This window comes from Chenopodium album, chromosome 18 (assembly GCF_948465745.1).
Source record: "Chenopodium album chromosome 18, dcCheAlbu1.1, whole genome shotgun sequence".
In the NCBI taxonomy this organism is placed as follows: Eukaryota; Viridiplantae; Streptophyta; class Magnoliopsida; order Caryophyllales; family Amaranthaceae; genus Chenopodium; species Chenopodium album.
In genome coordinates, this window is record NC_137851.1 from 3,145,359 (window position 1) to 3,288,844 (window position 143,486).

The window sequence follows — 143,486 nt, forward strand, 5'->3', positions numbered from 1 at the left end:
GTATAGAAATGCATGAACTTTAAATAAAAGCAACAAAAAAAAAAAAAAAAAAAAAAAAAGAAGCAAGTGGGAAAAATAATATGCTTCCTATTATTTTTTGATTTTTCATTTTATTTATCCTTCTCTCCAATACAATGCAATACGTACATATTACCCACTATGAAGAATCACAGGAAAATCCCCAAATGGACCAAATAGCCAAATAGGAAGTGTAAACTAAAGTTGCTGATAAAAAAAAAAATTAAAAATTAAAAAAAAAAAAAAAAAAAACATACACACACACACACTACTAGTTGCTGATTACTCAACCTAGTTAATAAGGCTTAAATATGTGTAAAAATATATATTTAACCCTCTAAATCAGCAAAGACATGGTATGTTTTCGAGTCGACAGCGATTAATCTCAAAGCAGCAATAAAGGAAGCTACAGACATACAGGAGAAGAAAACAATATTGATCCAGAGCCATATCTTCATTGCCATGCTCAACTTGTTCCTCTTCGCTTTGAAGTACATGTGATTTGCTAGGATAAAGGTGAGTGGGAAAGTACTGATAGCACCTGTAAGGCTCATGAAATCCCCTAGGAAAGGCAGAAGAGCTGAGACGAAAGTGTTCAATGCTAGGTAACCTCCCCTGATTAGTACTCGCAATCCCAAATTTTTCGGATGGAATGCACTCCCTGTGATTCCAAACCTTGTGTCAAGGTATTCATACATTGGACTTGCAAATATCTGACAAATACAAACAATAATAATTATGAACATTTTTTCCTGAATTTTGGAAATAAAAATCAAAGACAGTCAAGAGATGTAAACTTACATGTAAAGCAATGACAGTTTGAAGGAAAGTGCTGATATTAGCCAAGGCCTTCACCCAAACGGGACCATGGACATTGTTCAACAAATAGGAATCGGTTTTATTCCCGTATGCCCAGTAACCAATAAAAACGATAGCATACATTGGTACGACTCCAGCCGAGAATTGAAAGTACAGGGCTTTCATCATGTTCCCAACCACAGGCTTTCTTACTGTTGCCTGCTCACACAATTCGATTACAAAAAAAAATGTGAGAATTAAGATTCATGTATCAAGTATTATGAGTATAATAATGCAGTTATGTGAAAATATATATTATCACTCTTCATTTAGGATTAAGGAAGAAACTATTACACACCTGAATCTCAGGAAGCATTCCTGTGTTAAACGCAAACACCAAATTAGCAGCTGCTCCGATAGTTGTAAAGACTTTGCCTCTTTCAGTTGGTACAGTGTAGTCTCTAGGCGGAGAATTGATTCCTGTACATCATTAAAACACAATTTTAGTTTATTACAGTAGTTGTATAAACACAACATATTGCTACAAGAGTACAAGATATAAGTGGTTTGCGCCTAGCTTTAGATTGCACCCTTCAAGTTAAAGGTCTTGAGATGACTTTCAGATGAAATTTTGGACAAAGCAACAAGGCAAGGCAAGGCGAAAGGGGCAGATATAATAGTCTGAACAGAGTGAAAACATAGTCGGGATACATGAAGACTCTTCAATTCACGAAAAAAGGTTCAAAGTTAAGGGTGGCGGAATATATAGAAAGGGGATAGTGTTCAAAATTGCAAGTATTGTATCTATTAGTCACAAGCCTACAAAATTTGATGCATACATAAGCTTAAAAGTTCCATAAGTTCTAAAGTTAGTTTTATTTACGTTTTACAAAACAAGCATACAGTATAGTTGATTAGTACAGTCTAACATATATGTTTTAAACATGTAGTAATATTAGATTATCTAGATTTAGCTTTTCCATTGAAGAAAGACGGGGAAAATGCAGCAAAATAAGACAGCAGTAAGACAAATAAAAACGAAACTATAAAATCTTACCACCGGGAAGGTTTCAGCAACCAATCCTGCAACTCTAAGAAGAATATCAGAATAAATCATGTCTCTTAGCTTATACAAAATGATGCATATAGTATCATACATGCTGATTTAAAACCTATTTGTAGGCCAGGTACACAGATTGATATATACAGGATTCACATGCTCACTAAATTCTGCATTACATCTCAAAAAAAATTATTACTAATGAATCATTAGTAATACAATAGGTTGAATAATAGTTTGTAACATGGACTACAACATTTAAAAACCCATGTACTGTGATGTGAGCATGATTTTTTTTTTTTTTTTGTAAAGAATGGTAAAGGCTGGAAATGGAATCAGGCATTACCATCTTTAAGTGAAAGAGCAATAGCAATTACTATGTAAATCAGACCGAAGAACGTTGAAACTCCAAGCCAAATTCTCAAAGCAGACAAATGAGGAATCCCAATGGCAAAAAGGGCACATACAAACCCAGAGATGATTATGCAATATGGAAGCTTCAGTGCATGACTTTCAGTGAACAACTCATATGCAGCCTACAAAATTCATATAAGCAGAGACAAAATCAACCATCAAAATTAAGTCCTGTTCTCATCATCTTAAACAAAAAATATATAATTCCGTAAAAATAATTTAAGTTAAGTCCGTAAAAATAATTTAAGTTAAGTAAAATAAATTTCTGTATACTTGGTTATCAATTATTACATAAAAAATAAGTAGAACTACCCAGATTAAATTTCAGATTTACCTTAATAGAAGAACCAGCCAAGATAATGAAACCAGTGTTGATCATAAAAAGATTGATATATTGCAAAGCCCATGTAAGTGAATAGGCTCTTGGACCTACAAAATCCACCAAACAATTTTATTGTAAGTTTCTCCCTTATGCAAAAATTAATAGTCACGCTGATAGTGTAACATGATGTAGCAGTGTGACAACTAAACAGAAACGGAAGGAGTAGTTTCGTATCGGGCATACCATAGATAAATCCAGCAAGGTCTCTGTATCTGATGTGTCTTTTGCCACCATACTCATGAAGTTTGGCAATAAGAGCATTAGCATAGAGAGAAATTACAGTAGCAGCAATTAGACCAAGTACTGCAGGTATCCATCCAAGTGGGACCATTATAGCGCCAGAATATCCCAGTACATATGCACTGTTTATTCCAGTCGTCAGAACAAACCCAGCTTGCAGCCATGAATCTATACACAACCATAGTTTACCAAATTATACAGTACCCAAGGATGTAATACTAATCAAATTACTGTAATTAAATTATACAAGTAATATTATAAACTTCTACATTATGCCAGACAAATTATAAAGTAACCAAAGTGACCTTTGACCCACGGGTCAATATCACAGACTAAAATAAATACTCGGTAATACGATTGTATAACAAAATTACTAACTTAACCTCGTGGAAGTTAAAATGCACCCCACAGACAAACATGAAACATGTTAACATCCTTAAAAATAAATAAATAAATAAATAAGCGGGAAAATTAATAAAACAGAAGCTAACCGATTGTCTTTGAGAGTTGTAACAGTTTCAAGATGTAATTTTATTTTAAAATAATGAAATCACGAAGAAATACCACGGTTACTTAATTTATTAGTCTAACACAAAACACAAGTTTTTTTTACTCATTTGATCTGTCGTTTTTTTCTTTTATGTGACCTATATATATGGGTATTAAACGAGATAAATTTTGATCACGATATCTATTGACATATGAAAATAAAATAAAATAAAAATCTTGTTATGTTCATGAGTATCAATATATAAATTTTTTATATACGTAATCAAAGATATACGAGGTTCAATTTAAAAAACATGAGACAAACATTAAAAAACAGAGAAATTTCAGAAAATTAAATTTTAAGAGTAGTAAATTTTTTCCGAACAGCAATATTTTCTATAAACGGAGTAATATTTAGCGAGTGTCCATTATACACTTGGAAAGGTGTAACCTTGTACCTAAGACTATTTTTTTGCTGAATTGGTTAGAAAACTACACTCCGAAGAAACAAAAAATATTTACACCAAGTGTCGCGGTGCATACTGAAAATTGCACCAACGGACACGCATAAAAAAAACCAAAACAAAATTAAAATTTAAAAAATATAAAAAAATAAAAAATAAAAAAAAAAAACACCACCACAAGCAAATTATTTTATAGAAATCACAAAATTCATAACAACCTACACGAAAGATAATGACATTTCAACACCCAACAAAAAATTAATTAAAAATAATAAGAGAAGAAAGAGAAAATAAAAAAAAAATATACCAGTGCTGATCTGATGGGCAGTTTCGGGAACAACAACAGTTTGTTGTTGTTGATGATTAGAATTATCGTTGTTGACGGAAACGGCGCTATTAGTAGCACCATTTTCTGGGTCGTAAGACGACATTGAATTATTATTTTTTGACGGGAAAGAAGAAGAAAAAGGAGAAGAGGGGTTTTGGATGATAAATTCGGTATTAGCAACGTTGTTGTTGGTGTTGTTATTGTTGTTGTTAATGTTGTTAGGAGTGTGAATGTGTTGAGGTTGGTTGTGTGAATGGTGTTGAGAAAACAAGAGAGCTGTTGTTATTTCTGAGTCCGATTGTTTGGGGATGGCCTCCTTTATATACCCCATCTTCCAAACCTTGGGATCCTCCTTTTACTCTTTTTATTTTCCGAAAATTAATTAATATTTTATTTCCTTAAAAAAGGTAATTTGTTATCATATTTGGAGCTAGGAGAGAGAAAAAGGAGTTGGAAAAGGAGTAGGATTTATTTTCATTTCCTTTTAGCTCCCCGCTATAATAGATAGAAATTCAGATTTTGTTTTATTTTTGTCACGGAATTATTTTGGGATATGAGGGACTATTTCGCCTTTTTCATCTTGTTAGTGGGTGGTGGGGTTCACACACTCTTTAATTGCATTCACCTTTTTTTTTTTTTTTAAACAAAAATATCCAATTTATAATAACAAAATAAAAAAATAATTCACTATTCGATTGTAATAATTATGATCTCTCAATTTGATGACATGTTAGGCTCAATGTATTTAAAATAAAATTGACTCATTTCAAACTTGAAAATTACTTCTTTCAACTAAAATATAAAAGAAAAAAACCTTAAGAAAAAATAATAAAAATACTTCATACCTAGTTCAAATACATTTAGGAAAATGATGTAATTCTTTTGTTTCATGACTTATAAATTTATACTCCGTACTCCATAATACTCCGTATAAAACTAGTCATAATAAGATTAACATTCAGAGTAAAGTTTTTTATACACAGGTATATTTTAGATTTACATATAATAAGTTCTTTCAAAAAGAAAAAATGATTACAGATGAGTGAAGTTTACATTCAAGTATTTTACTTAATGTTTAGATTAATCTAATTAGTTTTTGGTAAAATTAAGATTAAGGATCCCAATTTTTTTTTTTTTAAATGAAATATGGATAATAATAATACTCCGCATAACTTAATAATAATAAAATTCAAGTTCAAGCATATTAAAAATATCAAAATATATAAATTTTAATATTATTCTTGTGATTTTAACAATAGTTGATAATAATGGTTTTAAAGCGATCAATATAATAATTTCTTGCAATTATTTTTATAGATCATTTTTCACAAAAGAATGCTTGCCAAATATAACTAATCTATATCTACATCAATATATTAAGAACGATCTTATTTAATTATATTTGGGAATGATATCAGCATTAAAGTATGTTGCCGGAAATAGTTTCAATCAAATCGACGATGGGATTTTATTAAAAGAATATTCTTTGGCATGTAACATTAAATCTTATCTAACGTGTTAATCACTATAATTGATTCACGTTACCTAAATTACACATTTATCTTATAGCTAAATATGTCTAATCCAATTTGCTTAACCTAATTACATTAGAAATTTCCTTTGTAGTAGAGTTTCCCAATGTTTATTCTTTCTTACTTCTTCCAAAAAAAAAAAAAAACAATCTATTAACCTAATCGGACTCAATCTAGAATATGGGCCAATTCAACCAACATTTACAGTCAAAAATAAAATTAATTCCAACTCAATTTGTGATCACCTTTCCATATGATCTGGTCCGACCCGACCTATAATCGCCTTTTAATGTGGGCATATGATTGGAGAATGCAATATCTGGTTATCTGGGGAAGACTCCATCTATTATGTATTACAGTTGTCCGTTGAACTAGGATTAAACTTTGAAGGCTTGTCACGTGGGGGTCTGATCAAAGTGGTGATACTGATTTTGGTCCTCTAGTTATGTTGATTTCGTGATACTCGTATTGTTCGTATATATTAATGTATAAAGAAATTCAGCTCCTCCGTATGCCGTATGGTATATGATGTTACCCCTTTCTATTTTAATTTTTAATTAAGATTCTCTCTTTTTTTTTTTTTTTACGAAAAATTCTCTTTTTTTTATCAATGATTTCTGCTTCTATATTTTATTTATGACTTTAACTGCAACATGGCTTTATATTAATATTATTAATAACTCCCCAGTCAAAGAAAATTGAGTTAATTACGTTTCCTTTCGGCAGTGATTCAACAAAAATATAATTGCCTTAGCTTAGTAAATTATGTAATAAATGTGAAAAGTTTAATTTAAGGGTAATGTTTTATGTACTCCTAAGGGTTATATATAAGCATTAAATACACTATTGAAAATTGTATAAAATTAAGAATTTATGACAAAAACACGCGTAAATCAGTGTAATTAGTGTTTATATTTTTATGATTTCTTAATTTTTTACGATTTTTAAGTGTAAATTTAATGCTTATATGTAGCCCTAAGGGCTATGTACAGCATTTTCCTTGATTTAAAAAATATGTCCTTTTTCCATGAGACCATGACATGCATAATTGTCATTCATAATACGCCGTTATTATAATTTTTTTTTTTATTTTAAAAGAGTACTCCGTTATTGGTTTATAGATGATTTGAGGTGGGATTATCAATTATTAACATTAAAACAATTTCCAATCAAAAAAAAAGCATTAAAACAATTTGAGGGTAGGGATTCTTTTACTCTCCTTGCAATTTTTAAGAAGTTTTGCCTACTGACCTAGATTAGGTTAACTGAGAATTTGGTTTGATAAGACACATTATATTAACTTTAGAAAAAAAAAAAATATATGACCTTCAAGTTTCAACTCTTTGTTTAAGTTAAGAAAATTTTTTTTTAAAGTGGAAAAAATTACAATAGACACAACATACTAGAAGTTTGAGACCCAATAGCCCAAAAGAATGCAAAGTTGCAAACACTAATTGGGACAAAGGAGGTAATACATATACTCCCTTCATACTAAAACATAATACATGTTGGTTTGTTGAGCCCATGAACAAAGGGTTAATTGAGTGAAATTGTTGTCCTACATCAAATTAGTGTAAAATAAAGAGGAATATTTATATGTCTATCCAAAATAAAAAAAAAAAAAAAAAAAAAAAAAAAAGAAAGTAATCTTCGCTTTATAATCCTAAGGGATTACTCCCCTCATCATAATATTGTTTTGAGTTATGTATAACAGTGAACATTTTTGGTGAGTGTGGCCTAGCCAATTTATCAGGTTTTGAAGTTTAAACAACTAAAATATAATTTAAAAAGAAAAAAAAGAAAAAAAATTAAAACGCTACTCTTTGTTTATTTTTATTTATTTATTTATTTATTTATTTATTTATTTATTTTTATGGGGATCATTAAGTTCTTACACGTAGTTATTATAGTATATAATCACATACTAAGGAAAATAAAAAAAAAAAAAAAGTAGTTTGCAATGTAAGTTGGTACATATGGCTGATTGGCTACGAGCTGAGTACTTTATAAGGAGAGAGATAGAGTGTCATAATAAAAGTTTCTTTAAAAGGTGAGTCAATTTGGGGTGAAATAAAGTATATTGTTAACAAATAAGGGGAAAAAAAGGTGGATTTTTTTTTTATTTATTTTTTTTTAATGAAATGGCCTAAAACTAAAATAACCCTATGTATATAACTAGAAATTGATATAGAACAAAGGGGGTATAAAGTATTACCCACTTCCAACATCCAATAATAATGAGGTCGATAGGTTACAAATATAAATCCCTAATCCTCATTTATTATTAAGTTTTAATGCCCTTATGACTAATTAACGTCCCAAAAAAAAATACAATTTCAAACACATGTGAAATCCCTGATTGGTCTTATAGATGGTAGAAAATGACACCAATAATATTCATACGACGAGAAAAAAAAAACCAGATTAGAAGTATATAATGAAAACACATGCATAATATATGCACTAGAGATTACACAATGAACAAGCAAGGAACAAGGGACGTGCCAAAATTTGACAAAACAGGAATATATAGAATTATAGATAGACATACCATCATAGACTAGAGGAGGAGATATTCAAATGGATAGAAGTTTAGAATGTAGGTAGGAACATAAAAAGTAAAATAATCATTTTAGAAAAGAAAGTATTACTAAACTCTTTCTTAAAGTAATTTGTCCAAAATTTGTGTGAGATTCCAATTGAAGTTCATCTAGCTGCTACTACGTCTCTCTACAATAATTTTGGGATAATTGTCCGTTTATATGAAGTTTGAAGTAATTGATATTCAATTTGATTTGGCCAACCACTTTGGATATGTTTTTCCTATTATAGCTAGTGAATCTATATTTAATATTGGTATGCTTAATTTCAATTTTGTGCAGATTACTGCAAATTTCAATTGCAACCTACTCGTAATAAGTTACTCAAGTTGCATTTTTTCAAACATGATCGGTACGTATACACACATGATACGGATTGAACGCAAAGAATCTACTAATTAATGAAGCTCTATTATAAGAAGCATGTTGCATTTCCTTTTATCAAGGATTAGGTGAACACATTAAGAATTGAAATTTTATGTTGAGGATGGAGTTCAATATGATGTCTTTGGCACTACCTTTCATGAATTATCAATATTTTGTATTTCGAGTGGTATCCACAAAAAAATATTATTAAAAAAAAAAAAAAAAAGTTCCATTGCCTTGAGCTAACTTCTTGAATTGTAAAAAATCGCTCATACTAGTAGATTTTGTAATTGAAATTCTAATATTATACGACTAGAAAATACGAAGTATACTTTTCCAAAAATTACATGATATGATATATAATAAAATATTAATGTATTATAATTATTAAAATCCATTGTAAACTCACTTGTTAGTGTTCTACATTAGAGAAAGAGGAAAGTTAGTTTCACTTTATAAAGTTTTAGTCTGGAATCTCTTTAGCCTTTTTTTGTGGACCAAACTCTCTTCCGCTTGGGTTGTCCACTTGTCCACACCCATTTTATATTATCTCAAAATTGGTGATGCACCCTATCTATTTATTATAGCAGTGTTTTTAAAGGTAATTACCCTTTTAACAAAAAATTTAAAATTATGTTATTCTTATGTTATATATATATATATATACATAGTCATTGAGATGGATCAAACAATACAACTATGTTTAGTGAAATTATGTTGTATAATTCAAATTAAAATTATAAAAAATAAAGGAAACAGGTCGAGAGAGTACTCTTGAACTAGAAGAATTCACTTTCGCTCACTTATCTTATCTATCCGTCCATAATCTGATTTAGATAATAACGATGTTCATTAAAAGTATAAAGTAAAGCAGGAATATAAGAACAATGGCCACGAGAAGTTTTATTGTACGGTATAATATTAAAGGATAGCGTTTTATTTTTAATCTATTCTTGATTTGTAAATAATTAAAAATAAATCATGTTCTAATCTTATAAATTTAGATGAACAAGGGTAATTGGAGTTGTTTGGTTGGACCTTTTGGAATCATATAACTAATATATAAGCCTAAACTTTTAGTCAGGTCACGAGGCAGCGACACTTGGCTAACCAACTTTTCGCCAAATGTCGCGCCACGTTGGATAGATTTAAATAGACTTAATATGATAAAAAAAAAATAGTTTAGAATTCTATTTGGATAGAATTTTAGGATAAAATTGTTAGTTTAGAGTTTTATTTTCGATAAAATACCAATATTTAAGATGTACAAATTTAATTATAATTTTATTCAAAAAAATTATTAGATTATAATTCTCAAAAATTATCACGTAAATTTATTTTTTATATCATAATATTTTTTGGAGTGAAAGAACTAGTTCAAAGCGTAAAACATCCATTTATAATATATACTAATCGGTTAAAAAAATATACTTCACAATCTAATAGAATTTTATTACTACGGAGACCAGTCAAGGTCGGATCATGAGTCATCTCGGATAGGGTCACTTTAGGTTACGAGTCAAGAAATGTTCAACTCTTGTCCAAAGTTCTGGGTTTGGGTCAAACCAACGGGTTTTGAACATTTATTTTATTTAATTTATTTTTTGCTATTTTTTTTATTTTTTTAATGTATTAAATTGAACATTTTCACCAACATTATTATTAGTCATTACATGCAAACTAGATAGTAAATCGTCATAAAAGCACATCAATTCCTTACTTATTTTGTATCAATTATATATTTTAAATTTTGACATATAGATTAAAAATTGATCTTAAAATTCAATAAACAACTCGGGCATCGCACGGGGCACAAAACTAGTGAAGTTAAAATTCATTCCATATATGTTATTGTTGCTTTTGTAAAAAAAAATAAAAAAAAATAAAAAAAAGTAGTTATTGTTTGGTTAAGCTTTTTAAATATAATAAATAAATAAATAAATAAAACCTTATATAAAGCGGACTATAATTATACCCCATCCCCCTAAAATTGCATAACCCCCAACTAAGATTTGCATTCAATTCTATTAAAGAAATGCAGAAACCGTTCTAACATACAAAATTTAAATTAAACAATTTCATTCCTAAAAAAAAATTAAAAAAAAATAAAAATAAATAAATAACAGAAGAAAAAAGTTATTATGGGATCAAGAATTCATACTTTCCTAATACGAAATTTCATAAAAATCCATTCTAGTTTAACGTACCAATCCATTATGATTTAGACCCTGTTTACTTCACCTTAAAAAAATAATATTAAATAAAAATAATTTCAATTCAGTAAAATTAAGTTCAGTTCAGTAAAAATAATTTCAGTTCAGTAAAAATAAGTTCAGTTCAGTAAAATTCAGTTATTTTAAAGAAGAATTATAATAGAAAATCAGTAAAAATAGTTTCAGTTCAACAAAAATAAATTCAATTCAGTAAAATTAATTTAAGTTCAGTAAAAATAATTTAAGTTTAGCAAATATAATTTTGTTTCAGTAAAAATAATTTTAGTTCAACAAAATTAGGTGAAGTGTATGGGGGTTTAGTGGTCTTGGCCTCTTGGGCATGAAAAAAAAATTATAACAAAAATAGAAGATAAAGTGAGGCATGTATTGCAGTATTGAATTGAATATTAGTAGTGTCACTAAGGGCCTGTTCATATTTACTAAACTGAGCTGAACTGAACTGAACTGAACTGATTGGAGCTGAACTGAACTGAACTGATTGGAACTGAACTGAACTGAACTGAACTGAATTGAGCTGAAATAAATATTTTATGTGAGAGGGAAATTAAGAGCTGAACTGAACTGAACTGATTGGAACTGAACTGAACTGAACTGAACTGATTGGAGCTGAACTGAACTGAACTGAACTGAAATTAAGTAAATATGAACAGGCCCTAAGTTGTTAATAGTTAATCATCCTAAATATGCTCTACTCTTCATTCTATAATTTATTCTACTCTGTACCTTTTAATTAAGGAAATTTTAAAACAACTATCGCAAAAGTTTCAATTTCTGCTAACAACTATCTTTATCTTTTTTTTTTTTTTTCGTACAACTACCACAAAATTTGTATTTGTTTTGTTACCATTACCAATTAACGAGGGACGTTTGCTTGCCGTATGTGGGGCCCACCTTTCGTCCTTTTCCCTCCAACTATCTCTCCTTTATATTAACAATCTTCCCCCTAATTAGATACTATTTGTTTCTTTGAATGTTTGTTTTCGAAAAATTTTAGGGCATAGGTGAAATTGCTAGAGATCGAATTCATGCTATTAGGATTGAAAAAACAGGTAATATTCGTTCATTTTCTTAATCTTTCTTATGATTTTTGGTTAATTGTTCATTAATTTGTATATTGAACGAATTAGGATGGGCCCCACATACGGCAAGGAAACGTCCCTCATTAACTGATAGTGTTAACAAAACAAATGCAAAGTTTGTGGTAGTTGTTCGGAAAAAAAAAAAAATAAAAAAATAAAGGTAGTTGTTCGCAAAAGTTAGAACTTTTGCGGTAGTTATTTGCAAAATTTCCTTTAATTAATTCCGCATAATTTTGCCATAAATGTTTGTAATGACTCTCCCACAATCTACAATTTATCTTATAAAAATTGATTTGGATAAACAAGTAAGAATGTTACAATCAACAAATGTATTTAAATCATTCCTCAATAATGATATGGAGGGAATGAGGGAGTATAACTATATGGAAAGTTTTTATGATCCTCTGATACAAATCTTACAATGAATCAAATCAAGGTTTTTAATCCTCATACGGTGTATAAATGGGCAAGAATTTCAATGAAAGATTAGTGCAAGATAGCTTTGAATCTTTTGATATTGAAAATCAATCAAAGAAAACTCCAAATCAAATGTGACATATAAAGTACTCCAATATTGCAAGAAGCGGTCCAATATTGCCTTTTTAAAGCTTATAGCCTTATATATATATATACTGTGGGAGCATTAAAAATGTTAATATAAGTTTGTGTTAATCAAAATAGATTAGATTCAATTTTTCTTTTTAATTTTATTTATTGTCTCTTCATAAATCAACCTAATTTTTTGGGGTTGTTAAACATCGCCCTCGAATATCTAACTAACGCCCGCAAAATAAAATAAAATTACGTATTTATCCTTATAATAATGTTTATAAAAATAATTAATTTTACCTCAATTTCACACTTTTACTATACACAAAACTTTTTACCGTTCTCTTTATTGGTCAACGGCCACTAACGCTCATCGAACAACCACCCCAACCACCGTGAGTTTCAAAATCAAACAATTTTTTTAAATTTTGCAAAATCAAATTCGTTAGATCTTATGGACAACGACGAAATACCAGAAACACAACCTTAGACGCTCGCCAAAAGCTCGTCGAACCGTACGGAATCGGTACGTCGCGATAATTTTTTTAAAAAAATTCGAAACCCAAGAAACGCCTAGAATTTTCGAATACCCTAGGCTATTCGAAAAAACTAGGCGTTTCAGCCTAGGGTATTCTAAAAAACTAGGCGTTTCACCTCAAACGCCCAGATTTTTCATACAACCACACAGTTATTCGCACGAACTAGGCTTTTGAGCCTAGGACGTGCGAAAAATCTAGGCGTTTGCCGTGAATTCAGAAAATTAAAATAAAAACAAACATTTTCTCCGCCGGCGATTGACTTTCCTTTGTCCTTACTCGTCATTACCGCGGCTGTGTAGATCGTAAAACCAGAGGTAAGGAGTTGGTGGTTAAAAGAGGAGGAAGAGGTGGTGGTGGTGGTTAGTATGAAGAGGTGGTAGTGGTGAGTAGTATAAAGAGGGGGGTAAATTGAGGGGGTAATTTTTTTTGATTAAAAAAGGGTAAATTTGTAATTTTTTAGTTTATTTTACGGGCGTTAGTTAGATATTTGAGGGCGACGTTTAGCTTTCCACAATTTTTTCAATATCCTCGAATATCCAATATTTACCTAATTTTTTTTCAATACCCCTTTATATTAATGGAGTATTTAAGAAGTACTAGGTTCTTATTTTATTTTTTTTTCTTTTTTGATAGTAGTATAGTAGTACTAGTATATCAATTGTCAACTATGATAAGGATAGCTTGGTTCACTTCTAATGTAAGACTCTTTCAAAAGAGTAATTAGTGACAAGCTTTCTAAAACTTAAGTCTAAAGATACATACTAATATATATTCCTTTTTATTTTCTTTTGGGATGTGAGTCTCATCCACCCTTCACTTTTAAATGGAATATAAAGCACAAAGTATGAGAAAGGCCCATGTTGCATCTACACTTCAAACCCTATAGGCTCTCATACGTGTGAGGGGACGTGATAGAATATAAAACATATTTCTGTTGTTTGATCCTTTAACAACAAAAATGCTAAAGATTATAATATATTTTTTGAAAAGTAAAAGTTATTTATTAAAAAATCAACGACATCTATAAAAGAATTTGAAATTAACAAATACATAACATATTGAATCGAATAAATTTTCCTTACAAAAATTACAATCGTACGTAGATTAGATCTTGCAATGGAGCATCTATTACTTATGTTGTTGGAAAATATAGGTTGAAGAGACAATTTAATGATTTTTTGTTCTCACGAGGATGTTATTCATCTAATTAACTAATTGTATTCCTAAAATTGGTAGCTTTTGCAACTCCTTATAACTTTTCACCAACGCAACATGCAATTTCAAACAATCCATTATACCTACAATCTTGGATTCTAAAATATAAAAGCCGTCTCCTTAACCATGTATTTCGAAAAGGATTGAAAAAACCTTATACTTTGAAAGAGATCGAAAACCCTTTTCGGAGAAAAGATCCTCTCATGAAGAAGGAAGCGTTATTATATATAAACCTAAAAATAAAAATAAATTTTTTTAAAAAAACTCTAAATAAACAAAGATAGGCGTAAAATCGATGGAAGCCACTTCTTCAATTATAGAGGCTAGGGTTTAAGAGAGAGAAGATGGGGTGGGGAGTGGGGGGCGGAGGGTTTGAGGGTTTTAAACACTAAAGGTCCTTGAATGAGACAAAAAAAAAAAAAAAAAAGGTTAACATAAATTTTGTGTGTCTAATAAAGTAGGAATGACAATGTGAGAAGTAATAAAATGAAAATGAAACAAAATAAAAATTGTTTATTAGAAAATAAGAGATTCTTAAAATCCTTTGCTAGAAAACACTACGTAGAAAAAAAGCTATCTTTAATCAACTTACAACATAACTAAATAGTAAATACCTTATCTTAGAAAATACTTGTATATAATGAGGGAGGGTATTGATGAGTCTTAAATTTCAAATCCAAGTCTCTTAGAAGACAAAAGTTTGCGCCAACAACTCGTTTTTTGACTATTTGAAAAACAGAACAATGACTCATATTTTGACTATTAGAAAAACAAGAGAATTTAATATATAAATACATTAGTACATCTATTTGCTAAATATTTTCAATATTTGATACGTTAAGCGAGCTAATAAGCAACATGTCTATTATACACCCGGCAACAATAACCGATTTCATACCTTGACAGAGTTGACACTAATTACAGATCGTATATGTGTCATTAACTCATCCGACACACAATTAGCTAGTATGAAGTATCTTCCGTCAAGAGTTCAAATAATAGAGTAGACAGTTGAAGCTGCATGCAACGGAATGAGAAGACTAGAAGCAGCGTACGATAGACGTGTGCATTTCTCAATGAACAACTTGGACAAATAATGCAACGTCCTTATTTATTATTATTTTTTTTTTACCCCTAAAATTCATTTACTCATTGAAATTCGATCGAACCTTCTAATACACAAAAGCAAAATTTGCTCTTTTTCTTCCTTTATATGATCTAATTTGGTGGGGAGGAAAGTGGGGATCTTACCAAATTTTGTTAGACTAGCCTCTAACAAGCATTTAAATGATTATAGTATTTAACTTTTTTTGGCTGATTTAGACTTGACATTAAAATTCTTTTCTTTTTAGTCGTTTGTTTATATAAATTATTATTATTTTATCCATCAATCATGTTTGTATAAAATTGAAACTGTCTATGAGGTGCAAATTCTTATTCTTTTGCCCTTTTGACAATAGCCACATTATATAATACTGTGATTTCTTCATTGGTTATGTATTTCAGTATATATAAAGGTTTAAAGAGGGTTTTTGGCATAGATTCACCCTATTTTTTCTCAAGATTAGGGTTCCAAACTCAATAAGTATTCTCTCATGTTGTTGACCACATGTTGAGAAGTACGTGTACGTAGGAGTGACAACAAATTGAGCCTATGAATAAGTTGATTACTTCTTTCGACTTAAAATAAAGTTGATATTACGTCTCTTAAAACGAATTTATAAAAGTTTAGACAAGAACATTAATTATGTTTAATTTTTAATTGAAAAGTTAGAGATTCTGATAATTAAGTTGGTTTTTTTTTTCTTTCAATTCTACTTTAGAAAAGCTAATATTTCGTTTTACAAAATGATTTTTGAAGTTTATATAAGAGCAATTGAGTTCATTTTAAAACTTTAAAGAGATTCGATAAATAAAACTACGAGAAACTTTAACATACTTCGATAAGTTGGGATAAATGCAACATGGCTCTCTGTCAAAAATTCATACCTTAATTATATTTAAAGGACTAAAGAGATAATCTTAACAAATTTTGTTATCTTAAACTTTGCACAGCATATAACTTTGATTTTGACATGACAATGATCTTAAATTCTTTTCATTGTTTATCTCAAAAATGCGTACTCTCCAATATTCAAGTGGTGAATCCTATCACAAAAGAAAACCCATCAAGTCATCATGAACATATGAAAATTGAATGCTCAAAAAACAAGCAAGAAAGAAAAAGAAAAGAGTAAAGCTATCCCAAAATCGTGTAATGATAAACTGATCCGTAAAATAACTATGTTGCCCTTTACTACTCTAATAAATACGAAGTATATTTGTCTTTCAAAAAAAAAAAAAAATATGAAGTATTTTTCTTATAAGAAGTATATAAACAAATAAAGGATTTAATTATAAGAGATCTTTTGTGCATGTAGCATACTAGCATCAGGAAATTTCATATACTCGTATGCGTAATAAAAGAAATGTTGGACAAATAAAATGAATTAAAATTAAGTGATAGATGCATGTACATAAGTAGAAATATTGGATAAATATAATTTAACGTACACGAATAAAATTTTGTATGAGCATTAAAAAAAATAAAAAAAAAAAAAAGTTGAAAGTAATAAATAAAGTTTTTTTATTTTTTATTTTTGGGGTGTGTTTAGAGAGCCACAAGGACGAGTTATGAGAATCGATCTCATGATCACCTGAAACCGAGAGGGAAGCTTTTAACCAATTAAGCTATCCTTCACTCTCATAATAAAAAATATTGGATGAATGTATAAGGTCGAAAATCATGAATGTACATGAAGAAAACATGCATAAAAAGGGCAACTCCATAATTTTACATTTTCATAGAAGTGTGTTAGTTCCTTCATCTCAAACTAGTTGGGTTTTTACTATTTAGCTTTATCTAAAAAAGGATGAAAGATTTGACGACAAGTATCAATGCTATAGTGGCCTCAACAACTTCAGGATGTAGTGATGTACTTGCGAGCCTTGATTGTATCTTTAATTTGCGTTTTGTACGGGTTATTTTTTTAAGCATCTTCCTTTTTCTTTTCTTCTTCTTCTTTTTTTTTTATTTTAATTATTTATTTAATAAATATCTATCCTCTATTATATTTATGGTGCTACGAAATCCCTCTACTCATATCTATTATTAGCATGTAGAATACTTTGAATGATTGATGTAAAGATGTGTCATGTGTCCTCCCATATGGCCATATGATCAAGTATATAACCAATATATTTTTCGTAAATAAAATATCTTAAAGAAACATAGTATTTTCTTATATAAAGGAATCCAAACATTATTATTGCATTGAAGATTTTACAATTATCAAGTCAAAAAAATTATATACAACTAAGGAAAGAACATAAGTTTATACAATTAGGTTGTTATTAATTAATCTCATCAACAATCTTATTTAGTAGGCGTATGTACTTAAAATTTTGATTTTATTGAATGAAATGATTTCTTTAACAAAAGGGTGCAATTGACAAATCTTAATGACCATTGTGAGTGATAACCTCAGCAAGCTAGTTGGAAAATTTATATGGCAATCCTAAAATTAACTCTCTAGTGGCCTAAATTATCAAAATGGAAGTCATATCATTAAAGATTGAAAGGGATACTTGTTTTGTGGATAGTTAAGGTTGTAGTTAAAAACAATGAATCTTTATTCAGCTCTTACAGAAGCCCTTACGCAAAAAGATTTCTTATCAGGATTCAAAGTTTTAATCATAGAGGTGACAGGCTGACATCACACAGAGATCATGCTTATTATAGATAATAAAGACTTATTCATTGTCGTATTAATTATAGATGAGTGTGCAATGGTTGAAATTTTGTTTTTATTTAGCTGGATCTCTACTTGTCATTGCTTTAGCTAGACAAGCTAATATGATTGCTAAGTTTTGTACAATTACAGGCACAAACTTCACACCTTCCTTGGTTAGTTCGAATCTAGCAATATGCAAACCTCTACCATCATCCACAAGACCTATAACTAGAGATCGATTGAAGTATCAATGTATCATATATAACTCGTGTTTAATTATTCAACAAATTAAAAACCAAATATATGGAAACAAAGAATCATTACTTAGTTGAATCAAGTGTATATATCATATGCATCATGCATTCGACATGCAAGCACGCATACGCGGTTTGTCATCAGTTCATTTCCATGTTCTTTAAGTTTATCCCTCAAAAAGAAAGAGATTTATAACCTTTCACATCATGGTCTATAAGATAATAGGTTAGTGGAGATCTAAGATGGTCCATATATAAGAGACATTAGTAGATATAGATGGCTGTAACCTAATCCAAGAGGATGGAAGTGGAAACAAAGAATGTTGCTCAAATGCCAAACCCTCAGTAAGTAAAAATTTTATTACTTATTACTCCATGTTATATTGCTAGCCAATGAACTAACAACTGATAATAATATTTTCAAACATTTTATGATTTGATGATTTTTGTCAGTAGGTTATTATTTTCCTATATTTTTTTTCTTTTTTGTAAATATGAACATAAAAAAAAAAAAAAAAAAACAAAACAAAACAAAAAAAAAAACATTAGTTTAGCTAGGAGATGAAAAGTTTTGGTCTCTTTTTTTACGAGGGGTACACACGCACGTTCGTTACATACTCTGATCTGTATATGAATTTACATTTTCAGATATAGATAGTGACCAACATACGTTTCAATTCATCCGTTGTAATTTTATTGGCTTCTCTACGGATGTCAATTCAACCCGTGGAAAATTTGGTAGGTCTCGAGTGAACTATCGAAGAATTTAGGGTTTCGTTCATGGGAGCATATACATGCATGTTGCATGGGGTAGTATGCTTGGATATAGAGTCTAAAGAAAGAATAATAAAGGGCTAAATCTTCACTACTTTACACCATTGCTTCGGAATACGTCCTTTCACCTTTGGAAATGTTATACTCCTATCTTTAAATTGGCGCTATCATAAAAAGTCTCCACTTAGGTAGCATCTTGCATTTTCACAAATAAATTAAAGTTTAATTTATTGACTAGATTGAGCATTATTGAGTGTTCATCTTTATGCTGCCATACTTTAATTTCTTTGTGGCTACAGATTTAGCTACCATCGATATGTACGAATTCGTATATGAGGTGCTCTAGATTATACATATACAAGATGCAAATTTCAACCATGCATTACCTTAAATTGCAAGGACATTTTACCCGATCGATATACTTGTATTTTTATTTAAACAAACTTTTTATTAGTGTATAATATCTTCTTAAACTTTCGAATTTCTCACAATAAAAGTATATATAAAAAGAAAATGGATGCAAAAATGGTAACCCTATTTTAGTTACAGATTGATACAGTAAGGTTAAGGGTGTGTTCAACAATAACTTTTGTGGCATCTTTTAGAGTTTATACTAAGTAAAAATACTAATTAATTACTAGTAAATCAAATAATAGTATAACTTTTTTTCCGATTTCAGGATATCCTGAGATCGATTCTCATCATTCGCTCTTGTGGCTCTCTAAACACCAAAAAAAAAAAAAAAAAAAAAAAAAAGGTATTTGGTGAAGTAATGGTGGGTAATAACTTTAATCTTTTGAAGTAGTGTTTGTTCAAAAGCTACACCAAATTTCCCTTTGAATTCCTATTCTAAAAATTAGTTTAAATTTATTCGGTAAGTTTCTGTCAAAACTCACATAATGATATAACTAACTCTGTCAAACATGCCCTATGACTTTGAGTCTATGCTTTCCTTAACAATTTATATATGTGTCGTGCTTAAATTTAAGTTTAGGGTATTTGATGCACAAAGTTAGAAATGAAATATTGCAAAGTAGATACTACATCATAAATTTGTTGAAGCCAAGTATAAGCGTACTAAATCACAGTATAGAAGACAAGGGAAATCTTTGAGGGTTATCCTAGCTTGTCAACTATAATAACTTTGTAAAACTTTCCCATATCCAAAACATAAAATCTTTATAGGGTTATCCTTGGCAACTTTAGTAAGATTCTACAATATCCAAAACACTGATAGGATGGCTAGAAAAAAGAACGCTACTCCATATATATGCATTTCTCCAGCTACTGGAAACCAATCGTGCATCAGATTATGTTGTAGGTATATAGACCATCAAATTATAGACTATGTAATCATTGATCCTAATGTAGATGCTAAATTTTCTTATTTTATTTCTTTAGATAACTTAGGGTATAGTTTTGAGAGAAAACTTACCTAATATTTGTATTTTTCATCCAAAAAAAAAAAAAAAAAAAAATTCTCCAGCTACTGGTTATTCATCTGAAGATCAACTTTGCATTGTTTGCGGCATGTGCATGTGAAGTCTAAACTCTCCACTTAGCCTAGACTAATTTATAACATGTGAACTCTAAGCCCTCAACTTTGTCTAAGCTAGTTTGTAACATGTGAAGTCATGAAAAGTGGAAAGACTTCTATCGTTGTATTTGTACACGCCTATACGAGGCATTGTAGTACATAAAATCTGAAGGGAAAAAAAAAAAAAAAAAAAAAAAAATCTATTTTACAAAACCTCTTTCAAACCAGGTCATTGATAAAATAGCTTTCAATTCACAGCTACGGGGTTTAATTTATTAGTGTATTAATTATTTTCATTACAATAATTTTACATTCACACTTTTCGATACAATAACAATTAAACGCATACAATATTGAAAGTAGTATATACAAAATTTTAAAAGTCGATTTAGTAAAAGCATACGTTAAAAGTATGTATGTACTCAACTACTCACCAACAACATATCACATAACAAAAATTATTTACGGATTTACCATAATACGAGTCAAAATTAGGGTATAAAATTTGGCGAGTTTAAATCAAACACGAGGTAAATCGGTTTGACCTCTGTCCTCATCGACTATCTTGGTTGGACTAACTTTTAACTAACCGCGCCAACTACTTTAATACTCTACTTGCCAATAATCATACATACACAAAATGTTTGGTGTTGTGTTTGACTTTTCCAAAGGGAAAAAATATATATTATTACACTAACCTCTAATTGTAGAAACTATGGCAAAATCCTTTTTGACCGGTGAAAATAATAGGGATTGCAACATTAAGACAAAGACACGAACAAGTCAAGATAATTTTTGCATGACCTAATCTAGTCCTATTCTGTGCTCCACAACACTTCTTTCCAAGAAAGCAAAAATTAAAGATATACCCACTAATCATCATTTTTAAAAGGCAAAACAAAAGAAGATGACTTCTTTTTCTTATGTCATTCTCAACCCTAAAGTGTGTTTCAAGATGAATGATTAATTTTGCACATGCTTATCTACCTTTAGTTACCTTAGATTATCACCAAATTACGAATTAGTATAATTTAAAGAATAATAACAATCATTATAAATCAAAATGTCTAATTATACTCCTAACAACTACCATGCTAAGTGGAGGTGTATTATACAATTGTTAGTCCAACCAAGTAGGCTTGGTTGAAAAAGTACTTGCCAAACTTAGCGTGAATGAATGAGATTGGTTATAGTTAAATTTGATCAAGTTTAAAGGAACAATGATGATCCAGGCTACATAATCAAGGAATATAAATTTAAATTTTAGTTGAGTGTTATAAGATAATAACGTACTAAATATTTAATCATTTAGTATGATTTGAAAAACAACATGCCAGACTTGCTTACTTTAAACGGAAAAAAAAGTTATATTTTTCATTAGAGTACCTTTTTAGATGGTAATACTTGGAGTTGTGGACAATAGTTGAGTGCCTCTAAGAGGGATAGCTTATAAGGGTTGTAATTTAAACCAAAAAATGGCCCCAATCTACCCTTTCGAGCACGCACTCGAACTCCACTACTCCGGACGAGCTTTAGGTTGATCATGTCTTGTAGCTAGTTCAATACACTACACTAACTAAGACTAGTTTCTGTTAGGATATATTTAAGTTAGATACACTTTGTGAATATATTTGTATATATCTTGTTAGGAGTTTTATGGCAAGTTAGGTTAATGTTGTAAGCCTATATATATGTGATTAATGGTAAAGGCTTATCAAGCCGTTTTCTCCTAAATATTTTCTTGAGTTTGACAGTTTCCTTTATATACAACGAGTTTATTGTATGATTAGCTTCAGTTATCGCTACACCCTAAGGCAACTTGCCATGTGATGCCCCTGAGCACCTCTATTAGAAGAGGTTTCCAATTTTACAAGTTCAAAATTGCATAATAAGAAATTATGAGGAATAAGTAAAAAGGAGTTTTCAATATTATATAGTACTACACGTAATCTAAAGATCAAGAAATATTCTGATTCCAAATTAAAACTTGTACTGAATTTACAAGTACGTGTTACGCTAACCACATAGTGAGGAGAAGTGTAGAATCTAAAATTCAACGTTTAGAGATTTTGTTCCCCAACTTAAATTGTATCACTAGCTTATTGCATGACGTGATTATATCGCGCTCCATTGAACGAACTTGTTTATTCATCTCCTCGAAATAAATCAATGTTTACTTTTGCATAAAATGATGGAAACCACTACAATTAATCTAATTTTTTTGCTTAATGGAAAAAAGTGCGGATTTATTACTATGAATGGGATAATGGGATGTGACGGTTGCATTTTTCTAGCTTTTTGATGTTCATTAATTTGATATGAATTTAACAATAGGTTTTGTCTAAAACAAGTGTATGGTAAGGTTAAATTAACTGTTTTATGGGATGTAATCATGAATGATTTTGATTTTTAATGATGAGTTGCAACTTCTAGGAAATCTAGGGAGACTTTCTTTAGATTTTAGTTAACTTTATTGCCTTATACTTCTATAATGTACCATTGTAACCCCTCCGTTCATTCTTAAGTTTTCGTTTTAGGGTTTTTTTTTTTTCAATCATAGTTACAAAACACTCTGTAATACAAGTGTATGGTAAGATTAGTTTAATTAGTTTAGGGTACTCATATATACAAAAGTACAAAACACTCCATAAGGATCGTAACAGAGTGAGGCGAACAAGATCCCGCTCATCTATGTTTTTTTTTGAGAATAAATCCATATTAAATAAAGTCAGAGTTACACTTGTGTAAATAGTGGTAATAGTCAAAATGTGTCAAACTAAAATAGAACGGAAGTAATACTTATTATTTTATTACATCTCCTTATTACCTCACAGTTTATACACTTTTGTTTTTTACACACCATTTACTATATATACTCCGTACAAAGTTGTATACTGTATGTATATATCTTACGTAGTATTTTTTTTCATTCATTCACCCACATTTCTCTTACACATGAGAACTACTTTTCTTTGTTAGCAAATTTACAGATTGTGAGTGGAATAAAATACGTAGTAGAATTATGAGAGTAAATATATAAATTTGTGTTATTATATTCCCTTCATCTCCAAATATCAATAATTTATTTTGAAAAAAATAATAAATTATATAACTTATTCAATGAAAACTTAAATATAAAGCCTCACATCTAGCCAAAAAAATCTTTTGAGTTGTCTCACACATATGGATTTAATAGTCCTAATCTGTACCACTTTATTTTAACTTGTTTAAGCTTTTTTTTTTTTTTTTTTTTTTTTTTACCTAGGCCAATATCTATTTTTATTCGCATATAAATAATTTTTATAATTGTCATTTGAAAAAACACTCTTGACAAATATGAATGCTAAAGAAAAAGTTGATAACAGAAACAGATACACTATTTAGAGACGGATCGGATGGTGTACATGAAATCGTGTAAAATTAAGTTGCTACAAATCATCATTGCATATAAATACCAAAACAAGGCTTTCGTGACAAAGACAAAGCAGCACTAGCAAAGCATTTAACAACGCACTATAGCTACTGCAATCGCAATGCAAAGGGAAAAGAGAAGAAATATATGTATGGTAAAGTGTCATAATGTGTGGTACCAATAAACGATTTCATTCATGCATTTGATGTGATAACACTTCTCCAATATTTGTTGGGCATAAATTTACACCATGAAATACTCCTTATAACTAGCATATAGTACATTATAACAATGAATTTGGCTGTTTGTTGTCTCTCTTGTTTGCCTTATAAAAAGTATATCGTGACATTTACCAGTTTCCTAGGACAACTTTTGCCCTACTATATATAATTTGTACATAAGGTTAAAGTTAAAGCAAGCTAATACAATCAAGTGTTAGTTTCAATACGTGCTTATCAAGTTAACCGTTAACGCCCGTTATTTACGCCCCCAAAAAACATCTGGAATTTGTATTTACTCCATAAAAATTAAGATTTTCTTGGACCAGCTTCGACTTCAATTGTTATTTGTTACAGAACCTTGCTTTTTAATCGAAATTTAATAATTTATTGTACAGGTTTCCATTTTTAGTAGGTTTAATGTTTGTGTAACAGATTTGTAGTGTGTGACCACCTCTAATCTGCGAAGTCAACTTGTACGTGACTTTTGGGTGGTGAAACTATCAAACTACCTATTACTTCTTCTATCCCTTTATTTTTGCCATATTATCATTTTTTGGGTCAAACTTTTCAAATCTCAACTGTAAATTATTGTTAATCTATAAAAGATAATATACTCATGTGTAATTTTGTTAAATTCGGGTGATTGTGTATTTTATTAATATAATTTTTTAAGGAGTATAATTTTAACATGTATGAAAATAAAGATATGTGCGTTCGGAGACATGTATTGAAGGCCGTAAAAAGTCAAATGGAGAAAAAAAAAATAGGGACAAATGAAGTACTAGTTTACTACACATATTTAGTTTATTTCCCTTATTTATCTTGTTTTAACTTTTACCGCTCTATTTTAACTATTACTTTGACTATTAATATTTTTTTCAGTTCTTTTTTGCTGATGTAGTATTTTACTCCGTAACTATTAGCTTTACTTACAAACTTTATTTTGATTAATTATGTGATTTATAATTATAGTCATCATGTCATATGACATCTAATTACCTCAGTGTATATACTTTTCATAATATCAACATTTTATAATTTTTGCTTATTGATCGTTGAACTTGTACATTTTTTCTAATGGAAGTAGTTGAACTTGTACCTTATACATTGACAAATGATATATAAATTGTGTTAACAGAAAAAAGAACTACACATTTTTTAAAAAAAAGTTAAAATACATATAGCCATGCGATATCTCCTTGCCTTCGTTAATTAATGCTTTCAAAATAATCGATATTTTATATATTTTCTTTTCTTTTTTCTACTTACTACGGACTAATAATTATAATAATTATACTAAAGAGGCAAGGGGAGTAAAATATACTCCTAATTGTGAAAGTGAAAAATACCTCAATTGGTTAGAGCTTTCTTTCCGTTAAAAAAAATAATAATAAAAAATTAAAAAAAAATTATATCAATTTTCATCACTCGCTTTTGTGGCTCTCTAAATAATAATAATAATAATAATAATATTAATATTAATTAATTATTATTATTATTATTATTATTATTATTATTATTATTATTATTATATCTTCCCCTGTTCCAAAAAGATGTTCCTATTTTGACTTTTTATGGTTTGTAATACTTTTTTATAACCAAAAATATCTTAATTATGTATTAACCAAAAGTTATAAAATTGTACATTAAAACAAGTCTAACAATATCTTACATGACAATACTCTTATACTCATATACTGTATATATTATATATTACGGAGTATAATGAGATTTTTTTTTTAAAAAAAATAAGTATTATCACTTCTTGTAACAAAGATTTGTCGTTTTCCTTTTGGATTACTCCATGGCCCATGGGTCGGTTATTATGTGGAAGTTGCAAGTAAAATTGGTTATGGATTTATGGATTGAAAATTCAAAATGATGAAGACAACCATTTACAAATAAATTATGATAAGTCAAAGTATTGATCAACACACATGTGCTCCTTTTGCTTTTGTGTTCCTTTTTTATTTACTCTCCCAAATGAGCTTCTCAGCATAAGATAGTATATCGTAGGGCCAACATTTTCTGGTTTTAGCTCAATGTTCACACTAATACCGACATCATCATTATATACTAATTAACTAATTACACTGCATTTTACGCATTCGCTTGGAGTAAAAAAAAAAAAAAAAAAAAAAGCTAACACTACTTTTCTTAGCTAATAAAAAACACTAACTTTTTTTAAATAAAAAAAAATAAAATAAAACTAAAGAAGGGGACGGCAAAAATTGAAGAGTGAAAAAAAGCGGTAAAATAGTCTATTACTATTCATTTGAAATAGTGAGTTTAATCTTTTATTATAGTGGCGCTTATTTTATAAAGTTGTCTCTATTTAGTTAATACACTTTTACTTTTTATGCCTTTAAATAAATAGTCTCATCAATTAATTTTTTTTAGTATTTTCTCTCATTTGTTATAACCCCCATTTTTATCCAACCTTTGTGAAAATTATTAAAAATTCAACAAACTTTTACAGTACATAATAAATTAATACTGGTAAAAATAATAAACATGCCTATAGCTTTGTGCCGGTCAAACCGTCTCAGCTAGATGGAAAGGATAAAGTAGTTAAATATTAGTAACATGCAAGCATTTTTATCTGGTTTATTTCATTTCATCTTATTCCTTGCTCGCTTATTGTTTCGTGCATTATCAATCTGCTATTACCTTACTTGTTTTGGGTTCTTTACAAGGTGACCTAGATAACCATGTTTACAATCAACTAATGAAAAATAAAAGAGACACTTGTCATGTCATAATTTTACAAGAAGTACTTTTTCTTATTAAAATCCAAAAACCAAATGCACTCTCTTTTTTTTTTTTATTATACTACGCAATTACAAAAGTAAATGAGTAATTTTTTATATTTTATTTGTTTATTGATATTTTGAAAAGAGTGGGAAGTGAGAAACTTCAACCAAGAAGGGTGTGTGTGTGAGTCAATGGGCCGACCCACCCGCACCATCGCAAAGTGGAAGAGCGGAAGGTTGGTGGGAGGAGGGTGCGATGAATCGATGATAGTAGCCTCCAAATATTTTGACACGCATTTTACTGATCTCAAATTTACCATACTATGCACTAAATTTTTTGTTAGGGTTAATTAGACTACCAATAACTTTGGCTACAATTTTCCACACTTGTGAATTTGTGATGTGGGGGCCTAGGGCAGTTGATAGGTGGTTTGAATAACTACAATGCTTGATAATTCATTTCATTTATTAAAATGATGTTACTATGCATGTAATCACAAATTTTTCGGAGTGGACCGACTATTTTTGCAATTTGTGTGACTTTGATGGATGATTGCAAAATTGCAATAATTCAGCTAAGGAAAAATCACAAATGTGTTACATGTGGTGATGTAATAAAAACATGGAGAAAGGTTACACTGATTAACCCGAATTCTAACCGATATTATATTTCATTTAATAAAAAAATGTGCAGTTTGTCAGTTTGTTTCTCATGTCAGAACAAATTCAAACGATCTGTTTGCCATCTCATATATATTTCATTTATAATTAAAAAAATATGCAGTTCGCCAGTTCGTTTCTCATGTCAGATCAAATTCAAACGCCCTGTTTGCCACCTAATACATATTTCATTCATAATAAAAAAAAATGTAGTTCGTTTTTTATGTCAGACCTAATCCATACGACTAGTTTGCCACCTCTATACACATATCGTACGATTTACTTTCCAACCAAAATCTTTAAAACTATACGATGATGTAAGAAATAGAAGTTAGCACCTCCGCCAAAGTTGTTAGAGACTAGTGACTAGACGGAAAATTATCACATACAATGCTCAAAACACAGTGAATTATGGTTGTTTATTGTTCATGTATCATCTTTATTTAGGTCTTGGTGGTGGGGAAGGCTTGCCGGAAAGCTGGTATAGTATAAGAAGTTATAAGACCACCTCAAAAATTGTCTTTTAGCAACGCCCACTACGAAGAACATGGGTTGAAACTATTGCATTCACATGCTTAAATAATGATGAAATGATAGAAAACAATTATACAAGTGCTAACTGCTAATCACGTTCAAAAAGGAAACGGCGTTTTATGCAATTATGTTCCCTTCTTCCTACATGCTACATACATGTAGGACTCACACTATAGACTATAGAGTATAGACTATACTAAAGTTATTTGTAACATTTTGCATATATGGTAAGTGTGGGTTCAAAATATTGGCTATTTTGGAGTGTTACAGCTTGAAAAAAAGTTGATAATTTTGGAAATGTAGATTAAATGCTAGGCATATTGGCTATTTTGGAGTGTTACAGCTTGAAAAGAAGTTGATAATTCAGGAAATGTAGATTAAATGCTAGGCAATGGTTTCCGACTCAGCGATTTGAAGGTGTACTTGCATATTATGATTCTCCATCTTAGCGTGATATGATGTTTACAAACCTTATCTAGTCTCATTAATTAGCTGGCCTGGGGATGATTCTAGACGTCCAATACCATACATATATGATTTTGACAACGTTGAGTTGTTCATTTGCTAATAACATCCTGTTAATCTATCACAGAGTGGTAGTTACATCTCTAAGAATCGACTGAGAGTTTAATCTTAATGGATTTTTCAAACAATGACGCCTTTAAAGTAGTCTGAGAATTATTCAAACTCAATAAATGATATTTGAAGTAAAAATTTAAGAATAGACTGGGGAATTCACTCCTTAAAGATAAATTTAACTCTTATAATTAATTGCATAACACGTCTCCATAGGTGGATTCCTAGTTTAATCACAAGGGGATTCTAAAGAAGGAATTTACTTGTTGAAGTATTAAAAGAAATATTCAAACCAAATACTTTGTCACATATGTTTTCAAAATAGTTATTTTTGAATAGATTCAAGAATCCACTATCAGAAAAATCTTATTTCTCCTTAGACTCGAATAAGTATACACCATCTCAGAAAGTGGACTTATTATTTTTATTCTCATCTGTGTTTCTTCTAAAATCCTCTCAATACCTAAAAATGACCATAAAAATCCACTTTGAGTGATGTGTATTATTCCTCCTTACCCTGCTACTCCTCTCCCCAAGAAAAAGAAGATGGGCCACAGGGTCAACAAGTTGTAGACAAGTCGGCCATACTGCAAAGGGTATTTTGCCTCCACTACCCAACATAGTAGTAGCCTAGTGGGCTTATGTTGATTGATTATAACATTAGTAATCCATTTCTTAACCTCATATTTCAAGGCCAGCTATCCAGTATAGTACAGGAAAATTGCAAATTTTGGCCTAATTTTACCCCCCTCTTTTAATTAAAAAAAAACAAACAAATAAACAATTTTAGTTCTATTCTTAGCTTGAGTTTATCCAATTTTAGTTGATACAAATTGGTTGAATATGATGAAAGTAAGCTTGTAACTCTTATGAGAAACCGAGAACATTAAAGTGATGAGAACAATTCTAAGAGTGAGGGATACCTCAAATGGTTAGAACTTTCCTCCCGATTCTATAGGATCTTGAATCGATTCTCATCACCTGCATTTGTGCATCTTTAAACAAACAAAATAAAATGAAATTGGTTTAATTTTCACATTATACTAATTGACTTTGAATCTATTATGACCTAAATTAAAATCATTCGACCTCCGGGCTTCATAAAAGAAAAGAAAAAAAAACATTCAAATCAAGCAAAATAATTAAGGTTGGAATATGTCAAACTTAATATAGTATTTGTTTGGTTGGTTTAAAAAAAAAAAAAAAAAGGAATATGTCTTAATTAGAATTTGACCTAAAACCTAATTGACCCAAATGAAACAAAACTGTTGAACGTGTAATATAAACATATAATATACCGACACGATTTTACTATGAGTAAAATAATAGTTGGATCATTATAACTTTTAATCACTTCATTAGCATAAAATAATTGGATCATTAATGCAAAAACGAAGATTTTGCCCTTAGTCACGAAAGGAGAATAATGAATAAAGTTATAAAGCTAAGAGCAAGTGGACAAGTTGATTAATTATTCGAAACCCTTGTTTGTTAGATTTTCTTAAAGTTGGTGTGTTTTCTTTCCACAATTTCTTATGATGTCCCTCACCATCACTTGTTGACTTGTTGGCGTGACAAGTTTAAATAGGTTTATTTATGATGCAAAATGTGGAGTTATAATCAAATGGACATGATTGAGATTTTTAATTCAAATGAGGTTATTGACAATGCATATTTGAATTACGAACAAGGATACAGAAAAAAGGTTAGGTGAAGGATAAAATGAAAATGATCCTGCTACGTTACTAATGTTTTTGAGTAAAATTATGTGTACCATATACATGTCTATTAGGGATTCTCACACAACAGCGGACTAACGGTAGTATTTGTTACTCAATGTCAATCTATCGATATGCTCGAGCTATCAGGGTTTAATATTTTGGTCTAGATCCCTCGACTCGAGTCACACTGAGTCATTGGAGCACTAGCTTTCAGGGGTATAGCTTATTTATGGACTCAAGACTCTCTAAGTATACATCTTATTTAGTCTCACTTTAGGCCTTAGCCCAAGAGAGAAGTCGGGCCTTTAGGTTAGCAAGTTGTCATTTTTGGGTTTGCAAGTTGTTAACATCAAGGCCTTTACGCCTTAGCCCAAGAGAGCAGTCGGGCACACTACAAGGGAAAAGTCCTGCTCACCAGCACACATTGATGAGGTTAAAGAAGTTGATGAGAATGTGTAGCCCAATAACACATGACACGATCAATTCAACTAAAGGTCCTTCGCTAATAGAAGATTATAGTAGACTAGTAGTGATCAATTCAGCTCAAGGTCCCTTTGCAAGTACAGAGTCCAATCAGTAGGTCTATGAAGGTTTCATACACGTTACTATCCCAGGACACACCGTCCCCTCCCGCACAAAGGAAGAAATGGAAAGCTCAGAGTTATGCTCTTCTAACCTTACATTGCCATCTTCAATCTGGTAAAAAGAGAGACACCATCATGTTCTCAAACAAATACATGAATAGGTTTCTATTTACACATCTCAAATTAGTCTTCTTGCACTCAAGTCCTCACGAGCAAAAAAAGTCGGCAATCTGTAGTTCTATACTCTTATAATTAGGAGTACAAGAAGATATTAGGAATGCATATAACATTCTTCTCAAGTACAAATACTCCTACCATGTCGATTTTCTCACTAAGTACCAGTTCCAACCACTGTTCATAGGACAAATGTCAAACTACTAAGACACGAGATAAGAAGAGATAAAATCACTATCAGCAAATCACAATCTGTAGCTATATGATCCCATCTATAAGAGGACAATGACTAAAAGAATCGAGACAAGAAGTATGCTATAATACAAAGCTATCATGATCATAACAATGTGATTTGCTTCCTCATAAGTCATAACATAAGGTTCAAAATCCAGATTCCAGCCAATTTCTAGACACCACTCAGTTGATAACAATATCCAACAACCTAAACTTATCTGCATAAGGCTGAGAATGGACCACAACGCAATCAACCACTCATACAACAAAATAATGTAGCATAACAATTAATGTACAAAGAATGTAAATGGCAGGTTAAAAATCAAGATTTTATATGAAAGAATATATTTCAATTCATTCACTACAACATTCTAACTACATCATGAGTGTTCTTCACCATACTAGCTATTACAATCAAACCTACAATGGCGGAAAATTTTACAGGGTGGATAAGGATCATACCCAAATCACACAGCAAAGATACAACAAACATACAAGGCATGACAAGGGGAAAGAATACTTGTCACGAAAAAAATGAATCAACTTGTGGTATCATGAGAATCATTATCGACAGTCACATTTACCTTTTCATATTTGAAATCCACCGGATTCATAGGCATTTCAGGGACAACATTCGAGTGCCTACCGAATAACACCACCCAGAAAAACAATGCAACGAATGCCACCAATGTACCACATCCTGTGGCGAATATCAACGCACCAAGAACAGTCAAAAACCTACTCTTATTCCTTCGAATTGGCCGTTCCTCATCACTATGAGCCTGGGGATCCAACGGTTGCGAATGCAACGAGCTAGGAACGGTCCTGACCCTAAAACTCCATGAAGATAAACTACTCATTTGTGTAGAATTCCCACTAGATGAGCTAATACCTACCAAAATCTCCTTATCTCCCCACATTTTCGACAAATCAATCGAAAACGACATCAAAGGCTGAACCGGCCTTTCACTACCAGATTCAGACAATCTAATCTCCAATCTCTTAGAACTAGCTTCATAATCAATCCAAGATTTCAAAGGTATCCCACCATTCAAAAGCAAACCAATTGAAGAAACATCACTAATATCTTTAGACACAAAACTACTACCCACATCTACACCAACATGATTACCATTCAAATCACCTACATTATCATCTTTACGAGTATCATACTCAACAGCAACAAATTTACGGTCAATTTTATCAGAAACCCCAAAATACCCTTGATCGAAAACCTGTGAAAGTTCCCCATCACTAGGGAAAATCACAAATGCTAATCCGTCTCCATTACCAGGGGTAATTGTAAAGGTAAATTCAGTAGAAAATGAAATTATTGGTTTCGAAGATTTCGAATCAACAAGTTTAAAGGGTTTCTTGTAAACGATTTGCCCAGAACTAGTAAACCCAGATGTAGGGGAAGTAAGATTGACGAAATTACCCTCATTGGCGATCTGGGCATCTCCCAAAAGGGTAAAATCGGAATCAAAGTTGGGATTTTGATCGCCATTAAAGCCTTGGAGTGAAAATGATGAAATGGGTTTTGTAATTAGGGTTAAGAAATAGAGGATTAACAAAGAAAATAAGAAATTATACCTTTGATTTTGATTCAAGGTGGCCATTGATTTCCTCTTCTTCCCAAATGAATCGATTTGCAGGTGGAGATATCTTCGAATCAAAGGAAAAAGGAAGAAAAAAATCTGAAATAATTTTGGGGGATTTTTAATTTTATTTTCAGGAAATCTTTTTGCCTACATTCTTGAGGGCAGGATTTTCAGGGATTCACAGAATATAGGTGAGGTAGCCGACGATTGAATGAGAGAGAGAGATGGAAATAGAGAGGAGTGGTGGTTGTTTAATGTTTATGCTATATTCTTATTGCGGTGGTTACTGGCCAGTAGGACGGTGGCACGTCTTAACAAGTGGATTTTATCATTTTTTAATTTTTGTTTTCTATTTCTTGACAGAGTTTTTATCATTTTTTACAATTTTTGTTTTCTATTTCTTGACAGGAATTATATCACATTAACCATTAATAATTACGGAGTAATAATACTCATAAAGTCATAATAAAACAGTACATATGAAGTAATGTAGATATTTTCGTTTTAAAATAATAGTTATACTTGTATGTTTTTGTTTGTCGGTGATTAATGGAACTTGAAACTATTACTCGTATTTTATTTAGGTGAGCAAATCGAAGTATTAACACATTTTGTAAACTTTTGCTTCTTAATCTTACAATATGTAGGTAATTCATTGATTCACCTATTTTATCTTTGATTAATATAATTTCCTATGAGAAGTAATAAACAATAATTGTCTAATTGCCAATATCTTTTGATTAATATGCGTAGTATTTTCTTATGAAAAAAAATAAAAAATAAAACCTTCATGTGCATTACAAACTTATGAGAACAACTTCCTACATCAAACTAAACATGCATAAAATAGGCATCATCAAGCTTCCTTCAACTATATAGACATTCTTTGGACCACCTTTCTTATCTTCAATATCTCTAGAAATGGTAGTGGATTTGATATTTTGATGTCTCAATATCTAGATTTTCATATTAGAATTAGATTAGACCCGAATCCATCTATATTTATTGATTTGGATTTATATTCTACCTTTTAAATTCGAAGCAAGTTCATATCCAATTTGTGCTTTTTTTTTCACTATTTTATTTTAGATTTGGAATAATTATTAATGTTGTACATAAATCCATAATTAGACTAATTAGAACGGTTTGGCCCAGAATACCGAATTGAACCATAAACTAGACTACAAAAATTTTAAGAAGGTAGACCAAATCAAAATCTCACAATCATACCAATGCATCCTTTACAATTGTTGTCATTTAATACCGATTATAAATTGAACAAGCCAAAGAAAACATTGAACCCCTCAAATCACATGGTGTTGTTGAATGTTGACTTGTTACCTAGAGTTAAATAAAAGTGACCTGGTAGCTGCTTTTCCCAAGTCTTGGGGAGTGAAAGACTTTGCTATTTTTAAGATGGACCTATTTCGGAAGACGTGACAACTGTCTGGACCATGTTATTATTTATTATTAGCCCAAAGACGAACATTAAACGACATACTTACATAAGCTGAAAATATAATGGGCTAACCCATTATAAAATGAGGTTTATGGTCCAATCATGTTTATTAGACACTTCGTATATTATGCTATCTGATGAATTTGGGCTTCTGCCTTATGAGGAGTGAAACTGCAAGTGACCTTCATTGCTGTTCTATGAAAGGCTTTTTAAATGAAAACATTAGCAATATAATATCCATAACAAATGTTAGTAATGAATTTTTTATTGGGTTTATCTTCATGTAGATAGGGAGTAATAGACTTATTAGGAGATTAATAGTAGCATGCATTTCATGTAAGTTACTGACTACGGAGTAAAACAAATTAGTTCATATTGAGGTACTCGTAGTAAATTATCTATCGTTAAATTGTTTCAACCAATTCTATATTAAATAGTTTTAAATGAAAGAAAAATAAGTGAGTTAAAACATACTTACACACTCCCAAATTCAAATAATACTAACACCATCTTTGCTTATTGGTTATTCAAATTAAATAGAAAAGGCTATACAAAATATTAATATCCACCGTCTTGTAACTCTTATCCCATCATTAGACTATCTTGTAGGTAGGTTGAAAGAAGTTAGAGAGGGAGGGGTGTTACATGCTTGGTTGCAATAGTCGCTTACAAAAGTGGACTTATGATGGTTAGACAGTCTTACAATCTTACACAAATGTACCTTAGACAGCGATATACTCTGTATTAGTAGTTGCTTGCCAGCTTAAACAACTTGATCAGTGATACAATCTTCAGATTTGCCAAAACCAACTTGAATTACAATAATTTTACTCCTCCATTCCTCATCCTAATCAATGCAAAATAGTAATATACTAATATAATGGCAACTTGTTTGCTTGTTGTATATAGTCAACCAATCAAGAAAAAGAAATAAAGATAATGATTTTGCTCATACAACAAGGGTGTTGCGATACTCGAGTAATAGACAAGAATTATGGAGAGGATTGTATAACTCACTAATAATGAGACCAGTTTACCCTTTTCTCTCAAAGTTGTTGTTAATTAACCCAACACCCGTAAACTAAAATAACATCCATGTGATTTAACTGATTACTTACATTACCCTTCGGAAATGACCAGGTACGTTAGCTCATTAATTTATGAAACATTACGTTTGATCAGGTATTGATTTTGTAGACAAGATCTCTACCCTAATTAATGGGTGCATCATGTTAGTCCAATGTTTAATTAGCCTTTTGTCACAATGAATGAATGTAAGATTAAAAAAATTTAGAGTTCAATGGTTGAACTTTGAGCTCCTAATTAGGTTGAAGTTTTGATTCATATCTCACAAACTTTATAGTTAGGGTACTTAGTTGAAATCCTTCATATATATACTAATTAGGGCATGTTCGGCAAAAATAAGCTATGAAGGTAGCGGTTAACAACGGTATAAGTAGTTGTTAGCTGTCAACAAGTTGTTAGTTGTGAAGATAGATAATTTAAGTATAAGTGTTCGATAAAGTAGCGGTTAACTAGCTGTTACATGTAAAAATTAATATTTTATTTTTTAAACTATAAATTAAATTTTCAACAACTACCTCTAATTTCAGAAGCTAATATTTGTAACTTTTCATAAAAGCTACTTCAACCACTAAAAGCTACCCTAACAACTACTTTACCAAACAGTCACATTTTTTATTAAATAGTGGTTGACCACTAAAAGCTATCTAAAAATTTCTCAAAAGCTAGCGCCTAACACGTCCTTAGTAAATCTTCCTTAATCAAAATAGATAGATTTTTTATTTTTAATTTTTGTATATTCATATTCATGAATCCTGATGCTACATTGCCAATCATTCCATGTTTATGTTCATGAAGATTTTCATATTTTTCAATGTTACACGAGTTTTCATTTCAAATTATGACATATATACATAAGAGTAATGTTTAGAAATTTACATTATTGTATTTTTTTTTTTTTTTTTGTCAAAAAAATCCTCAAGTGGCTCAATTTGGAATTGGAGAATGTAGAATCTCTATCATCTCTCCTTCCATGTACGAGGAGGATTCCCAAGTGGAGAGTTTCGTCAATGTTCAGTCCAACTCACAAGTGAGTAGTGACCAAATGTTTATGAAAATAAAAAATTAATTTTGTGAATCCGAAAGCTTATTTCATAAATTATAACACAAAAGATTTAAGAAAAATCATTACTTTTTATACAAGAATAGGGATCGGATGGTACTAAATTGGGGTGCCCATATTGTCGTAAATAAGGCTTGGGGCGAACACCCAATTCGCAATAAAATATGCGAAAAATGACCACTCATCATATCCCGTTAACTGCCTGAAGGATCATACATTAATCAATAAACAAGTTTCTGGTTATAAATAACTTCACCAGCTAATACCTTCTTTCTTTAGTCAATGTGGGACTTAGCCAACATTTTGTTTTTGCTTCACTTGTACTATCTCTAATCTGTATCACTTAGACACTTAACATCATGCACTGTATCATCTTCCTCCTTTTACTCCACATTAAAACAGTCGGTGTCGTTGACAAGTCCTCGCCATGTCTTCTTCATAAGCTGGGCGCTAGGAGGCTAGGACAAGGGGGTACTGTACGCATCTTCAATATACATACTCCCTTAGTAATTGAGAAAGGAAAAAAAAAAAAAAGAAGCAGCTAAATGATATGTTACTGACCTTACTGCACATGTTATTAGCTTCTCTTCCTAGCTATGGACCATGATGGCAATTTACAACAATCCGGTCTAGTCGTAGAAGTTCAACCACTTATATTTGCAGTTGCATCAAGCTCATGAGCTGAGTCAAGGGCTTTTAAGAGTGTATCATCATCATTCACTAAACTTAAAATTAGCCAACTCTAAAGTTTAAGTCTCAACATACTTTGTGAATGAATTAATTTTCTAATATGATTGATTAGTAACCGAGGCAATGTCGATTTAGCATGTATTAGTACATACATTCTTGTGCAGCATCTTAATCCCATAGTAATACTTTTCTCACATGAATACATGATTATTAAAATGTGTATTCCGTAATAAATATATTGTAGAGCTAATTGAGTTGGAATATACACACAACTTTGTATTAGATGGGTAATCTATCTATTGAATACAACTAATAGCTACATTTTTTCACTTCCATGTTATTAGTACATACAACTACTTTACTTATTTGATCTAATGGACTAGGATAGGCTGGTGAATGAAAGGTTAAAGATTTATGCTAATAAGATGGGAGAAATAAGAAAACGTAGAGTTATTTGTCCATGAAACAAACACCTAGGCTATAAAATGTACATCCGATCCGCTTGAACAATAAGTACTACCTCCGATCCATTACGCATTATGTTCAATTTTTAATACGTAGTATATCACAATACGTAGTAATTTACTAATACCCCAAAGTTGCACATAATATGTAATGAGGGTAGTACTTTTTAAAATTTATTTATCAGGATAACTTAGTGAAAATAAAAAAATTTCCCTTTAACGTCACGTCGTCCATGGATATATATATAGGTTTAATTTGGAGAGAGTGATATGGTTGATAGTTATATATATATATATATATATATATATATATATATATATATATATATATATATATATATATATATATATATATATATATATATATATATATATAAATAATTCTTGGGTACATTTCAAAAGAAAATTCAATACAAGATTTGGATAGTATGGACAATAATCCAAAGAAATAATAGAGGTAGGACATTTATTGTTTTAGTGGGGGGTTAGTAGTGAGTTTAGAGGTACGTGTATAAGAAAGTTTGTCGATGAAAATGGAGCAATGTATAATGAAGGACAAGAAATTTGTAAATAAAGGACATTTTTTAAGGACAAATGTTCCCTGAATTATAATACCCGTTGCCTTCGGAGCACTCAATATGAATTATGAGGTCCCTCTCATTGTTCAACAAAAGGGACATCACAAAACTCATGATTTTTCGAAGCCTTGGATTCTAATTAACTTGAGTTTTGACTTATTAGGGCCACATGTATCTATTGTAATCTAATCATTTTTTTCTCTTATCTGCTCATCTAGCACTTTCATAACCTAACTCATTGTGGAACGCTTGCATTAAAAATATTAAAATGTTAGTGTAAAAGTCACAAAGGATAGTGATACAAATGAGATTCAATAAAAATATTGTTAATATGTACGCCTAATGTAATTATAGAGCATTTTGAACTTTCATACATATATTTCATACCTTTGCACTAAGATGAATATCATAATATACAAAATCACCAAGGATAATTATGTTGGCGAGATTCATTAATTCAATATGGTTATTTGTAAACTTGAAGTTATGGAGTATTATGCCATCACCTAATCTGTTGCCCTTGCACTAATAAGATGCATAAGATAAAGGTGGAATGAAAATATTTCCATTTTGTGCTCAAACCATATTTTTGTGCCAAACAATCATGTGAAGATTGGCATGCATGAATTGCTCTAATATAGCAACCAAGTAGGGCATTATTGCATAAATGCGTGCGTGGAATTTAGGCCAATAAAATTGTTACTATACAAAGTTATACAGCTAATTAAACATATTATTATTAAATAGATTTGGGAAAAAAAAAAAAAAAAAAAGGTTTATTAGGAATGTAATGGTTTACGCTCCAATATCACATAGAAATGATTCGCATGGGACAACATAACTCATAATCAAAAGCCTCTTTGTGCAAATCAGGCAAACAATATTATCAAAGTAACTTCATTATGTTAATTAATTTTAAGTTTGGTGCAAAAGTAATCGCATTATTATTGCAAATGATCAAAAGCTTCTAGACAAATGAGGTAAAAGTAGAATCATTATGGAAAGAAGTTTTGACCTTGTGTAAATTCATCATACATTTTTCTAGAGAGCCAATGCTTTCGATGTGATATTAACTAAGAAAAGTTAAATCATCTTTATAATCGCTTTATTAGCAAGCTTTCTCTTAACCAAGAATCAATCTAAGCAATAAACTAGCTAAATAACAATGGGAATATAAAATAGAAGCTTTGAATTTACCTTTCACATGGAATGTTAGCTAACTCGTTCAATTATTAGCTTATATTACTATGGGGACTAACAAATTCAAACCTGATATTCAGATCTAATTATCTTAAGAATCGGATTAAATTAAGTTTTTTGTTAACAAGGATTAAATTAAGTTGATCATCTCTATAATTTTGTTTGAATTTGCTAATTAACTTTCATAGTAGCATTTGTACGATGAAACTTGTTTTTTTAGCTTAAGGTACAATTTTGTCTAGAAAATCAACAACTGAAAGACTGAAACTATATGTTGAATAAAAATCACCAAAATTATGTTGCTAAATTTGTACAAACTGCTGTCAATATTATACTTAGAGCCTGTTCACATTTACTGTATTGAGCTGAACTGAACTAAATTGAACTGATTGGAGCTGAACTAAACTGAATTGAACTGAATGGAGCTGAACTAAACTGAATTGAAATGAGCTGAAATAAATATTTTATGAGAGAAGGAAATTAGGAGTTGAACTAAACTAAAATTAAGCTGAAGTGAAACGGCCCTTAGTCATTTACGGCCAATATTCAATTACAAAAGCAACAATTCACTTATTTAGAAATAGAGAAATTATGGAGTATATTCAATCTTTGATAAGCAATTAGAAACAAATATTCTCTTATGGTGAGTATTGTTAATTTGATTAATTTTTTTACAAAATTATTATCTTATTGGTTGTACACTTGTACATAAGTACGGAGTACAAAACAACTCAATTTTGTTTCTAAATTGCATCTAATAATTTATAGCTTGTGTTAGTCAAAAAAAAAAAAAAAAAAAATCAGTTTCTAAGATTAAATTCCTGATAAAAAGCAGAATTTCAACAATCTTACTCCAAAATTTTGCTCATTTACAGAATCGAATCCACCCAAAAATAGCAAAGTGAAAAATAAAGATAGACAACAGACAAGAATAATTCGAAACGAAGACGACGCTCATGGAGTCCATGCAAATTACGAATCTTTTTTATTATTATTTTGGATTCTTTATTAATCTCGAAAAGAATTTTATTAAAAAAAATGTTGTGAATAAAATTTGGAGTTGATCAAGTTAATGCATATGTCTAATTTATTTTGATTTTTTTCTTCTTTATTTTGATTTTTTTTTAAAAGCTCATAACCCTATTTCCAATTAAGCATCAGATCAACACATCATCCTTTCTACTCATATTGTTTCATAAAAAGTAAAAATAAAAAACTATTAAAAACAAGTTGATCTAAAACAAAAACATAAAGATTAATAATAACTTTGGCATAAATATAAATTCGGATTATTAAACACTTGTTGTACAACCTTGTTACAATCAAGACGTACCAAAGGTTGGGCGATTACCTTAATTGTGTAGAGAAACCCGATATTCGTTGAAGTTCTAGAGGACTTCTTCAATCGGTTTTGGTTTAATTTGATGAAGGAATTGAATGAAATAATAAAAATTAAGCTACGGAAGGATAAATCCAAAGAGATTGCATGATCCAAACGAAACCATAAAATTAAAAATTGAATTGTAGGTTGGGATCAATGCGATCCCTTTGGATTCCTCCTTCAGCTGCTGCAGAAAACACAACTAACCCCACAAAACACCAATTCTCTCTCTCTCTCTCTCTCTCTATTGTGGCATAAGAATGAGAGGAGTTAAAACATATAAGGGTCTACTTATATATATATGTACAAATAGTTGTATAAAATTATTAAAATAAAAAGGGTTCCAACGCACTTAAAAATTATATAGTCCTACTGTTTTCATACTGTATAATCTAAGCTCATGTGTTGAGAAATCTTCTTTTTCTAATTGAATATATGTATCAACAACTATAAATAGGGAGACCATTATTCTACTTGGTCCCATTTACCCTTCCAATCAAGTATTGTTTGGTTTATGGCCGTGATCTAGGTCTTGTTCTCTTTATCTTATTACGAAGTATTATTTGATTCGATTCTTCGATTTTAGGCTAATTTGTTCATTAATATTGAATTTATTGTTTACAATTGAATTTTTTGACTGAAATTGAGAGTTGAATAATTTTTGTTGATCATATATGATTTTTTCCCCTAAATTTATATCAATCCAAGCTGATCTACTATAATGACTACAATTATATTATATATATTCATTTTTTTCCTTACTAAACTAACATTATTTTCTTTATTAACTTAAAGAGATCATGAATCAAGTCCGATCATCAACAATTTTCATCATGTCCTATTCTTGGGTGTAAGTGTGTAACTTTTCATCCTTTGGCGTAAACAATGGAATAAGAATGAACCCTAATATGTGAAACATGAGAGCTATAAGGTAAATGTCAAAAGAACTCCAAATTTAAAGTCTTATAAACAATTCGTTGATATTTTTTCAAATGTATGGGATAATTGTCATAAAAATATGAGTTACATAAATTACTAATAATATTTTTATCACTAAAACTTTTAAACTAGTTGTCTCTAAATTAAACTATAGTGCGTATTCTGTGTGACTGGCCACACCAATTGGCTGGAGTTATTTATTCAGAGGTTGCTCGGTCAGAATTACTTATTCAGGAGTTACTTAATAAGGGATTACTCAGTCAGAATTACTTATTCAGGAGTTACTTACTAAGGGATTACTCAGTTAGGAGTTACTTACTCAGGGGTTACTCAAACGATCAGATGTTACTCAATTGATTACGGGTTACTTGTTCGGTCAGGGGTTACCCATGATGAATAAGTTACCCCGAACGTTCAAGGGTTAATCGATCGATAAGGGTTACCCTTGAATAAGTAGCCCTAGTCATTCAAGGGTTACCTCTTAATAAGTAACCCTAGTCGGTCGAGAGTTATTCAATTGGTCAGGATTACCCCTGAATAGATAGCCCTGGTCATACGATGTGACAAACCATATATAAAACTTTGTGAATTATAAAATACATATCTTACAACTAAAAAAAACAACTCCAAATTTAAATAATCAATTATATATATATATATATATAATATTTTGTAGATGAAAGAGTTATAGATATATTTATCCTCTACTTAACAACAACAACAGCAAACAACAATAATCCATCAAGGGATAACAAATATGTTTATGTTATCATAGTTATCGAACACCTCATTTTACTCTCTAGCCCCTTGAATATCATTCTCATATGCTAAACATCCTATAAATATAAAATAACCTTGATTTGATTTTGTTGATATCCTAAAAAATTGTCGGTATTTAAGTTATTGTTGAATAGGACCACACACGATTGACACGGTGATATGATCCAATAATTTGTATCCCGTACCTTTACCCATATCAATTTCAGTTTTGTGAATAATCAAAATCTACTTTGCTATAAATAGATGTATCTATCTTTACATCTCTTCTTCAAATACCTTCAATACTTGTTTATTTACTTAAATTCATCCTGTAACAATGTGTAGCCTCAAAATGTTTTTTTTTTATTTGTTTGTTTTTTTTTGTTTTTTTTTTTTTTTCAAGTTTCGATCATACCAATCTAGCTAATTACCTCCACCATCTGTTCAAAAAAACAAAAAAAACCTCCACCATATATAGCACAATGTAACAACCAATGCAAAACCCATTAAATTATATTCCAAAGAATACAAAAATTATAGTTACAGCTGCTACAGCCTAGCTAACTGCCAAATCATTGACAAAAGTTAAAAATATAAAATAGAACTTTATATTATATCAAAAGAGATTTCATAAAATCTGGTAGATCATAATCATACCATACCTTATTCTCTAAGTAGCATCTACTATTGATTTCTTTTGTGATTTGCCAAATCATACAAAGACATGTTTAATTAGCTAGTGAGGTACCTATAAATTAAAAAGTAGGACCCTCTTCTTTATTACTCTAAACCAAACACATGGGATTTTTTACCTAAAAGTGGGAGGTCTATTAAGTTATTTAGCTTGACCATTCTACTTTTATTGTTCAAAGTTATTAACTTCTTAATTAACAGCTAGATTGGTGGGTAGTTGTATGCTAATTGCTAATGTTAGTATCATCATTTATTATCTTGCTTATCCTATACTTAGGCTAATTTAAGGGAATGTGGTCCTAATCCATTTATTTTATGTCCCCACCTCCTTTAATCCATTCTCCAACTTTAATTGTTCTTTCCATCAATAGGGAATAAATTCTTCTCATGTGTGCTATATTTTCACGCACATTAAAGAGAGATTGAAAGAATAAAGAAAATGATGCAATCGCCGTCCATCTTACATACCTTAATGTTTGGCAATTTCATTTATAGTATTTTATTCTCGAATAGGCGAGGATAGGGTCGTGGATAGATTTGATTCCAAGTTCTGAATAAGAAAAGAAAATGTGTACGAAGTATATGTTAGCGTGAAAGAACTACTATGGTGACTCAACTCACATGTATATATGCATCATACAGAGATTTTGATATTGGCCTCGAACATTGCACACCTATAAGCGAATTAAACGATATCCTCCTTAATTAGCTTGAAATAGAATAAGACATATCCGTCGACTCAACTCAAAAACTATGTCGTTGTGGAGTGACTAACAAAAACTACTAATGAACCGTATATATATCAGAATCTACGACTAAAAAATTAAAAATCAAACAATTATTACAAAGAGAATGGGTTAATTAGAACTTCGAAATATGCGGAGTAATACATATTCTAGTAGGATCGGTGAAATTCTTTGGTACTTCATTCGTATTAGAAAGATGAATATTTTACTTTTAACCCCCTTTATTCTTATGAGAGATTACATGCTTCTTTTTAGCGTGACAAGCTAAGGTTACGCATATGATTGTATGATAATTGATGACACATGTATAAATAATCATATGAGCAAATGATTGCTTAAATGAGATGGTAATAACTGCATGCTCCAGATTCAATGTATTTTGGGATCTGATCCAAAGCTACCATTTTATTTGAGGCTTCATGGTCAAAGTCAAACTTGCATGATGCTACAACGTGAATAATAGATCTAGAGGACATCCACTCAATCCAATAAAATTAATCCATATTAAGCCTAAATCTTCTTTTGGAGATAAATCTACATAATAATATTAATAAAAGTAATATATTAGGGCATATTGGCACAAAGACTAAACAGAAGGAGACCAATAAAACATTTTATTGAGAACGATGGATAACTCAGGTGGTTAGAGCTCTCCTCCTGATTCCAAGTGATCTCGGGATCGATTCTCATCACTTGTCCTTGTGACTCTCTAAACACCAAAAAAAAGAAAAAAAAATTATTGTTATTGTAAGAGTCATAAAAGTAAAAGGAGATAATGTAACTTTTCATGTTCAATCAAATAAGCTCTTAGTTCTAATTCACCAAAAGATTAATATTAGATATTAGTTAGTAAACAAAAAAAATTGAATTATAAAGCAATTGCTAATCATTGTGATGATGCTTGTGGGGGTATCGTATGCATTACTTACAATCATGGTTTGATCACGAGTTGCCCACTAAACAGATGCACATGGTTAGGCAACAGTGATTAGTACTCAAATTATAGGCTCCATGTATTAAATCTAATTACTTTAGCTTATATATAAAAGGTTATTAAATTATAATATAGGGATGAACGCCCTTATTATAGGTGTTAAAATCCACGGTGATTTTGCACAGCTTGGATTATAGTAGCTAGTATTAGTCAATTTAGGCTAAATTTTCAAGTTAATGTAGGTGGTCGTGGTCAACAACACATAAAGTTAATCATTTTAGTGGAATAAGTAAGGGCCACAGTTTTGAACGTTTGCGAAACCCTAATCAAAGGACTTCGTTCTACGTTATATTAGCATTAGTTAAGGTTGACCTATTAGAATAAAGTCTGAACTTTAGTTTTTTTACACTTTTACATAATTAGCTTGTTATTTGTGATAATGGTATCCTAAGTCATTCAACATGACCTAAAAGACACAGCACAATTTGAGATTTCATTTAAGCTAGGTAGTACTTTGTATAATTTAAACTTGTACTAGATTGTAATTTCTCAATATATTAGCTAATTAAATTTTTCTTTTTGCCCTCGCGCTCTACCATACGTTGTTTAATGGACCTTTTCAGCTTTCACCCACTAATATGTCCTACCAACCAAAGCCTCGATAACCAATTACCACAAATTTGACCTAATTCTCCATCTTTAAAAGAGATTATTAGCACTAAAGCTTCCCTTGTGCAGTCTTAGAGGCCACATATTAACATGACACATATATACGAACCTCACATGTTTATGTCATGCCGCTACATCTAAATTAGGCTTGAATTATATTTGGTTGTCCAATCTAAAATTAGGAATGGTCCTCAACCTAGCTAGCATATGAGTAATATTTTGTCGGCCTTGTCCGCCTCACGATCATCCATTAATAATTAGCCTTGTCAATCATTTTCTAACCTCCTCTCTCTTTCTCACTCACATCTTTAGGCCATTTCTTTTTCGATCATATATTTTTGAATTGCACTATTCTTTCCTTGTAGGGGTGCTTATGAGACGAGACAACTCGCGAGTAACTCGAGTTCGACTCGGTCAAAACTCGACTCGAGTGAGCTCGACTCGAACTCGAGATTGACTCGAAATGTTAATGAGTCGAGCTGAGTTGATCATTACTCGACTCGAAAGCTCGTAAGAAGCTCGAATTCTTTCATATTATATTATATATATATATAAAATAAAGATATTTTGATAAAAAAAAAAACTTTTATTTTAGATTATACATTAATAATAAAATTATTTATGTACTCTTAAATGACAAAATTAAAGAGAATGAAAAGATGTTAAAGAGAATGAAAAGATGTTATACAAAATCGAGAGTTTTAAATGACAAAATTAAAGAGAATGAAAAGATGTTAAAGAGAATGAAAAGATGTTATACAAAATCGAGAGTTTTACTAAGACAAATCAAATTGCAAGCTACTCGAGATCGACTCGGTCAAAGCTCGACTCGGTCAAATTCGGTCAAAGCTCGACTCGGTCAAAGATCGGTCAAAGATCGACTCGATTTGTCAACGAGTCGAGCTACCCCAAACTCGAACTCGACTCGCATCATAAGCACCCCTATTTCCTTGTTTGCCCTTTACGGGTTGTATCAACCCTATCTCCTCCCCTCTTCAATATGGTTGAGAATTTTCATAATTTGAATTTCCTAAAATTGTTTGTTAGAGGGTATATTTAGAAATCTCCTTCCACAAGTTTACAACTATAATTGATTATTCGTACATATTATAGATAACCAACGACGGATTACACGAACCACAAGTTTGAGATTATTCTCATGAGTCGTGACCAACTCAAAAGTGTTTCACACAATGAAATCCTCAAAACAATCAAGTAAAGTATTTGTGTGGTACGTACTCCATAGTTATAGTGACAAAGTAAGTAACTTGTTGAGACTTCTCTTTCCAACAATCATGGAATAATTTGATTCAGATTGACAGCACAGTACAGTACAGGTTCGAGGGTAGTGGCTAAACGAAGTTTGGCTTTGGGCCAATAACAACAATTACAGAATTTGCACGTTAAGTCCATGATATGGTAACCTTTCAATTCCTTACTACTTGGGGGACCCTTTTTTAAAATTTGATTTTCAACCCATTAAGCAATATATGCAATTCTAGCTGGTATGCTATCTACTGTATTTTGTTAAATGGACCCCCTTCTTCCTTACCACCTTATACGATGCTAGATCTTGCCTTCACTAGGGATGGCAACGGGTTGGACTCGGAGCGGATTATACTAAATCAGACTCCGATCCGACAAGAAGTCGGATGTTAAATCCGACATCCGACTCCGACTCCGACATCCGACTCCGACTCCGACTCCGACTTCAATATCCGACCTCCGACTCCGATCCGACCCGACTCCGAGTTTCTTTTACATTATTTAATATACTTTGAGATGTTGGGCTATTTGGGCCTTAACAACCCACACCCAATGCTACCATGACCCACACAAAAATCCACTATCTATTGGAGTCGGAGTCGGATAATCCGTCAAAGTCGGACATTTGTCGGAGTCCGATTTTTTTCTCGGTTTTTTTTAGGATCCGACTCCGACCCTCCTCCGACTCGGAGTCGGATTATTTTAACGGAGTCGAACTCGGATTACTTTTTTCTCGGACTCGGAGCGGATTTTTTACCTCGGATCGGGGCAGAGTAGGGTCGGATTCGGACTGGATTGCCATCCCTAGCCTTCACTAATGAAGCATCATTGCCCCACTCTTCCCCTCCGTTGCACCCTTTATTATTATTATTATTATTATTATTATTATTATTATTATTATTATTTATTCTAGCTTGTGTTGTCAAGGTCTCTCGTCTTCATTTTGATGTTATATGTATTGCAATGGGTGCAATTGTGTGGTTGGCCTATACTTGGCGTATGTAATTAATGCTTATGGTAGGAGTTTTTGTTTAGAAAAACTCGCATCTGAGGCTATCATTGCATGCTTATGATAAAGATGATATTGATGTAAATCATGATTGAAGGATAACTGGCTAATTTATTTCAATTAGGTATAAAAGAGAAAGATAGTAAGTAATTGACATGATTTTCACATATTTGAGCTTATTTGAACTTCTCTTGCTTTAAGATATAGTTTAATAAATCCATGTAAGAAAATAATGATTAAAGGTCCAATAAATAAAGAATAATAAGAGCAATCCAATACATGTTACAGCTAAAATTAATCACTTCAAACTAGATGGATAAAGTAGTTCTTGCTCCATTCCTTGTTTCCTTATCATTGATCCACTAGAAATCTTAAAACTCGTACCTTTATTTTGGCATTGGCTAAATTGTTGTTGAATCCCCACGTTTTAGACCAAACTCCAATAATTTTAGTTATTAATGTGATGTCGTCCAATTTTTGACTTTGCCTAGTGGCCATTACTCTCGAGCCCATCGTATAGATATATTGCTCCAATCGCATCAATTCTCATTATTAAAATAGTTTTTTATGTAAAAGGCAAAACACATAACAAACAATATGTATAAGTTGTGATTGGTCCTACTATCTGCATGCTAAATTGTAATTATATATCTTCCGCTAGTGTTATTTTTTGAATGTGATATGATGGGATTATTGATCAATTAACTTTGGTATATATGGAATTGTGGATGAAGATATGCATAAGCTGTGATTTTGACCTAAAAGTATATACATAGGAAGGTATTTTAAATTTTCATTATTATTGCTTGATTTGCCCACATTCAGTTTTTTTTTTTTTTTTGAGGGGAACATTCAGTTTGAAGAAAGGAAGATGTCATAATGGTGGTTATATATAGTTTCTCAAAGATGATGATAAATATAGTTTCTTGTCATAAACATTTATATTGTGTACGAGGTATAAATAACAATTAAGATTGTGTCATGATATAGTTTGAATGGTTAAAATTAATATGTTTAACTAGGTTGTGGTCACGAAATTACTTCCTGGATATAGGACACTATATAGATCAAATTCACTTAATTCTCGTCAAGTTATATTTATCACTTAATTTTCATTATAAATTATTATCTTTTCTTTATTATCAATTTAGAGGTTTTAATATGGTTTCTTGTTGGAGATTTCAATAATTATGAATTTAGATATAGCTAATTTTTTAGCTCACAAAACATACGATGAATCATCAAAATTTTCACGTACAAAGTTAAAAAAAAAAAAAAAAAAAAAAAATTGATAGTTGGTAAATTTTATGAGTAGAGACTATCGATCTTAGCTTCCACCTAATAGCTCTGTACACTTACCTTTATAAAAGGAAAAAGAAAAGTTGTAGACTAAACAAAATAAAGGAAGCAATAAAGATAATATGTCAATGGATAAATGCAAATGCCTTGTCTTTGGTAGACAATAATGGTGGCTCCAATTCATGTAACACATAAAATTAGAAGTGATTGTAACATTTTACATGTATGTATAGAATATAGTGATTAGTGAAGCATAACGACTTTAAATGTTGCGGACCAACCATGGTTTTGTTTGCATTGCTAACTTTAGTGGTTTCTTCATTTTTAACGTCCTTCTCTTTTTATAATTTTAGAGTGTTAAGATAGGAAAGTATCTTATATGATATTAATTTAGGAAGATTGTGATATTGTGTGAATATTTATCTTGTTAGGTAGATTATTCCCCAAGCTATTACCGTGTATAAATATTGGTGAACGATGAATGAGAAGTTAAGCCTTTGTGATTAATTTGACATGGTATCATGAGCCAAGGTTGAAATTCCTATTTTTTTTCTCCAAAATTGTTCAATAATAAAACCGAAATACAGATTGTTTGAGTGATGGGTGAGAAAGCCGTAGACTTGACATATTACCTAGGATCGAGTGATTCTCCGGGTAATGTACTTACTCCTATACAATTACGAGGCGAAAATTATGATGAATGGGCTCAAGCAATCAGACGTTCATTGATGGCCAAGAGGAAATTTGGCTTTGTCGATGGTACAATTTCTATGCCGAAGGAGACTGCGAAGCTTGAAGATTGGATTGCGGATCAATCTATGTTGGTGTCGTGGATAACCAACACGCTAGATCCTAAAATTCGCTCATCAATTGGAGACTATGATGATGCGAGTGTGCTGTGGACGAACCTCAAGAACCGGTTCTGCGTGGTTAGCGGGACTCGGGTATGTCAATTGAAGACATCCCTAGGTGAATGCAAGCAAGGCTCTACAGAGTCTATAGCAGACTACTTTGGTCGGCTATCGAAAATCTGGAAGGAACTCATACATTATGTGCGGGTTCCTAAATGCAAGTGTGGAAAGTGTGAGTGTAACATTGTTACACAAGTGGACAGTATTAGGGAGGAGGATTATCTCCATTATTTTTTGATTGGCCTAGACACACATTATGCAGCGATTCGGGCTCAACTCCTTGCGCAAACTCCTTTACCAAGAGTTGATGTTGCTTATCAGAATGTTGTTATGACTGAGAGGCTGCGTGAGGGGGGTTCAAAGGTAGATAATGTGATGACCTTCAAGGTAGACTCGAAATCGAAGCCGAAATTTGTGGACAACAGTGATAAATTTTGTAATCACTGTAACAGAGAAGGGCATGATGAAGCCGGCTGTTTCCAGCTTATTGGATACCCCGAGTGGTGGGGTGAGCGGGGCCGCGGTGGACGTGGTCGTGGACGAGGGGGGGACGTGGAAGTGGGGGTCGTGGAGCAAGAACCAGTGGCAGCAGCAGTTCCACACCTTCAACGTTGTCCTCCCAGAGCGCAGTGCGTGCAAACAAGGTGGCTGGGGGCTCTTCGAATGGCCAGCAATCCAAGTCTGCCTCGACAGAAGATGCAGCAGGTTTGGCAGCAAGTTTGGTTGGGGTAAATGCTACCCAAATTCAGCAAATTTTGGATATTTTAAATCCAAAAACAAGGCAATTGCATGGTAAGGAAAATACTATACCTTGGATTGTAGATACGGGAGCATCAAATCATGTAACATGTGATTTTTCGATGCTCATGAATGTGAAGCGTGTTCAAAATTGTCCCGTTGGTTTACCTGATGGGAAGTCGGCTAATGCGGATCAATTAGGGACTGTGATATTGCCTGGAGGATTACAACTTGACAATGTTCTTTATGTGCCTCAATTAACTTGCAATTTAATTTCTGTAACTCAATTGAGTGATGAGTATAGATGTGTGATGCAATTTACTAACAAAATATGTGTTATACAGGACCTACAGACGAGGAGGGTGATTGGTGTGGATGAACGTGAAGATGGACTGTATCTTTTCCGTGGTGTCCCTCGAGTGAAAGTTCTAGCAATAGATGGAGAGTCTTTGTTTGATTTATGGCATCAACGGATGGGTCATCCCTCAGAGACAGTATTGAAGATAATTCCGACAGTGAGTAGTTCATCTAGGAGAAATAGTAATAAAGTATGTGATGTTTGTCCTCGTGCAAAACAATCTAGATGTAGCTTTCCTATTAGTGAAAATAAAGCAAGTCGTATTTTCGAACTTGTTCATATTGATTTGTGGGGGTCATATAAAATTCCTTCATCTTGTGGAGCACATTATTTTTTAACTATAGTTGATGATTTTTCTAGAGGAGTTTGGATTTATTTATTGAAAAATAAAACTGAGGTTGAAAATATGTTCTTAAATTTTGTTGCTATGATTAAACGACAATTTAATCAAGTAATTAAAATTGTTCGAAGTGATAATGGAACGGAGTTTAATTCCTTGCGAGATTATTTTGTTAAACATGGCATGATTTTTGAGACTTCGTGTGTGGGAACACCACAACAAAATGGGAGAGTCGAAAGGAAACATCAACACATATTAAATGTGGCGAGGGCATTAAGATTCCAAGGGAATTTGCCATTGAAAATTTGGGGGGAATGTGTTTTATCGGCTTGTCATTTGATTAATAGAACACCGACACCGTTGCTTGGAAATAAGACACCGTTTGAAATTTTGTTTAATAAACCTCCATCATATGATTATATTCGTGTCATTGGTTGTTTGTGTTATGCTCATAACCAAAGAAGTAAGGGAGATAAATTTGCTAGTCGGAGTAGGAAGTGTGTGTTCTTGGGATATCCATTTGGGAAGAAAGGGTGGAGAGTTTTTGATTTGGAAACCGAAGAAATTTTTGTGTCCCGAGATGTAAAATTTAGTGAGCACATTTTTCCATTTATTTCTCCGATTAATGTCGAGCCTACTACAGAAAATCAGGTGCCTATGGTGGAGGGTTATGGTAGTGATGACGAGTGGTTATTGCTTGGTAACACGGACCAAACAGGAGACTCCGCAACCAGGCTGCGGCAGGAGGCCATAAACCGCAACCTGGCTGCGGATGAGGCTGGCAGCATCACTGTCCCTGCTGTCCAGCCCGATGGGGAACCAGCGGCAACTGGCGTGTCCTCCCAGCAGCAGCCCGAGACTGCCCAGCAGCAGCTCGAGTCTGCAATGCCCCATTTGCAGCAGTGTAGTCAGGGTGGAACGAGCAACCAGCAGCATGGTAAACAGGGGGGAAGTACAGAGGAAATGGGAAAAGGAAAAAGGCCAAAAATGAAGAGCACAAAATTAAGAGATTATGTGACACACACAATTCGGAAAAACAGTCCATCAAAGAACGTCACACCTACACCACCCAACTCAGGTACTCCTTATCCTCTCACATATTTTGTTGATTGCTCACGTTTTTCAGAAAAACATAAAAAGTACATTGCAGCGATAACAGCAAGTCATGAGCCTAAAAATTTTAAAGAAGCTATGAAGCATGCCGGATGGAGAGATGCAATGGCTGCAGAGATTAAAGCTTTAGAAGAACAAGGCACGTGGGTACTTGAGAAGCTTCCACCAGGGAAGAAAGCTCTTGGAAGCAAATGGGTGTATACGGAGAAGCGAGATGAGCATGGCAATTTGCTGAGATTGAAGGCGAGATTGGTAATCCTGGGAAATCATCAAGTTGAAGGTTTGGATTACAATGAAACGTTTGCTCCGGTAGCTAAAATGACGACAGTTCGGACATTTCTTGCAGTTGCGGCAGTGAAAAACTGGGAAGTGCATCAGATGGATGTACACAATGCATTTTTGCATGGAGATCTTGATGAAGAAATTTATATGAAAATTCCTCCTGGTTTCAATAACGATAACTCTGATTATGTGTGCAGAATGAAGAAGTCGTTATATGGATTAAAGCAAGCTCCTAGATGTTGGTTTGCGAAGTTGACGGCAGCATTAAAGAAATATGGATTTAAGCAGTCCTATTCAGATTATTCTTTGTTCACCCTGACCAAAGAAAAATTGCAATTGAATGTGTTAATCTATGTTGATGATTTGATCGTTGCAGGAAATGATAAAATTGCATTGACAAAGTTTAAAGCATATTTAGGAGATTGCTTCAAGATGAAAGATTTGGGAGTATTGAAATACTTCCTCGGGCTTGAGGTGGCTCGAAACAAGCAGGGATTTTATATTTGTCAACGGAAATATTCTCTTGATATTATTTCTGAAACTGGATTATTAGGTGCGAAACCGGCAGATTTCCCAATGGAACAAAATCATAAATTGGCCTTAGCAGAAGGCCGGTTGTTGGAGGATGTGGAGAAATATAGGCGGCTTGTTGGGCGCCTAATATACTTGTCTGTGACTAGACCAGATCTTGTATATCCTGTCCATATATTGTCCCAGTTTATGCAGAGTCCGAGAGAAGAACATTGGGAGGCCGCACTTCGTGTGGTTCGATACTTGAAGAAGAATCCGGGTCAAGGAATACTTCTTCGTTCAGACAGTGAGTTGCAGATTGAGGGTTGGTGTGATTCGGATTGGGCTAGTTGCCCTTTGACGAGGAGATCGTTGACTGGTTGGTTTGTGTTGCTTGGTTTTTCCCCCGTGTCTTGGAAAACCAAGAAACAAACTACGGTGTCCTTATCTTCGACAGAGGCGGAATATAGGTCGATGGCTGCGGTAACTTGTGAACTGAAGTGGTTAAAACGAGTTCTTGATGATTTGGGTGTGCGTCATCCACAGGGTATGAACTTGTATTGTGACAATCAGTCGGCGCTACACATTGCTCAAAATCCGGTGTTTCATGAGAGAACGAAGCATATTGAGGCCGACATGCATTTTGTGCGTGATGCGATCACAGAAGGACTGATTTCACCTTCGTATGTGCCTACGAAGGTGCAGCTAGCTGACATCTTTACGAAAGCTTTGGGGAAGGCTCAATTTGAGTATTTGCTTGGCAAGTTGGGCATTCGAGATCTTCATGCTCCAGCTTGAGGGGGGATGTTAAGATAGGAAAGTATCTTATATGATATTAATTTAGGAAGATTGTGATATTGTGTGAATATTTATCTTGTTAAGTAGATTATTCCCCAAGCTATTACCGTGTATAAATATTGGTGAATGATGAATGAGAAGTTAAGCCTTTGTGATTAATTTGACATAGAGGAAGCAGAAAAGATAGGTCACTGCCTTTTTCTTTTTCTTTTTCTGATTTTATTATTGGGATCCGAAATGATGCAAAAATACATGGTGTCTTTGTTAGCATACACCCCACTCCCTTTCCCTTAGATAGGCAGGCCAAATCACTAGCCTACTAGGCTTTACACTCACTTATGTTTCAAAAAAGACCGATTTAATTGGGTTATGTTTTTACTCTTATCGTTTTCACTTTTAGCTACTTGTCACTTGTGATTTGTGATACTTGTCAAGTTTATACTTGTTCCGGTCAATATACAACTTGAAAAGTTCTAATACAGTCATATGGCTTAGCCATTCACAATTTCGAATGGATATTGTATTGGGGGTGTGGGGGGAATCAAACTTTAATTTTAACTTTGTTCGACGATCATTGATATAATTGATTATATTAGATCGATTCAGTAAGCTACTTCTAACTTTTACAATGCGTTTAGATAGAGAGAAAAGAAGGGATACATTATCTATTATTTGAATATCTAATGCAAGCAAGGAAGGAAGGAGGGTAGAATTGGAAGGATGGATCCATTTTCCTTACCTTTTTAATAAACTAAATCCCTCCATTGTTGGAGAGATTTAGAAGAAAAATGGAATGTCACCTTCTCCCTCCCCTCACCTCCCTTTCCCTTTTTTTCTTCCCCTCCCTTTCCCTTCATTATTGTTATCCTAACATAGTGTTAGTGTTGAAATATCTCCTATCAAATAACACATGTAAATGTCCCACATTGATAAAAGAAGAGAGGGTTAAACACTTTATAAGTCTAAGGGGTGAAGCCACTTATTATCTTATGGTTTTGGAATGGAACCTTTTTTGGTTTGTGAAGTGAACTCTCTTTATTTTTAGCTTTCCTTTCCTCTCAAAATTGAAGTCGACTGGAAAAGAAAAAAAAAAAAAAAAAAAGGGCGATATTATAATTTCCTTTCTCTTCCCTTCATTTAATACTATCACCTTTCTTTTCTCTTAGCTTCCTTTTTTTTTTTTCCTCTTCTTTTCATTTACTAATATTGAACCAAACAAAGCAAGTATGCAAATATAACTTTCTTTTTATATGTGAATATAATGAACATATTGCTAATGAGCTATATAAATTTGTTTGTAATCTTAACTTCTTTTGTGTATGTGAGAAACAACTCATTAGATGCATTATGCGTGTACGTATCTCTAACAATAATTTTGGTCCAACAAAATAATCCACAAGGAAATGACACCTAAAAAAGGGGAAACAACCCTTATCAAAGAATATGAGGTTGAACCTAAATCAAAATCAATTTGATGAAAGACTATGAATGAATAATGGAAATGTTGCCGTAAAAAAAAAAAAATAATAAAAAATAATAATAATAATAATAATAATAATAATAATAATAATAATAATAATAAAAATAATGGAAATGTCAATTCACATAAATAGGCATTCTAAAATCAAAGCGAGTCCGTCAAAAAAAGAAAAATCAAAGCGAGAAGATGGTGGTAGCGCTATAATATATGACCACACAATCACACATCTATAATTTTTATGGTATGGTCCATTGACCATTGGTTCTTTAACACTAAAAGTCTCAAATGCATGAAATTTAAATGCATGCATATAAAATATGGTTTTATCAAACTAACCAATTATATTATAGCACTGTTTTAAGGACATTGCATTAATTTTGTCATTTATTTTTACAATTGGCTGTCATTCACGAAACATTCCCTCCTCAACTAAACAGTTGAATACTGGCACAAGACATAGGGCAAAAGTAATACTCCGTATTAGAGATTGAAATTGCATGTTGAGGTGAACTTGCAACAAATGACAGGTCAGTGGCAAAGTTTTTTTTTTTTTTTTATAAAAAAAAATATAAATACTACGTATGACTTAAAAAAAAATAATAATAAAATAAAAAATTTAATCACTCTGATTAAGTTTAACTACTCCATATTTATCATCAATTCAATATATTACTTGCGTAGCTGTATATTTATTACTTCCTCTGTTCTTTTTTACATGACTTGTTTCTTTTATCACCTCTTTCAATACAAAACGTTAACAATTAATAACTTTACTTCTTCATAAGTAAAAAATATAAAAGTTATATATTAAGATAGTATTTATTGAGATGAATTCAAAAAGATCCAACATAAATATGTTTTTCCTTACCTATATTCACAAAAGACGGTCAAAAAAAGGGTGGTGAATAGTATAAATGTCAAAGCGGATAAAGTAAAAAAAAAAAAAAAAAAAAAAAAAAGGAAGTATACGTTAATGTTCACCTTTTTTTTCACTATTGACATGATTTTGACTATACTTAATTATATTCACCTATAATTATTACTCCACAATTTTTAATTGGAGCCTATGTAATGACTATAACTTCTCGATCAATCTCAATTATTAGTATTAATCTCTGAAGGTATAGTAATAACATCTAAATCTAGTAATTTTCATTTTTCAACTAAGTTTAATAACTACGGAAAGATAATTGATCCTAAGCTACATCAAAACAAATTACTAGCCTTTGTGAAAAGACTTAACCGCACCTCCAAGCCAACAACAAATAAACATTCTAAATTTAGTGCATTTTTTTTGCCTTTACCTTTTGTCCAAGTCTCTTTACCAAATCCAATCTCATGGATTTGCAAAACTCCTCTTCTAAAGCTTTCACCCTCATAATTATCTACCTTTCCTATTTCTTAATCCCCTCAAACAATCATCACATTAACAATCCATACTTACCAATTTATTCCCATCAAATTATCCTCAATAAAACTATAATTAGCCCACTAGTTAAGCCCAAAATCACATATTTTCTAGTACAACATGCCAAATAACAATAATAGTGCCATCTTCCAAGCCCCATGCCCAAAACATGCATTCATCTACAACAAAACTTTGTGTTCATGTTCACCAGGCTATCTTTACAACGTTTCTACTAAATCGTGCACTTTCTTTAACATTTCGCCTTTAGAGTGGTGGACGAGTTCCTCAGTAAAGCACACCAAAGTCGACGATGGTTATCAAAAGGCGATCAAATATGAAGAATATTATGTTTGGTGTAGCGTTGTTGCATTGTTGATGTGGGTGTTACTATGTGCAATCGTGAGGTTTGGGAAGCTTAGGGATGGAAGAAATGCTTGGTTTCAGATTCGCTGGTGGATTAGTCGCCTCGATTTTACGTTTTCTACAAAACATTGGCTTGTAAGTTTCCTCCTAGCATGCCTTTTTTCACTTCACTTTTTCTCTTTGCTTTGGTCCCCTTGTGCTTTCCTTTGTGCTACATACCCTATATTGGGGTACAAGTTTATTAAACATAACATATGACACTATATTGTCTTTTTGCTTTGCGAAGAAAAATCACTTGTTAAATCTAATACTTGTAATACATAGGTGTACATATAATCTTGGTATATAAGATTTAGTTGTCACATCACTAATATAGTAGTGATGAAACCTTAGGAAAATGTAGGAGTGATGAAACCTTTGCAGCGTATAAGGAGGCTAAGAGTAAGGCAAAGGCAGCTGTTCGCCAAGCAAAAGAAAAGGCATATCAGGAGGTTTATGAAAAGCTTGATTCCAAGGAGGGAGAAAGGATCATTTATAAGATGGCAAAGAGAAGACAAGAGGCAAGGAAGGATATTGGCATGGTGAAGTGTGTCAAAGATAAGAACCAAATGGTCCTAGTGCAAGAGGAGGGCATCAAGGACAGGTGGAAGGGGTACTTCGATGAATTATTTAATGGAAGTAATGGAGTTGTGATAGGAGATACCTCTATGAGTGATGAAGAAATCAACATGGAGTATGTGCGAAGGATTAGGAGAGTAGAGGTGGAGATTGCACTGAGGAAGATGAAACCTAAGAAGGCGGTTGGCCCTGATGGGGTACCGATAGAGGTGTGGAGGTGTTTGGGTAAGATTGGTATTGATTGGTTAACAAACCTTTTCAACAAGATATGGACGGCTACAAGGATCCCACAAGATTGGAGGAAGAGCACCTTGGTCCCGGTTTATAAAAACAAAGGAGACGCTCAAGATTGTTCTAACTATCGAGGAATTAAGCTTATGAGCCATACTATGAAGTTGTGGGAAAGGGTGATTGAACAAAGGTTGAGGGCATGCACAAGCATTTCAGATAACCAATTTGGTTTTATGCCTGGGAGATCTACTATGGAGGCAATCCATTTGATAAGACAAATGATGGAGTTTTATAGGGTAAAGAAGAAAGATCTTCATATGGTCTTTATTGATTTAGAGAAGGCATATGACAAGGTGCCAAGAGAGATACTTTGGTGGGCAATGTTGAAGAAAGGTATCCCACGAAGGTATGTAGACCTAGTTAAGGATATGTATCGGGATGTGTCAACAAATGTGAGGACATGCGGAGGGTTGACAAAAGATTTCCCTATTACAATCGGATTGCATCAAGGGTCTGCATTAAGCCCTTTTCTTTTTGCAACGGTTCTAGACGAATTAACTAGACCAATTCAAGATGAGGTTCCATGGTGTATGCTGTTCGCAGATGATATCGTTTTGGTGGATGAGACTAAGGATGGGGTTAATGTCAAGTTGGAGCAATGGAGGCAAAGGTTGGAATCTAGAGGGTTTAAGCTAAGTCGGAGTAAGACTGAATATTTGGTATGTCGTTTTGGCACTCAGAGGGGGACAAGCAATGAAGTGGTGAGTTTGGATGGAAAGGATTTGACCATGAGTGAATGTTTTAAGTACCTAGGGTCGATCATCCAGAAGAATGGTGACATTGATCAAGACGTGACCCACAGGATTAAGTCAGGGTGGCTTAAATGGAGAGCGGCCACGGGAGTGCTATGCGACCGCAGCATTCCCTTAAAGTTGAAGGGAAAATTCTACAGGACTGCCATAAGACCAGTGTTGCTCTATGGTACAGAATGTTGGGCTTCTAAGAAAGAGCATATTAAAAAGATGGAGGTTACGGAAATGCGCATGTTAAGGTGGATGTGTGGAAACACTTTAAGAGATAGAATCAGAAATGAGGTTATTCGCAAGAGAGTAGGTGTGGCGGGCATTGTAGATAAATTAAGGGAAAATCGTCTGCGTTGGTTTGGACATGTAAGACGGAGACCCGAGGGTGCACCGGTGCGAAGAGTGGAAGAGTGGGACCATGGAGGGATTAAACGAGGAAGAGGGAGACCAAAGATGACTTGGTTGGAAGGAGTGAGGAAGGATATGAAGTGCATGGATTTACGTGAGGATGAAGTTTTGGATCGTAAGGGATGGAGGAGAAAGATTTATGTTGATGACTACACGGAATAATCAAATTTGGTTCATGTTAGCCGACCCCACTTTTGGGATTAAGGCTTTGATTGATTGATTGATTGATCACTAATATAGTAATAGTGTTAACTACGGAGTATTACCATATATGAGTCCATAACTAATGAAGTGTACTTCGCATTAGTTCAAAATGCAAATAGTTGATGTTATAAGGTCTTTTTAATTGAGAGTTGGTTTATAATTTAGCTTGTTGAGATCATTTTATAAGGTCACACTGCTATATTTGTGTAATGGAAAATTTAAAATAGAAATAAAAATAATTTTCTTAAAATTTATTGACTGTACTAAATTAGTGAGGCAGCTCGTATAGCTATGTCATCTCTCATTCATGATCAAGAAATATTTGCTCACTGCGTGCAGGCTGATCAAAAGGTAGTTAAGAAGCGGAAATCTGAACTAGGAGGAACATTCACAATAGCTAGTTGGATACTTTTCATTGGTTTGCTTGCTGGGTGAGTATATCTACTCGTTTTCTAATGCATCATACATCACAATATCTCACATCCTTTTTAAATCGCTTGCATTCAGTGCATACTCCCTCTGTCCCAAAATAACAGCAACATACTGAATTGCATTTTTCTGAAGACTACTGTACCAGATCATAACTACGCTTGGATTAGAAGTATATACCATGAAGGCAGCAAATGCACCAGATTTAGTATCTTTCACCAATGATTTAGAGTTGAACATAACTACCATTTCTAGCATGACATGCTCTCAGTTTCGTGGTCCGAGCACCATAGTTCTTGGTACCCCAGGCTCCATAGGCTATAGCATAATCCCTTTCTCAAACTTTGCAAACTATTCTTGCCAAAACTCCAGTATAGGTCCTGTGGTGACACTCAGATGCCGGAACTGCCCACTCGCTTATGAGAATGTGTACGTTTCATGGCAATTTTTCGATATTAAGAACAAGTTTCCTGCCACGGCTGTTGGCTTCCAGTTCAATTTCTCAGCAAAGAGTCCTGTTAATGAGCACAAATATGCAAATTTTGTCAGTGGAAGAATAAAGAATGGGATGGAATCAGACAATACAAGTATAACTTACAGAGGAGCTAACACACATGTATTGAAGTTTAATCTGTTTCCAAGGGTTCATCTTAATGTAAATGGTCTTAAGCTTCTTCAGCCCTCATTTCATGAGTTTCAGCCTGGCTCTTCTGCTCGCGATAAAGACAAGCTCCGGTCATTGCTACACAGTCCAAAGAATGGATTAATCAACACTACATTGGCACTCCGTTTTCTCACTGAATATATGATTGAGATTGATGATGGAAAAAGATATACTGGACTAGGTAAGCTTCTTTATGATCATGATTTCTGGAAAATCTTACAGTCCTGTTAAGTTTAACTGCAATTAGCCAAAAAATACTCGAATTATGGCCTTTGCTCACTTTGAATTCTGTTAGACATCTCTCATTTGTTGTGCTCTCTGAAAATTACAGTGAGTTTTCTTGCGGATGTTGGTGGTCTATATTGCCTCAGTATTACACTATTTCTTTTGCTCTTGACTCTGGTACAGTTCCTCCAAGTCTTAGTGATATACTTGTCACTCACCTTTCATCAATATATGATATGACCATGTATGTGCCAATCTATCTACATGACTTGTCAATCTTTGGTGTACTCAGTGCGAATCCCGGATCAAACGACTGCGCAATGAAGATCAGGTTATGCAAAACATCAAAAAACGAAGAATTGCTGAGGATCACTGGCATAAGGTACACTCATGCCTTGCTCATGGCTGTACGTCGTACATAGAGCTTTTCTTCAGCACATGTCAAAATTGTCATCATCCTGCTTTATCCTATCCTGAAGATCAATGTAGACTGACTCTTAAACACCTGCACTGATCAGTTACGAAGATTCGTGGCGTATACGTTTGGTTCTCGCTTGTTAGATGAAAGATACAACATGAAAGAGGAGCCAACATGCTGCATTGGAGGAAATGGATTATCTATAAGTAAATTCAGACAGCGTGAGATTAATATTCAGTCTTTCGGCCTCAGAAGACAACCTCAGCCAGCGGATGCACAGGTTTGTGCTGTATTCCTAAATAATCCGCCACATTTTACTACTCCATAGCAAAATTCTTAATTTCCACAATGTACTCAGGTTCTTAGAGATGCATCCAGGATCACTAAAGGAGTACAAACCATCAACTCCTCGAAACCATCAGATATCTTTATTAAGGAGTCATCTACGCTTAAAGAACATTATATAGCACCGCCACCATCTTTACAAGATAAGCTTACTTCAGGTCTAGAAACTGAAGCTGTTATTTAGTTTGAAATAAGTCCAAATAAATTGAAAAAAACAAGGCCTTGATCTCGTTTTTATATGGAAGATCCTCGATTGTCATGGTGATTTGATCCGTTTCTTTTCTTTTTATGCAGCAGAAATTAAAGGAGACTCGCCAGCTGATGTACAAATTCTACAAAGAGAAGTTCGAAATCTATATGAATACAATGCAATGCTGAGGGACAAATTAGTTAGTGTTCAGATTAAGCTAGATGATTTGACAGCACACAGTTCATTTGCAAGAGAGACTTGAAATTGGAATGCTTATTGCTAAAGAATGCATATTGATGGGCCAAAAGGCCACATTGTTTATTAATAATTCATGAAAAAAAATGGTATAATATGTTAATGTAGAATGAGAAAGCCAAAGATGAAAACAATTAAGTCAAATCAAACACTAATTACAAGTTTACAACCAAGAACACATAATACATATTATCAGGAAGACACAAATTAAAACTCATGTATTTGAATCAATCTAGAAAATGTATTCGATCAGTTCATCATTAAAATCAAATTTCTGAAATATTCAATTTAGCCTTTTGTTACAAGGGGGCTTAAAACATATTATCAGGTTTACCTTAATCACAAAAATTAAATATAGTTACCCAACGTCCAAATGTAGCATTCAAATAATCTACAATGGATAGCGAGGGGAACAAATTAATTTAGGATTTCACATTTCTAAACAATGCCAATTTATCATTAGCACCATTTTTAGGCCTAATCAAAGTGAACCCAAATTAATTTAATATTAAAATATCAAAGGAAAACAAAGCGTTTGAAAAAAAAAAAAAAAAAAAGGAAAATAGAAAAAAGCAAGAAAAGAACTCAGTCCCTTAGATGTTCAATGAAGTGCGATCATTTCCGCAAAATCATTACAGGTCTGTATGACTCATCACCGTTACATTTCTTGCCCATTAAAAACCCAACAAATAAAAAAATAAAGGGTAGATTATGAATTTAGCTGCTTTCAATAATCTTAATCGCTAAAAAACGAAGAAGAAAGTAAGAGAAAACAACACGAATTAATGTTGCTTCAAGGGAACGAGTCAATGGGAATTCATATTCTCCACATCAACCAACAAATGAAGCCTCTTTCAATTTGACAAAACAAAGGAGAGAAAATTTCAAAAAATGAAAAATTACACCGAAGTACTGTATTACGCTACAACTCTGAAATTTACAGGAGAAAAAATAAGCAAGGAGAGAAATAGTAGAAACCCTAGCGGTATTGACAGACCCGGAAAAGCGACGGATGAATGAATGATTTGATGAAGAAGAAGATGGAGGGGTTTTTATAAGGTGGGAGACGGCCGGAAGGGGTTGTAAATTAGGGCCTTTAGGGAATTAGGGGTTCTGATTTAATAGGTTAAATTCTTCGCTCCAAGGTAAAGATGGCTCGGCTCTAGGCCATATTAGGTCGTGCCTCATGCCAGGCTCATGTATTTTTGGGTTGGTTAAGCCCGGTTATGGCTCAGTCCACAGGTTTCATTCAGCCCACGAGTTTTGAATTTTCAAAAGTACACGACCTAGATTCTCGGATCGGACCATGCCATACTTGCGTGCCTAACCCAAATTTCATTAATTTTAGCGTGTTTTGTCGTGCCATACTTTATCGTGTTTTTCTGTTTTTCTCAAATAAAGGTGGCTCAAGCCTGGCCCACGACCCGGCAAGCACAGTAACGTGTCGTAACGTGCCATACCATGTGGTGCATGCCAGGCCATGCTTTTTCATATTGGGCCATGTCAGGGCTCGGCCCAGTGTCATCTTTACTCCAATGCCTCTAACTATCCCATTGGTTTTACACTTTAATTTTGGTCCTTTTTTTTTTCAAAAAACTTACAAGTACTTATACTTCTCTCAAACTATTTTAATTACGAGTACTTGTTCATTAATACTTGTTAAAAATTCGGTATTATACCAAATTAGAGTATATTATAACATATTAAAAATTTTGAATTATGTATTCTTACTAGGGGTGAAAGTTCGGTTTTCGGTTTGGTTTTTTGCCCAAACCGAAACCGAACCACCATATTTCGGTTTCTTGATTTTGCAAACCACACCGCACCACCTAAGCTTTGAAACCGAACCAAACCAAACCACCTAAATTTCGGTTTTAAAAAAAAAAACCAAACCGCACCGAATTTTCTTATCAAGCATAACATCAAATTTTGCAAAAAAAAAAAAAAAAAAAAAAAAAACGAACTAAACCACACCCATCAAAACCGAACCGAACCACATAAATCAGAACCGAATTTTACTGGTGATTAGGAAGTGTCAACTCTTAGATTATCTTGTCATTTAGGATCTCCATCGTATCTTATTTGATTATAATGATGAAGATATTGTGCTAATTCAAATTTTAAGGCAGATTGTGTTCACTTTTTATTTCAAAGGTTTCTACTACCTCCGTTTCGCATTATCTGCAACAAAGGGGTATTATTTGTGAGATATAAAATATTCCTTTGTTGCAGATAATGCGAAACGGAGGTAGTATTACTAATTATTCACTACTCTGCTGACTTCTGTATATTATAATCAAAGGCAATTGTATTATGTTTGCTAGTCTAATCTGCTTCGAATTTAATTACTTGAATTGCATAGACTATGAAGACAAATCTAGACACTTACATACCAAATTAAAAGAAAGAAAGAAAAACAACATATACCTCACATTCCACCACAAAAAACGTCGAATTTGGGGTTGTAAAGGTCAAATTCGACCATGAAAATTCTAGATCTAGAGTTTTCAAGGTCGAATTTGACATTGAAAACCTTTAGTTGATGGTGTTCGAAATTAAAACCTTGAAATTAGTTGAATTTGAAAGCAAATTCGTTGATGGTGAAAGTGAAGAAGAGATCAAAGAGGAGAGAGAAAGAGCAAAGAAGAGAAGAGGAAAGGAGAAAGAAAGGGTGGAAACTCAGAACGAAGAGAGGAGAGAGAAAGAGGCTGAGAGTTGGGTTTTTTTGACAGCTAGGGTTTTTTTTCACATTATATAGTTTGTAGAGTTGGGCTAAGGTTTTTTGGGGTTGGGCCTAAAATTCGGTTTGGTTTCGGTTTTTCGGTTTTTCATTTTCTGAAACCGAAACCAAACCATATAATTTCGGTTTCTTGATTTTACAAACCGAAATCGAACCACTTTCGAAAAAAACCGAATTATATTTGTTATTCGGTTTGGTTTTCGGTTTGGTTCGGTTTTAAACCGAGTTTGTTTCACCCTAATTCTTACTACATAGTTTATCTATTTCCTTTGGTTATTTTCATTAGGATTATTTTTGTAAGACAAAAATATGTGAAAGTACAATTAAAAAGAATACATGTTGAGATAAAATTTCACAATATTTCACTTGATAATACTTTCTCTTTTACATTAGTATAAAAATGTTCAAAATGTATTTGGGCAAGTATAATGGATTAAATTTCCCATCTTCCGTTAAAAAAAAAAAAAGAAGGTATAATGGATTAAGTCAACGCAAACATGAAAGATTTTGACCAAACCATAATGAAATTAGACTAAACAATTAAATTTAGGTGAAGATTAGATTAGATTTATATGCATACCTAAACACCGACCATTTTAGTAATAGGGTAAAGCAAAGGACATCACTATATCACCATTTGGTTTATATAATAGTGATAAAGCACAAAATATTGAAATTTGATTTATCTGTGTGAGCTCTATATGTTATGATATGGAGTATATCATTACCAATACTTTTTTCTCACATTCACTGTATTTGATCTCATCACTTTATGATTTTCATAACATTTGATCAAGTCAGAATGTATTAGTACATGCAACATTCCCGATATATATATGGATCACAACCATGATTGTTTAGAAAAACATCAACTTTAATAAGATCCATTTATGTGAGTTTTAACATTTTAATTATACACTCAATCGTATCTAAAATATACTTGCATTATACCATAAGATAGTGTTTTAATGGAAAATTTACAAATTGCAGCCATTTAAAGTTCGTAATTTGCAAATTGCAGCCATTTTAAAAAAAATGCCAAATTGTAGCCCAAAAGTTCGTATAAATTGTAAATTGCAGTCCGATTCATTTTTTTTTTATTGGTTTACATGTCGAAAAATCTTCGGTTAAGGTTTTAGGGGTCATTTTAGGTCTTAAGGAACCGTATTGAGCTCAGAATTAGCAAAAAAATAACGTAAGTCTCATTTTTACAGTTTCCCACAAATCGATACATTTTTGTTACGCAAAACGAGGCACTTGCGTTATTTTTTTGCTAATTGCGAGCTCAATTCGTACTCCTAAGGACTAAAATGACTCCTAAAATCTTAATCGAAGATTTTTCGACTTTTAAACCGATGAAAAAGTTAAATCGGGCTGCAATTTATAATTTATACGAACTTTTGGGATGCAATTTGCAATTTTTTTTTAAATGGCTGCAATTTGCAAAATACGAACTTTAAATGGCTGCAATTTGCAAATTTTCCTTTTTTAAAATGCACCACCTGAATTTTTACATTTGTCAAGGCACAACTTCTACCATCAATATTTTTAACGAGATACTAGTAAAAATTATAATAAAACTGTATTATGAAAGTAGATATTGTAACAAATCCAACAATATATATAACATGACCATATTTATAAATAATATATTAGTAAAAAAAATTAAGTCAAAGATAGCATATGAAATTATGAATAGTGATATAAAAAAAAATGGAGGAAGTAAGAAGTATATTTCTCTAAAACTAGGGGAGCTTACGCGCGCATTGCGCGCGACATATTCGATGTTTATGGTCGAGTTGTAATAGCTTGTCATGACATCCAAAACTCAGTGACTATACTTTTAAACGCATATACTAAGAAATAAATTGTTAACAATCATATCCTTGCGTAGGTGCGGAAATGTAACACTTGAAAATAGATATACACTATTCACTTTTTAGTTGTAAGCTTTTAATGGTGCAATATGACTTTTATTGTTAATTATAATATACACCATCCGTCACTTTTAGTTGCAACACTTGAAAATATATATATATATTTCATTTTTTTTATAATTGATCTTTATTTTTATTGACTTTTTTGTTGGGCAAAGGAGTCATGTGAGATCTTATTAGATTCATCTCGATTTATATATATATTTTAAATATTTAATCTTTAGATTTTTTACATGTCTATAATGTGAGATATAAGAGATTGAAATTATGTATTGACAAGTGTGAAAGTTAAAATGTTGCAATTAAAAGTTAACGGAGAAAGTTTCAAAAGAAAAATGTCTAATTAGTTGATGAGGTAATTGAATTTGGTGGATTTGTGTGTGTGTGTGTGTGTGTTTTTTTTTTTTTTTTTTTATGAAAATAGTAACAAAGTGGATTATATCCAGCCTATTCCCCCACGGCCCTACCCTTTGAAGAGGACTATTATCAAGTAAAATAGTTTTGCTTTCTTATATTAGAAGAAAAATAACTTTGGGCGATGGAAGTTGGAAGGGAAAGAAGACTAAAGAAGCTAAGAGAAATAAATACGGGAAGCATAAGAGTTAATACAACATAAATGGATATATGGGTAAATAAACTTTTTTAGGGGTAAAAAAGTCATTATACTATTTATAAAAGTTTTTTTGAACTTTTTAAGGTAGGGAGGGATTTTATAAGGTAGGAAAGGGAAATAATGAAGTACATAAATAAATAGGTAAATAATTCATACTGGATTACTTGGTTTATGGATGGCATACCCCTTTGAACTGAACTGTAATCTTTGGAGTATTGACAAGCTTGGCCCAACCCAAACTAAAGTGCAAGTCTTTAAGATATTGTTCAGTTTGGAGAAGTGTCTAGAACATTGGTGAAAGACCCCTGTTGACTCGTTCGTCCTTAATCCTCCCAAAATTTATCTCTGTCCATAATCCATCAACGAAACCATCGGCCAATTCAAGAACCTCCTAGAACTCTCTTTTCCTTCTTATATAAATATCTCCACATTCATATTCCTCATCTCAACATCATCAAAAGAATTTCACAAATTCTCTCAAGCACACTCTAATCAATCAATTCACTGTTCAAATCAATTCTCCAATCAACAACAAAAAAAAAACAATCAACAATGTCGCTGATTCCAAGCAACACCTTCGAACCCTTCGCAATGGACCTGTGGGACCCATTCGAGGGATTTCCCTTCGGCGGAAACCTAGACCAGTCTCTCTCCTCCGGCAGCACCTCCGCCCGCGACACCGCCGCTTTCGTCAACGCCCGAATTGACTGGAAGGAGACACCTGAGGCGCACGTGCTCAAGGCCGATCTTCCTGGAGTGAAGAAGGAGGAGGTCAAGGTTGAGGTGGAAGATGGTAAGGTGATCCAGATCAGCGGAGAGAGAAACAGGGAGAAAGAGGAGAAGAATGACACGTGGCACCGAGTTGAGCGGAGTTCTGGAAAGTTCTTGAGAAGGTTTAGGTTGCCTGAGAATGCAAAGATGGAGGAGATTAAGGCGAATATGGAGAATGGTGTTCTTACTGTTACTGTTCCTAAAATTGAGGAGAAGAAGCCTCAGCTTAAATCAATTGACATTTCTGGCTGAGATTATCCTCTGTTTTCTATCAAATGGCACATCGTCTGCTTTCGGTTTCTCTAGTTTGATTTAGTTATCTATATTAATAGTATGAAAAAATTAATAATAAGTATGTTTATGTATTAATGATGCTTACTATGTAATCTTTATTTTGATCTTAATAAATTTTATTTATATTAAATCTTGAGTTAAAGTGGATTGTATTGCGATGGAATGACTCTATGATTAATTGCTAATTAGGTACTCTGTTTCTGATTAGAGAAGAAACTGATTAATATGTTGCACATTTTTAATTTTCTTCTCATTTAGGAATTATTGTTTAAATGTTAAATGAGAATCTCAATTTATTAGTCGAATTCATAAACCAAGTAGTTACGGATTCACTAGAATAATGAATAATCCATACATTTTGTCATGGATTTGGTTAGAGTTTATTTTGAAGAATTTTAGCTCAATAAAATGATTGGATAAACTTTGATTATGATTTAATGATTGGGTTTGTTAGCAGTATTAGTGCATGGACCATCTAAAGGAAAATTGGATCAAATTTGGCTTGACAATATGACATAATGAAAGTTAGCCTGTTTAATTACCCTAGCTAATACTCTGTAGTCTGTATCATTTTTGTGCTTGATTGACTTAATCAACGAAAGAGTGCAAAAGATAATTATAGATACTACCCCTATTATTATGCATAACAATTCTCATAATGAGATTTTATCTACTACTTGAATACAACAACAGGGGAATTACGATTTCACAACAATAAGGCTTCCATTTAAAAAAGTGTGTCAACACTCAACATAGATCTCTATAGAAAATTAGAGGTACATTATTAAAAATAAAAACAAAATCAATTTGTATCCTACATCTAATCATATGGATTTGTATATTCTACATCTAAATCATTGCCTCAGGGGGATGTGTATACAATTTAAAATGCTTTTTACTTAACATATATACGTAGTAGATAAAAACCAAGAAAATTATCATAAGGTAAAGGAGATTGATGCTCCCATGTGTAACTGAAATAACAAGAATTGTGCACTCGTAATGAAACAACCAAAATAACCATGGGGGTACAGAAGTTGTGACCTATTAGTTTTGTTTGTTGTTTTTTTATTTTTATTTTTGAGAGAAAAGTCATAATAATGAGAGCTTGTATAGTCGTGTTTGATATATTTGTACTCTGTACTGTCCTTGCAGTTCATTCACAAATCAAAATCCGAAAAAAAAAAAGAAAAAGAATGAGGACAAATTGGTCATTTTGGCAATAAAACCGCCATAGGGGGGAAACAGGAAACCGAAACAATTTTCCATTTCCCCTCCAAACGAATTTGACAACAACCCTCCTTTTTCTCTCTCCTCTAGTTGCAGTTACGAAGGTAGGTACGGTTAGAGAGAGAGAGACCGAAAGAAGAAACACCTAAATTCAATTAAACAAAAAAAAAAACAGTAAAACTAAAAATGAGTGACCAGCCGATGACTACCGAAGACCCTAACGACCTCACCCTACCCGACGCCGCCGCCGCCGACGAACTTCCGGCCGCACCATCATCGAGCCGAGTAAGGGGCCCTTGGTCGCCGGAAGAAGACGCCATACTTAGTGAACTTGTTAGCAAATTCGGAGCCCGAAATTGGAGCTTAATCGCCCGTGGAATTCCGGGTCGCTCCGGTAAATCTTGCCGGCTTCGTTGGTGTAATCAGCTTGACCCTTGTGTCAAGCGTAAACCTTTTTCTGGTAATTTTTACTACTCTCACCTTTTTTCGGTTTTTTGAAATTTTGTTTTGTTTATGTTTGCCGCTGGTTGAATTTTGAAAATGTTTGTTTTGATTGGTTTTGATGATTGTGGGTGTTTGTGATTTGTGTTGATGAACCAATTGGGTTGTGATTTAGTGGTTTGCATTTGATGATTTGAATTTTAAAGTATCGTAATTTTCGTATTTTTTTATCTGATTTTTGGTAGAATTTGATGTTTGTTTTCTGTATTTCGTTGTTCTGATTAAAATGTTTTCTTGGGCTGCAATTTTACCAGTTTGTTTGCTAAATTTTACTTCTTTTTTGTGTGTAGTGTTAAACATAGTAGGATGTAATCAAAATTGCTTCATTTTTTTGAATCAAATGCGGTTTCATTTGTTTGATTTGGGGTGGATTTCTCTGGTGTTTTGAATTTGAGTTGGTTCCATTTAGGTCTGGAGTCGAGTAATGAAGAGATGCTGGGTGTTTCTAGTTTTAATCAATAACTAAAATTCAGCTTGAAGGTTTGTTGAAAAGCTTTTTATAACATATTAGGTTGATTGAGGGCACAAATTTGCAAATTACACCTAGTCTGTGATCGTTTTGATGATATGACTAACAGGGCACCATATGATCTAAGGGTGGAATATTGTGGAACATCAAAGTAGGCAACCTGGCATTAGTTATATTTGCTTGAACATGTAGTTTGTTTATTTAGCTTTTCAATGCCTCCCCTCGGAAATGCAGGATGTTTTAGTCTTAGGTTTTAACTGAGCCTTGTTGACAAGCTTTAGTTGATGCTATAATAAGGTGAAACCCTTTATTATGGTGTTACGGGCTCTTGGTTAACCCAGCGGGGTCATAGGGCTATTACTGATGAAATATTAATATTGCAATAGTTTTTTTCTGTTATCACTTTTCTATAGTTTAAAATTTTGTATGATGTGTAGTGTAGCTAAGGTTAATAGAAAATCAGTTCAACAAAATTTAAAAGTAAAGGTTTTTTTTTTCCCCCTTTGTTTGCCGTGTATGTGTGTTGCCTACTTCATCACCAATGCATTCAAATGATGTTTATCTCATTGTATTGTTTGGTCTTTGATGAATGAAATTAACCATATTAGCTGTAGCATCAGCCAGTATTGAACTATTGACCCATATGTTCTAAATTTTTGGCATTTTCTTTAAGATTAGGGATTTTTTCAAACAATTAGTTATGTCCTGCACACAATAAAATTTTGCTTGGCTTATGCTGATGTATGATCCCTGTGGTTTATCCTGTCATGGCTTGAATATGCATTTAGAATTCGAGGAGCTACTGTATAAGGACAATGTTCTTTTTTTTCTTTGGCTGGTTCTCTTAGTATGTGCTCATTGGTATAAGTTAGGAATTAAAATTGTTGACATCAGTAATTCAGTAGGCAGTAAGCCAAGATTATTGATAAATATTAGTTTTTTCTAATGCAAATCTCTTGCAAATTTTTGTTTTGTATACAAGTGAGTAGCTGAAGTTTCAGTTTGCTATTGCTTCTTGATTGACAGTTGCTAGATTTTATACATTTGGTTGGTTTGCATCAATTGCATGTTTTCAATTACTTGGATTGGGGATAAAATGTCCTCTTAAAAAAAAAAAAAAAAGGATTGGGGATAAAATGACCACAGATTATAGTGCAGTCTTTCTTTTTGTTTGCAATTGGTGTCTAATGCCCAATTCAGTGCCATCCTACAAGTCATGAGCAAACTAGATGTTTGGACTTGATATGTGTTAGTGAATCTCCTTCACGGTCATTCCTACTTGGGTTAGCCACATTTCTGTTTTTGAACAGCTTCTCTGCTGAAAAATTTATTATAATTTGTTTGTATTCAATGATTCAATCAGCATGACAACCTAATAACTAAGTATCCTATATTTAAGGATATATTCAAGAAAGCATAACAAACTTAGTCAAACTAGCTGAGTACTCAGCTTATTTCAACACTAGTAGAGATTTGTTACTTTGCAATACAACGGGCATTATCGTCACAGAAAAATAAAAAAGAAAGGTCTGTTAGCTAAAGAATGTGGGACGTACGTACTGGAATCTCACTAACTTCATTCATAAAATAATAATTTTATTTCAAACAATCCTTTTGTGAAATGCTAGACATAGTTTCTGTCTTCCTTCTATGCTCACTTGATTAAGATGCAGTTAGTTGTCTAAGGCATTTTTGAGAGCTTTTGCAGGTCAATAGTGTACATAATTTGACTCATTCTTTGATCAATTGAAATACTCGGTATTGGATCTCTATATCAGAATATCAGATGGAGTCAAGATATATAAAAGTAGCAAATGTAATTATCGCTATTAGAATGCTCATTACATAATAGCATTTGAATGCCCTGTTCTAGTGCAGGGTAGGCCGTATGCTTCCAACTCCCCTTACCTGATCAGACAGGTGTCTCTTTAGTAAGCTTTGGGGTCCTGTACTATTGTTACATGTTGTCGTAAATACCTTCGTGTAAGCATCTATCATAGGCATAGAAACAGATGGTTTGCAAATGAACTGTTGTATCAATCATTGCAGCCTGAATTGTGGTCAATGATCTTTTTGCCCATGATAGTTGTGTTCGACAGTATTATCTAGTACTCATATATTTCGATGTCTAATTAGAAATATATCACTGCAGAAGAAGAAGACCAGACTATTATTTCAGCACATGCTATTCATGGAAACAAATGGGCCTGCATAGCAAAGCTTCTCCCGGGAAGAACAGATAATGCTATCAAGAACCACTGGAATTCAACTTTGAGACGGAGGTATGATTTTGGGAAATCAGTAGGAGATTCCAGCTTTGACAGAAACAAGGCATCATCCGAAGAAACAGTTTCTGGTGAAACCAATTCATTTAAAGCATATGATGGAAAACACGATGTAAATATGGTTGTTAACCAATGTCCTCAGCCCGATTACCAGTCTCCAGTCAATGAGAACTTAAACCAATCCATGCAACCTGAAAACCAACCTTCGATCATGTATGAGAATCCCCCCATTGTAGTTGCATATCCTCCCATGATTGCATATCCTCCCTTTTATGCTCATTATGCTGAACCTATTGAGCACCCTAAACCCTCTCGTCCAGTTGCACGTGTTGGTGCTTTTAATGTTTATCAACCCTCATCTAATTTAACACCTGCTGCTCCACCTCCCAAGCCTGTGCCTGTGCAGGGTCCTTTGGTAAATGCCTTCCAACCTGACTTTGGAATCTCCAAGTTTCTTGATGGAGTTCAGTGTGAGCCAATTATTCCTTTGCGGTGTGGCCATGGATGTTGCTCAACTCCAACTGGTGCAAAAACCCAAAACTCACTGTTGGGGCCTGAATTCATTGAATATGAAGAGCCTCCTTCCTTTTCAAGCCATGAGTTAGCGTCAATAGCCACTGATTTGAACAATATAGCATGGATCAAAAGTGGGTTGGATAGTGGCTGCACCAGAAGAATGGAGGATCCTATTCAGAGAACAGATACTCAAGGGACTGATAATTCAGGGCAATGCGTGCAGACCAACAATGTGCGTTTTGAGGAAGGACGGACCAAGCTTATGGGTATGATGACAGAAGTGCTCTCAACTCAGATAACAAGGCAAACAGTCGCACTGCCTGCTGAAGTTGGGGTTTGAGCTGAATACGAGGAGTGCTGTTACCTTCTAAGTAGCATTCTCGAGATCATTCTAATGTTTCAGTCATTAAACTCAGGGGTTGGGGTTATCTAGGCTTTGTGAAGTGTCAGATGATTGATATTAGAGATTCACATACTAGCGGAACATCTTACATGGCGAGATTTGTGCAGAGCAAGTGATGAGATCTGTAGTCGTTTTTGTTAATTATAGTCAAGCTTTAGTACCCGAAACATGAATGTTCTTGCACTCACTAGTTATCTGTTGAATTAGCCAGCCAGTTTAAATATGATGGAGTAATTCTAAGAGAAATAATATAATCGTGGATCTGGTTCTTCAGTAGTAAGACTTCTATTTACTCTGATATATGGCCGATAAAAAGTAGTCGTAATTGTTGTAATATTTGAGGAACGGAGATGGTAAACTAGACATTTTAATATGGGTGGGTTCTGTACTTGCTACAAGAGGGTCTATATTTCAGAGTTTGGGTTTGTCGGCAAAATTGGGTACTAACCCATTTCTCTGGTCACAAATTGTTAACAAAGCCCACAACTGAAACGTCCATATCTTACTATCTTGCCTCTTCAAGTCTTGAGATGACATCAAACTGTATTTCTCATTCGTTTTAACGGCAAAAGTAAAATAATTTTGTAAATTATTCTATGTTTGGTGCTTGATTTAGATTCACTAGTCCACTTTGGCTGTGGTGGTTTCAAGACTGTTGAAACCTTAGGTCAAGTGTTCAAGGACTGGTGGAAGAGAGAATGTGCAAGTGTTCTAAATGAGGTATTACAAAATGCCTCACTTTTTAATTTTTTTAAAGGTCAACAAACTAAAATTCTCAATTTCGACCCTTTTATACAGTACAGCAATGTACCAACCATATATTAAAGTGATAGATTAGATAGATAAATACATGACAAAATACACTACTCCGTACTTAGATTTAATTTACAAGATTACGTCATTATTAGATTTAATTTACATTCATGCATATTTGCAATGCTCCTATAGCCTCATTTTCACCCAACATTGAGACTAGCTAGCTATATTATACTTGGAACATACATACTAACAAGTAGTACACAACTATTTTACAATACTTACTAGTACTACTTAATTTACTCCGTATTTAATTTATTAGCCTTACATTTTAGCCCTTGTAATTAAGTTTGATTAACCAGAGACATCAATAGACTTGAGCTCAGGCTGCTTCTCCTGCATCTTAGGCACAGTAACAGTAAGCACACCATGCTCCATATTAGCCTTAATCTCATCCATCTTCGCATTCTCCGGCAGCCTAAACCTCCTCATGAACCGTCCAGAGCTACGTTCGAGGCGGTGCCACTTATCGGTCTCCTCTTCACTCTCCCTGTTCCTCTCTCCACTTATCTGGAGCACCTTCCCATCTTCCACCTCCACCTTCACCTCTTCCTTCTTTAGCCCCGGAAGATCCGCCTTGAACACGTGTGCTTCCGGCGTCTCCCTCCAGTCAATTCGAGTGTTAGCGAACCCTCCTACCGCCTTACCCGAGGCGGTAGAGTTCGTGATCGAAGTGTTGAAGGGAAAACCCTCGGTCGGGTCCCATATGTCTAGAGAGAACGGGTCGAATACGTTTGATCTCCGGCCGCTTGAAAAGCTCGGTATTAACGACATTATTTTTTACTGTGAAATAATTTTGATGAAATAGTAGGATGGTTATATTATGAATCAAGTTAACATAATAGTATGTATATAAAGGGCAATTATATTGGACTTTATTTCTAGCATAATCTTTTGAGCATGCAATGCAATGCAAGATGTATCATCTCTTCCTCTTGACACTTGTTTCACATGTGGCAGTACAATATGCAATTGGTTTTGCAATGTACATGACGTGTTGACCAGGCCTTGTCACTTGTAATAACCATGCATTTTTTGTTGGCAACCAAAAAAGTTGAGTGCAATTTGGAGTTTTGGAACTCAAGCTTATCGATTTGGTTAACTAGTTTGTTTGATTGCACATATAAAAACTAAATTTTTAGTTCTTCAAGTTTTGTTTACTTCTAAATTATTTGATTAATCATAAAAACAAGTTGAAATTGTAATGTGGTAGATAAAAGTCAAGAAAAATGTAACTTCCTAAAATATTCACATTGTATACACCCGCATGTATCGTACACATATGTGACTATTTTATTCTCATTTTGATGAGTGTTTTTTATTTAATCATCAAATGAAAAGCAAACACTAACTTTGGTGTACAGTACACCCGATGTATATAACAAATTCTAAGTAATATTTGGTTCCTTAATTAAAAAAAAAAACTAGTTTTTTTCCCCGTGCCATGCACTGTTACATAATAACAAGACTTGTAAATCATAAAATTAAAGTTAGTTAGTTTAAAGGAAAATTTGTCAAGATTAAGCAAACCTTTGCTTGGTTTTCCCAAAATAAGCAAACCTTTTGATTAACCTAGAGTAAGTTGACCTTTATGGGGTATTTTCTCAAAATAAGTCATGACCGGTTTGTTTTAAATGTAACCGGTTAATTGGGTTGCTTATGTCACATGTCATTGCGTGGTTGGTCAGTTTTTAAAAATTTAATTAAAATTTATTATTTTAATTAATATTTGAAATTTTGTTAAAAAAATAATTTTTTTTAAAAAAACACTCTTTTTAAGATAAAAAAAACCCTTAATTTTTTATATACCTCCACTACTACAGCCAACACCCCTCCCCGCCCTTGCCCTGTTAGTTACCGTCGATACCACCCAGAGCATTGAAATACCTCCACCTCCCATCCCCACCACCGATACCACCATCCCTCCGACCTCCACCCTCAAAATCCCCATCGAATCCACTATCCCTTGCCTTCCCCACCACCAAAAATCGCATCATATCCCCACAATCGAAGTCGCAAATCTGCATAACAACAACAACGAGGTGGATGTTGGGTTTCGAGGTGGGTTTGCTTGGGTTTCAAGGTCGATATGGTAATATTCTGGTGGTTAGGGTGGGTAATCGAGGTATGTGGTGGTTTTTGAAAGGGGTTCTGTATGTAAAATGGAGTTTCGAGGTGGGGTGGTTCAGGTGGGTTTCGGGCTTTCTACGTGGGTTAGGATGGGTCGCTGGCACTCAAGGAGGGGAACAAAGGGGTCAGGGACCCGAGGAGGCCGGAGGGGGAGGTGGTTTGTTTGGTGGCTGACGGGGATGGGGGTGGAGTGCTGATATGTGGTGGGTTTTTTTTTTTTTTTAAATACAATTTAATTAATTATCAATTATAAAATAAGAAAAAAATTAATTAGAATTAGGCAAAAAAGTGACCTATTTGGTAGGTTGTAGGTCATTTGACTTATTTAAAGAAAATACCCCATAAAGGTCAACTTACTCTGGGTTAATAAAAAGGTTTGCTTATCTTGGGAAAACTGAGCAAAGGTTTGCTTATTTTTGACAAATTTTCTTAGTTTAAATGGAATGAGTTATATAACTTTTTTTTTTAAAAAAAAAAAATTTTGAATTCATTTAATATTTACCTTAATTTTTTTTTTAATATATATATTTTTATATTACTGTAACTTTTCATCATGTTATTTTTTAAGGAAAAAAAATTAAAAATTTTGGTGAAGGCTTTTTTTTTTTAATGCGACACGTATACTTATCAAAAGTTCTTAGTAACAAACCTTTTATTTTTTAATTATAAGTGTTTTATTTTCTTAATAATTTAAGAGATAACTACCAATTTAAAGCGATATCCAATCATACTATAACAAACTTTTTTTTAGAAGATAACAAAAAAAATAAAAAAAATATGTAAAAAAAAAACGTAATAAAAAACTTTTTATCTATTAATAATTTACGTAAACAAACCTTTTTTTAAAAAAAAAAATTATCAAAAGTGTTTTATTTTTATTAATTATTTAAGAGATAATACCAATCTTAAACAATATCCAATCTTCATATTTAAATTCAAAAATATGTAACCTTTTTTTTTAGAAAATAAGTAAGAAAAAAAAAAATAATAACAAATTTCGGGTGAGAAAATTTTTAATGAGAACGCAACACGTCACGGCGATTAGTTTAGTATGGTAGTATTGGTGATTGAAGTATTGATGATTGAAAGGGAACATTTGGTTGGGGCCCAGTTGGTAAGTCGGCGGCACTGCAGTAAAAACCATTCCCATCTCGCCGATGATCGACCCCATGTTTATCCGGTGATAATCTTTCTCCTCCATCACCGCCGCCCTCTCAAACACCGTACTCGACGCCGGAATCTCCCATTTGAGATGACTGCGAAGATGAAGGAAAATTAATCAGTTAGCATACCTGCTTAGGTTAGATCGATTTCCAATCATTTTTCTTTGAATTCCGTCAATTTTTATATAATTGTGAATGTTTACATTGATTTGTTGATAATTTTTTTTTTTTTAATTTAGGATTAAAATTTTCAATTTTACTACCTCTGCTTGTATTTTGGATTCTTCTTCAGTTCTTTTTTAGTTTGGCTGCAATGGTTGAGAAACAAAGTATTATTGAAATTCCTTTATTTAAAGAATATAGGTACGACAGCTATTTTTAAGAGAATTTTGTTTGTATTCTTGACTTAAAAATATTTGATAGTATTACGGAATATGTACATAAATGCATGTAGCAAGATTGATACTCCGCAGTAAACTTTTATGGCACAAATTTGTCAGTTGATTGTTGCTTGATTTCAGTATTTCATCAAGCAATTTTGTGATATTTTCAATCTGTATTATGCAGTAACTATGCGAAATTTCCTCAAACATGGTGTATCTTTATGGTAACTAGTTGTTGGCCTACGCGCGCGATCCCCCAATGTGATTTCGTCTCGTAATTTGTGTGTAATTAGTCATATTTTATGTGTTAATGTATTTTAATTTTGCTAATGATCACTTTAGTTATAGTACATAATGATGCAAACATAGAGGCTAGAGTGGGCAACATCGGATGGCATGCTGAAGGCATATGAGCATGTTATTAAGGAGAATGATTGGCGAGATATTTAGCATTTTGTTATAACATAAAGATTGTACGAAATGAGTTATTAATATAGTTTTAGCATTGTAATGGCTTTATCATCAACTAATCAAATCATTACAACTATTCCCTAATATTTTCTTGAATACAGTCTTTTTTTTTGGTGAACATCCTCGAGTATTCCTTTCTTTCTGTAATCATCAGGCTTGATCCTCATCACCTAAATTGCGCATAACTAATGCTTGAACTAAAACTGGAGTCGCGCGGTCCCCCAATTTGGTGATCTATCCTTGGTGATTAATGTGCAATTATGCGATGATATATGTGTAGATTATTTATAACGTTTTATTTGTAACAATTTAGGTATAGATGTTGGCGTTGATCAAAGTTGAAATATGATATAATAGATTGTGCTGCTAAGGAATTAATGTAATATATGGGTATGTTGATTAATATCATTGAAAAGTACAAATTACATCAATGTGAGCCAGTGAGTGTGTGATTAAAGGATTGGTAAATTAGGTGTTGTGATTGGGGAATTGGCAAACTGGATGATGCGATAAAGGAGATTAGAGGATTAACAAACTGGGTGGTGCGATTAGGGCGATTGGAGGATTGGAAAATTGGGTGGTCCAATCAAGGTGATTGGAGGATGGGAAAACTGGGTGGAGCGATCAAGGTGATTGGCAAAATGGGTGGTGTGATCAAGGCAATTGGAGGTTTGAATGGAGGATTGAAAAACTGGGTGGTGTGATCAAAGTGATGGAAGGATTGACAAACAGGGTGGTGCGATCAAGGCGATTGGAGGATTAGTAAAAGGGAAGTTGCTTGCATCAGTTTAATGTGTTAATACCAACCCTTACTCAAATTAAAATGAACATAGGCAAGTGTGGTTAGACTCCTAATTTAAGTATATTGTATATAATACAAATACTTATTGAGATTAAGAGAGGGAGGTCGGAAGAAAGATGGAGATAGAGAGAAGCTGAGAGAGACAGAGGGATCAATTACTTCATTCTTTTCTCCTAGACCCCCCCCCCCCCGACCCCTTCTCAATCTAGCACAATATCTTTGTTAATAGTGCTTTTATATAATTCATGTTCACTATGAGATAATCAATAAGTTTATTTCAAATAAATCCATCTCCTTCTAATCTCTCCTTTTAGCACTTATTTCAAATAAATCAATCACTTCAGTTCAGCTCAGTTCAGCTAAATTCAGTAAATGTGAATATGCTTTACTCTTCTCCCAATCTCTGCTTTTAGCACTTATTTCAAATAAATCCATCTCCTTCTCCCTCTTGCCTTGAATCCTTTTTTTTTTTTTTTTTGAAACCCCTTGAATCCTCTTTTAGATTGACATAATATTCTAACTGTACTATTTCATACTGCAAGATATCTTCAAAAAATGCTTTTGATACTTATTGCAAGCTAATAAATCAGTTGATGACGATGCTAAGTAAATAATTATCTTAGGATATTCGTTAATTATAACATGAGTAGTTAGTTGAAATTTAAAAATGATTGATCACATAAAGTTTTTAACATGTTTCGATTAGCAAAATGTGACGGAAGTCATACTTGTTAACAATAATGAATTTATAAATTTTAGGTTGTACTTTTCCCCCCCTCCCCCTCTAAATATATTGTGTATTCTTTTATCTTTTATTGTAACTTTTTACATGAATACACATTTTACATTACTTTTTCCCTATCCCTCTCTCAATATATTGTTGAATAACTGATACTTGAATTATTGCAAGTGTTTGGTAGGCTAACAGCCAGGTAAACTGGGAAGAGCACTCGACGAAGCAACCACACTCAACTCCATTATTAGAATTGTCAAATTAGGCTCCAAAAATCATTTAAAGTTCTTGCTTGAAACATCTATTAAGTAACAAATTTACTTGCTAAAAACTCTCATAACTTTAGAATATATGACAAATATTTCAATAACTATGTACTCTGTATTATGTTATTCAGCTCTTAAACATTAGATTCATGATTTTGAGCCCAAAAAAAAGAAAAACAGAATAAAAGCCTATATCAACACACAAATTTGAGGTTATACCATTTTTCAAGAACCCTACAAAAATACTATCCATAACAGAAAAAATAGGCATAACATACACATAAATGAATGTAAGAACTTGGAATCATGTTGGTGCTAACTCTTACAACTTTGACTATCCAACCATTCCATTGCAATTCAGCCGTAAAATAAACACATAATATCTGCAATATTTTCATTTTCTTGAACATTCAACCCCACCATCAGCGTAATCAATGAACACACCCAAGAAGAGCTGGCAGGTCACAAACTTAAGACAAACACATAAATCTGCAAGAATTTGGAACTATAAGCACAGCAAAGAACAAAAAAAAAAAAACAATTCAAAAACTTTTTGATAGCATAATTTTTGTCTATACATGAAGAGCTGGCAGGTCACTATTTTTGATAGCATAATTTAACCAGATAAAGGTTTAATGGAAGGATACAAGAAGCAAAAATACATGGAATGGATCAACTTATTCTAGTATAGGGTGTGTTTTTTTTTTTTTGAAAAAATTTCTAGTATAGTTAGCTGCACCAAGAGTCTTAAGACTATATTAATTTAAACACCCAGACAAAACTCTATATAATTTCTGAAGTACAAGCTGCTGTAAAATTAGGGTCCTTTAATTTCTGAAGTACAAGCTGCTTTTGCCTCCCCCCGTTAAATTACCCTAATTTTACATCTTGATATCCATAAAAATGACTTTCTTGAGAAGTAGTAGCTGTGGACAGATTAAAAATCAGTGATGTAACTTGGATAGCAAATGTGTGATGCTGCCCCCCTACACATGACATGAATTCATCATCTGTATATCGACATGACTAAACTGAGTTTAATTTTACTTGTACTTCAGTAAGCTCAAATTTGTGCTTAATTCAATTAGGCTCCAAAAATCACATAAAATTCTTCTCACTTTAAAATATCAATAAATCACTCGTACACTCTTTACAAACTTCATTAATATGATACAGAATATTGGAAGAGTAGATTGTGAAAACAATATAAGGTGATTAACAAAGACATCTTCACATATCACAACTCAAAACTCAAAGCACAAACTATGAAACAATCATCAAGCAAACGACGTACCATGCCTTTTCTTGAACTTGACTTAGAATAGCTGAAAAAAGCTTTTCTTTTTGAGCTGTCTTGAATTCCTGCACAAACATATTACTATTAACCCAACTTATTTATGATAATCTTATATCCTTATTATTCAGCAAAAATAGGTAATTCAATAATTAAGCTGGGACAGTCAAAAGGGTAAAGGATGTCATCAAACCATCATGAGATTTCAAAATCATCAGGATCCCGCTTCTATAAGAAGTGCAGACAGTACAAAACACACAGACAATATAAGTATTTGACATCAAATGTGAGAATATAATCCTAAAACTTACTTAAGTCTATCTCTACTTGCTTAGTTTTCCCTTGTTCTTGCAGCTTCCTATATCTTTCATGAGCCCTCTCTGTTTTTCCAATTCCTCCCTAAAAAATGAATACATATGATAGTCATATTATGAATAGTGTCGCCATCTTCACTCAAACTAACTCAAAATCATGCATCAGATATAACCAACTAATAACATCACTTTAAGTTGAGCAGATTTTCTTTCCAACCGATAAATTTAGGCTGGTTGCTGCAAAGTGTTACAAACATGCCAAGCTTCATACACAGGGTGGTAATTTATATAGCCACACAACATTCTCATGAAACTTAGTCCCAATCTTGTATATGAGATGCCTACTTCAATCCAATTTTGATCGGACAATATCATTCAAAGAATAAGGTGATAAGCACATGAATATTAAAAAAAAAATATGACTTGATTACATAGACCACCATAGGACATACCTGCAAGGCTGCAAATGCATGCCAACCAATTTAGTGGCTTTTGATAGCCTAACTTTAAGATCAATGGAATCCAACATACGTAGCCGCTCCTCGAAGCTTATTTCAAAACTTTGCAACAAATATATCTGCCAGTGTTCAGTGACAGATTCTTAAAGAACTTTTTGTCTTCCCACCAGTCTTTTGTTTCTGGAGACATGAAAGCATAAGTTTAGTACCTTACCGAGCATACTTTTTGAACAAAAAAACATTTTAAAAAAAGAATAAAAAATTAAGGGTCATATGAAAACCTAAAACCCCTAGATTAAATGAGAAAATACCCACAATCTATGTTCATTCAAGCAATTCATCGAACACTTTAAGAGCGCATATTTACATGACAAAAGCACATAATATAACATTAAATTAGATTCGAATGAACTCACGTTGGCAGATACAATGACAACTCAATCAAGAATTTTTTTAATTCAATCTTGAACATATGGGTTTCCTACAAAATCCCCCAAAAAATAAAATCAGAAATAATCAAGCTTAAGAAGAACCCTAAATTGACAATAAAATTAATGATGAACCCTACAATTGGTATTTGACGAAAAAGAAAAATTCTTACCTCAGAAGTTGATGTATTCTTTTCCGTTTATCATAATTATAAGTTTCAGTTGTTAAACAATTATCTAAAAGGTTTTTCAATAATTATAACATAGATTTCTAGCTATTGTGTTATTTTACAAAATAGGTCTTAGAGCTATAACCAGTGAGGTAAAAATCTTCTATTTATCATATTTATTTACTTGTACCCTGGTTATCTTTTTTAGTAATATCTTTTATTCAACAATCTCTTTTTAAGTGGTCTCTTCTCTTTTTATTTGTTTTAACAAATTGCATAGTTTATAGTTAAGTCCTACTTGCATATGTACCTTATTCATTTGGATTCATGTTTATAAGAAATTTATCTAACTCAATTTTACAGGTTGTACGTACTCCCTCTCCTCTATCTCTCTCTCATAAAAGCATTAATGTGCAAATCTAGCATGATTTTATTATAGATTCTTATTAGTGTTGTTGTCTTTTGACCCTACCTTGCCTCATTTTCACTTGTTTAATTGCTTTCCTTCTCCTTTACCTTCTCCCCCATTTTCTAAAGGTTTTACAAATTTCAAAAACTATTTTTGAATTTGATTTTTCCCTTCCCTCATTAAGTACTTTTCATACTTGTCTTTTACGATTTTGCATATTTCTTAACAAATTTCATTGCTGGTTTTCCTTTTGCTTTGTTTTCCATAAAATAAACCATACATTATTAACGTTCTTTACAAAAATGATCAATATCTTGTCTTCAAATTTAATTTTAAAATGGTCATAACTTTTTTTTTTTTGTTCTTTTTGATAATCTTTCTCCTAGTTTTTAGATTTGTTAATATTATAAAGTCAGTTCCCACTTACTCTCCTCCTTATCTCTCCTTTTATCACTTATTTCAAATTTGTCCATCTCCTTCTCCCTCTTACCTTGAATCTTCTTTTAGATTGACATGATTTGAAATTATACAAACTATTTCATATTCTACACAAAGCTGTATTATTTCATATTGCAAGATATCTTCAAAATAAAAAATGCTTTGAATACTTATTACAAGCTAATCATTAAGTTGATGACAATGCTAAGTAAAGAATGATGATCTTTAAGGATTTTCATTAATTTTAACATGAGTAATTAGTTAAAACTTAAAATTGATTGATTTGTATTTTTTTCTTCAAAATTTCCTCATATATTAAGAATTTTATTTATATGTTCAACGAATGAGAAAAAAAGGTTAATTTTTAACAACTTACATAATATTTTTTTTAATAAAAAATAAGAATTTATTGAATTGATTAGCTAAGGAAAAATCGAAAAATTATAAAAGTTGTTTACATTACTAATGGCACATGTTATTTACAATTTTTCCTCAATTTTTCAAATTGAAATCTACAAAATTTCTTCTACTCAATACAATATGACCAGACCCCATCAATCTCCAAATAAATAACCAACTTTCTGCCATAAACACCTCGTGGTTGCTCAATTAAATCAGCAGAATAATGTGAGTAGAAAAACCTGAAATATTGCAAAGAGGCAATTAGTCTTTATGTAGCTACAATATAAATTAGGAAACTCCAACTATTCACCTTAAGAATGGCTTAAGACATACTTCAACAACCACTAAGTTGTCACTGAACAATTAAGATATGAGTCTTCCAAAAAATAAAAAAAATATAAAAAATAAAAAATAAAAATGATGAAGATATGTTGTTAGCTTTTGCTACAGCTAGATATCCAGAATAAATTGTCCTTATTCATTTCCATAAGGAAGTAAGATATTGTTGTTCAAAATTCCAAAATGAAAACAAGTTTCGAAAAGAAGCAACCACGCACATAAACATATTTTTTTACAAAAAAGACTATCAGTTGAAGTAAGAAAAAGCTCTGGAGTCTAGAACTTGTGAACCAATTAATAATTATAAGAACATCAAGGTTAGTAAGGTATTACCTTTTTCTCTATTTTTTTTATACCCCAAAGCCTGGTTATATCATCACCACAAACAAAAGTTAACCTTTTAACTCTTACACACACTTGGATCCACCTATACACATTTTCAAGCACACAAGCACTTGATCTTGAGAACTTAGACAACAACCCTGTATATTTGTCTGTCGTACAACATAGCGTGTGCTGTTAGAGCAACAATACACTTGTTCCTGATTCCAATCTTTGAATCTCTTTCGTTGCTTCATAGCTAAACCATTGTGTAATCTGCAGTCACAAGACAGTATATTGTATATATATATAGAAGTGTATTACCTGACAGGCCATCAGAATAAAGTCAAATGGAGGGAAGTTCCGGCTTAGAGTTGAAGTTATACTTGCTGCTCCGCATCCTTCGGCATTTAGAGAGGATTTGAGAGTGTTTAGTGCATGTAATCCATATCCGACAGCCATCAGTCCAGCTCCTACTTTGTCCAGTATTATTGTAGCCACTCTCTGAAGATCTGTCTTTTGCAAGGAGGATCTTAATTCCTTCTAAGGATTTCTTCTGTTCACTCGAATTCTTTACAAAATGCACATCCTTCCTTTCTTTAGAACTACTGCTGATCAAAGTGCTTCAATTCTCGCCCTTAGAATTATCACCCCCCCCCCCTCTAATTCTCCCTCTCTCTTTACCTCTCTCCTCCTTGCCCCTTTATATCTCTCGGCTTCTCTCTATCTTCCTCTTTGTTCAAACCTCACTTTCTTTGTTTTTCCTCCAACCCATCTCTCTCTCTCTCTCTCGGCCATGTTTTTTCTTTATTACTCTATATCTTTCTCTTCTGACCTTTACATATATATATATATATATTTCTCTCTCCTCCCTAGCCCTTTAGATCTTATTCAATCAATCACAAACAAGGATAGTACGCGTTACAGAGTTAACTAAAAAAAAACACAGCAAATAAGGTCTGATAGACCAACCTTTAGCCACAACTCCAAGTCATGAGGATCAGGCACTGCAGTTTTGGGGATCTGCAGGGAATTGACAAACCAAAGATAAATAAGCCTGTCATATCATGTCCTAATAATGTATTGAATTCGATATAAGAGAGTTTGAAAACATGAATGTATTTATTCAAATCATATCTTACCATTTCACTGATGGGTATAAGCGTGTCGAGTCCCTTAGCTAGTAGCCAGAAGAAAATGTGAAACATAAAGTTAGAGAAGCATCTGAAAGTTTGTTACAGAATTTCATGACAGGAACCTTTTATGTTAATATAATTAATTTCCAATCTGATATTTGATAGAAATACAAGTTAATGTTATAATTTGTTAATGTTAAAAAATGAGTATATTACCTTGATAGTAGCTTGGAGTTCCTTTGCTGTCATATCAAGTCCAAGAGCATAACCTGAAAAGTCAAGATCACTGCAATTAGCTTTCTTTCCAAATTAAGAACAATTGTAGTTTTAGATCATTAGGATACTAAAGAAGGATTCTAATTCAAAAGGATGTTGAAAAAGTTTTAAGTGGACTACTTTCACTCTTCCTACGAATTACTCGTATGCTCTTAAATAATATGTGTATGATGTCACATGTTTCTCTTACCCCTTCCCCAAAAGACAATTATACATGAAAACATACGTAGTACAAGAGATAGTCACGGTATTATGGAGTATGAAATTTCAATTACATTCATAATAACGAACTAAATCAATTGTGATCTAGGAGTATTATTTCAAGTTAGAAAAAATTCAAAGTATTCACCATACAATATTGAGCTTGTCATCAAATCTCATTGCTAATTTGTTTTGTGACAGACTTTTTTTTAATAGTGATTCTATATTACTTATTATTGTACATTTAATTTAAAGCTCCAAATGTGTCAAAAAAAAAAATTGAAGCTCCAAAACAGTGCAAGTAATTTTCTTTAGTCAATTCTCCCACATTTATACTCCTATGGATTAAGAATGGGTTTTGGGCTGCCAATTAACCTGATGGGCCTGAGCACAGTGGTCAGTCCAAAACTCCAAAAAGACCCCAGTCATTTCATGACTTACCAAAATTCATTTTATAAAATTAGATTTAGATCCCAATCAAATGAATCAATTAACATTGATTATTAAACCAGAAATGAAAATTGCATTTTCATTTTGTCAAATGGCTAACAATTATTATCGTTAAGTATAATTAAACATTGGTAATGAAAATTTGTGTTAATATAATGAAAATTTGTGTTAATATCTATTTAAGTCATCATCACTGTTTAAAAAAAATAATAATAAAAAAACTATAGTTAAGTTAATATATAAATCGTGCAAAAAGTCAATGTGTGTCAATTATTCTAAAATAGATAATGTTATAGTAGGTTGCGTTCATTTTCACCATATTTCTCAATGATTAAACTTCAATCAAATGCGGCCTATTATATATAAAGAGAGTAAAAGAGTAAGAAGACGAAGAAAGACAAACCTCCAACGCAATCCAAGGCCTCAGATCCAGAAACATCGCGAGCTTTCTTGCCAATAACAACAGCAAGCTCAGCTTCATACCAAACTTGCTGCATTGAAGCTGGGATTTCAATGGTTCCTCCATTTTCCAAGTATGATGATGTTGGCTTCAAGAACAACACTGGTTCCTATTAACCCAATAACACAACAAACAAATCAATCCCCCATCACAAAATTATAGTCACATACTCACGTTACATAACCTTGTTAACATGTCCGGAGACAGTTGTCACATAGATTTACTAAAGGCTAAAATCACAAATATATCAAACTGTGGTTGATTTTATTGTTATACCCTTGCTAAAAAGAACAAAATTCAGAATAATATGCTTACTTGCACTCTGTTATAAGCAGGTCAATAGCTTTGTCCATTTGTTTCTTGTTTCTGAGCAGGTCCATTGGCACTGCTTCAAGGACTACTCTTCGTAAAATTTACACATCAATAGTCAAAGTTCATTCAAGAAAACAGATCATCCTATTAACTTAGACAATCCAAAAAGAATAAATAAGTGGGAAGAGAATCTACTCACAAAGACAGAGGCAAATAGTATACATGTATATTTCAGTTTCATTATAGTTGCTATAGGCACTTAATTATTAATCCTGATACAAAAAAGTATGCTGGGCGGAAAAGATGAAGTGACATGCAGAAAGAAATTTGAATGCATGACTCTGCAATATGAAATTTTCATCCAAGTACAATAAGCTGGCCTGTTACCTGAGCATTTCCTCTCAATCTCAGCTCAGACATCCATCTTGTATCAGCATTGTGTCTTCCCTCGAGAACTAACTTTGTCCCTTGACTGACCACATGTAAAATAATTTTTTTTAAAAAAAGGTTCAAATACTTACAAAATCATTGTCAACAAGAAGACTATAGAAAAAAAAATCCACTCTTTTCCTTTCTCTTCATCTCTTACACACGCAAAAGAGGAAAAAAATGCAGATAAAAACATATAAATTAATTTGTGTTGCACCCAAGGAAATCAAAGTATTTAGAAGAGGAAATAGTATAAGAGCACAGCAATTGTCATCTACTGAGTATAAGAGCTAGCTTGCAAATTGCAAAATGTGTTCACCACAGCATACCTCTTAAGATCGTACCATACAGGAGATAGATGTGTAAACTTGGGGCAGAACCTTTTAGCTAGATCATAACCAGCCGAGTCCCTGCACCGTTTGATTAGGTTGCAACTATTAGTATTGGAAACTGGTTTAGCAAAAACAAAATTTTTGAGAAAGGCTTGATAGAAACCTAAAAGGAAACACAGCAATAAGAAATCAAGGCTAACTCAATCAACAATAATAAGGTTTGTCATCTAATTGCAAAGTTTGAACTTTAGTTGAGTCAAAAAAAAAAAAAAAGTTTGAACTTTAGTCCTACATTTGTGAAATAGGTGCTAAATTTGTTGCTTAGACAAGTTCCAAACCCCATTCTCCGGAGCATATAGTGTTCTCCCAGAGGTCAGCACTAATCACACCAAAGCTAATCTGAAAAACAAGTACTTAAGTTCACGTCTCTTTAGCTCATTGAGCTACCTTTCGGATTAAGCTCGTCTAAATTTTTTTAAAAAAATAAAGAGCCATAACTAACCCAATAATGCAAATAATCCCAAGGTATAATTGAATTACTTGAAAACATTACAAATCAATGCAAAAAAACGGCGGTAACTAATGAATAAAACAAATTTAAGATTAACAAAATGGGGTTACCTGCAGTTGAAACACAGATCAGCAATTTCACCAGATTTCAATTCCCAGCCTTGGCCTTTCTTCCATCAGACTGTAGAATTCGCCCCACAAGACGTATTCATGCAAATTCTTGACCCCATTAAATTTCAAAAACCCAAAAAAAGCTAGCAAAACTCCACTCCAATTAATCTGCAATATTAAAGATTAAAACACATCACAATTAACAAACTTTAGACCCCAAAAACTTTCACAAAAATCCCAAACAGCCCTCTCACACGTCACAACATCTACCCCGCAACAACATCAGCCCACAAACCTCACCGATCGCGCACCACCATTAATTCTCCACCTACGCCCAACAACAGCCACAAGCAGCCCATTAACCACCATCACCGACACTACAACAGCCACTGCGCATCTCCCCTACTACACAATCGCACACCCCCGCATTTCCCCTGCTACACAACCATATAAACTACTACTACTGCTACTCCTCGCCACTTCACGGTCACATTCTAACCGCAACCAACACAATCTAATGCCAAACAACAGCGGCATCAAGCAACCACCATTCGGCACCTCAAAAGTCCAATTTTATCAACAAAACCCACCACAATCCCTGATTATGAATAAAACCCATCAAAATAAACAGAACTTAAAACCCAAAAAGAATATGAAATTACCTCAGTAATCGAATTTGAGAAAATTACTCCATAAGATCAACCAAAACAAATTGAACATGTACCCTAGATTTTCGAATTGATATTAGATGATTATTAAAATGATAAAAGATCTTACCTCAAGGAGCTGCTGTAATGGAGAAGAGATAAAACGCAGAGTACTCTTCGAGCCCTCATTTGAAGCTCGGAGTAAGCTTCAATGGAGGAAAGGAAAAAGAAAAACGAAAGGGAAAAACTTGATTTAGCTAACCAGAGAGGATGAATGCCACGCGTCAGCTCATTGAGAACAACTGGAATATCAAAGCGAAAAGACCAAAATAGCCCTGTCAATCTGGGAAGGGTGCTAAGGGCAGGGGAGGGCAGAAAAGTCAATTCTCTGTTCATAAGGAACAGTAAATTGGGAATAGTAAGGGTGGTTGGGGCTTTTATAAGGGTTATAGATAGATAGATTATGGGATATCAATTATTGTTATAGGTTATGGTTCTTGTGAATTTGTTGCTTGTCTAGTGTGTAGTTGGTTTGCTACCTGTATGTTTGTGGTTGACACATTCAAGAAGTGAACAATAGAAGGGTATGACTCTATGAGTGATGATTAGCAAGATGAAGAGAGACTTTAATTTTAATTATACCGTTTGAAACGAGAGGAGCTAAATGCATATGCAATACAAAGGGCTGCTATTAAAAGTCGAAAACAACATAATCCGATGTAGGAACATATGTCCATTTTTATGGTAAAATAAGGACTCTTTATTTGCTGCATGATCTATGGTATTGTTTGATAATTTCAGCTCCTCACCATTTCAGCACCACAAAATGATAAAATGTGACTAATTAGACGATCCAATGATTCATATGAGGACTCTCCTTTCATTAGGCAACACTGCGCTTTCTCTTTCAAAGCATTTACCCTTTCTCTCATTTCTTGACCTTCCTTTTCCACCATTAATCTTCTAATCACACTCTCTATTTCTTGCCTCTCAAGTTCTTTCTCTAATTGCAATCCAACCTTCAGAACTTCGCTAACGTGTCTAGCGTTCATCTTCTGATCACCAAAAAATGGAAGGCAAATCATGGGCACCCCTTCACAAATACTCTCGATGGTTGAATTCCATCCACAGTGAGTCCAGAATCCTCCAATGGCGGGATGAGCCAAAACCTCTTGCTGTGGTACCCAAGAGACGATGTGGCCCCTTTGGCTCACTATTTCTAAAAATTCCTCTGGAAACAACTCATTATTTTTCTCTGAGCCATTAATCAGCCTCGGTCGAGTTACCCAGAGGAAGGGCTGCTGGCTTTTGGCCAGCCCCCAAGCTACTTCTACAAATTGCTCCTTGCTTATTGCTGCAAGAGTTCCAAAGCTAACGTAGAGTACTGAATTTGGTGCTTGTTTGTTTAACCAAGTTATGGACCTTTGTTCTTGAGTGACTATGGTACTCGTAGTAGTTGGAGAGATCTTGTGTAGTGGACCTATCAGGAAAATAGGAGTAGCAAGAAAATTTCCATGAACTCTGTCTAGTATTGAGCCTTCAAGTTCCTTGAATGTGTTGCAGATTATACCCTGACAATTTCTCTTGGTTTCTTTAACCATGCCAAGAAGTACATCATGATGTACCTCTGGAGGAAGGTCTTTTACTTTTAGAGGTGGAACCTTCAACACTGATTCTTCCTTTCGGGTATCTGAATAGATTAATCACACCACAAAAATTGAAGATAAGCAAAGAGTCCAAGACTAATTCTTGTGAAACCAAAATACAACAATTCTAATGTCTATTAGTGTATGCTTGGGAGTTGGGACTTGGGAGCACTTTTGTGAGAATTAACATCTAGTTAGACTTTGTTGCTAATCCGAACCTTATGCTATACGCCTTTTTCCTTGATACGTAGTATTTATTTTGATACTAGAGCTGATAATGAGCTAAATGTACAATTTCTATACTTACACTGGCACTCTTGCCTTTTCTCATTTCCTAAATGGCTTTATGTTAGTTACAGATTTTCTGACAAATTAGTTAGATTTAGATAGATAAAAATTTAGATTTTGTTTTGTTATGTTTTGTAGAAAAAAGGAAGTACCTTGGAGGGGGAAGTAGCCTTTTTCCTGCAGAAGTGGCAGTGATTCGTAAAGAATGGAAGCCAGCAGGCCACCAGTTCTTAGTGCCAGCCTTGGGAGGTTCAGTTGATCAGCAACAACCCCTGCAAATTCCCACAAGGGGTCTGATATCAAGCATGCAACGGGCTCCCTGTCTTTGGAAGCGTCCTCCAGAATTTGGGACAAGCAATTTCGAAAAGACTCCAAACAACTCTTATTAAGGATAGTTATGGTATCTAAAGAACCTGAAGAAGGCGTTTTGGCTTTTGACAGGACATCTTCAATGAAGTGGAAGTTGAAGTTGGGGAACTCAACAGGATTCGGGGAGTTGAAATGAGTGTGAATTACAGTGATGGAAAAGCCTTTCGAATGAAGGGCATTTCCCAAGTTCAGCATTGGGGTTATGTGGCCTGTATATGGCTGTGGAAATAGTACAACTCTACAATAGAGCTTGCTTTTTTGTTGCTTCTCCATTGGTGCTTTAGATGATGGCTATTGGCTACCAACTGTAGATGTTTGTGCTGCCTTGTATTAACAACATATATAGAATGATCCAAATGTACGATGTTTTGTATAAGGTAATGGCTCTAATCTGCTTTTCTTTTCTATGCTTTATGTCTTTCTTAAGATGTTATTGCTGGATTGATAAACCTTTTGACAATAGTCCAATCGCAAGAAAAAATTTCTGCTGCCATGCTGTCTGCCGCCTTGCTAATGCTAGATGGATTTATCGATCTGTGCCTTATTCTGTTTCCATTTCTGATAAATATGTCACCTCAAGTTTTTTTATCAGTTTGTTGAATAACTCGAGTTCAGTTACCACTTACTATCAGTTGTTGGTAGAAGAAGAGTTTAATTTGAAAACGTTTCTAGACCAAACTGAAAGAGTAACTTGATAAGTTTTTACTAAGTTGATGCTTTAGGTCTATTCTATTTGTGGGAGGTTGATTATTGCTCTGAAGGTAGTGCACCAACCTTGTGGTACCCTAGTGAATTGATTAGATGTTGTCTTTGTTAATGGTCATTTCGTTATCAAACCTGGGATAGCATATACAATGTACTTCATTTATTACCAAGTAATCGTAACAATGCACCAGTCTTGTGATCTCTTGAGACTTTGTGAATGTTGTGAGTTTAATTTGTGACTTGCACACTACCTTGATAAGTTTCCTACTAGTGGTCCATAAGAAAATGATCGAGCTAAGAAACTTTGCTTTGAGGGTATGTACTGCACTATTGCATGTTTGGATGAAGATGAGTACACTGTGAATTGCTCTGGATTGTTATCTTGTAATTAATTATTGGTATGAGTATACGACTCTTTAATCAAGATCGAAGTTATATGTCTTAATAGGTCGAGAGTTTTAATTGACAATTTTTGAAAAAGATATATATAGTAAAATAAAATAAAGCTAATTGAAACTTTATTAAGTACAAATTTTGATTTTTTTTTTTTTTTTTTTTTTTTTTTGAGGAAACAAACTTTTGATCTTTTATACAAGCTTATTGGTTTTATTTTTTTCCTAAATAAAAAACTTACTAGAATGCTTCAATATAGTTTCAACAACTTAAATATTTTTACACCTTGAGAAACACCTCTAACAATTAAGAAGTTAATTAACATGTCAGCTAGATGAAATGACACAAGTCACACAATAAAAATCTATTAGGGTCTGTTCTGATTTACTGAGCTGAATTGAATTTAACTTAACTTATTGAAGCTGAATTGAACTGAATATTTTATGAGAGAAGGAAATTAAGAACTGAATTAAACTTATTGGAGCTGAAATGAACTGAAAATAAGCTAAAGAGAATAGGTTAATGTGTGTTTTGCTACAAGAGTACAAGTCACAGAAAAGCTATCTAAATATCAACTTCTTAGAAGTACATTAGTTTAACATGACACCTTATTACGCATTTAATTAGTCAAAATGCTAATAAGGGGAAGTCTAATGTTTAAATTAAGAAGATAAAGTCAAACCGACGAAATGTCGACAATTAACCGTCAAAAGTCGAAAGTCAATAATGTGTTGCTGGCAAAGTATGGCTGTATGGGCCGAGTAGAAAACACTACAGTATTTTATTAATGATCCATGCAGATGCAGGTGAATCATATCACATCTTTGTTTCAATGAATTATTGAGAATTTGAGATGACATAAACAACTACGAGTATTGATTTTTACTTTCATTTTATTGGATTCTTTGCTTGATTCCTTCTAACCAACATTAATACTTAATTCTTGAGGATTTGACATGACATAAATAACTATTTTACTATGTGCAGGGCCGGCCCGGAGGGGTAGGCCCCAAGTGCAACCGTCTAGGGCCCATGCCAGAAAGGGGCCTAAAAATTAGAAAAAAAAAAATCAGTTTGCATAGCTGTAGAATTTTACTCTGTAGTTTTTATTCGTTAAGAAAAAGCTACTTTTTAAAAAGATAATTACTGCATTTAGTTAGCAATTAACATTAAATTACTTAGATGTCAATTAGGTGGAGATAACAATGCAATATAGACTCTTCACTTCTTCTTATCTACCGGTATCTATGAGTATTTGCTCCAAAATATTAATCTTTTCAATTACACCGTTTCATATTTATTCAATTACCGAAATATTATGCAAACCCTCTAGTATTGTGTATGAAGACTTACTATTCAAATAATATAAGCTATTTTAATTGTCTTATATTTAAAGCTATTGCGTGTAAATACGTAAGGGGCCCTTTTCTTATATTATGCCTAGGGCCCATAAATTTCCAGGAACGGGGCTGACTACGTGTATTATTATCGGGTTTAAAATTTACTCCATATCTTTTACGGAGTACTATTCTAAGATGGAATCACTGTGTGAATCAAAATTTTAGTTTTTTGGTCTTTCATAAACATTCTCTTCAATATTTCGATATAGTCTGAGTTACATGAAACTCTATTTATTTTTTTCAGGTCATATTTACTTTCCTCCATCCAAGTTAGATTTTAAATTTTTTTTTTTTGGTTTTGTTTTTCTTCTAAAAACTCAATCATCTCAATTCTCATACTCACTGGTGCTGTGGTGCATCATCTCTAGATTGTCATCTCACTTACTCAAAACATAGTAAATTCTCCTTTCTTACTTCTTTTATACACTGAATATCTAGTTATCTACCACTAATTTTATCTATCTTTAGTACACTGGTAGTACCAATACTATTCATATTAAATTCAAGCAATCTCTTAATTAGTACAAGTATAAATTGCTATCACATTATCACCCTTTTCATTTCTAAATTTGGTTATACTCACATGCATAATTACTACTGCGTACTTCATATATCATAAAGTATCGCGCTCTATGACTCTATGGTAAAAAAATATTGTACCACATAGCGATTATAACCACAAGTTTCGATGGCCATAGTTAGAAATATCTATTGTCATAACTATCTACAAGTAGAATATTCTCAACTAAACTTAGCAACCTAGAACCAACAAATATCCTTAAAGGGTACAAAGTAAAGATATGCTATAATTTGCTTCAAATTTTCATGACATCACACACAATATACCAACAAAGAGTGGATTCTTACTTCATTTGCAACCACTAGTACGTTACAATATTGGCAATTCGTCATTCGTGTACTCGCAATTCCATAAAAGCATATCATATAAACTTATATAATTCACCACGTTAATGTCACCACCTCCTTTTTTAAAGAACCTAATGAAAATGACAATTTTGCCCTTTCTTTGACCATGTATTCCATTTATAAAGCATGGGTAGATTTGACTTTTCACAAATTCCTTTTTTTAAACTTTTCACATTATCCATTTACAGTGGGGGAATTTCTTTATATATTAAAAAAAAAAAAAAAAAAAGTAATGAAATAAAAAAAAATTGGAGTAATTATTAGTAATGCTGAAGGCGTGGAAATAGTGGGGCGTCACACGCCGTACGTGACATGAGTAAAAAAAAGAACGGTGCTAATCATTTAATTCATGGTCAAGACAAAATATTAATTCTTTGTTTATAAAATGTTTTTATAATAAGCTAAGGGATTTTGTGTTACGTTGATATTTTCTCATTCAAATCATGGACGAGTTGTTTTTTGTGTCATTTACCACTTAGCAGAAAAAAAAAATGAGATTTAAAGTATGTTGCTTTAGGGTTTTAATAGTTATAAGTTTAGCCTTTTGTTCCTAATAGGTGAGTTAATTTGTAATTAAAGATGACGAGTCATTTGATGCTTTTAGGTGTCGAGTTCTAGCTTCTTTTTCCTATTTTAATATCTATTATATATTCATACGCATATTTTATTTCCTTAATTTTCATAGGAGTCCCCGTCAAAAAAAAAAAAAAAAAAAAAAAAAATCATAAGAGTCAATAATAATTGCAAGTTATTAATACGGTAATATAAGCTTGAAATGAGTTGACTTGGAATAAATTGGTGCATGCTAGATGAACCTTATCCGTAGTAAGGAGAAGTCTGATGAAAATTTATGCCAAGCAAGTTTAGCCCCAAGTTTTAATACTTGAATGTGACATCATTTTTTATGGTTTCCATTGAAAATGATGTCATTAAATTCTTATTAAGACTCACTAAGACTTGTCTTATCAGTTTAGCCCTAAGACTTAAATATATGACGTATTTTTTTTTTTAATCTCTTTATATGTAGAAAAGTGTAAAAAAAAAAAAAAAAAAAGATAATAAAAATAAAATTGAGGTGGGTCCCAATCTCAAGTCTTAAGTTGAGTATTGGAATTTCAAGACTTAACTTGAGACTTACTTGAGATTTAAGAAGAAAAATGGGGAAAGTCTTAAACATAAGTTTTAAAACTTGGGGTGATATCATCATCTTGGGTCTTAAGACTTATGTTTACAACATCCCCCATTTTTCTTCTTAAAAATAAAGCAAGTTTCGACTTGAATCTTGAAATTCCAAGACTCAATTAGAGATTGGGACCCACCTCAATTTTATCTTTATTATCTTTTTTTTTTTTTTTTTTTTTACACTTTTCTACATATAAAGAGATAAAAAAAAAATGTCATGTATTTGAGTCTTAGGGCTAAAGTGATAAATTTAGACAAGTCTTAATGAATCTTAACAAGAATTTGATGACATCATTTTCAATGAAAACCAACAAAAAATAATGTCACAAGACTTAGGGTTAAAATTGTTCTAAGTTAATAAGATTTGAGCGGCGTGAAAAGTTAAAGAGAAAGCTAATTAGATCAGACTTAACGAATTTTTTTTATAGTGAATAAATAAATAAATAAATAAAAACAATATTGGTGAAGAGTTAACATGTACGGAGTAATATATTGCATAAGTTTTTGTTTATTATTAAGTCATTATTATTTCTTTGAACTACGAAGTAGTAGACTAATATAAAGCTATGCACTTCATATTATATTTATGACAAGATTAACAACGTAACACCTCACTTTATTTTTAATTACAGTTTGATGGATGCTCAATGAACCATTAGATTATTTTAGATAATTATTTTAGTTTAATTAGCTAGCAAAGAAATTGGTTATGTTATTATCATGAACAAAAATTCAAAAATGTATGATAATCAATTAAGTTTTATTATCAATTTCCGCATTGGCATTGTCACAAATGACTAAATGAGTAGAGCTTTCCGTCATCAGTTGGTGCATTTGACACTTAAGATATTCTCCAAAGCAATTCATTATCAAAAATTCAGAGCCTTCTCTTTAACATTTTTTATGTTATAAGCTAGATGGTGGTCCGGTTGGGGGGTCCAAATGATAAATTGACATCTTTCCTACCTTTCACCTATTTGGTAGGGTTTGATTCTCTTTGTCACTTTCTTTTATTTTGCTATGAAGAAGAAGGTAATTGATTCAAGTATGTGTATGTTATGTATGATAAAGTGATAGTCAGTCGGTCGAATAATGTATGCCAAAGAGTCCTTTAAACAAAACTATGTGTATGTGTATGTGTATGTTATGTATGATAAATATGAAGTCTTGACAATATGACGATTACATTCAGATGAAAAGAGTAATCATTTGCCAGTGTAATTAATATAAACACCTATATTAAACAAAGACGATATTAGCATATACTAACCCTCACTCATTCCAATATCCCTCCTCTTAAATCCTACATACAAAACCAACGTTAGAATCATATTCCAAACATATTGTATAAAATAGGCAGTGTATACTACATAGGATCTCAGTTATCACGAGAAGGTTTAGGTATTCACATGGTAGACGTGCCTCAAGTGATACTATAAATCTTTAGTCAGTCAGCTTTATGATGAATATAGTTTTGATCATTAATTATCACACGTTATACGCTAGCTATGATGCTAATCTCATTCAAATGTTGAATTTTGACGTGACAAACTACAAAGTTGTTGAGTATAAATGTATAAATAATTAGTCTTCTATATTGTTTAATACAGTTCTATATATATGCATGCAGCTTTATTTGCTAGATAAACCAAACTTATAATTTAGATTCCGACAAGATATTCTTAATGAAGTCTAATTATAATTCATTGCAATAATGGGTTGTCAATATCGATCCTTGTGTAGAAACTTGAAAGGATAATATAGTGATTTTATAACTCAAGCTTTGTAATACAAATAGAATACTCCTAAAGTCCTAAGCTAGTGTATGTTGCAAACTTACACTTGTATAGTAAGTGTAAAAGTTTGACTAGGTAGTGACCTAGTGCAAAATTTACCTAGTGCAATGTCTTTACAAAATTGTGAATACACCATTTTCTTTTTGAGCTTCAATTATTGTATCATTACTCCCATAATAAAGAGAAAGTGGCTTTTAATTTAGGAACGGAGGGAATATTACTCTATAAATAAATCCGTCTCATCGTGTGCCCATCCACCCAATATATAAAATTCCAAAAAGCTAACATATCTAATACGAGTATCTTATATGAAATCTTCAATAATTTAAATGAGAATTTAAAAACTTATATATCTAAATTTTAAAGTCGGTATAATTAAATTATTTATTACGGAGTAACATATATGTCTCACCGTGACTCACACAATACATTCCGGAAAACTTATACATAGTATTTCTTACACATTTTAGTCTGATGTTTATCCCAATGACACCACTTATCCTGAGTAATAGTTTATACTATAAATTAAAATCGTGAATAATACATTCATTATTATTAAGACGTAATTCACCTTATTAAGCCGAGTAAATTAAAATCGTGAATAATACATTCATTATTATTAAGACGTAATTCACCTTATTAAGCCGAGTAAAGATTCTTCTATTTTCTTTTAAGTGTATAACCATATATATGGTAAACAAAGGAAACTTGATACTTGGTCAAGAATATTAAGACGCAATTTTTTTCAACTTATTTGATTTATTCCAGCAAAAATGTTCCCACCGATTAAAATAAATTCTAATAATATACTACACAATACGAGTAGTAAAATAAAAATAAATTTAGATCATAGAGAATACTCAATAACTTTAAGTTACATTCTATACTTAAAACAATATAGATAATGAGTAGAATAAAATAAACTGATATCATCTCAAACTTTAACCAGCAAGTTAGTTGACATAAGCCGAGGATTAATTAAAGATTTCATTCTTGGCACTCGTATCTTTAAGATGTTTGTATAATTAGTACTCGTACCCTGTTGTTGCCCGTAAAAAAAATCAGTCCTCTATTTTCTCTCTCCTCCGCCCTTTCTGGGCACCTCTAAACCCAAACAAAAGCAAAGCAACAACACAACACCCCCCACCCCACCTCTCCTCTCTCTTCTTCTTCACCTACTCTCTTCCTCTTCAATGGAGTAGCAGTAGCACAGACAAACAACCCCACTTCAATTAACAAACAATTTTACAAAAACCACTTCTATAAATCTCATTTTTCCCACCCATTTTCATGATCTCATTTACATGAAGATTACCCCCAATGTCAACCATAATGCCAACCATTCAAACCCATGTTATCGATATTGACCAAGGAATTCCCCGCCGGAGCTCCGCCGCCGCCGCCGGCGAGGTTTCCGACGAGGATAGTGTCCGTTGCTCCGACGAAGACAGCAGCAGCAGCTCATCAAGTGAGTCATGTACAAGAGTGATTGTTGTTGGGGTGGGTGAAGTTGTTGTTGGTGGTGAGAAAAGAAGACCCTCTTTGTCTTCTTCTTCTTGCTTGTCGGAATGTTCGGTGGTGGATCTGGAGAAAGACGGCGGTGCTGCGGCGGAGACGGCGACGGCGGTGGAGACGAAGGTGGCGGTGCATTTGTCGAAAGTGGAGAGAGATTGTAGAATTTGTCATATGAGCTTAGATGGGTCTAACCCTGAATCTGGCTTCCCAATTGAATTGGGTTGTTCTTGTAAGGAGGATTTAGCTGCTGCTCATAAACACTGTGCTGAAGCTTGGTTCAAAATTAGAGGCAATAAGTAAGTTTATTACATTTTACTCTACTTCTTAATTTTCTAATTTATGTTTTTATTTTGGATTATGCCTCATTTTTTGCATTTCTTGCTTAATTATAGCTTAATTAATTAATTAATTTATTATTATTATTATTATTATTATTTTTTTTTTTTTTTTGCTTATGTTTGATTATTATAGTATGGAGTGTTGTGATTTGTTTATTTATTTTTTGTTTATTTTTTCTGATGTTTTGTGTATATTGAATGGAGTTGAGGTTTGTTACTGTTTATTATGAAAAACCAATGTGTTAATTGCTCATTAGTTGATAAATCAATGGTGATTAGACAGCTAATCACATGATTGGTTGGATATGAAATCGTATTGTTTACGCTTCGAAAACAGAAGGGTCCTTGATTTGGATCATCTGTGAGTGGGTATGACTCGTTTTGAATGCTTTATACTCTGGCTCATAGGGAGGATTTTTATTAGGTAATCCATAAAACTATAAAAAGACAGCTTGTATTTGATGAAAGGTAGTATATTTTTTTTTTTTTGAAACCAATGAAAGGTAGTATATTGGTGCACTAAGAAATAAGAATAGACACATTTTGTGTTTTGGATAAAAGAAAAGGAGGAAAAATGTTTAAAACAAAGTAAAGTTGGGTCAAAAATGTATGAGGGAATCAAGTTATTAATAAAGCAAAAGTTGTAAGGACCATGGGGTTCCTGCTTGTTTATCTAATTAATTAGATTTTCAACTTAATATCATTACGTATAACTGAAGTTTTGTTTTTTTAAACAATTTATGTGTCGTTTGTGTCTGTAAACCTTCTGTATTTTGTTAATTGTATCTTAAGTTGTTTTAGTCATATATTAATATAGCAACTGCATTTGTTGCATGTGAATACTTTAACTGACTTTTATGAGTTAGGTGTTGTGCTGAAGGTTGTTTCTATTTCCTGTCATGTGAAATACGAAAAACCTTTTTACAATGTTTACTTGATTCTCCTTTATTGTCTGCTCGGATTCTCCGACTTATAGTTGATAAAGATGAAATTTGGTTGTATTTAATGATACCACGTATAGAAATTCGTAAGAAGACAGTTTGGGAATTCACTTCCATTTAAAAATATCCTTCTTTTTCTTGCCTCTTGAGATACTTTCTGTAACGAGTACTTGATACTGGATGAAGAGATAAGTAGCAGTTACCTGCTTTGCTAGACTAACTGCATAAAGCATAGAGTGTTTTCATAGTAGCAATAACACGTGTGTGAATAAATCTAGCATCATCACAAATTGACATTTGATAATTGATTTGTTGTTACTTATTAGACATTTTTGTGCTATTGTACTCTAGCATGTCTGGCTGATTTGACCATTTTGGCTATATTCCATTAATTTCGTACTGAGGAAGTTGCTGATAAGTTTTAAAGGCAGACGCATTAGACAAGTTCATCACTTACTAGCTGAATAAAATATCTAAGCTTTGTAAATTTCAGAATGTTAAGTTGTATATTTGCGTTTAATTTCCTACAAAGTAGATTTTTGCTTGTTTGTCATGTTTTCTAATTTCTGTATGTCACTTGGGCTCTGTGATGGTTTGTTATGGAAGTGAAAGGAGTCACTAAATGAGAGCAGAAGTTGGTGCGTCTTATATTAATGCACTAATGCCAAGAACCATGATTGTGTTCCACCAAGTTATTGGATAAGTGTTTTTGTTCACGCTCAAAGAGCTGAGTTTAATAGTGGTAACTGGTTAGATACTTTAGAACATTGACAAGTTGTGCAGAAAAGTTCAACTGTTAATTACTTTGTAGCTCTCAAGGATGGTCGTAGTATATAGTTGTCTAAATTGGATGCTAGTTGGTTGACTTCTTTTTTTATACTGCATAGGGTAGTGCTTATCAAGTTCTTTGGTGCTCATAAAGCTTATAAAATAATCCAAATACAGCTCTATTTTTTTTTAATCAATATAGTGGTTGATGTTCTTATGATTTTACTTGTCAAATTAATTTACTTTTAGATTCTCAACTTAAATATGTTTCTATTTTTTAACTCCGTATTTATTTGTTTCTTTTTTAGTGTGTGTTGCATTGTATTCCTCCTCTCTTGTAAGTTTCCCAGCATTCTTAATTGGCTACTTGTACATAGCATTCTTAGATTCCCTACCCTTTGTCCATTCATGATAGCCTACTTGTAATATACTTTGTATATTTTTGGTCCAATGTAAAGTGCCCTTTTGTATTCTGTCAAATAATTAGAGGCTGGATACAGATATCCTGGAATGGAATTTAAAAAGCTTGATTTACTTACCAAGCATGATTTCTTGATATGGATGATGATCTACAAATGGAGTTATGATCTAAGCAGCTACTTTTATATGACAATGTGTTACTTATTTGCTTTTGTTCTGCGCCATTCACTTTTTTGCCAATGACCAAGTTTGTAAATTGGCTGGCATTACCTCATCCAGGTCTTTCATCTGTGCAGAGCATGACGTTTTGAAAGTTCAGAACCTAGTGAACGTGTATACCTGAGATGCATAATGTAGGGCTTAGTGGATTTCAGAATCCAAATGCCATTGGTTTTAAGCATAAGCATTTCACTTGATAATCTAAGTCAGTTATAATTGAAACGATCATAGTGGGATATTGGTTTTAAGTTTAAGCTGAATCTATGTGTTGGTTGAAAGTGCACCAAAGTGTTAGATTGTTTTTATTGATCCTAATATATAAAAAACCTGTATTGTTCTTCAGTCCAACCTACGGCAGGGGGTAAAAACAAGGAGGAAGTGATAAAATATATGCCTGGATTTACTGTGCTGTGTATTGGGTTACACTTAATAGCTTTGTCAAGTAATGTATCATAAAATTTCTGGAGATATATTTGTGGTGCTAAACTTAAATTTACTCCCTATAGCTCATACTCCCAAAGGATAGTGTTAAATAATTTTGGCACTCTGTCCATATATTACTCTATAATACTCCTGCTTGGTCTTACCCAAAGAAAAGAATAAAGGAAAGAATTAGCGAGAAGAAAGCTATATTGCGAACTAGTTCTGGCTGGAGTGTAGCTCTTTTGTCTATTTGCCGCAAATATATCGCTCCATCTGGCTACAGATGTGTAAAGTTTGACATCTATGGAGCTTTCCTTTTTTCAGTGGAAGGAGCTTAAAGTATGTGGAACTGTACCTAGGAAATGAATTGGAGAAAATGTCTATGTCCTGTTCGTTAAAATTTCTGAAGACGCTGTATATTAGGTGCCTTTTTAGTCTCATGTGCATCAATACTTCTAGTATTATACCCCTTTTGCAGTTACGCCTTCCAGAATTTTCTGGTATGAGAACAAATTATCTTGGAGTGAATTTGCTATGTCAGATTTTTTTAACTGCGTTGTTTTTCCTTTTTCCCTTCCCCAAAATCTTGGCTTTTTTGCACAGTTCTTCAGAGAACTATTCTCATCTCAGCAGCTGCTTGATGTCAACTTTCTTTCCTGTGCCTGACTGATCTAAACTTGTTTTTCATTTCAATTTGATGCAGAACTTGCGAGATATGTGGTTCAACAGCTCGCAATGTAGTTGGTGTAAATGAAGTTGAACTAATGGAGCAATGGAATGAGGCTCAAGATCCCGCACCCACAGCTGCTCCTCCTCATCCAGCTGAGACTCGGCATTTCTGGCAAGGGCATAGGTTTCTGAATTTCCTGCTTGCCTGTATGGTCTTTGCCTTCGTCATCTCTTGGCTCTTTCACTTCAATGTTCCATCTTAAGATTCCTGTACAGAAGCAAGGGCAAGTTGTCGTAATGTTTCGAGAAAAAAGAAAAAAAAGAAAAAAAAGGGAAAAAGAAAAAAAAAAGCATAAAAGGTTTCTGCAAAGGCTCCATCAGCAAAATGCAGGTATCCTTGTACTCCATCCGCACCTCAAGCATGCCTTATAGCAGCATTAGGCAAGGTTTGTTTATAGTATTAGGTTAGCCCCAAGAGCTTTTTAGTGAATAGCTCAATCTTACTTCTTGTTGTATCAATTATGCAATCTATCTCAAGGACATGTTAGGAATTCATCACCATTGTCTGTGATGTTGTAATTTGTTAAGACTCGCTCTGTCCTTGGCATTTCACTGGGAAGAACTTCACCCAAGTGTAAAAGAATCCTTCATAGAGGATAAAAGAGATCCTCCTGCTTCCCAGTAATGTATTTGCTATTTGCGACTGAAATCGAGTTTCGTGCAGGAATAGTTGAAATGAAATGACTAATTCATCCTTGATGTCAAGAGATGCTTTGTTATCCCAAAAGTAAATTAGATTTTGCTAGTTATCTTTCATTATCCTATCCAAAAGTAGACGATGCATGTTCATTGCATCTGCTGCAATGCCTGTAAAACACTAGAAGAGTGTTATGCAGTCATTTAAGATAAGGGTGTTTTTTTTTTTTTTTTTTTTTTGAATTTTAGTTTATATTTTTCAATTATTTTGTATTTTTACTTACCTACTATGTTGTGATTGCAAATTTGTAAGGTTACATATGAATGATATGATACAATTAGTGGATGCCAATAGTTTGGCTGATTAAAGTTTTGGCGCGGTGCCAATGACTTCAATTAAATCACGTCTACATTATTGTTTTTTTACGACTTTTCTACAGCAAATAAGAAAAAAATAAAATAAAAAATGTGCAACACATTAAAGCCAATGCTGTCTAAACAAGGTTTGAAAGAGAGGTTAATTGGCAAAAGTGCCTTTGGTTAGTGGTGTTATTGGCATTTATAATGATAATAATCCAATGTTATTTCCTGTTAAATCGATGTGGATTATGGCTGTAAATGGGGCCCAATGTGTCATTAAATCACAATTTCAAAGAGTTGGCCCTACCTTAATTAGACTTATAAACACCATTTAGCTGTGTTTCCATCTACTTTGAACTGGAAAGTCGTAAATTGGACCATTTTGAGAATTATTTTTTTATTTCCTCTTTCAGGTACAAATTCTTAAATAAACCTGATTCACACTAATTTATTGTGCATCACCAACATTAGAGACAATATAATTGTTTTATTAATAAAAAAAAGGTCATTATATTAAAATAAAGGTTATTATGTTGAAATAAAAGTTAGTTTGACATTATAAAAGCTATAAGAGGTTAATTTTTTTAATGAAATTTTTAACATAATGGTCAATATGAATAATAAAGATCATTATGTTAAAATTAGGTCATTATTCAACATAATGTCGTACTTTATGTTCATTATAACATTAAGGTCACACAAGATTTAAAAAAGGTTACTATGTTAAAAATAAGGTTACTATATTAAAATTAGGGGTCACTATGTTGAATATAATGCCAGTTACGTGTGTATAAACCTTAGGTCCACAATAATATTATTGTGGAGCAGGTCCACGCAAGATTTTCTGCTCTTTCAGGTCCTTATGTAATACTCCTTGAAAATATTTTATTATTTTAGCTTGAGGAATTTAAGGAGTAAACTCTTTTTTTTTTTTTTTTGCATAAATATGCTATAATTATCTTTCTTTGAATCTTTTAATATATCCATCATATTACCGTTGTACTCCAAGGAATCAAATGGATTATTGGAGGATAATATATAAAACTTAGTTTGTTAGAAAGCTGTTTTTATAACTAAGAGAGTATGTTATGTTTACCTTAAAATTAGAATTGATAGAGTTCAATAAGGTGTGAAATATAAGGTGAAAATCAGAGAGCTAATAAGGTATAACTAGGTCATATAAAATAAGTTTGAATGAAGAGAACACATCTTTAATAAGCCATTTTAATAGGTCACAATTTTGTTTTAGGATGTTTAAAAATAACGTTATTACTCTTTAGATCTAGTTAGGTATTTTTTTTTTTTTTTTTTTAATTTTCATATTCATATTACTCTTTGTAGAGCACTAGAGCTTGATACGTAGATAGTATGCTAGCAGTACAATAATAAGAGGGTTTATCTCAACAATCGAATAATTCAACAAGGATAACTATAATATTTCACGTAATCATGTCAATATCTTAGAAATGACCTCTAATCAAATGTTGCTTATTAATTCGGGTAGGGGAAGAGAGGTTTATATTTCTAAATTAATGAACAAGCTTGTGGCCTACAAAAACTAGCAAAAGTAATTATTATATAAAATGGTTGTTATCGTATTATGCTATTAAATTAATTTACATTTAAATAAATCCCCCTTTACTTGAAGGTTTGTACCTCCCCATTGGAAAAAATCCGCACTCAAAGATTATAATCATTGCATGTCTTTTGACGTAAGGTAGTGCCTTTAATTCGTAAGAATACTTTCTTTACCAAAATATAGAAAAAGAGAGAAAGTTAATTAAATTGCAACTGTAAGGGAGTCGGTTAAAGTCGGTAACCATTGTTAAGATACTTGTTTGCGAAGAAATAATCGAGGGGAAGGATATGTCATATGTATCACTTATTCACTGCATCAGGCTTATTCGCAATTATGTACTCTCTGCATATAAACCTTAATAATCACAGTTGACTACCTGAAATTTGAAAATGAACGTTATCTGTTATGGATATGATTCATTTCTACTCCATTTTATCCTATCATGTTAATTATTTGCTATCAATATATATGATTGATTTTTACACTATATATCATACAAGTAAATTTCACGAGTTTTATTTTATATGGTGTATAAATTGTTAAATATTTTATAATCTATAATGACAGAGAAAATGAGAATGTTAGTTAATATGTACTATTATACGAAGTATACTTAAAATGTCCCTAATTAACAATATATGCACAGATGCGGAATCAAATTAAATACATAACACATTACACATTACAATTCTTATTAGGCCTGTACAAAACTATCCGAGAATTCGAAAATCCGAAAATCCGATCCGAATTTTAGGATATCCGATCCGAGTTTTCATTTCGGATCGGATTATCGGATACCGGATACGGATTCGGATACTGGTTTTCAAATTTACGGATATCCGATATCCGAAAATTTTCGGGTATCGGATATTGGATATCGGATATCCGAACTAATATCCGAAATTAAAAGGGTAAATATTGATATCAGGAAATAAAAAAGCTGAAATTTTCTACTGTAAAACAAATTCACAAGTCACAACACCTTACTTACTTTCAATATCTCACTAAAAAAGAAAAACCCTAAATTCTTGCCCTCTCTCTATGTTCAGGCCGCCACCCACCCTTCATAGGCTCATAGCCACCAGCCACCGTTCACGGCGTTCAACGTTCATAGGCCCTCACTCTATCACGACAAAGATCGTCTTCTACGCCCAACCTCCCTTAATTTTTTTTTCATTTTCGATCTTCTCGAAGACGCCCAACCTCCCTTAATTTTATTTTTCATTTTCGATCTTCTTCTACTCGCATTTGCTCGGCAAATCGCCATTCTTTCGACCTTAATATCCAATATGTATGTCTATTTCATTGTTTGGAAGCTTATCATAATGTTAAATAAAACTAAACTTGAAAACTTTGTCTTTTTTGCTCCTATTTGTTGCATCGTTGCTAAGTTGCTAACTGTTTGGAAGTTGATTTGGTTCTACACACAACCACCTTACATAATTTGGTTCTAGTTGTTGATAATTTTGATTTTTTGTTTGATTTTAGATCTACTAGTATTTGTTGCAAGTTTCGATCTGTTTTTTTTTTTTTTTTAATCTATTTGTGTTAATTTTTTGGTTTTCAATTTGGGAATTTTGATTTGTTATTTGATTTTCTGGTTTAGTATTTGAGGAGTTGTATGTCAAATTGTCAATTAATACTTAGGTGGTCTTTTGATAATTTAATTTGCAAAAAAAGACTACAATGCTCATATATATTGTACAGGAACGTCAGGAAGGCTTAATGTTACAAAATTGATATAATTAATGAGATTTATTAGATAAGCATAATCAACTTTTTAATATTATCGGATAATGGATATCCGAAATATCCGATTCGAATAATTTCGGATATTGGATATCGGATATCCGAAATTTTCGGATCGGATTCGGATATCAATTTTAGATATCCGAAGCTTCGGATATTCGATCCGTGAACAGGCCTAATTCTTATGGTATGTCTGTACAATCGAACTTAGGACTATTATTTAAATTCAAATATCAAATCAAGATGAGGACCTCAATAATTTGAAAATATAATACTCATTACTTCAATTATTCAACTCATCTCTATCTTATACCTAATATATTAAAGGAAAATCTAAAATAGTATTGAGTTTATAATCTTGGAAAAACCCATTTAGCATCTATATTCAATTCATTGGCATAATCACAATTAGCTTCCTTTGGACCAAAACATCGTGAAGGAATGCTAACAAATTCATCCCCTATTTCCCTTAAAGATAGATTAAAAAATTATAAAACCTTGATAATTCTTATATTAATTAATTACAGAAAATAGTTGGTGTTTTAAAGTATTGATGAATCTGCGCTTGATACACCAGCCAACTCAATGGTTGGTGAAGATTTTAATACACACGGACAAATTAGAAAATCGGAATATAATTTGCCAAGACTAATTATAGTATGCGCCTTAAAATATATATATATATATAATAATAATAATAATAATAATAATAATAATAATAATAATAATAATAATAATAATAATAATAATAATTAGAGTATGCGCAACTGTAATTCAAGATTTATTTCAAGATATGATTCGCAATATTACTAGCTGTTGTTTAAGTGCTAGCCCACTTTTTTATGAAATTTTCTATCTTCTAAAGATTTTTGGTGTTGCATAACTCTTTGAATCTAGGTGAGACAAATAAAAGACAAATTTTTAGTAGATGTCCAAGTATTCTTGGATCCAACATTGATATCAATATTATTCTTCGTTACATTTTCAAAGAGGTTTTTGCTAAGACTAAACTCATTCTGCTCAGAATTAATTATCACATTGTCCTAACTTTTAACGATTTAAGATTTTTGGTTTGTTACAACTCTTTAAATCAAGCTCAGGAAAATAGAAGACAGTACAATTAATATGTAGTTATCACGCATTCGAAAATCAAATAGTTTTGGATCCAACATTCATATAATTATTATTCTTCAGAACATTTTAAGAGAGGTTTTTCTTAATCACTCTATTCAGAATTAGTTGTCACATTATCCTAACCTTTCATAATTAATAAAAAGTAAAATAGAAAACATCAATTCAATAACTTGTTACTCCGTATTTCTTCGGTGTACATCTTTTCGTGTCTTAATTTTCGCTAAAAAGAAATTCTATCGCTAAACACTATGAGTACTTCCTAATGTTCTTGCATTTGCATTGTTTGCGGGTAAGATACACTTTTCTTTCCTTGCTAGGCCAAGCTGTCGTATGATCCAAGGTTAGCTTCATGTGTTCGGTTAAAGACTTAAAGGAACCTTTACATAATCTTACATTAGTTTGCAAATCAATGCAACCGTTAATTGTATCGAAAATGACAAGTATTAAGAAAGATCAGCATTGATTTCATAAGCTTTATAAAATACTTTTTGTCCAGATTTCCTTAACTAGAATTTATTGTCATGACCCACACCCTATTTCTTAAATCAAAGGTTAGATAAATATATACTGTAGTTTATTAAATTGATAAAAAATATTTAACTATCCTTCATAAACTTTAGTGTTTTTTTTTTTTTTTTTTTTTTTTTGGACGCACATAAGCTTTAGTTTTTACTTATACTCCATTAAATTATTTTTGAAATAAGTTTCATAATTATTTTTTTAAATGCATTATCATCATAATTATCTTAAAAAGATATTTTAACTGAAGTGTGAAACAAATTTAAACTTTTAAATTAGATAGTGTCAAATTATTTTTAGAAAAAATTAAAGGATATACTTGTATAAAGGAAGTACTCGTTGTAGTAAAACTGTAAACGTACATGTTTGTTGTTAGGTAAACTAGCTACCTCACCAAAAACTAAAGCAATGGCCCCATCTACTTATATGAAGATGCCATAACTTACCAAACGAAGACGGTGATGCATAGAAACAAGTACAAGTAGTACAACATGGAGTCATGAAAAGCCAATTAAAACCAGTTCTAATAAAATTAATGCAACTTAATTGATTGATTAATTAATTAATTAGTGTTATGTTCTTAAATTTTTGTTTCTAACAACAATTTGTCTAATTTAAATAAGCTATTCTTGACTTGTAGGAAAGAGACATCAACAATCTACATGGTCTCCTACTCTCATGTCGCCTTCACCACAAGAGGAATAAAGGGGACAAATATGCTTTGGTGTTTTTTTTTTTTTTTTTCCTAAGAGAACGTGCATTGCATGATTGGCAACAACCGATTCTAATTTTTTTCATGAGCTAAGTCTTTCACTAGGTCTTAATCAAAGCATTTCATGACATGATAGGCTAGCCAATTTCGATTAATTAGAAGATTAGTCTCCCAAATTACTAATTAGCCAATTTAGTATACTATATATATGATGCCCTTCCCCAAACTGAAGTAACATTACTACAAAAAATATTCTTTTGATCACATCATTATTAACTTATATAAAAGTATATTTATTCACTTACTCAATTTTATTTTTATAATAAAATTATAAGAAACAAATATCGCCCCTTCTCTTACTCCTATACCTTTTTATTACTACTATGTACTATTTTTTTCACTATCATGATTCATAACTAACAGTTGCATCAATTAATTTTACATATGTTTAGTACGTCTAGTTTAACTTAACTAGATCAAAAAAGTCTAGCACTATCTAAAAACCTAGCCTAGCCCCGCTCATATTATGACCTAGTCCGACTCTTTGATTAACTCTACTCTTGACGAAAACATGATTGAGCCTTCTCATCAAAACAATGTAGCCTATATATATATGCTTCGCTTTGTTGTACTTTGGTAAAACAAAGATCATTATCTATTTTAATACTTGAATGAAGTAGTTTGGATAGAAACCTTTAAACTAGCCCAAAAGAAATGGAGTCACCGCAAGAATAGGACATAGTCTGAAATAGTTTAGTTTGTCGTGAAGCAGCATGTTCTTGACGGACACATAATATACAATGAATTAAGGCGGCCACATGTTTAGGCACCCTCCAGCAAGCATGGGTAGCCGACACATAATTGGTTACTTAATCTCTACATCACTATTTATTTATTTCTATCTAATCTTAATTCTAATTTCTCTCTCTTTTATTCTTGGGTGTTGTAATTGCACGTTGCACCCCTTAATTTTAAGGATAGGTCTTAATTAGAACATTTGAAGGTGCCATTTGTTATGAATTTGAGAGACAAGGACAAAATCTATGGATTTCAAGTTTTATATACTAGTACTTGATACTTTCAATAATTCCTAAGACATTGAATTTAGATTCTATTTCTGTTACAAGATTTTTCTCACATTATCTTCATTTGGACAAGATTTGCTTTCTGTGAATTCAAGCTTTATTTGTAACTCACTTTTCAATTATTTCTTAGGTCTTACCAATATTCCTAGAATAACATTCGTTTCGTGGATCTAGGTATGTTTTATTGATTTAGCCATGTAATAATGTATCTTATTCAGTTGAAAACTTTGAATATATTTTATATTTTTGTTAGTTGTTTGACATGATTATCGCTTGAACAAGAACAAGATACATTGGGGTATGATCGTATATCATATGCAACTATTGTAAGGTTCAAGCTAGGCTCATTACCATCTCTAAAACCGATAAATAGTATAGACTCTAGAAGTACAATTGTGAATTATAATTGGTGCATTAATGGATTATACCACGAGGCTTGAACTAACAGTAGCTATTTAATTAGGAAAATTTGCGAAAAAGGTCCTTTTAAGTGGCCGACCTTGTAAGAAAGGCCCTTTTATAAGAAAAAGGCGGCACAAAAGGTCCTTATATTCCATTTGGGTTGTGGGAAGGGTCCGTTAACCAAACTCCGGCGTTGACTAGAATTTTCCGGCCAAATAATTATGCACGTGACAACTTTAGTCACTTTTTTTTCCTTTTCCCTCTTTTTCCCTCGATTTCCCCTTTACGAAACCCTAATTTCAGACCCAAAGTAATCACAAAGTAATTTCAAGGATAAGAATTCAAGATTTGAAATTACTTTGGGTTTGAAATTGGGGTTTCACAAGGGGGAAAAGGGGAAAATCGAGGGAAAAGGAAAAAAAAAAGGTAACTTTTGGCCGGAAAATTCTAGTCAACGCCAAAATTTGGTCAACGGACCTTCCCCACAACGTAAATGGGATATTAGGACCTTTTGTGCCACCTTTTTTATAAAAGGGCCTTTCTCACAAGGTCGACCACTTAAAAGGACATTTCTCGCAAATTTTCCATTTAATTGTTAATTTTTCTTACTCTCATGTGAAACAATAGAGAAGTTAAATGAAAATACTTTCAATATAAGCTATCTAATTACTTAAATAGGTACTAGATCAAAATTTCCATAAGGGTGCATACATATTATTAGACCAGAAATCACATTAACTTTCATCCAAAATAAAACATTATTGTTCTAAACTTCTTTTTAACTCTCCAAATCTAGACCTCGTTTTAGCTAATCTATGGGCAATCATATTCCGTTCTTATATCACATAAAAAGAATGAACAAAATTAAATACTCTGTATTCAAGAATGTACATCCAAAACATGACGTTTCATGGTCCTCTATCGAAGTGTATATTAAATCGAAAACAAATGTTATAAGATATTCATATTTGAATAATTATCTAATACGGAGTATTATATTGACAAAGTGGGGAGTGAGAAAACAACCATAAACACATTTGAACTCTTTGACTACTAAGCAAATGAAAAAAAGTTTAGAATTTTTTACTCTCCAAAGTTTTATGAATGAGCAAAAACTTTCATGTCTTTTGGATTATAAAAATAAAATAGAGTGGGAAAGATCTTTAAATTTTCCAAATGCCAAGTCAAACTTTGTTTATATTAGCCCCACCATATAATTAGCCAATAGCATAATAGGACTAATAGCCCACCATACCATATTAAGGTCTAAAAAAATCAATTAAGATACATAAACCTATTCAATCAAATAAATTTTTATTTCATGTCCATCTTCAACCGCTACTTGAACGTGCACATACAGTCAATTGCCGTCAATCAAGCAGCAACTTTTCCATGTTACAATTTCTCACTATATTGTCATCTATCCCTAACCAATCCTTTTAAATAAATACACTCACAAATCACAATACAATAATACAATATTACGACTCAAGCAAAACAATATTAAATTTCGTCTACACCACTACCTCGCTCATCAACACGTGTCATTACGCGCCTACCATGACCCCGAGTACACTGGATATCCCTCGGGAAGATTTATACTCCGTATATAATAAACCGAGCAGGCGGTAGAAGAAAAAGAAGAGAGAGAGGCGTGCCTTCACGATTTCCTTCCCTTAAAAACAGAAAATTGATTAGCTCTTTGCACGTTAATTAAACTACACCCATCACTTTCACTTCCTACTTCTTCCCTCTCTTTTAAACAAATCAATCTTTCTACTTTTTTTCTCCAATTTTCACTCTCTCTTTCTCTGTCTTCAATCTCTCTCCATTTTAATTTTTCTGGGTTCTCTGTTTTTTTCATCGTCCCCTGTTTCTGTATACCTTGATTGTTGGATAAAATGAGGACACTTTGCCCTAATTTTGATAGAGAAGATGGGCTTGAAACTGTATTAGAAGTCCCAATTCCTGAAGAAATGTTTCCTTCTGCTAAGAATAAATGGCCTAATATGAAATCTTGGATGAAAACTAACCCTGGAAGAGCTCCTGCTAGTTTACCTTTTGCTGATAGAAACTCTCAAATTCAGCTTCTTCTTGGTGTAATTGGTGCTCCATTGATTCCACTCCCAATTCCTGCTGATCATAAGGTTAACAAATGCATCAAAGATCACCCAATTGTAAGTTTTACAAACCCTTTTGATTGTTTCTCTGTTTTCTTTTTCTGGGTTTCTGGGGTTCTTGTTTTGCCCATTAATTGTTCGATAAAATGCTTCAATGAAAAATATTAGATAGTTTACTGATCGTTTTGTGTTCGATGAAATGTTTTACAGGAATCATCAATGGCGAAATACATAATTCATCAGTACATTGCAGCAATGGGAGGAGAGCATGCTTTGAATTCGATTGACAGTATGTATGCTATGGGAAAGGTGAAAATGACTGCATCAGAATTCAGTGCAGGTGAAGGGTTATCAGTGAATAACCCGAAAGCGGATAATAAGGTGGTGAAGGTTAAAGGAGCCAAGAATGGTGGTGAAGTGGGTGGATTTGTTTTATGGCAAAAGAAACCTGATTTGTGGTGCTTAGAGTTGGTTGTTTCTGGTACTAAGATTAGTGCTGGGAGTGATGGGAAGGTTGCTTGGAGGCAGACACCTTGGCACAACTCCCACGCCTCCCGAGGCCCGCCGCGACCTCTCCGACGTTCATTACAGGTATACTTACACTCCGGTCTCCGGTTACACCTTTAATCCATTTCATTCTGTTCTTAGTAAGATATGATGCAGTGGCTGTATGGATATTGATATTGAGTATTACTTATCTTAAATTCTTAATTGTATGATTTGTTTGATTATGTCCTTTTTAGTGAAATTCTGTTCATATTATTACAACGATCATTTTTACAGTAGTAAATCATACAGTATAGTATTATACATTTTGATTTTATCTAAAGAAAATCTTAATCATGTGATTGCATGCTTTAAAGTGTAATTCTATATCAATTAGTGGGTTATTGACAACTATTGCATGATTGAGATTCTACTCGTTTTTGGCTGTCTTTTGGAATGATTGAAATTATGTAATTATGTGTGTTGCCATTAGAGGCTACTTGATTATTTTGTAATGTCTAAATAATGCACTGTCTAATGATCATATTAAGATTGATATCCTCTAATATTATTGTTTTCATTTATTAAGATTATCATCATGACAGATTGTTAATTGCTGTTTATTTGTTACCTTAAGCTGTAACAACCCAATTTACTCTAGGAAACAGGGTTAATTGCAACATTTTCTTTTGCATCATATTCAATTATTCAATCAGCTTTGTTATTGCTTATTGGGTAGTACACTTTTGCTTTGGGCTTGCTTTTGACTTTTAGAACTAACTAAGGCCCTCAAACTCTAGAGTGCTTTTTTAATTCACCAACCAACAGCATTTTCTTCCCTTTCTTTTGAAAATTGGTTGTTGACTAGTCTGAATCTTGAAGGTGAGGAGTTGTGTTCATATATTGAAAGTTGATAAAAAGTGTATAATTTATCCATGATTTGTTTTATCTTTACTCTTACTGTGGATGGTAACTTCATTAAAGCTAATTACATCTCGAATGTGGTGAACTAATCAGCAAATGGGATTTTTTTTATAGGGTCTTGATCCGAGAATGACAGCAAATCTATTCACTAATGCTCTCTGCATTGGTGAGAAAGTAGTACACGACGAGGATTGCTTCGTGCTAAAGCTAGAAGCCAATCCCTCAACACTTGAAGCAAGGAGCAGCAGCAATGTAGAGATAATCCGCCACACAGTTTGGGGCTACTTTAGCCAAAGGACAGGACTTTTGATCCAGTTAGAGGACACTCACCTTCTAAGAATAAAGACTTCGAAGAGTGATAGCATTTTTTGGGAGACCACAATGGAGTCCCATATCCAAGACTACCAAACAATAGATGGTGTTAACATAGCACATACCGGAAAAACTTCAGTCTCATTGTTTAGATACGGGGAGAACTCCGACAATCATTCAAGAACGCGTATGGAGGAGGTTTGGACCATTGAAGAAGTGGACTTCAACATCAAAGGACTGTCCATGGATTGTTTCTTACCCCCCGCAGACCTAAAGAAAGAGGATGAAGGATTCACGACTGTTGTGCCAAGCACCATAAAACCAACCACTAAAACGCTAAGCGCACCAAAGGCAGCAAACACAAAGATTAGCACCGCTAAGGTTGCTGCTGTCGACGATCATCATTCAGAGAATCTGGATGGGAGTGAAAGGATGTAAACTCCCAATCCCAACCATCAGTTTTGTGCATCTTTCTGTACATAAGAAATTACCTGAGTGAATTGTACAGCCATGACTAACAGGAAATCTAGGACTGCTCAACAAAAGCTGAGCATCACATGTATAGACCTTCCCAACTGATTGCCCAAGTTAGTCACGACTGGACATTCGCGTTCCATGATGTAGCTATACACAAGTTATAGTTTCCGGTAGAGGACTTTCTTAGAGGCTTGTGTTTTATGGAAGTCTAGGCCTCTCGGAATTTATGTCATGATCTATATATATTTTGATTCACTAATTGAAAGTAAATTGTTCTTTCAACGTAGAAACGTTCAAATGACCGTCATTTTTGTTCATTCTTTTGTGAGAAATAGAATCTGAGATAATTTTTCTATGAAATAATTATGTCCGTGCATTGTAACTAGCTAGCAATGCTAGTAATTGACATAATATTAGTAAAATTAAAATTGCACAACAAAATAAAAGCCAGTAATTCAGTAAAGCAATACTGTAAGACTCAGCATACCACTTTCAAAGGAAAAACAACTTTCTTTTTTTTCTTTTTTTTTTTTTTTAATTTCATCGTGTTTTTTTTTTTTTTTTTTTTTTTGACAAGCAAGCAAGCACAGAACTTTTATTAATCACCCAAAGGGCTCAAATCTGCCATTACAAAATTAGAAATACTAGGAGGAACCTCTTCCATCCAAACTCTAAGACTATCAAAAGAGGAACTAAGTTTGGCAAGTTCGTGTGCAAGTCGGTTACCACTCCTCTTAACAAAGGAAAAGGAGATGCTCTGGCAACCTTTAGCAAGCTGAAGGATATCATGAATGATTAGCCCAAATTTAGTAGCAGGCGCATATCCTTTCGAAACATGGCTGTGCAGCTTGAGGCAGTTCGTCTCAAGACACACCCTTTTGAAGCCCGTTTCTATAGCAACAAGCAGGGCGTGTCTCATGGCAAAAGCTTCAGCAAAATCAACCACCAACTTCCCCCCAATGCGAGTGCAGGTAGCAGCAACAACATCACCTACCCAATCACGCATAACGCCCCCCAACCCCACAACATCAGGTCTGAATATTGATGCATCAGAGTTGATTTTTATCACCCCATTCATTGGCATCCTCCAGCTGCAGCTTAACTGGGGTTGAGCAGAAGATGAGTGAGGTGACTCTTGAGCTTGAACAAAGTCCCCAACAAGCCCCACAGCCTTGTGAATGACTTCACTTACATCCTTTTTCCACCCATCAAAAATCCATGAGTTCCTGCGAAGCCAAATGCCCCACAATAAACTCCAAAATAAGCTCCACCAAGTCTGTATGACACTTTCGAACAGCAGCACACCAATCTCCAAAAGAATCCCCAACATATCTGTCCACCTCCAGCCTAAGTGGTGAGAGATACCACAAAAGCTTTACATCCTTGCAGAAAACCAGCATATGCAGGACACTTTCAACACTGTCACCACATAAGGGGCAAATAGGATCAGTGAACATACCTCTTTGCACAAGGGATTAACGAGCTGCAACAGCTCCTTTAACAGCACGCCACGAGAATAATTTGATCTTCGGAGGAACATCCGCATCCCAAACTACTTTCCAGTCCAGATTACACACAGATTTCGAAGTTGTAGCCTTATTATTTTTTTGCTCCATTGTAATCAGATTATAGGCACTACGCACCAAGTATCGCCCATCATTTCATCGTTGATTAACTCATTACAATTTACAAATACACGAGCAAAATTATATCAAAAGGGAGGTATTTTGTAATACCTCATTTAGCAAATTTCCTGTGCTGTTGTTTTCTACCAGTCCTTGAACCCTGGACCTGTGGTTTTAAGAATCTTGAAAGCCACCACCAGAGCCAAAGAGGACTAGTGAATCAAACACTAATATCATACATGATATACTTTATAAACTGTATAACTTTTGCCATTATTAGGCATAGCATAGTAGTAGGGACAATTCAAATACAGGTGGGGTAATACTTGAGGGTACGTCCATTTTGGGTGATGGTCATTTTTTGGTAAGGCTAATTTCACTTTCTAATCAATTTCAAATTAAAAGGGCATAACTTACTGTGGTCTTGTGGATGGGAAACTTATCAATTCAATCGCGTTCGAATTAGAATAGATCGAATCAAGTCGAGTCCATTTCAAATCAAGTTTTGTTTTGGATTATGGAAAATTAAATGTAGGTTTGAAACTTGGAATTGAATTAGATATTTCATTTCAAGTAAGTTTTTGATATAACTTGAGTTTGGGTTGGATTAATTTTTAGTTAGCACAAGTGGCTATAAGCCTATAAGGCTATAATTATAGAATACTTAAAGGATATATAATTTGAAAAACTTTTCAATGTTTAAACTAGCCTTTTGGCCCGGTAATTTACGGGTTGTTTACATATAAATTTTTATTTTATAATACGCTTTTTAATTGGAAAATGAATAGTTAAAGGAGAAAAAGGGGTAAAAATTAAATGTAATTGTGGAATATATTAAGTTGGGGGAGTGTACCAAACAACATTATTCATACATGCATTGAATTAAAGTTGGTGTTTTTTTAAAAAACATAAAAGAAAAAAAAAAGAAAAAAGGATTGAAAAAAAGGTTAAATGAGGCAACATGTGGCATGATAGGGATGATGGTTTGTGTTTTTAAATACTAATAACTAAGTATAGAATTATAGATATAAATATAGATGTGTTATGGTGTGGATATGAAAAACAAATATAAATAAACAAAGAATGAAAAATAGAAACCAAGATTAAAACAACTGTTTAAACTTTTTAGACTTTTTACTAATTAGTAAATTAGAGAGTGTACAAACATAGAAGAACTAACATAACAGTAAATTCAAAGATCAAGGACTATATTTTATAATTAACATTAATACTTGGTTCATCATACACTTAAGCAGCAGAAATGTCAATAGACTTAACTTGAGGCTTCTTCTCCTCAGCTTTAGGAACAGTGACAGTAAGAACACCATTCTCCATATTGGCCTTGATCTCCTCCATCTTCGCATTCTCCGGCAGCCTAAACCTCCTTAAGAACTTTCCAGAACTCCGCTCGACACGGTGCCACTTGTCATTCTTCTCCTCCTGCTCTCTGTTTCTCTCTCCGCTGATCTGGAGCACCTTCCCGTCTTCCACCTCAACCTTCACCTCTTCTTTCTTCAACCCGGGTAAATCCGCCTTGAAAAAATGGGCCTCCGGAGTCTCTTTCCAGTCGATTCGGGTGTTCACAAATGCAGCCGTGTCGCCACCGGTGGAAGAGAGTGATCGAGAGGTGTTGTTGTTGAAGGGAAAATCATGGAAAGGGTCGAATAAATCAAGAGAGAACGGGTCGAAAACATTGCTTCGTCGGTTTCCGAAAAAGCTTGGAATCAGCGACATTGTTTCTTTCTGTGATTTTGATTGATCGTTATTTCGATTGAAAAATTGTTGAATTATATCTGATGAAGAGATTGGAAGACCTTTGGAGGTTATTTATAGGTGACAAATCGAAAGTTCTAGTTAGTTCTGAGAATGTTATAGAATTTAAATGGGTGTTCTCAAAAACTGCCGGGAAAACACAGTGAAGGAAGATTGGAGGGATTTCAAGCATTTTCTAGAATTTTCTCTCTCTTAAATGATGGAGATTATATTTGGGCTTAAGAATCACTCGTTTTTTCCTTGGGCTATGGTCCATCAATACGATGCAGTGCAGACAATAGACCATTCGTTCCATTATGTACTACAGCATCACTAAATTTTGATAGTTGTTGTGTAACAAATTAGTCTTATGTGTATATATGTATATATACAAAATATTAATTTTTTTTTTCTAATTAATATAGATTATTTGAGTAAAATAATGGTCAAATTTCTAAATGAAAAATTTTAAATTTAAAGTAATGTATCTCTAAAAAAAAAGACAAGCATAGTTGGAGTGATTAACAGAAAGATACGTAGTATAAAACTTATACCATTCTTTTTTAATAATGAAATTTTGTGAACAACACATGTTATAGTAATAACTAATAACTATAAGATTTCTTTGCAAAATTTTAATAAGAATCCATTATCATTACTTCAAATTATAATTGCTTACCAAACACGTCGTATGAGTAGTAATTTGGATAACATATGCATTCGTGTGAGGTAAAAATGAACCACATCAATACTACAAAACAGGGTAAGAAAACGGTGTATTTTGCCTAAGGGAGTGCTTCAGACACTTTTTAGACTCAGGAAAACTGTTCAAGCCTGGCATTCTTCAAAGAGTCTAAACCTAAGAGAGCAGTTAAGACATCAACGCATTCTTTTTAGGGGGTGGGAGACTGGAAGGCTAAGAGAGTGGTCGGTCTCGTTCCCTTCTAATCTTTAAAAAAAAAAAAAAAAAAAAAAAAAAGGGGTTGGAGCAAATGACTAGTCGGGACTTGGGACTAACAAAAGCATATAACCCTCAAAGTTCAAATTAGCCTAAGTTGAGATCATTTAAAATAGCTTAAAGTTAGGATTATTTTTACCAATTTTTTCTAATAAATATTAATGTTCAAATTTTAAAAAGTACTACCTCCGGATTGTATTATATTCAATTTTGGGATATTATTTGTAAAATATAAAAAATTCCAAAGTTGCATATAATACAATCCGAAGGTAGTATTTCGTTTTTGATTTTGAAACAGTCAAAAGTTCAAATATTTGCTCACTTCTTATTTGTTCGAACTTTGTTGGTTTTGGATTCTACATATAGTACAATTTTTAGATTTAATTAGATAATCATGGTAAAATGGATATTTGTGAGTTACTGGTTTTCTTTTAAAAAAAAAATGTAAATCACGTCCAACAATATAAAATTAGACCGCACCGTTTTGGTGCGAAATTAATCCAGTCTGATCTCTGACTCTCTGGTCCTGTAAAAATTGTTAATCCAGTCCAGAGTCCAGGACCCTTTCGGATCCGGTCCGGTTTTGGACCGGCTGCCTGGCTCTCTCTCTGTCTTGCTCACTCCCTAATATAGTTAAAGAGCTAGAATACACCCTCTGCCCTTAATTTTTATCATACATCTAATTGTTTTTTACTCCTATGATCAATGACCACAAATGCACGCCAAATTCATCTACCCAAACCAACAAAAATCGCAATACTCTGAACCACAATTCTTGCATTCATCACACAGCTAATATCCATTCCCACCAATTCAAAATGATCTACGAACCCAAAGTCCATAATATTTCTTTAAAAAAAAAAAACAATATTACAAATTAAGTACCCAAAATAATGAAAAAGATGTTCAGCTTGTTTGTTCTAAACCAACAAATCCCTGAACCTTGTCAGCAACTGCAGTTGAAAGGTGGGGTGACTGGGTTGAGTTTCCACAATCTACATTACATTTAGAGAAAAATATTTAATAAAAGATTTAAAAAATAACCAAAGTGCTTAACAAATAAGCAAAATTATAAGATTAATTCAGTAACCGAAATGCATAGCATAATACTGATGATTGTTAAAATTAGCACGTGGGAAATTAACCTGCTATAACCAAGCCCCTCCATCAATTCATATTTCCCTAATGCCAAGCTCATCAACACTATCCCTCCCCCCTGCCCCTGCCATTTCCATTTGTCTAATTGGTCTTATTCAAGCTTTCCTACTAGCCTTGGTTTATCCCATGCAGTGGCAAGATGAATTACTAATAGTTGTTCTGATTTAGTTAGTATGAACTCAAGGGATTAACACCTTGGTGGAACATGATATGCGCTCATAAATCCTATGGAGTACTTAACTATTTACTTCCCACAAAAAAAAAAAAAAAAAAAAAAAAAAAAAAAAAAACACTAGCCTTAGTCCTAAAAAAAATTTGAGAATCGCTCCCAATCATTGAGATACACACACGTCATCAAAGAAACAATATTCAACATAATCAACAACAACAACAACAAAACCTTGGTCCTAAAAAATATATGGTTTAAGGTTTGAGAAAACTTTACAAAATAGAGTAAATAAGATACGCTTATGGAAGAAAAGTTTGCAAAAAATAGTTGAAAGAAAAAGAAATTAGAAGGAAACAAAATGCAAAATTTACAAATAAAAATGTAAAAATTTGTTATGGACAACGAATATTAGAATGTGTACCTCGTGAAAAGTCTGGTCACCAATGAAGGGCTAAGATACTAGCTTTTTTTCTTCTTGTTCTTAATGTTCGGCCTTTTTTTGCAACTGTCTGGGACTCAGGGACACAGCTTTTCTCAAGCTCAAAATGGAGGCGGGCCTGAGGCTCAGAAGAAACCAGTGGCTCACAATGGAGGGCCTGAGGATCAGAAGAAACCGAGGGATCAGGCACATTTTGCCCATTACCAGAGAATGGGCCACCATTCCCAAATGGGCCACCATTCCCAAATGGGCCACCACTTCCAAATGGGCCACCATTCCCAAATGGAAAACCATTCCCAAATGGGCCACCACTCCCGAATGGGCCACCATTCCCAAATGGGTTAAGCTGACCAAAGCCACCCCATGGACCACTTGATCCACCAAATTGCCCGCCCAAACCACCAAATTGGCCAGATTGGCTATTGTTACCATTAGATTGGCCAAAGCCAAACCCAGATCCACCAGCCATGAGCTGTCTCATTTGCTCTGGGTTGGGCTGCATGATAGCCGGTTGGTTACATGCCATGAAATAAGCCATCATAAAATTTTGCATGTTTGCCATTCTTGTCACTTGAGATTGCAATGCTTGAATTTGATCCAGCATTTGACCAACTTTTGGTCTCCCAGCAAACCCAAAATACTCCTTATTCGAGATGCCTGATCCAACACCCCTAACACAACCACCATGCTCAGGCTTCTTCAATACTTTTGCTAGAATATCATCTCGGCCCGTAGCAGACAAATCACCTTTTTTAGCTTGGGCATCTAGGGTTTTCTAACATAAAATAATGAATAACCAAATCAAGTTAGCAAATGGTAAATGTTTTTGAGAATTTGCAAGTTGCAGGATCTTACAATTGCTTCAGCGATTTCCATATCACCGGGTGCATAGGTTTGATCTGCTTTATTTTCATGAGCTTTAAGCCAAGTCAAATGTCGAGGCACCTTATCAATGTGGATCCCCTGTGCTTCGAATTCTTTGGCCTAACATTACACAAGTTAATCAGGTGTAACAGTTAAAATCCAAATAGTTCCAATCAAACAAATCAATCAAACTTACAATCTCTTGTTCAAAATGCTGGTACCCTTTTCGCCCCCCTCGGTACCTTGACGTCTTCATATTTGCCTTTTCTCGGTTCCTTTCACTCAATTCCTTTTCATGTGATTTAATTCAACTTTAATCACATATGAAACAATATATTTAAAAGACAAATATTATACAGAATATATGGAATAATACCTTAAACTTATCACTGGTACAATATGCAGTGAACTTTTCCCAATCATTTTGAGATATAAAGGAATATTTTGATGGCACCTTCTTTCTTATCATTCCAGACCTTTTGTACAGGTACTTCTTCACCAATCTAGCTTTAAAAGCTCTCCATCGCTCAGCAGCTCGCCTTAAAATCCATTTTCTTCGATCAGGCAAAACAATGAATCCTTTCTGCAAGACACATGCATTACTGGTGCGTACAAAAAATAAAAAATATCTAAGGTAAAACTATATGCTCACCGTAATGTCATCATACACTTCATTCAGGACTTCTGCTGGGACATGGGACCACTCCTCATAGGTGATGCTAACTTGCTCACGTACAATTACACCAATTAATGTGGCAAAAATGGGTCGGTGATCCCCACAAGGAATTTTTGCTGCATTCCATTCCAAGCGAATTTTCTCTCCTTTCTGAATGACCTTCCTTACCGCTGCAAGTACAGTACGACCCCTTGTATTCTCATGATCAGAGTCTGAGTCAGAAGCTGAGTCTGAGTTTGACGCTATTTCAACTTGTCCTGACGTTACTTCAGCAATTTGTTCTGACGTCATTTCAACACCTTGTCCTGATGCTACTTCAGCAGCTTGTCCTGATGCTACTTCAGCAGCTTGTCTTGATGCTACTTCAGCAGCTTGTACTTCAGCAGCTTGTCCTGAAGCTACTTCAGCAGCTTGTCTTGAAGCTACTTCAGCAGCTTGTCTTGAAGCTACTTCAGCAAGTCTTCTCTTTTTTAATTTTGCCATTAACCTAAGATTGAAATTTTAGAAGAAATCAAAACCAAAATTAAAACTACAAGCAAACAAGAGGATGTGAACTTAAAAGCAACAGTAGTAGCACGAAGGAATGATAACAATAATCCTCAGAAATCAGAAGATAATAACAAAGCTCCTCTGCATTCAATGACACCTAATCAAAGAGAATTGATCCCAGCAAAAACAAGGGGGTGCAGGGTTGAAATTTTTGGAGTGAATTAAAACAAAGCCACAGCTGGTCAAAATTATCATCATCACTTTGACACAGGATCATTAATGCATAATTGAACTTTCACAATAACATTTTTTAGTCCCACAAATAATACAATGTATTTGAAGATAATAATGTCGAAAGAAGACACATAATCTATCATTGCATCATAGAAAGAAACAACAACAGTTGAAAACAAAGCTCAGCCATTAAAACAAAAGCATTAAAAAGAATTATAAGAGCATTAAACACCCAAATAAGTGCAGTGATATAAGCAACCCTGCAACTTTATCAACCTTCAGTTTTAAAAGGGATCAGGCATACCAAGGCACAAAAGTACTTGGAGCATAGGCGCAAGAAGAAAGGGTATTGAGCACCTTTTGTAGGTGAAGCACACTTTATTTATGTAAGAGAAAAAAATTCAATTAAATAAGTCTAGAAAAAAAAAATTATGAAGAAAAGGTGGAAGGGTCATGTGATCGATAGCTAGGGTTCTTCTAATGGAATTGGGGGATACAGGATTCCTTTCTCCTCTAGTATAAAATTTAATCTAACCGTTGTGAAGTTAGATGATGATTTTGTTAATAAAATTTTAATACACATTAGCTATTGACACCATACAACATAAGGTGCAAAGGCGCAAAAAGCAGTCTAGGGTAAAAAAAAAAAAAAAACGCATAGGCATGCACCTTTTGTGGGTCTTAGCGCTTGGCAGAGCTAGGGCACCAGCTGTTGCACCCGACTCTGCCCTGTGCCAGGCACGCCTTTTGAAACCTCATTCTTTTAAAGAGTAAAGAAAAGGTCAACTTTTGATGAAATATCATCTAAGTTTACTGAAGCCCTAAATGGCATAAACAATACACCAGCCCTACATTGGCATACCTGATATGCCAAAGCCACAATCATATGCATACTTTTACACTTTGCAACATCTTTCTAAACTAATTCATTATTATTCTGTTCTGGTGGCTAAACCAAACAAAGAGTACTAATTACATCTAATGAACCTGTAATAGACACTAACTGGGGCAATATTGGTATTATAGTATTATTAGGTTAGTAGTCTACTAGTCTTTAGTATTAGTATAAACAAAGGGAGGAGGGAAAGGAAATAGTAGGCAGAAATTTGTATTGAAGGGAAACCTTAGAGAATTATGGCCTCAAGCCATTGTTAGAGAGTGATAGACCCAGTGTATTAAAAAGTGGTGCTGAAGCGCAAGGCAATGAGGGGTATGCGCTTAATATGGTCTAGGCGAGGTGATTTTGGTTAGGCGCACCTGAACCAAACTTCAGCCAATTTTTTTTAACTGGCCATACAGTGCGCCTCACTTCAAAGAGGCGCACCTAGGCGCTGCAAAACCCCTCTCGCTTCAATGCGCCTTGAGCTTTTGTATACTTTGGATAGACCTTTCTTATAAACCTTTTGCAATTTACAATCAATATTCAAGCTTTAATCTTTATTTACTTACATTGTCAATCAGAAATATAAAGCCAGAAAATCAGTCCAAGGATAGTTCATGGCTACAAAAAATGGCAGTAATCAAAAGTCACATTAAATTCATCTTTAGGATCTGGAGTATGTTCAGATAATATGCTTAGACTCAAATTCCCCTCCAATCATTATACTATTTACATTACTTTACAGCAAATTGAATTTCAGCATCCGCAATTACACTATGCGGCGCGCATCTAAGCAATGTAATCAAGGTTATAGCAAAACTTTTGACAAATTTGTCAATTTCCTAGAAATTTAGTCAGATACAAGTCAATCATCATAAGTAATTAACCAAAAAAATACTCCAATTAAGAACAATTTAGTACTGAAAAGAAAGAAATGAGACAGCATTAAAGCTTAGATCACTAAAATTAAGCATTGTAAAACGCAAACAAACAAACAAACAAACAAACAAACAAACAAAAAAAAACCCTAAAAAAAATACACAAATTTGCAGCAAACCCACAAAAAATACAAACAAATGACAAAATAAGCAAAATTGAGAAGAATTAAAGTAAGGACCTGTAGAAAACTTAAGCGAAAACCTTCAATGGCGGGAGATAAGACGAATCACTAACGATTATGGCTGAAATTCAATGAAATGGAAGAGCAAAAGAATTAGGGTTACAATTGAATTATATAAAAATGAAGAGGAAAAGGAGAGTAGGGATGAAATTCAGTGTTACCGGAGCAAGATTGTAGTACGGCGATACCAACGGCAGTCTGTGGTGGCTGGATTTGTAAGAGAGGGTGAAATCAGGGGCAAAGTCATGTACTACGGACTCCGGAGTAGTTTGTTTTTCGATTATTGTTTTTTGGGGATTGTATTTCAGTTTTGAGAGGGTGTAAATTTTTTCGTGGTATTTTTTTTTTTTTTTTTTTTTTTTTAAATCACACAATCGTTTTAGAAAGATTTTTCTTTTTTCCAACTTTGTACAATCATCAACAATTAGGGTCTATTTTCATTGACTGAAATGAGCTGAACTGAACTTATTAGAGCTGAACTGAACTGAACTTATTAGAACTGAACTGAAATGAATATTTTATAAGAGAAGGAAATTAGGAGTTGAACTGAACTTATTAAAGCTAAATTGAACTGAACTAAAAATAATCGTATGAGAACAGGCCCTTACTTTTGAGTTTTGACCATTAATATTGAAAAATTGCCCAGTTTACTCATTTTGAATAACAACTAGTGAATGGTCCGAACGCTGTTCTCAATTTGCTACTTTTGTAATTGTGCAACTGCTAATCCTTTAAAAGGCATTTAATAATGGAGTGTGTGTTTTCAGTACTTTTGTATTATAGTATTAGTTTATTTGCGTGCAAGATTGGGGCATAAGTGGCAATTAGCTTAGATGGTTAAACAAAAATCTTTCTTCTAAGAGGTTGAGCGTTTAAACTTTTGTTGTCCATTTTTTTCTTTTAATTTAGTTGAAACAACACGGAGTATTGTTGGTTATGTGGATGATGTGGCATGTTGAAGAATTAAGTGGGTAATTGTGGCATATTGAAGAATTGAGTACGTGACCAACTCCATTTTTCTCCTTTTTCTTCCTCCTCTTTACACCATTTTCAATTATAACTCTCACTATACCATTAAAGCAACTCGAGCTTTCTTCTCTCATGTACCACCATTTTCACCGTTGTCTTTCTGGCAACGAAAACAAAAACCCTAAGAAAAATGAGGAAAAAATAGCATGGTTAATCCGACAGATATGACTTTTGTACTCTTTGTTGAAGCTTCTTCATTTCTCCATTTAAGACTTTGAAGATCTTTTGATTTTTCTAATTATCCAAAACACCACCATCCACTTTTATATTAACTGTAAACTACTTCATAAAATAAATGTTAAATTGGTAGTCAAATTACAAGGGTTTAACCTCTTCACCTTATATAAGGAAATATTAAAGTGAAAGTGAAGGAAACAAGGTCAACAAGCTGATATTATCCGTTTATAAAAAAATAAAAAACTAATATTTAAAAATAAATTAAAAAAAAAAAAAAACGGAATACCCTAAAAAAATAAAAATTGAAAATTTTGGTTGATGAATTTCTTTCAAAAATTATTAGTAGTAGGGATCAGATGGTATAAAATTGGGGTGCCCATATTGTCGTATATAAGGCTTGGGGCGAACACCCAATTCGCAATAAAGTATGCGAAAATGACCACTCATCATATCCCATTAACTGCCTGAAGGATCATACTTAAAACAATTACAACTTTCTGATTATAAACCTCCTCTCCAGCTAATACCTTCTATCTTTACCCAATGTGGGACTTTTTGGTTTTTGCTCTACTTGTGCTATCTGCCTATCTCCGTCGCTTATGCATCATCTTCCTCATACTCCACACTGAAACAGCTGGGATCGTCGTAAAGTAGGCCTTTAAACATCACTGCTCAATGTTTACTCTAAGACACCAGGCTATCTAGTGATTGAGAAACATATGTTGCATATAGGTGACCACGTCAGCTGGCATGTGACGCTTGGACTTAGAATCAATTCCTCTTGTTGGGCAAAGGCAGGCCTTGCTTTCTTTCACAATAGTAAGGACAAATACTTCCATTGCTGACCAGAAGAAAGACACCAACTTCTACTTTTAGGTGCTTCAAATGCAGCAAAGGAGATGGTTTCCGTATAAGGTTTGAAACAGTGGGTTGAACAATGGTAGTCATTTGGCCGTGGCCATTGAAATAAGAAGGGGCTCGTGTGTATGTAGACAAACTTGATTAACTCTTTGCTAGTGAAATTACTATCGGAACTTTATTTTCAGTAATGATGGGTGAGGGGGTGACCGGGTGAGGGAAGAGCCCAACAAGTTCCCTATATGACTACAATTTCTGGGCGGATTGAATAACTACCAGTCTACCAACATTTGTTGCTAAAGCACGACACGTACAAGAATCTATAATTAAGGTTAACATCGCTTAATGGAAAGTGTGTCAAGACTCAGGTAAACTCAATCCATTCCTCGTTGGATGAAAAGTGCACAATCCATCTCTTGGTGATCAGATAAGTCATTTCAAGTTTACAAAGTAGTACTCCGTAGATAATTCATCAAATTACTTAATTTGACCAACAACATACATGGGCAATTCAGCAAATTCTAAAACCTCTATAGAGGAAGCACACGACCATAAACCAACATCAAGTCATCAACTTTCCCAAATCGATCACTTCCTCGCAAAATCTCAAATGGAATTCTCTAAAGAAAGCACCCATAAAAGGCCAAGAAAATATTCATGACTATTTGATTCAGTCCTAAACTAGTCAAGTCCTTCTGTATAGTCTCTTTGGAGGGAGAATCACAATTACACATAAATTGCTCGAGAACACCATCACAGATGCTTCACCGAAAACAACAGTCTGGCATTAACATAGTTAAATTACAGTTGTTCATTTCTCAACATACGAGAATAATAGGGAAGAATTGATTATCAGACATTTGAATAAAGCAAGAAAACAAGAGAATACTTGCTAAACAAAATTACATGTACAGCAGAAAATCAAGGGGAAGACAAGTCATATTTTTCATTTATTTTTACTCAAGTTTTCCAGGACCAACCTTTAATTTATAATATTATCAAACTAGAATAAGATTAAAAAAAAAAACTAGAGTATTCCGATCAATCTCAGATCAACCTTTACATTCCAAGAAGAGCAGTCAGTAAACCAGCCCATACTGCAAAAGAAAGCCAAATTTCAGGGCTTGCTAAACGACTTAATTCTACTTATGGTTAAACAAAATGCGATAAAACCCTCTCTCCTACCTGCATCTGGTATCATAACAAGAGCCCGAAGGACTTCAGATGCCACTCTGCAAACCCTTTTGAGAAAGGTAGCTTCACTGTTCAAAGGTAAACGGAAAAGCATCAATCACTCCACTACATTTCATTCAGTTGTCTAATCAAGCAAGCTTTATAGGTTTCTACGGAGTATAAGTTTTCCTGTTCATTTAACATGAATAGAAAAATGACCTAAAGCACTTTAATTGTTAGTTGAGAGTCCCAGAAAAAGCAATACACTTGAGAAGAAGCCGTGCAGCAGTATAACACGCACCACGAAAGGTACCTGGGAGATCTGCCAACATAATAGGAGGAACCTTGCCCAGAATAAAGAGTATTCTTCCCTACCACCAAAAAAAAGTGCTCCAAAAATATCAGCACTACCAAGATAAAATAATCAGATATCCAATTACAGACTAAAACAACAAATTATGGTTACTGAGGTCAACTATACTCGAAGAAAAGTTAGTATCAGAATCATGACATGACTACTTGTGAGCAGAACTGATGAGCTGCAAAGGCAAATAGAATCAGATTAGTAACAACGATAAAGAAGTTGCAAGGCTCAACTTAAGATACATGGGCTCAAAAAATTCAAGATATCATCTCAAAAGAAATATTCATGGACCGAACAGGATTATATAGAAAAATTCTTAGGAAGTAGTACTCCAACAAGGGTCTTTCGTTGGGTTCTCTAGGTAATTTGTTCATCTCTTCCTGCCACCACGCTCCCTCAAAGAAAGAGTCAAGGTCTCTCCATCTCCAATATTGTAATAAGCAAGTTTGAGATTATCCTTGAGAAAACCGGCCTTCCCACTCAATTTCTGTTTGTTCGCTGGAAGTTGAATTTCCCCAGATACTTTTTCTTTCAGACTGCCAACGGTTTCATTCAAGGACATGACGATTTCCAAAACTTGTCCCTTGAGGTTCCCTTCATCAACATTGGGAACAGATATGTTGATCCTGACAGGTCCCTGAAGAGAAAAAACATTCAAAAGCAACAATTAGCTCTATCTCATGTAATTCAGGTGGGGTTAAGGATTTAGCTCAGACTATGCTCTGCTTCTTAATTAATGAAGATGGCAGCTTGATTATGTCTGCCAAGAACAGACACCCTGCAATAATTGGGTCTAGATTGCATACATCCAAAGGTGAGGATGAAAAGAAAAAAGGTACATCAAAATGAGGTTATGAGCAGTAATCAGGTTTACATTGTTTTAAAATTGCAACACTTGTAATTTTGGAAATTAAAATACCCCACTTTGACAAGATTACTCAAATATACAAAACCAAATGTTAAGTGTAAAATGCCACTGAATTTGTGTCAATGCATGATTTCAAATATCAACATTTTAAATTTTTTACTAATTAAAGTAAAGATATTAATGGTTCAATTGTGAGTTATCAAAGCATGAAAGTCTTAAGTGTTGCCATTATATAGAATGAAGTATATAATAATTAATACCTAACCCAGAACAAAAAGAACAAAGCACAATATACACATATCTACACTTGTAGCGACCCAGACACTGGCAGCCTACTCACTGCCTATATCCTATAGTGGACATACCAGCAATGACACAGATTCACTGCCATGATGCTTGAGGCTAAAATTATTCCCTCTTTTAAAGTTCTTATTATGTGCCAGAATACTATAGTTGGCAGAAGCCTAGAATATGCCACAATTGAATACCCAGCAATACACAAATCCATCCAAATCATAAAGCAGCTCAATGAGTTTCACATTATCACACTAGGCTTAAGAGTTTCACAATATCACACTGGAATATTATTTGTAATTCTTGATGTCACCATGTATCACCTATGTATTAAACAAAGATGTAGGAAAATTACCTCTAAAACACACACACACACACAGTGTAAAAAAACACACACACACACACAAAGGGAACAATTTAGCAACCCTTCCCTTGATTATGACAAGAAAAGGTTTTGGAATGTGGAGGAAACCGAAATTAACGTTTTTTTAATAAAAGAGCACTTTTATTTTACTTAGATTAGAAGAACAACACTTAGCTACAACTTCAATATCTCTCTCTATATATATGCTATTAAAGGTTTTTTTTTTTTTTAATCATGTTCAGAGATATAGAATATAATTTCATGTAACTAGTATATAACTACAATAATGCTTATGAGTCCTGTTCACACTGCTTAAATATTTTGCTGTCCTTTAAAACAAGACATCACAGGCCAGTATTACCAACTAAAGAAATATGCTATAAAACATGCCATAGAGCCTCACCAAAATAAGAGAAGCAGCTCCAAAAAAAAGCATAATACTATGACAGAAAGAGCTTTAGACAGTAGTAAATTTGCAGATTTTGTGACAAAGCATTTGACAGACAGACAGGCAAATTTTTGAGCAAAGACAGAATTTGGACAGGGAAAAAGAAAACATACCGGATGTTGAGCAAGGAACTGTTCTTCTGGAATCAATGCAGAGTCATCCAACTTCTGTCTCTTGGGCTCTGGTTCCTCAGGAAGTGGAGGAGGAGCTTCCTCTGGAGGTGGGGGTGGAGGCGGCATTCCTTGAGGCATTGGTGGAGCAGGCATACCATGTTGTGGAACAGGTGTAAAGGGCCGGTGAACACCAAGCGGTGTAAATTGAGATCCAGGTGCAGGAGGCACTGGCATACCAGGTTGGTTCATGGACCCAGCTGGAGGCATTGGTGGGCGATTCATCATCATATGCTGCTGTCCAGGAGGCATTTGCATAGGAGGTGGCGGAGGAGGACCCATTTGGCTTAAAGTGTACATAGGACGAGGTGGGGGTGGTGCCATAAGCCCACCAGAGGTTGGAGTAGAATACTGAATATTGCTGGTTGGTACACGAGGCATGTTCACAGATAGATTAGCTGGGGGAGGAAGTGGACGAAGCATAGGGACACCGGGTCTCGGTGGAGGGGGAGCAGCTGGACCAGGGAGAGACCTCCCATCATTGTAACTGATCTCACTTTGATCCTCACCACCCATACTCTGCGACATAGCCTGATTTGCAGTGCGACCAATGCTCCCTGTATGACCATCCCATATGACTTGCTTAGGCAGCTCATCCTTTTTCTTCTCTATCTCAGCTTTGACGGCATTAGATACTTCTTCTTCTGTAGTACCAAATATATCTGGACGAGTACGAGCAAGTCCCACAATGTTTCTGGAAATTTCATCATCATGAGCAAGGGTTGTCTCTCGAATCTTGGCAAACATCCTCTCCTTTTGCTCCTTGTATTTCGGATCAATTAGAGAAATCCTCATATGTTCTGACATCTCACTTATGGTAATCAGTTCACCGGTAATTGGAGAAACCACATACTTTGTTGGGTCTCTTTCAGCAGCAATTCTCTCTTCAGGTCGCTTCCAGTTCTTCACAATTCTCATTGGAGGATCATCTTCATCCATAGCAGCCTTAACCTCATCCTTCTTTTCCTCACCATTTTCTTCAAGGGTAGCACCCGTCATACCCTCTTGAAGAAGCTGCATCTCTTCCTCATCCATTTCCATCGCTACTTCCTTTCCTGGCTCAACAATTTCCTCTTCATCCCCATCCTTCGCTGAAACCTTGCTTCTCCTTATAACTTCTTCAAGAGTCATTGGCATAGGCAGTGCCTCATCTTCATCATCTGCAAAGTCAATTGATTCAACCACAACAAAATCATGCCAATCAATCATAGCCATTTGAATTCTTTCTTGCTCAATTTCATCTTCAGCTTTCTGCCTAGCTTGCTCCTGCGACTTTTCCCATTCAAGCCTATGCAAACACCGCTCAAGGACTGTTGTCCGGTCAGCAATACTCTTCCTTAGCTTTTCAGTCAAGCCTTTTGGAGGCATCAGAACCTTAGAATAGGCATCAGCAAGGGCAGTGAAAAACATAAACATGCTGTGTGTAGGCTTCAAAAAATGGAATTGGGGGTTGTTCATCTCTCGACTAGTAAGACCTGTCAAAAAGGATTTTCCGTTTCGAGCAACAAATTGTGCAGTAAGCTTAATAATATCCAATTCCTCCCCTGTAATTCCCTCTGGCAGCCTTACAGTATATTGTTCAGCTTCTGGAGGCTCAAGTACCTTACGAACAGGTCTGAATTGCGCAGAAGGATCAGGCTTCTCATCTGCAGTAGCCACACCATCAGCAAGGACACCAGACTCAGCCTCCGAGGCCATCGAATCACCAGGCTGGGAAAGCAGTTGTTGACCTGAAGATTGATTTTGTGCTCTGAACTCCGACAACCGATGTTGATAATAAGCATGGTAAGGATCTGAAGCATTAAGAAAATTAAATTTCACATTCCCTGCATTACTGGCGATAATCCTCTTCTCAAACTCGGGCCCATTCTTTGCCACGAATTGAGATGTCTTATCAACAATGTTTCTAATATCCGGTGGGGGATGGATAATTCCAATGGTTCTTGTATGCGTTGCCACTGAACTTGCTTTGCTAGCTTTGTTTTGATCTTCTGCTTCTTTCATCTCATCGTCAGGAGGCAACTGAGCAAGTGGGGTTGGGCCAAGATCCCCATCTTCTGGAGGAGCTGGAAGTGGTAATATTGATAATGTGCCCATCATATTGCAACACCCTTTCTCTCAACACACAGTAACAGAAAACTCAAACTGATGCAATAAACCACAGAATCTCCAGGGCATTAGAGGCTAAGTATCAGAAGGTTAAACCGCTGTACTGAGGATCTGCATCAATAATAACCCATAAAATAAGAAACTTTACACTTTTACTCGTTTTAAGATATGAGAAATGACATTTAAGAAAAAAAGAACTATATAAACAACATTGGGTAACTTTTAGTAACATGTACACGCAGAAAGGCACATATTTTCTATGATATCCACATATTCCAAGGATATAGAACGGCCTTGCTGCTTTTCTTTCCATTCTCAGACTAATAATACCTCACAAAGATACTCTTCCAACTACAGCCACCCTTAACACAAAGCATCCTAGTGTTCATTCACTGTTTAATATTAGGTGCGAGAATGCAATTCACAGGTTTACATCCTAGTGTTTATTACATCAGCTTAGCTCAAACCAATCGCTTTTTTCCGGATCGCAATTCCCAAGGGATTGATTAACAAATTAGATATCGCAAATTCTATACAGTTGCACATCTCCATGATTCTTCACTATCCCTTTAACCTAAATTTAATCCCAATAAACCATATTCCTAAGAAATTGGGTGAAAATTGTAACACATGAGTAAGCCACTCACGGAAGACAATTAGACAAACATTAACCAGAAAATAAAATTAAATCAAAACGATGGCAAGTAACATTTCGAGAGTAAACAGCTTCAATCCAAAAAAAATAAAAATTAAGAAACCCAAGATTACATAAACCCTAAAATCCAGAAATACGACCATCCAAATCGAATTAATGCAATCGAGTGAAATAAAAGAAACTTGGCGAATCGAAACATGCAAGAAGTATAAAATAAACCTCGAAATTCCAAAATAATAAGGCAAGAAAAAACAAAAGATTTCGATATTTCAGAATCTAATCAAACCGAACAATTAGTAAAGAAGAACAACGAGAGGGAATTCATACCTATTAATCTCTTAGAGGAGATCGAAAATATCGCAGGAACAAGGAGCGGAGGATTGATGAATGAGTTACTGCAAGTATGTCGTCTTCTTCGAAGGCATGATAGCAAACTCGCAGGAACTGGAAGATAGATGAGGTAGAGAGTGCTAGATTAGGGCTCTTTGATAAAAAAAATAAAAAATTATTGGGAAATATCCGTAAATCCAAAAATATTTCTGTTTGCCGCCTACATCGTATAAATAGCGATTTCCGTAGATATTGCTAAAATAAAAAATAATTATGTGTATACGTTGTTGTAAAAAATATTTCTCGACATACGTCCACGTAAGCTCAGGTTTTTGGTTCTTTTTTGCTAGTAATAAACCGCTAATAAAGATTGTGGTTATACACAAATTAGAATCGCTAATGGTATTAGAGGTTCTTTTTAGCGGTTCTATTTGAAGAACCTGTAATGGTTATTGGTTCTTTAAATAGAACCTCTAATGGTATTAGCGCTTCTATTTGAAGAATCTCTAATACCATTAACGGTTCTACTTGAAGAACCTGTAATGGTTAAAGGTTCTTTAAATTAAGAACCGCTAATGGTATTAGCGGTTCTTTATAACCTCGGATTTTACAAACCTTCACTAAGCCTATGTGTACTGTATCACGGGAAATAGTTTTAAAACTGACATATATATGGAATTATTTTTTTATTTTAGCATTATCTATGGAAATTGCTCTCGTATAAAACATTTTTTGGTCTACATACTCTGTATTACTCCTTTTGTTTTGTAAATAATTGCAACATTTTAAATTTTGCACTATGGAGTATTTATATAAAAAAAAAAACATAAGTTTTCACACTACTATATTTTTATCAATATCCCTACCTCCCTACCTTATAAAAAGTAGAAAATAACTCATTAATATGTACAAAATTGTGTACAAAAATGTATATTTACTTTTTTACCCTCATTAATATGTTTACTCTTATTAATATATTTAATTAGGTTTTTTTTTTTCATTAAACATACCATCAATTAATACAAAGTTTTTTTTAACAAAAACTTGTAATGCCTTTTTTTAAATAAAAAAATTATAATGTTTTGTACTTCATATGTTATTATTGTTATTTAAAAAGGAAAAAAAAATTGTATGTACGAAGACTTTGTTTATTACCACGAGATGATTTATTTTTACTCCTTCGTGGTTGCTCTTCTTATTTACAATTTTGTTGTCCTTTAATTATTACAAATATTGTTATTGTTTATTAGCTTTTTAATTGTACATTATTTGATGGTACGCACATAAACAACGTGGAATTTAAATGACATTCATATTAAATAATGATATTTGAGTAGATGTTATCAAGAGGTATAAATAACTTTAAAATCCTAAAATCGAAGGAAATCGATGATAGAAAAAAAAAATGTATTAAATATGGAGAGAATTTAAGAGGAAAAATATAACTAAGTGGTTATTGCTTTATTATTAGATATAGATATTAGATGGTCGTAGAACATTGAACTTACATTATTAAGTTTTAAACTACAACGTAACGAACATTTCACATATTATTACTCCGTATGACCAAGCTCACAAAAAATTTGTTTGAAGAAAAATACGTTAAGTATTATTGAATCATGCAAATCAATTAAGAGTTCTAAACTAGATTAAGATATGAAGGGATGCAAATCAATTAAATATTATTTAATAATAATTTTGAAATAACACTGTCAAACTTTTGAGGGTTTTAAAACATAATTATCATTTAAGATTTTGGTGGCTTTTTCATATTTCTACAAAACCACTATATAGGCACATAACCATATAGTACGTATTTAAACTACCAGATCTACCACCCAAACCAAAGGTGTAACTACTCGCTAATTCAACTTCTATGCAAGAGCTAACTTTATCGCGCGCATCGCGCGCGTAGGAAACCCTAGTATAGAAAAAACATAGGTTGTCATGTAAGATATTAATCGACTAGTTTTAACGTATATTTATAATTACAAATATTAATGGTTAAAGTTGTATATTGGCATTTGGCATGTGTGTCGATTAAAATGTTGTGATTATTATAAAATAGAAGAAGTAACTTTTGCGCCTTTTTAATAAAATTTAAGCGACGTGTCTCATACTCGTTTTGTTCACTTGTTAGTTGCTACATCATCATCATACAAACCCCTCACTCAACGAACCTATTACTATCACAATAGATAAACATGTTCAAAAATTTATGTAGCCCGCTATCTATAGTAATTCATTAAATTCTTCACAACAAAAGTGCGCCTAAGTAAAACACTTAAAAACTTGCAAAACATTTGAAAGGAAATACAAGCCTCTTCTTTTTAAAACTCCCAACAACAATAAGAGGTTTTGAACACAAACTTCTAAAAAGGTAAATCTCTACATAAACCTATCATTACTATGGCGTATTGCCCTTAGTCAATGAAAAAATACTTTGTATGTGTCATACTAACACCAAATTGTATTGACGTGCTCAAAATAAAAAAGTATTTGATTGTAGATTATGAATTTATGATTAATATTCTATGTATATATATAAAATAGCATGTAAGGTATCGTTTAAATCTCCTCAATGTAAATTTTCAGATTAAACTTACACTTAATCATAATTGAAGAAATTTATGGTTTATGGTTAGAGATTAGAATTAAAGACTGAGAAACCAATGTTTTGAAAACTAAAACAATACAATACTAGGCTACCCATTTGCATTCTTAATGACACGAGTACTATCTTTTTTTTTTTTTTTTCTTCTTCTTCTTTTTAGATGACACGTTTCTTTAATCATGTTTGTTAATGCACATATTCAACTATTAACATTTTTAATTATCGATAATCAAAAATTATAAAAAGCAAATATTTTGAAGATATATCGTGGCTGTATATCATTATGTTTTAAACACAAAAACGGTTAAAGGAAAATGTGTTAATAGTTTTAAAGTAAAAAATGCATCGATCGAAAAAACAAAAAAAGAAGGAAGTGTATCACCATATCCTGACCAGTTTGAATGTTTGATACTCCCCACTCCCCCGATGTTCTTCTTTCCTTTATCTCTATTTTTTTACTATTTCTTGTGGTCAAACTCATAAAACTTTGGCTATAGTTTATAATTAATATATAAGGAAAAAAAAAATTATATGTGATACTGATAAATTTATTAAAATTTGTAGTTTCATAATATTAAAATTCATAAATTTTTCTAATACGAAATTAGAGTTTTTAATGGTCAAAAGTTTTACATAAGAGACCGTGTAAAACACAAATAAGAAGATAATAAAGAACTCAAATAATCATATCTTTCTACTTTTCTCTTAAATAAAAAAAAAAAAAAAAAAAAAAAAAAAATTATCTTTCTACAATACTCGTATTACATAAAAACAAATACGGAGTACATAGTACAATATATAATGTCTCAGATAATACGGAGTATTTCCTAAAAAAAAACCAAATCCTCCTTCTTCGACGTTCTACTTCTTCCATCCCGAAACGACGCCGCCTCCTCCCACGGTGGCGCGGTGGTGGTGCTCTTATCGGGCGGAACGACACTTCTGGAGGAAAATTATGTCAAGGCTTTCCTGGATTGTTTAGGTTAGTTTCATTTCCACTCAACTTTTGGTTTAATTCTTAAATTCATTGTTTATGTTTGCTTAAAATTCACTATCTTAATGTTTATTTGATTGATAATTGGATTTGCCTCTCTAAAAGTGGCATTCGGTAATTACATTAGGTTTTGTTATGCTTATAAATTATGAGTTTCTAATTATCATGAAATTATAAAAAAATTGCTTACTTGCTTAATATTATGTGATCACGTTATGATGCGCATCATGCTCTCGGGTGCATAAAAGGAGTAGTCGTTATATGATTGATGTAGTCTAAATATTGTGGTTAAAGTAGAGACTTGGTGTGTCAAACATTGATGTCTGAGTCACACGCAATGTTTACCTAAGGGTTAAATCATACTTTGTGCTGATTACTGAAATCCACTCTGTATTATTATACTTAGTTTCAAATTGATAAAAGAAATTCAGGATGTTAGTATTGATTTAGAGTCTTCTAAGCAAATTTGGAGAAGCGAAGATGTTGAAGTTAGTACCTAGGAGAGGATAGTAAGCCTGTTTGAGGAGAGTTATTAAGGAATAATAAACATAAAAGGTAGACAGTAGACATGCTAGCACATCCCAACACGATCCTTGGAAGGCTTAAGCTTCTGGCAACAGAACTAGCCATTAGCCAACGACTACGTAGTGTCCATGATGAGGCCAGTGATGAGCTCCTGGTGGCAGGACAAGCAGTGGTTCTATGTAGTTTGTGTTAAGGGCAGTTAAGACTGCTTTCTTGGATCAGATATGACATTATCAAGGAGCCATCATTTAGAAAGTGAAAGGGGAAACACGCGAATTGGATAGAGTCGAGATTTGAAGCTTGTTTGGATGACGGTGGTTGAGAAGCGTTTTGAATGGAGAATAGTTGCTTGGTGGAACATTTGTGTTATATGGCCTTGAAATAAAAGTGCAAAATAGGAGCTCCCGTACCCTCATCTTACTTTGCTGCTTCTCTATAGTTCTCTCTCTCAGAAATTTGTTTGATATTTAAGACATTAGTTAAAGGCTTCTCTAGTTCTCTGTAATGAGTTTTATATAGGATCATGCCTTTCTTTCTTAGCAGGGCCCAATTAGGGAAAAGTAAAACCTTGATAGCATTGTCTTTTTTGTGCTGTATAAGGTATGTATCATATTGCCTTGAAAGTTGAAACTATGCCTATCTGAATTTCATTGGAAAAGAACCATATCAAAAAGGTGTCATGCATGTAATGTCCGTGTTGAGCATTGTGCATTACTGAATTTCATACAACACGGCATTCATGGAGCAACTGCTCCATTGGTCTTTTGCTGATTATGTCAAATTTTGGGCTACAAAAGATTAAAAGTAAAACTCTTCTCAGTTTATTTAGTAATAACAACATTCAATGATGATGAATAAGTGAATCAAAATGATAGCAGATAGCTGGTAAGCCTCTCTAAAGATATATATGAAGAACCACCTTCCTTGACACAAAGAGTTGCCTTCTGCTGGAAAGCTGTGATCCTGTTCCTCATCTCTTCCCCTTCTTCCAGCATTAGTTTTCTTATTGACCTTGATATTTCTTCTCTTTTTACTCCCTTTTCCAACTTCAATCCTATCCTCCAACCATCACTAACATGCCTCGCGTTCATATTCTGGTCACTTAAGATAGGCTGGCAAAGCATTGGCACTCCTTCACAAATACTCTCTAAAGTTGAGTTCCATCCATTGTGAGTCCAAAACCCTCTAACAGATGGGTGGGATAAAACCTCTAATTGAGGTGCCCATTTGATAACATGCCCTCTCTCACCTACCATTTCAAGGTAACTTTCTGGCAATGAGTCATTATTGGCTTTTGAACCTTGGATCAATCCGGGGCGGATAACCCATAGGAAAGGCACCATGCTGTCGAGCAGTCCCCAGGCTAGCTCAAGAAATTCAGCTTTACTCATAGCTGCAACACTCCCAAAACTCACATACAGTACAGACTTGGGTGGTTGCTTATCCAGCCAACCGATGGAAGTTTGGTCTTGTGCCCAATAGTTGGTATCATAAGTTGGGGAGTGTTTGTGTAAGGGGCCTATAGGAAAGATGGGAATGGAAAGGATTTGGTGAACTCGAGCTATTGACTAATCTTCCAGTTCCTCAAAGGTATTGCCTATAACACCTTGGGAAATCTTGGTTTCTTGGACTAGAGCTTCAATTCTTTCATTATGTAGCCATTCTAAAGGAAGATCCCTGACTTTCAAAGGAGGAAGCTCTGGCAGTGGTTCGTTTAGTTTATGATCTGAAATGCGGGAGAGAAAAACAGAGGGGTCAAGGATTTTTGCAGAAATATAAAGACCCGAAGTTTTAATAACCTCAAGTAAAGGTGTAAAACAACTTCAACACACACAGTATCTTAATGGGTTGTAAAGCAGCTATGCTAATATCTGCCTATAAACTTGAAGGTTGTCTTTCTTAACACTGTTGATTCATGTTTTTGATTTCCGTTGATTTTAATTGCCCAAATCCTATTGGGAGCTTGGGTTTTCTTTAATTCCGTCCTGCATTTATGTAGACATAACATTTGTATTCAAAATCAGGACATCATCTGACTTACTACTCATTTGCTGCTGAACAGTGACTCTATGACTCATAAGAAATTATTCAAATATGGAGCTAGTAGTGATTCTGTATAAGACATTTTGTGTTTGTGTATGCTGTTATACGTATATCTTCAAAGACTTTGGTCTATATTAGTATATAAAATAACACCATAATAAAGTGTGTAACAAGGGTGGAGTGTGCCGAACACATGCCTTAGGCGTCTTCATGTAGCCATATACATGAGTACATGACACATGAAATGTGTAGGAGCAGGTAACACACACGCGCTACCTTTGACTGTACAATAGATTTTGTGTCTAATTCAGGTGTTAACCTTTTGGAGTACACCAATAAACTGAGTATAAATTCAGGTGTGTGGCAAAATGCTCTTTTTACTGTCTTTCCTAGATAAATCCCACCAAGTTTGTCTTTCTGGCTGGACAATATCTTATGAAACAGAAATCAAGTTTTGAAGTTACCTTGGGGAGGGAAATAGCCTTTTTCTCGTAAGCAAGGCAGGGAACTGAAAACGAGTAAAGATGACAGGCTACCAGTCCTCAGCACCATCCTAGGTAGGTTAAAGCTAGCAGCAACAGACACAGCAAATTTCCACACAGGATCTGTATTAAGGCAGCAATAGGCTCTTTGCCTGTAGCAGCACTAGTCTCTTGCAAAATTTGAGACTAGCAATCCTGGAACAGTTCCGAGCAATCATCCATGACAGATAAGATTGTGGAAGGGTCAGACGGAGGGAACTTAGAATATGACTCAAGCAAGCTGTTGTAAAAGGAACGGAAGGTGAAGTGTGGGAAATAAGTAGGATTTATAGGATTATAAGGAGTCTGGATAATGGTGATGGAGAAGCCTTTGGAGTGTAGGAGGGTTGCTAGATGTAACATAGGATATTGATGACCGGGAAATGGTGTAGGAAACAGTAGTAATCTACGACCCAGCTTGCTCTGCTTCATTATCCCTTCCATTGGAGCATATGATTGATTTTTTAGATTTTTGCTTCTCTTTTGAGCTAGGTGTGTGAAATATTATGTTGAATCGGTTTACATTGGTTGCTGTCATTTTTTGCATTTAGTGGATGATGAACTTGTCATTTTTTGCTGTCATCTACTCAGCCTTATTTTGTTTTTACTACGTAGAATGGGTTGAAAATCATGC

General features: G+C 33.3%; 14 protein-coding genes, 2 long non-coding RNA genes, 4 other non-coding genes and 1 pseudogene across 24 annotated transcripts in view; 6 read left to right on the forward strand and 15 right to left on the reverse strand.

Annotated features, from left to right (window-relative positions):
* Positions 1–67: 67 nt before the first annotated feature.
* Positions 68–4,538, reverse strand: LOC145591177 (proline transporter 1-like). The gene is made up of 7 exons (XM_081647575.1): positions 4,173–4,538; positions 2,856–3,080; positions 2,625–2,719; positions 2,223–2,412; positions 1,175–1,296; positions 820–1,035; positions 68–731 (listed from the first exon to the last, which is right to left on the reverse strand). The coding sequence occupies exons 1-7, from the start codon at positions 4,522–4,524 to the stop codon at positions 348–350; spliced, it is 1,584 nt and encodes a 527-aa protein (XP_081503701.1). The 5' UTR covers positions 4,525–4,538; the 3' UTR covers positions 68–347.
* Positions 4,539–32,053: 27,515 nt separating this feature from the next.
* Positions 32,054–33,133, reverse strand: LOC145590721 (lectin-like protein At1g53060). Its single transcript, XM_081647122.1, has one exon. The coding sequence runs from the start codon at positions 33,131–33,133 to the stop codon at positions 32,054–32,056; it is 1,080 nt and encodes a 359-aa protein (XP_081503248.1).
* Positions 33,134–36,805: 3,672 nt separating this feature from the next.
* LOC145593351 (small nucleolar RNA Z279/snoR105/snoR108) lies at positions 36,806–36,913 on the reverse strand. The gene has a single exon (XR_014102694.1). It is a non-coding gene; the product is annotated as a small nucleolar RNA Z279/snoR105/snoR108 (small nucleolar RNA).
* Positions 36,914–57,261: 20,348 nt separating this feature from the next.
* LOC145590722 (uncharacterized) lies at positions 57,262–61,236 on the forward strand. Its single transcript, XM_081647124.1, has 3 exons — positions 57,262–57,783; positions 60,252–60,343; positions 60,477–61,236. Exons 1-3 carry the CDS (start codon positions 57,406–57,408, stop codon positions 61,234–61,236), a joined length of 1,230 nt encoding a protein of 409 aa, XP_081503250.1. The 5' UTR covers positions 57,262–57,405.
* Positions 61,237–61,395: 159 nt separating this feature from the next.
* Positions 61,396–62,445, forward strand: LOC145590723 (uncharacterized). Its single transcript, XM_081647125.1, has 4 exons — positions 61,396–61,612; positions 61,749–61,928; positions 62,007–62,151; positions 62,288–62,445. The coding sequence occupies exons 1-4, from the start codon at positions 61,565–61,567 to the stop codon at positions 62,443–62,445; spliced, it is 531 nt and encodes a 176-aa protein (XP_081503251.1). The 5' UTR covers positions 61,396–61,564.
* A 343-nt stretch (positions 62,446–62,788) lies between these two features.
* LOC145593375 (small nucleolar RNA snoR136) lies at positions 62,789–62,934 on the reverse strand. The gene has a single exon (XR_014102713.1). It is a non-coding gene; the product is annotated as a small nucleolar RNA snoR136 (small nucleolar RNA).
* Positions 62,935–63,017: 83 nt separating this feature from the next.
* LOC145593383 (small nucleolar RNA SNORD25) lies at positions 63,018–63,101 on the reverse strand. The gene has a single exon (XR_014102715.1). It is a non-coding gene; the product is annotated as a small nucleolar RNA SNORD25 (small nucleolar RNA).
* Positions 63,102–68,037: 4,936 nt separating this feature from the next.
* On the forward strand, positions 68,038–68,923 carry LOC145592709 (18.1 kDa class I heat shock protein-like). Its single transcript, XM_081649219.1, has one exon. The coding sequence runs from the start codon at positions 68,281–68,283 to the stop codon at positions 68,749–68,751; it is 471 nt and encodes a 156-aa protein (XP_081505345.1). The 5' UTR covers positions 68,038–68,280; the 3' UTR covers positions 68,752–68,923.
* A 1,099-nt stretch (positions 68,924–70,022) lies between these two features.
* LOC145592710 (transcription factor MYB1-like) lies at positions 70,023–74,683 on the forward strand. The gene is made up of 2 exons (XM_081649220.1): positions 70,023–70,483; positions 73,146–74,683. Exons 1-2 carry the CDS (start codon positions 70,210–70,212, stop codon positions 74,132–74,134), a joined length of 1,263 nt encoding a protein of 420 aa, XP_081505346.1. The 5' UTR covers positions 70,023–70,209; the 3' UTR covers positions 74,135–74,683.
* Positions 74,684–75,248: 565 nt separating this feature from the next.
* On the reverse strand, positions 75,249–75,812 carry LOC145592711 (17.4 kDa class I heat shock protein-like). Its single transcript, XM_081649221.1, has one exon. It carries the CDS (start codon positions 75,785–75,787, stop codon positions 75,308–75,310), a length of 480 nt encoding a protein of 159 aa, XP_081505347.1. The 5' UTR covers positions 75,788–75,812; the 3' UTR covers positions 75,249–75,307.
* A 9,742-nt stretch (positions 75,813–85,554) lies between these two features.
* Positions 85,555–88,456, reverse strand: LOC145592713 (uncharacterized). Of its 2 annotated transcripts, XR_014102476.1 has the most exons (6): positions 88,373–88,456; positions 88,001–88,166; positions 86,887–86,939; positions 86,677–86,714; positions 86,507–86,557; positions 85,555–86,046 (listed from the first exon to the last, which is right to left on the reverse strand). It is a non-coding gene; the product is annotated as an uncharacterized LOC145592713 (long non-coding RNA). The 2 variants fall into 2 exon arrangements; XR_014102475.1 differs by lacking the exon at positions 85,555–86,046 and having other exon boundaries at positions 86,196–86,557.
* Positions 88,457–88,495: 39 nt separating this feature from the next.
* Positions 88,496–90,679, reverse strand: LOC145592748 (uncharacterized). Its single transcript, XR_014102480.1, has 4 exons — positions 90,529–90,679; positions 89,752–89,919; positions 89,128–89,208; positions 88,496–88,841 (listed from the first exon to the last, which is right to left on the reverse strand). It is a non-coding gene; the product is annotated as an uncharacterized LOC145592748 (long non-coding RNA).
* A 330-nt stretch (positions 90,680–91,009) lies between these two features.
* Positions 91,010–93,063, reverse strand: LOC145592714 (UDP-glycosyltransferase 76B1-like). The gene is made up of 2 exons (XM_081649222.1): positions 92,485–93,063; positions 91,010–92,088 (listed from the first exon to the last, which is right to left on the reverse strand). Exons 1-2 carry the CDS (start codon positions 92,972–92,974, stop codon positions 91,196–91,198), a joined length of 1,383 nt encoding a protein of 460 aa, XP_081505348.1. The 5' UTR covers positions 92,975–93,063; the 3' UTR covers positions 91,010–91,195.
* A 7,075-nt stretch (positions 93,064–100,138) lies between these two features.
* On the forward strand, positions 100,139–105,106 carry LOC145591178 (uncharacterized). Its single transcript, XM_081647576.1, has 2 exons — positions 100,139–100,915; positions 104,432–105,106. The coding sequence occupies exons 1-2, from the start codon at positions 100,425–100,427 to the stop codon at positions 104,658–104,660; spliced, it is 720 nt and encodes a 239-aa protein (XP_081503702.1). The 5' UTR covers positions 100,139–100,424; the 3' UTR covers positions 104,661–105,106.
* Positions 105,107–114,285: 9,179 nt separating this feature from the next.
* LOC145592715 (uncharacterized) lies at positions 114,286–117,211 on the forward strand. The gene is made up of 3 exons (XM_081649223.1): positions 114,286–114,810; positions 114,964–115,344; positions 116,278–117,211. Exons 1-3 carry the CDS (start codon positions 114,535–114,537, stop codon positions 116,911–116,913), a joined length of 1,293 nt encoding a protein of 430 aa, XP_081505349.1. The 5' UTR covers positions 114,286–114,534; the 3' UTR covers positions 116,914–117,211.
* A 339-nt stretch (positions 117,212–117,550) lies between these two features.
* On the reverse strand, positions 117,551–118,851 carry LOC145590725 (uncharacterized). The gene is made up of 5 exons (XM_081647126.1): positions 118,826–118,851; positions 118,689–118,743; positions 118,412–118,504; positions 118,258–118,334; positions 117,551–118,178 (listed from the first exon to the last, which is right to left on the reverse strand). The coding sequence occupies exons 1-5, from the start codon at positions 118,849–118,851 to the stop codon at positions 117,551–117,553; spliced, it is 879 nt and encodes a 292-aa protein (XP_081503252.1).
* A 939-nt stretch (positions 118,852–119,790) lies between these two features.
* On the reverse strand, positions 119,791–120,333 carry LOC145592716 (17.8 kDa class I heat shock protein-like). The gene has a single exon (XM_081649225.1). The coding sequence runs from the start codon at positions 120,309–120,311 to the stop codon at positions 119,826–119,828; it is 486 nt and encodes a 161-aa protein (XP_081505351.1). The 5' UTR covers positions 120,312–120,333; the 3' UTR covers positions 119,791–119,825.
* Positions 120,334–122,059: 1,726 nt separating this feature from the next.
* Positions 122,060–127,710, reverse strand: LOC145591179 (uncharacterized). Its single transcript, XM_081647577.1, has 8 exons — positions 127,478–127,710; positions 127,314–127,377; positions 124,570–125,080; positions 124,294–124,500; positions 124,114–124,206; positions 123,909–124,037; positions 123,036–123,828; positions 122,060–122,282 (listed from the first exon to the last, which is right to left on the reverse strand). The coding sequence occupies exons 3-7, from the start codon at positions 125,074–125,076 to the stop codon at positions 123,052–123,054; spliced, it is 1,713 nt and encodes a 570-aa protein (XP_081503703.1). The 5' UTR covers positions 125,077–125,080; positions 127,314–127,377; positions 127,478–127,710; the 3' UTR covers positions 122,060–122,282; positions 123,036–123,051.
* Positions 127,711–128,870: 1,160 nt separating this feature from the next.
* Positions 128,871–128,977, reverse strand: LOC145593352 (small nucleolar RNA Z279/snoR105/snoR108). The gene has a single exon (XR_014102695.1). It is a non-coding gene; the product is annotated as a small nucleolar RNA Z279/snoR105/snoR108 (small nucleolar RNA).
* Positions 128,978–130,308: 1,331 nt separating this feature from the next.
* On the reverse strand, positions 130,309–136,341 carry LOC145591180 (putative splicing factor 3A subunit 1). Of its 3 annotated transcripts, none has more exons than XM_081647580.1 (5): positions 136,153–136,341; positions 133,005–135,281; positions 130,867–131,554; positions 130,566–130,642; positions 130,309–130,477 (listed from the first exon to the last, which is right to left on the reverse strand). In XM_081647580.1, exons 2-3 carry the CDS (start codon positions 135,159–135,161, stop codon positions 131,288–131,290), a joined length of 2,424 nt encoding a protein of 807 aa, XP_081503706.1. In that variant the 5' UTR covers positions 135,162–135,281; positions 136,153–136,341; the 3' UTR covers positions 130,309–130,477; positions 130,566–130,642; positions 130,867–131,287. The 3 variants fall into 3 exon arrangements, with proteins under 3 accessions (XP_081503706.1, XP_081503704.1, XP_081503705.1); XM_081647578.1 differs by having other exon boundaries at positions 130,855–131,554; XM_081647579.1 differs by having other exon boundaries at positions 130,773–131,554.
* Positions 136,342–140,954: 4,613 nt separating this feature from the next.
* Positions 140,955–143,486, reverse strand: part of LOC145591181 (UDP-glycosyltransferase 76F1-like) — a 2,691-nt pseudogene continuing 159 nt past the window's right edge. The window contains exons 1-2 of the transcript XR_014102259.1: positions 142,796–143,486; positions 140,955–142,014 (exon numbers count right to left, since the gene is read on the reverse strand). The exon at positions 142,796–143,486 is cut by the window's right edge and continues 159 nt beyond it. The product of XR_014102259.1 is annotated as a UDP-glycosyltransferase 76F1-like (transcript). The remainder of the gene's footprint in view (positions 142,015–142,795) is intronic.

Coding starts and splice junctions, on each gene's coding strand:
- LOC145591177 (XM_081647575.1), bottom strand. CDS start 4,524: ATGGGGTATATAAAGGAGGCCATCCCCAAACAATCGGACTCAGAAATA. Junction 3,081..4,172: donor TGCCCATCAGATCAGCACTG/GTATATTTTTTT, acceptor GGTTGTGTATAG/ATTCATGGCTGCAAGCTGGG. Junction 1,036..1,174: donor GAATGCTTCCTGAGATTCAG/GTGTGTAATAGT, acceptor TTGTGTGAGCAG/GCAACAGTAAGAAAGCCTGT.
- LOC145590721 (XM_081647122.1), bottom strand. CDS start 33,133: ATGGCCACCTTGAATCAAAATCAAAGGTATAATTTCTTATTTTCTTTG.
- LOC145590722 (XM_081647124.1), top strand. CDS start 57,406: ATGCCAAATAACAATAATAGTGCCATCTTCCAAGCCCCATGCCCAAAA. Junction 57,784..60,251: donor TTTCTACAAAACATTGGCTT/GTAAGTTTCCTC, acceptor CACTGCGTGCAG/GCTGATCAAAAGGTAGTTAA. Junction 60,344..60,476: donor TTCATTGGTTTGCTTGCTGG/GTGAGTATATCT, acceptor ATTTTTCTGAAG/ACTACTGTACCAGATCATAA.
- LOC145590723 (XM_081647125.1), top strand. CDS start 61,565: ATGCAAAACATCAAAAAACGAAGAATTGCTGAGGATCACTGGCATAAG. Junction 61,613..61,748: donor CTGAGGATCACTGGCATAAG/GTACACTCATGC, acceptor TGCACTGATCAG/TTACGAAGATTCGTGGCGTA. Junction 62,152..62,287: donor ACAAGATAAGCTTACTTCAG/GTCTAGAAACTG, acceptor CTTTTTATGCAG/CAGAAATTAAAGGAGACTCG.
- LOC145592709 (XM_081649219.1), top strand. CDS start 68,281: ATGTCGCTGATTCCAAGCAACACCTTCGAACCCTTCGCAATGGACCTG.
- LOC145592710 (XM_081649220.1), top strand. CDS start 70,210: ATGAGTGACCAGCCGATGACTACCGAAGACCCTAACGACCTCACCCTA. Junction 70,484..73,145: donor CAAGCGTAAACCTTTTTCTG/GTAATTTTTACT, acceptor ATATCACTGCAG/AAGAAGAAGACCAGACTATT.
- LOC145592711 (XM_081649221.1), bottom strand. CDS start 75,787: ATGTCGTTAATACCGAGCTTTTCAAGCGGCCGGAGATCAAACGTATTC.
- LOC145592714 (XM_081649222.1), bottom strand. CDS start 92,974: ATGGAGAAGCAACAAAAAAGCAAGCTCTATTGTAGAGTTGTACTATTT. Junction 92,089..92,484: donor AGGCTACTTCCCCCTCCAAG/GTACTTCCTTTT, acceptor TAATCTATTCAG/ATACCCGAAAGGAAGAATCA.
- LOC145591178 (XM_081647576.1), top strand. CDS start 100,425: ATGTCAACCATAATGCCAACCATTCAAACCCATGTTATCGATATTGAC. Junction 100,916..104,431: donor TTCAAAATTAGAGGCAATAA/GTAAGTTTATTA, acceptor AATTTGATGCAG/AACTTGCGAGATATGTGGTT.
- LOC145592715 (XM_081649223.1), top strand. CDS start 114,535: ATGAGGACACTTTGCCCTAATTTTGATAGAGAAGATGGGCTTGAAACT. Junction 114,811..114,963: donor GCATCAAAGATCACCCAATT/GTAAGTTTTACA, acceptor AATGTTTTACAG/GAATCATCAATGGCGAAATA. Junction 115,345..116,277: donor CTCTCCGACGTTCATTACAG/GTATACTTACAC, acceptor TTTTTTTTATAG/GGTCTTGATCCGAGAATGAC.
- LOC145590725 (XM_081647126.1), bottom strand. CDS start 118,851: ATGGCAAAAGTTATACAGTTTATAAA. Junction 118,744..118,825: donor AAAGTTATACAGTTTATAAA/GTATATCATGTA, acceptor TTAAAACCACAG/GTCCAGGGTTCAAGGACTGG. Junction 118,179..118,257: donor GGGGATTCTTTTGGAGATTG/GTGTGCTGCTGT, acceptor TTGGCTTCGCAG/GAACTCATGGATTTTTGATG.
- LOC145592716 (XM_081649225.1), bottom strand. CDS start 120,311: ATGTCGCTGATTCCAAGCTTTTTCGGAAACCGACGAAGCAATGTTTTC.
- LOC145591179 (XM_081647577.1), bottom strand. CDS start 125,076: ATGGCAAAATTAAAAAAGAGAAGACTTGCTGAAGTAGCTTCAAGACAA. Junction 124,038..124,113: donor AGCATTTTGAACAAGAGATT/GTAAGTTTGATT, acceptor GTGTAATGTTAG/GCCAAAGAATTCGAAGCACA. Junction 123,829..123,908: donor TGGAAATCGCTGAAGCAATT/GTAAGATCCTGC, acceptor ATTTTATGTTAG/AAAACCCTAGATGCCCAAGC.
- LOC145591180 (XM_081647580.1), bottom strand. CDS start 135,161: ATGATGGGCACATTATCAATATTACCACTTCCAGCTCCTCCAGAAGAT. Junction 131,555..133,004: donor AGTTCCTTGCTCAACATCCG/GTATGTTTTCTT, acceptor TTTTCTCTTCAG/GGACCTGTCAGGATCAACAT.